The 118,961-nt window shown below is 44.6% G+C and overlaps 3 protein-coding genes across 5 annotated transcripts; all 3 read right to left on the reverse strand.

Annotated features, from left to right (window-relative positions):
* Positions 1–9,216: 9,216 nt before the first annotated feature.
* Positions 9,217–24,029, reverse strand: CACNG6 (calcium voltage-gated channel auxiliary subunit gamma 6). The gene is made up of 4 exons (XM_033961970.1): positions 23,441–24,029; positions 15,115–15,189; positions 13,265–13,402; positions 9,217–10,861 (listed from the first exon to the last, which is right to left on the reverse strand). Exons 1-4 carry the CDS (start codon positions 23,751–23,753, stop codon positions 10,635–10,637), a joined length of 753 nt encoding a protein of 250 aa, XP_033817861.1. The 5' UTR covers positions 23,754–24,029; the 3' UTR covers positions 9,217–10,634.
* Positions 24,030–38,619: 14,590 nt separating this feature from the next.
* Positions 38,620–44,476, reverse strand: CACNG8 (calcium voltage-gated channel auxiliary subunit gamma 8). 2 transcript variants are annotated; one of them, XM_033962161.1, is made up of 7 exons: positions 44,223–44,449; positions 43,456–43,461; positions 41,754–41,827; positions 40,678–40,818; positions 38,844–39,251; positions 38,719–38,786; positions 38,620–38,667 (listed from the first exon to the last, which is right to left on the reverse strand). In XM_033962161.1, exons 1-7 carry the CDS (start codon positions 44,447–44,449, stop codon positions 38,620–38,622), a joined length of 972 nt encoding a protein of 323 aa, XP_033818052.1. The 2 variants fall into 2 exon arrangements, with proteins under 2 accessions (XP_033818052.1, XP_033818053.1); XM_033962162.1 differs by lacking the exon at positions 43,456–43,461 and having other exon boundaries at positions 38,620–39,251; positions 41,754–41,837; positions 44,227–44,476.
* A 20,684-nt stretch (positions 44,477–65,160) lies between these two features.
* On the reverse strand, positions 65,161–116,071 carry CACNG7 (calcium voltage-gated channel auxiliary subunit gamma 7). Of its 2 annotated transcripts, none has more exons than XM_033961380.1 (6): positions 115,727–116,071; positions 87,721–87,969; positions 70,061–70,147; positions 69,382–69,522; positions 68,737–68,882; positions 65,161–67,730 (listed from the first exon to the last, which is right to left on the reverse strand). In XM_033961380.1, exons 2-6 carry the CDS (start codon positions 87,914–87,916, stop codon positions 67,473–67,475), a joined length of 828 nt encoding a protein of 275 aa, XP_033817271.1. In that variant the 5' UTR covers positions 87,917–87,969; positions 115,727–116,071; the 3' UTR covers positions 65,161–67,472. The 2 variants fall into 2 exon arrangements, with proteins under 2 accessions (XP_033817271.1, XP_033817269.1); XM_033961378.1 differs by lacking the exon at positions 115,727–116,071 and adding an exon at positions 114,230–114,337.
* Between the last annotated feature and the right edge of the window lie 2,890 nt (positions 116,072–118,961).

Below are 118,961 nucleotides of genomic sequence, written 5' to 3' on the forward strand. Positions count from 1 at the left end.
GCAGGGCTGGGGCGGAACAAGGCATATGGTTCTCCAACCTAGTGGCTGAGAAAATAAAGGCGAAAGAGTTGGCGTTCATGAAATATAAAAAAACCCAAGAAGATGAGAGCAGAAAGGACTACAGGGTGAAACTGAAAGAAGCCAAGAGAGAGATACGTTTGGCGAAGGCACAGGCGGAAGAACAAATGGCCAAAAATGTAAAAAAGGGAGATAAAAATTTTTTCAGATATATTAGTGAAAGGAGGAAGATAAAAAATGGAATTGCTAGGCTAAAAGATGCTGGGAACCAATATGTGAAGAGTGATGAGGAGAAAGCAAATGTGCTAAACAAATACTTCTGTTCTGTGTTCACAGAAGAAAATCCTGGAGAAGGACCGAGATTGTCTGGCAAAGTTACATGAGAAAATGGAGTAGATTCTGCGCCGTTCACGGAGGAGGGTGTTTTTGAGCAACTTGAAAAACTGAAGGTGGACAAAGCGATGGGACCACCAGACAGGATCCATCCCAGGATACTAAGGGAGCTCAGAGAGGTTCTGGCGAGTCCTATTAAAGACTTGTTCAACAAATCTCTGGAGACGGGAGTGATTCCTGGGGATTGGAGGAGAGCGGATGTGGTCCCTATTCATAAAAGTGGTCACAGGGATGAAGCAGGAAACTAAGGCCGGCGAGCCTCACTTCAGTTGTTGGAAAAATAATGGAAGTGTTGCTGAAAGAAAGGATAGTGTACTTCCTTGAATCTAATGGGTTACAAGATCCGAGGCAAAATGGCTTTACAAAAGGTAAATCGTGCCAAACGAACCTGATTGAATTTTTTGATTGGGTGACCAGAGAGCTGGATCGAGGACATATGCTAGATGTAATTTACTTGGATTTCAGCAAAGCCTTTGATACAGTTCCTCATAGGAGGCTGTTGAACATACTTGAAGGGCTGAAGTTAGGACCCAAAGTGGTGAACTGGGTCAGAAACTGGCTGTCGGACAGACGCCAGAGGGTGATGGTTAATGGAAGTCGCTCGAAGGAAGGAAAGGTGACTAGTGGAGTCCCTCAGGGTTCGGTGCTGGGACCAGTCCTGTTCAATATGTTTGTGAGTGACATTGCTGAAGGGTTAGAAGGAAAAGTGTGCCTTTGTGCAGATGATACCAAGATTTGTAACAGAGTAGACACCGAAGAGGGAGTGGAAAATATGAAAAAGGATCTGCAAAAGTTAGAGGAATGGTCTAATGCCTGGCAACTAAAATTCAATGCAAAGAAATGCAGAGTAATGCATTTGGGGATTAATAATAGGAAGGAACCGTATATGCTGGGAGGAGAGAAGCTGATATGCACGGACGGGGAGAGGGACCTTGGGGTTATAGTGTCCGAAGATCTAAAGGCGAAAAAACAGTGTGACAAGGCAGTGGCTGCTGCCAGAAGGATGCTGGGCTGTATAAAGAGAGGCGTAGTCAGTAGAAGGAAGAAGGTGTTGATGCCCCTGTACAGGTCATTGGTAAGGCCCCACTTGGAGACCGTATCGGGCGAAAGACATAAGAAGACTTGAGGTGGTCTAGAGGAGAGCGACGAAAATGATAGGAGGCTTGCGCCAGAAGACGTATGAGGAGAGACTGGAAGCCCTGAATATGTATACCCTAGAGGAAAGGACAGACAGGAGAGATATGATTCAGACGTTCAAATACTTGAAGGGTATTAACGTAGAACAAAATCTTTTCCAGAGAAAGGAAAATGGTAAAACCAGAGGACATAATTTGAGGTTGAGGGGTGGTAGATTCAGGGGCAATGTTAGGAAATTCTACTTTACGGAGAGGGTAGTGGATGCCTGGAATGCGCTCCCGAGAGAGGTGGTGGAGAGTAAAACTGTGACTGAGTTCAAAGAAGCGTGGGATGAACACAGAAGATTTAGAATCAGAAAATAATATTAAATATTGAACTATGCCAGTACTGGGTAGACTTGCACGGTCTGTGTCTGTATATGGCCATTTGGTGGAGGATGGGTTGGGGAGGACTTCAATGGCTGGAAGGGTGTAGATGGGCTGGAATAAGTCTTAACAGAGATTTCGGCAGTTGGAACCCAAGCACAGTACCGGGTAAAGCTTTGGATTCTTGCCCAGAAATAGCTAAGAAGAAAAAAAATTAAAAAAAATAAAAATTTAAATTGAATCAGGTTGGGCAGACTGGATGGACCATTCGGGTCTTTATCTGCCATCATCTACTATGTATGTTACTATGTTACTATGACTTGGGCAGAAGAGGGTGGGACTGCTTGGAGTTGAGGGGCAGGGCCACGTGTTTGGATTTTACTCATGTAAAATCTGGTAACCCTATGCAAGCTCCTCTGCAATGATCTAGGGCAGGGGTGCCGAATAGGTCGATCGCGATCAACCAGTAGATCGCCAAGACAAAGTGATTTGATTGCGGAGCCCATCCCGGGCTCCGTGATAGACTCACTTTGCCTTGGCAATCTACCGGGCCAATCAGCCTTCCTCTCCCCGACGTCAATTGGAGAGGAAGTTCGGGCCAGCCAATCGCTGCCTGGCTGGGCTGGAACTTCCTCTCCGATGGCAGAATTTACGTCGGGGAGAGGAATGCTGGTCAGCCCGACGCAGGAAAACAGGGAGAGCTTGGGGCGGCGGCGACTTTGGGGGCCTGTTACCCGATGGCGGCGGCGGCTTGGGGGACTGTTCCCCGATGGCGGCAGAAGTGGCTTGGGGGAGGGCAGGGAAAAAGAAAGAAAGGGGGCAGGCAGGGAGACAGAAGGAAAGAAGGGAAACAGAAAAAAAGAAAGGGGGCATGAAGAGAGAAAAAAAGAGAGGGAGGCAGGGAGAAAGAAAGGGCAGGGAGAGAGGAAGAAAATGTTGGGGGAAGGAATGAGGTCTGGAGGAGAGGAAGCATACAGGCTGAAAGAAGGGAAGAAATGTTGGATGCACAGTCAGAAGAAGAAAGTGCAACCAGAGACTTATGAAATCACCAGACAACAAAGGTAGGAAAAATGATTTTTATTTTCAATTTAGTGATCAAAATGTGTCTGAATTTATATCTGCTTTCTATACTTTACACTATGGCCCCCTTTTACTATACCGCAATAACAGTTTTTAGCGCAGGGAGCCTATGAGTGTCGAGAGCAGCGCTGGGCATTCAGCGCAGCTCCCTGTGCTAAAAACTGCTATTGTGGTTTAGTAAAAAGGGAGGGGGGTATATTTGTCTATTTTTGGATGGTTGTTACTGAGGTGACAGTGCATAGAGTCATCTGCCTTGACCTCTTTGAAAAAACGCCGGAATAGGAATGATAATTAACATTTTCTATGCGTACAGTTGCGCTTTGTGTTTTTTTTTAAATTTTATTGTTGGTAGATCATTTTGACTTGGTCATTTTAAAAGTAGCTCGCAAGCCCAAAAAGTGTGGGCACCCCTGATCTAGGGTTACCATATGGCTCCAGAAAAAGAAGAAAAAAAAATAAAGCAAAAACAGGGGAAAAAACAAAACCACAGACACAAATGTACCAAAGGCTGAGTGGAATTGTCCAGATCAGAATGATGTGCACTAATGAAAGTGTCCTCCAATGCATCTGATAATATAGGAATCTTTATTCATCCAAAGCCATAAAAATACATCCAACGACTCAATGACTCGACATGCACATGTTTCGGCCAACAGGCCTTCCTCAGGAGTCTATAAGTAAATATATCGAAAGCATCATATGAAATACATACATAAAAAATTATGAATAAAGTGAAAATGAAGAATAATTCATATATATGAGGTAAAAAAAATGAAAAATACATATGTGTCATCAATAAATGATTAAACATTGAACAGTACAGCTGTATTGATAATTAAATTTATCAACAAATGTAATGTAGTGAAATTTGTCATCAAATGTAATGAAATAAAATATATAATCAACAACTACTATAACCATAAAAACATACAATAAAATCAATATTAAAATTAAAAGAACCCAAATGGAAACCCGTGGAGGGGCATAATCGAAAGGGACGTCTAAGTCCGTTTACGTCCATCTCACAAGTCGTCCAAAGTAAAAAAACAGCTTAAGACACTTTTTCAAAAAATATGTCCAACTTTTTTTTTGTTTCGAAAATTGTCTAATTATACGTCCTGCTGATCTGATCGTCCAAGCCGCTAAATCGTCCATCTTTATACCACATTTTCATCCAACTTTCCATCCAAGTCCAAAATGCCTAGAACAAGCCCTGTTGGACGTGAGAGGGGTCTGCAAAGTGATGGACTGCACACCCAGACATGCCACCTCAATAGTGGGGTACCTTACAGGGCACTGCTGTGAACTTCACAAAAAGAGTGCCATGTCTTCTCCTCCCTACAGCGCCCTTATAGGTTACGGTGAGCCCCCCAAAACACCTCCAGAATCCCCTAGACCCACTTATCTACCACCCCAATAGCCCTTATGGCTGCAGGAGCCACTTATATGCCAGTAAAAAAGGGTTTTGGGGGTGTATAGGGCAGTGCACATGTTTCAGTATCAATGCAGTGATTACAGAGGCTTATGGGCATGGGTCCTCCTCTCCATGGGTCCCTAACCCACCCCCAAGATGACTTAAGCTGCCTCTGTGCTGGACGACTAGGCTTTCCTATGCCAGGCAGCCAGGTGATGATGGTCTGGAGGCTGAATTTTAAAGATGTGATTAATATTTTTATGGGGGTGGGGAGGGTCAGTGATCACTGGGGTTGTTTGGGGGTGTCTGTATTATGTGTTTTCAGTGCTTATCCGGTGAGTTTAGATGGGTTTTTGTGACTTAGACCATGTTTTACATGGTCCAAGTTCCGTCGATCGTGGGCTGTATAACTTTCGGTTATACATGCCGTACGACTAAGTCTAAGCCGGCCCACGTCCTGCCCAACTCCCGCCTTCGACACTCCTCCCGAAATGCCCCGTTTAGCTTTGGTCGCTCAGCGGCACTATGAAGGCCTAGGGCGTTTAGAAATACGTCCAAAACCCGTTTTTAGTATCGGCACTTGGACGTATTTGAGAAATGTTCATCCAAGTGCCAACTTAGGCTGGTTTTTGGACGTTTTTCTCTTTCGATTATGAGCCCCATAGAGTTTAATTTATAAATAGCAAACATCAAAAACCCACTGAAAGGGAAATGTTAGTCAACATAAAAACTATTACTAAAAACTGCATTGGGCATTAAAGCCTCATTTGCCATAGAAAAGACTTAAAAAACTTCATCCACTAACTACAGATATAATACATAAATGATTAGCACCGAAGGACAATTGTAGGCATGCATAGAGGATATTGATATAGATTTAATCAAGATATTGAGTCGTTGGATGTATTTTTATGGCATCGGATGAATAAAGATTCCTATATTATCGGATGCATTGGAGGACATTTTCATTATGTATGCCAACCCATAACCCATTCTGAGCTGTTTGGGGAGGACAGGATAGAAAATGAATTGGAAGTAAAACCTGGATGACTCAATCCATCCTCCGTTTTCTGGAGCCACTGTTTATAAAGGGTGACATTTCCTCCTTTGTGTTTAGGGAGATGCCCCGTTCCCTCCCTCCGTCTGTGGGAATGTGGCTTGACGTTAACTGTGGGAGTCCGCCAGCACATCCTGCCTTCCCTCCCTTCCACCCTCCCCTCCGTCCCCCTCCCCAATGCTTTGCACAGCTGGTCCTCCCTCTTCCCCCATCTTTGCCTCTCCTTCCCAATCCCACCCCCTGCCTCTGACATGCTGGTCTGAATATAGCATTTGTCTGTGATAGGTCCCATGTAAACACACCTACCACTCTTTCTGGCCGGCCGGTCGTTGCACTCCCTCTATTCATATCCCCACCCCACCCCCTCCACACACACTAACATACTCATATACAAGGTGTGCTCCCAGATTATGAGTACCCTGTGCCAAGGAACTTATTTAGGAGTGCTGTACAGGCAGGAGTGAGGTGCATTAGTAGAGATGTGTGTGAGGATCTCAGTACTAGAACAGCAGAAAGTGCTGCAGGGTAGGAATGAGGTGCATTGGCTGAATTGTGTGTGAGGGATCTCAGTACTGGAATAGCAGGGGGTGCTGTAGGGTAGGAGTGAGGTGCCCCAGCAGAGCTCTGTGTGTACTAGGTGAGAGGTGGGGGCTGGGTGGGGTGGTGGTATACCTCCCCTTGGTACTGGAAATAATTCCTCTGGTAAAGGTACCTGAAATGATCTTCAGGAAAAGCTAAATTTTATTTATTTATTTAAAAAAACTTCCACTGCCTAAGACCTAAGCGGTTTACAAAGTAAACATACATAATCATGTCTGCATGATATATACAAATGAATTTCTCAGTCCTCCTCCCTTCCTCCGGCTCCTCCCAGCAAAGACCCCTTTAAGAGAGTCTTGACCTAGAGGACCCCCTTCAACTCCTCTGATGCCTCTTATCTCAAATTACATTGACTCTGAGCCTGGAAGAGTCTCAGGTGGTGTGAAAAGTCTTTCCCAAATTATCCCACCCATCCTTGCAGTGCTTCACCTTTTCCAGTATATATTTCTGAGCTCTTACAGAGCTCACTGGCCACCTTTCTCCCTGACAGTCTTCGGAGAGTGAGGAAGTAGAGGGACAGGGGTGTAACAGTGGGAAGATAGCCATGCTGAGGTGGGGTAAGCCTTTCTCATCCTTTCTGAAACATGGGAGAGACCGGGGGGGGGGGGGGGGGTGTCAGAAATAGTGAGAATACCCTTGGTGAACCCCAAGCCTATCGCCTCATCACCCAATCATCACATATCAGTATGATTCAATAAATATTTAAAAAAAATTTCTTTTGGCCATTGAAAACTGGTGGATGAAGTTAGCCTGTTGGCAGCATCTTTGAACATTTTTGAGTATTTTCGAGACAATACCACCCTAGAAAAGCTTCTGTGAACATACTAATTGGTTCCCTGACGCAAGATCAAAACGGGCCACGTCGGAATCTGTGATCTGAGATAAGTTTGTTACTTTTGAATCTGTAGCACCATAAGACTACGTTAGACTGTGCTTTGCAGCCAAAATAAATTTTTTTTTATACTTATTGAATCACACTGATATGCGATGTTTGGGTGGTGAGGCGATAGGCTTGGGGTTCACCAAGGGTATGCTCACTATTTCTGACACCCCCCCCCCCCCCCCGGTCTCTCCCATGTTTCAGAAAGGATGAGAAAGGCTTACCCCACCTCAGCATGGCTATCACTGTTACTGAGGCTTGGGGTTCGCACCTTGTTTTTTGCCTCCGTGTCTCTGAACGTATGCATTATTTCAAGTTGGTATAACTTCTTAAAAGAAGTAAAATTTAAGTACTAGAAGAGTGATTCTATTTCAGATTTGCCATATTTTCTTTAATCACTCATATAACACACAGTACCAAGTCTGTGATCCCCCTTTTTTATTTTTGAGTCAGTTACCCTTGAGCTGGGTGACCAGGAAGCTAGCTGTGGAGTAGGGTTGCTGTTAGGGGATGCAAACAGGAGAAATGGTTTGTGCCTCGTGTCTACAGGGTTCCCAAGGCTCGCTGAAGGAGATATAACCTGCTGGTGTGCTCTGGGGCTTCCAAATTGCTGTCCTAAGATCCAGTGAGTTCTACACTGGACTACTCTGGACCTTATCAGAGGTAGGTTGTTGATTGCTCCCCAACCCCCTTATAACTTGGCTGGTGTGGGGAGGAGGGGGAGGACAGCATCATGGTGAGAACTGGTACAATGTCGTGAATCAAAACTAAACCCAGTCGAGAAAGTAAGGCTAGGAAGAGAGGAATACGTTGGCATCATCGCCAATTCAGGATGGACCAGGATCTGGGCCCGGATGCAGGTATGTGCTGCATCCGGACTGAAGGGAGAAAAGAGGCCAAGGTGTCGGTGTCTCAAGACACAGTACCTCTTCTTAGACCCAAGCACCCTACTGCTCCCATCGAGTTGGCAGGGGGGGGGGAGGGGGGAGGGAGGGAGGTTGTGTTTCCCTTGCCTAGAGGAATGAAATGTGAGCGAGGATAATGAGTCCTAATCCCTGGCTCTCCTGCTGATAGTCTGTGTGAGGCACTGGGGAGAGTTACTTAAAAAAAAACCCAAAAAATTACTCTTAGAAAATCATAGTGTCTTAACCAGAAAGGCAAATCTCAACCAGTTTGCCTCATTAAATGATTGCAATGAGTTCTCAAAAGTGTAGACCCTTGAATATATAAGCACTTTTTGAAAGGAGGAAAAGCCTCTGAAAAATAACCTGTTGCAAACTGATTAAACAGGACACAATCTCATTGGCATAAAATCCTCCTTAATAATGCTTTGGATCAGATTTAAATAATACTTTACTTCAAATTTTTATTTTAAAAAAAACTCATTCAACCAAACATTTCAGTTCCAAGTTCAATAGAACTTCAAGTCAAAAATGTTATCCCATCCACAAACAAATGGGTTCCAGCAAAAATATGAAACCTTTACTTATCTTGACCAAGGAGCTCGTTCTCCTTTTCCAGCGGAGGGTGGTTAGGGATGTTACTGCTTGTAAGGACACCGGTCCTGCTTCCGGGCTTCATTTTCCTGCCCAACGCTGAGCCCACGCCAACGGTGGCCAGCCAGTGTTTTACTATGGCTGCGTTAGGGCACAATTGAGCTAGTTGAATTTGTCGCATAAACTCCATGTTCACTGGCAAATGCCAGAGTTACTTTCTCACCAGAGGGAGGGGTGCCTGCTTCTTAATTATTCTGGAAGCCTTGGTCACTAAGAGAAGTTGCAGACAACTTGGGTAGTGTCGAGAGGGTCATTTCCTCATAGACTGTGGCCTTTAGACACACATGGATCACCCTCTTAAATAAGGCACATCTACCTCATCCATCCACCTCTTAAAAATCTCTTCCTCACATCATTCACCCCCATAGAATTCAATGGCATCATCCAACATTTTATATATGAGCAAGTTCCATTGATGTCCTTCAACAATGCCTTTAGCCGATACATGACAACCTGGTCCTTTTTTGATCAAACACATCCAACTTATTTCTAGGACTGAGGTGAGGCACACTCTCCCCTTTCCTGAATATAAACACAGCTTTACCAGTGCACCTCACTCCTGACCCGAACCATCCCCCCCCCCTGTTATTTCCATACTGAAACTCTCACACATACCTCTGCCAAAGCAGCTTGTAAGGGGTTACAGGCTGTACCAGAGAAGGGAAGGGGTACCCTTGGATCTGTGACCTTGACAAGTAAAATGTGGCATCCCAAATCCATGTGCAATCAGATCTTTGTTGACATATATTTCAATTTTATTAGGCTTGAGTTAAAACTTCTATTTACAGGTTTATATTTTACAATACGTTGGAAGAAATTTTGCTTCCCTCTGTGTACAGCTGAATTAACCACAAAAATATGTAAGAAGCATTCTGTACTGGGACAGACAGAAGGTCCATCAAACCCAGTATCCTATTTCCAACAGTGGCCAATCCAGATCGCAAGTACCTGGCAGAAACCCAGAAGAGTAAAATAGATTTCATGCTGCTTATGCCAGGAATAAGCAGTGGATTTTCCCCAGGCCACCTTAATGATGCTTCATGAAGTTTTCTTCCAGGAAATTGTCCGAACCTTTTTTTAAATCCTGCTATGCTAATCACTATTACCACATTCTCTGGCAACAAATACTTGTCTGACCATGGGAAGAGAGTTCAACTTGAACCTTTCATCTGCCTTCAAGTTAATCTACAAGTTTATAGGTAATAAAGTAGCCCACTGTTGGCCTACCCCAGTCCTTTAGAATCCAAGAGAGCCTTGGTCTTTATTTCAAGAGAGCCACTGTAGAATATTCCTGAGGCGATTCAGTCATGCAGCTGCTAGACTCAAATTCAGAGTCATTGGCCTTGGCAGCCCTTCATATTTGGTAGGAGAGAGGAGACTTGGCCAGTTTTGGCATCCCCTGAGGTGGCCATGTGTGAAATGTCAAGCTCTTTAAGGTTCTTATGGCTCTTACATTCCAACTTTTGCTCTCTAAAGAAGATCTTTTCTGATTGGTTCTATGGTCACATGGTCATCGCCATCATGACAAGCAGGCCACGATCTGAGTTTCTAAACCTTCGATTACACTCTATATTGAGCTTTGTTGATTAAGAAACAGGTGAGGTCTACAATACTCAGCATGCACTGCGGCTCTATAAGTGACCTAAGGTTACAGGTAGTATAATGATCAGACCAAAATCTTACACAGAGGTTGGATACCTGTGGGCTTGTTTATTTCTCCTTCTTGCTTTGTGTAAAAAAAAAAGTCAGATAATGTTAAAGTCATATTTGAAAAAGTGTCACCGGTATGTTTTCATGTTTCCTCTCCGCCACCCTGTTTTCATGCCCTACACCTCAAAATCAAAAGCAAAAAACCGGGCCCAACCAAACACTTACAATTGAAATATTGGGTCCAACCATTTGAAAAGTTATCAATACGATTCCATCCTATCTTAGGTTCTGTTGCTTTTTTTTAGGGTTGTTTGTCTCTGTCTTCTCCTGGTGTATAAAAATATCAGTCACCCTTCCCTACGGCAAAAACTGTTTCCATTGGAAGTCCACTGAGTTGAGTGTCAAAGATGCAAGAGCCCTTCTCTTTTTATTTTGACTAAGAGAACACCTCCGCTAGAAGAAAGTTGCCATGCCCGGGTCCTGCTTAAGTACTGGTTCCTTTATTCAAGCAGTATTCCCAGGGTTTCTTGGGAAGAGCTGGGAGCGACAAGAGGATAAAGCACCCTCCTCCAAAGATGAGGATACCTCCGGCGGCGGCAGCACAGGCCACGGACCAGGAGTATTCATATTCTACCGGGACGGAGTGATCGCTGTCTATCAGCCACCTGACAGCCCCTCGGAAAACCGCCATGCAGATAAGAACCATGCTACCTGCGAAAGACAAGATCCAGTTATAAATTGCACCATTCTTCATTGATACTTATCAGGTATCCAAATTTAATCATAGAAACACATAAACAGAGAAAAATGGTGGCACATAAAGACCATACAGTTATCTGCCCATCCACACCAGCTATTAATCTTTACGATCTCTTGCTCTCTGTTATAGAGCCTACATGCTTGCTGCATGCTTTTTTGAATTCTGATTCAATCTTCGTCTCTATCACCTCCAGTGGGAGATCGTTCCTCTCATCTACCAGTAAGGAGAATTCAAGTTTCAAGTTTAATAAACTTATCAGTCTTCTGAGCAGTTTGTACATAATAAAATAGGGTAACATAGATTAAAACATACAGGACCTACTGGAACAACAGGATTAAGGTAAAGAATTACATTATATAATAGGATAGAGAGCTATATTCCTTAATGTCCCTTGCAACATCATCATTCGTCTTTCAAGATCACCTATCCTTGGTCTCATCCACATCCTAGTTATTATTTACCATCTCTCAAAATCCATAATTATCGATCGTACATTTTTTCTGCTAGCATCATTCCCTATCAACCACCATTCAATAATATATTATTGTTATCAATAGTTATCCCTAATTGCTTTCACTTGTCATCATGCATCAGTTGCCATCATGCATCAGTGGCCATCATCGACCCTCATTGGCTGTCACTGCCATCACCACTGTATGTTGTCATTGACTGTTATCACCATTTCATTGGTTGTTATTACCATTCATTGGCTGTCATACCACTTGCTGCTTTCATTGGCTGTCCTCCTCATTCACTGGTTGTCATTGACCATTCACTTCTGTCATTGACTTTCATCACAGCTCATTGCTGTCATTGGTTGCCATCCCTTCTCATCTCTGTCATTAGCTTTCATCACCACTCATTGCTTGCTGTCATCGGTTGTCATCCCCATTTATTGGTAGTCATCACGACTCACTTCTGTCATTGGCTGTCATCACTACTCATTGCTGTCATTGGTTGTCATCCCCCACTCACTGCTGTCATTGGCTGACATCACAGCTCATTGCAGTCATTTGTTGTCATCCCCACTCATTGGTTGTCATCCCCACTCACTGCTGTCATTGGCTATCATCACAGCTCATTGCTGTTATTGGTTGTCATTCCTTATTATCTCTATCATTGGCTTTCATCACCACTCATTGCTTGTCATCCCACTCATTGCTTGTCATACTACTCATGGTTGTCATCCCCATTCATTGGTTGTCATCATGACTCACTTCTGTCATTGGCTGTCTTCACAGCTCATTGCTGTCATTGGTTGTCATCCCCACTCACTGCTGTCATCGGCTGTCATCACAGCTCATTGCTGTTATTGGTTGTCATTCCTTATCATCTCTGTCATTGGCTTTCATCACCACTCATTGCTTGCTATAATTGGTTGTCATCCCCATTCATTGGTTGTCATCATGACTCACTTCTGTCATTGGCTGTCATCACACCTCATTACTGTCATTGGTTGTCATCCCTTCTCATCTCTGTCATTGGCTTTCATCACCATTCATTGCTTGCTGACATCGGTTGTCATCCCCATTTATTGGTTGTCATCACGACTCACTTCTGTCATTGGTTGTCATCCTCACTCACTGCTGTCATTGGCTGTTATCACAGCTCATTGCTGTTATTGGTTGTCATTCCTTATCATCTCTGTCATTGGCTTTCATCACCACTCATTGCTTTCTATAATTGGTTGTCATCCCCATTCATTGGTTGTCATCATGACTCACTTCTGTCATTGGCTGTCATCACAGCTCATTGCTGTCATTGGTTGTCATCCCTTCTCATCTCTGTCATTGGCTTTCATCACCATTCATTGCTTGCTGTCATCGGTTGTCATCCCCATTTATTGGTTGTCATCACGACTCACTTCTGTCATTGGCTGTCATCACTACTCATTGCTGTCATTGGTTGTCATCCTCACTTACTGCTGTCATTGGCTGTTATCACAGCTCATTGCTGTTATTGGTTGTCATTCCTTATCATCTCTGTTATTGGCTTTCATCACCACTCATTGCTTGCTATAATTGGTTGTCATCCCCATTCATTGGTTGTCATCACGACTCACTTCTGTCATTGGCTGTCATCACAGCTCATTGCTGTCATTGGTTGTCATCCCTTCTCATCTCTGTCATTGGCTTTCATCACCAGTCATTACTTGCTGTCATTGGTTGTTGTCATCACCACTCTCTTCTATCATCACCACTCATCGCTGTCATAGGTTGTTATTGCCATTCATTCTTTTTCATCACCACTCATTGCTATCATTAAATCAAAACTGTACCCCACTGGGAAATAACATTATTAGAAATTTAATTTTTGTTCTTTTTTTTGCATTTTAGAAAACTCATTTTCCTTACCAGCAAGGATAAAAAACAGAGAGGCGGGCTTGAGAAGGAACGCCACCCCTTTGCCGAGAGCCATGGTGATACATATAGAACCCAACACCATTAACACAAGGCTGATAAGGGAGAGAACAGCGGCTGCGATGCTCAGATCTGGAGAGAGGGAAAAAGAGAGAAAAAAAAAGGCTTATGATCCAGGGAATCCTAGAAAACCAACTGGTCGAAAGTTACCAGGAGTGTTAGGGTTGGTGAGTATGGACAAATGATGCCATTTGAACATGACTGACAGTAGTAATATTTCCTGTTTGGTTTTATCTCATCCATCTGCAACAACACATTATTTAATTTTGTTTCGTAAGGTTGTTTTTGTAGCTTATGAAACAATAGATATGAAGAAATAATGAAAGCGTCATAAATCCAAAAAGCTATAACAGCACAGAGAACAGTAGAGCACTACCAGTGGACATCTCTTAAGTAAGTCAGAGAAGGCTCCTTTCGGCCCTGGGACCTGGGCACTCTGTTCCTAAATCAAGGCTTGCTACCTGTTCTCCTACCCAGGATGCACAAGGTTGGGTGCTGGGAAAATGGGTGCCATCTTGTTCATAACTCAGAGGGGAAATTACATAAGAACATAAGACCTGCCATACTGGAACAGACCGAAAGTCCATCAAGCCCAGTATCCTGTTTCCAACAGTGGCCAACCCAGGTCCCAAGTACCAGGCAGAAACCCAATGAGTAGCAACATTCCAGAGCTGAGATTGTGATGTCATAATGCCTCATTCTACCAATGCCTAAGAGCCAACCTCACTAGTGATGTCACAATACTTGGCTCACATAAGAACATAAGAGCTGCCTTACTGGGACAGACAGTAGGTCCATCAAGCCCAGTATCCTGTTTCCAACAGTGGCCAACCCAGGTCCCAAATACCTAGATAAATCCCAAGAAATAAACAGATTTTATGCTACTTATCCTAGGAATAAGCAATGGATTTCCCCATGCCTTTTCAATAATGGCCTATGGTAGGGTTACCAGATTTTAGTTAAATAAAATCCAGATCCATAGCCCCGCCGCATTCCGCCCATGTCACGCCCTAGCCCTGCCCCCAGCCTCACCCCCCTCAACCTGTTCTCTTCAGTCGGGAGGGCATCCGTGCATGCTCAGATGCAATGCGATGATGTCAAATGCGCTGCATCGGCGCATGCACGGATGTCCTGCTGACGCGGTCCCAAAGAGGAAGCTTTTCAAAACCTGGACAAAGTGCCGGGTTTTGGAAAGCCGTCCGAACGCCCGGACATGCCCTCTAAAAAAAGGACATGTTCGAGTAGATCCGGATGTCGGATAGCCCTACCTATGGACCTCCGTTTTAGCAATTTATCCAAACCTTTTTTAAACCCCGCTAAACTAACTGATTTCTCTACATTCTCTGAAACGCATTCCAGTGTTTAATTACAAGTTGTGGGAAGAAATATTTTCTCTGGCTTATTTTAAATCCACTACTTAGTAGCTTCATCGCTTGTCCCCTAGACCTGGTATTTATGGAAAGAGTGAACAAGCGATTCACATCTACCCTTTCCACTCCACTCAGTATTTTATAGGTATATCACTCCTGAGCCGTCTCTTCTCCAAGCTGAAGAGCCCTAGCTGCTTTAGCCTCTCCTCATAGGGGTGTCGTCCCATCCCTTTTATCATTTTCAACCTCTGCGTGTCTAGAGAAATAGCTGCTGAAACTCACTTCGCCAGCCGTTTGCTACCTATCTCCTTCTCTGGGCCATTGTGCCCCGCTTGCATTTGGGGCTAGAGATGCCAGAGGGGAGGCAGTGTACCATCAATCTGTAGGGTCTGGATACTCCTGTCTGATTTCTACCTTTGTGCGTGGTCCGCTGGAAGATCTGTGCGCTCTCGCCAGTCGTAAAGAATTTAAAGTAGGAGCAGTTGGCTTCTGAAAGAAAAAGCACAAGGAATTAGTTTGGTTCCATGCAGGGGTGTGCATGGAAAGCAATTTTTTCATTTGTTTTCCTTTGCAGATGCACTGGTCAGTGTAGGTATTTGTTTTCAATGGACATTCTTCTTTGCAACACGCCCTGCAGAGTGCCGGGAATTTCTAAAACCAACATAAATGTCTCCTTTAGGTTTTGGGGCGGTTGTGGATGGGAAAAGACATAATTAAGATGGCTCATATTTACTTATTGGATTAGAATGATAGAACAGCCCTAACCAAATGCTGGATGTCAACTAAAAAGGATGCAGAGAAAAGATTGGGATCATTGTATCTCCAGGGTAAGAGGCTTGGGAAGGGTGAGGGCTAGGCTGTATCTGTAAGATAAGAGGCCTGGGAAGGGTGAGAGGGTGGGGTCTGGGTTGCCCTGTCTGTAGGGTAAGAGGCCTGGGAAGGGTGAAAGGGTGGGGTCTGGGTTGCCCTGTCTGTAGGGTAAGAGGCCTGGGAAGGGTGAGAGGGTGGGGTCTGGGTTGCTGTATCTTTAGGCCTGGGAAGGATCCTGTATATGTAGGTAAAAGTCCTGGTCGGGCCTGGGTCACTGTTTCTAGCATAATCTGGCTACCCGGCTGGGAGGAGCAGACAGTATACCCATGTCTGTTAATGGAGGGTTACGTTTTAAAGTCTGTTATAGCCACACACAGCCCTGCCAGTCCTCCAGCTCCTTCCCTGCAAGATGGCCACCCTTGTAGTACAGAGACGCAGACACACTTAGAGCTCTGGCTGCCAAACCGGTATTTGTGATTTCGGCATCAAGAATGGCACTGGAGAGATTCCCCACCCCCTTACTTTATATAATTCCAAAGTGTATTCATGTGTTTGGTGGGAGGGGGGCTCGAGAGTGGGTCATTAGCTTAGAAATATCTTTTTTTTTCCCCCTCCATTTTTAAAGTGGATCATCCCTTGTGGATAACCAGGTGTGCAGGGGTGGGTGAAGAGACAGCAGCATCCCAAATTATCTGAACACTGCCACCTTGGAATCACAACTTCGGTTTGCATCCCACATACCAAGGGTGATTTTTTAGGGGCTTTTACCCCCACTCCTTTTGGTATATTGTGGGGACGCTGAGGACGCCATTCTGAAACAGGGCGAGATCAACACACTGATTTCCTGGTCCCTGTGAAAGAAATGCTGAATCATTCACTCTCTCCCCTTTACCTGTCACAAATTAACCCTTATCTTAATTTAACTAGCCCTTATTTGGAAAGGACATCAGCCTTGGATAAGTGCAGAGACTCAGGGTTTGTCTGTCAACGTGTTAATCAGGCATTGCCTATGTGCAGAGTTGAGGGTGATACGATGTAAATGCAAGTGACTTTGTTTCCACCAATCATTAGACATGTAATCGAGGTAGTTACTATGATGTCAATAGCATAGAAGCATAATAAAAGGGGTTCAGAGCTAGCCACTGGCAACGCCTCCTTCCCGACTCGTATCCTGTGTGTGTTCGCTGTGTTCCATCCCTACAGTATATCATAAACCCTTTGGTCAGCAGCCTCAGTCCAGAATACCCCTGCCTAACTAGGGACTGGACAGGGTGGTCTTCTTATGCCTTGTGTGATGAGCGCCCCATCCCATTCACCCACACTGCCAAGTGCATCTAAAAAGCGTAGCTCGCTTGTATTTGGGATCCATCACTGGGGGAAACATGATAAGAACAAAGGAGTAAAGCCCAGGATCTACATTAATTAGGAGAGATGGGGATTTATTGGATCAGACTGGAGTTCTGTATTTGTTGCCAGTACCTATTTCTATTTGTTTGGGCCTGGTGCGTTTATATATAATGAAGAATTATCAGCACCACCTCAGATCCTGACAAATCTCATTTTAAAGCACCAGGTATTCGCTTGGGCAAATCCAGGACTGGCTCAGACTCTGCCTTCCTCAGTTGACCTAGGGTGAAAAAACTTTACATGCAGAAAATGTTTTTTTTTTAAATGACCCCGGTAAAGCGTGAGTGAAAGCTTCATGAAGATGTGACATTGATACTCGTAAAGCATGAATACAGCAGAGATAGCTGAGGAGCAGTTCTTCATCTAAACCCCATGGAGGCATCACTTCTAAATATCGAACAGGAATACAGCACAGACAGCTAAAGTACAGATCTCCATCAGAGCCCCATGCAGGCCTCGTACTGATACAAATAAAGCATGAATACAGCACATACAGCTGAAAAAGAGCACTCAGGAGGGAATTATCTTTTTTATTAAACATGTGGACAGTATACTAAAAGGTGTTTCACTTTTATTCCAAATATTTTTTGAAGGCCTAATAATCCCAGCCTCCTCCACCAGAGGTGCACCATACTGCCTCCCATGGAGTGAATCTGTTTGAATTCTCAATCTTACATTGAAAGCAGGGCATTGCCAGTGGGAATTGTGGGATCTATGAACCCCCCTCCCCAAACCATCTTGAGTCCATCTACAGGAGCAGAGAATGCCTCCCGTCACCTTGTAATCACACTTTCAGATGAAAAAGAAACGTGCGTTAAAATACATCCAGTTAAACTTGTAAAAAAAAAAACAACAACTGTATTCCATGTTGTTTATCACCCTGAAGGTATGAAATTCTATTTGGAACAATTTGTGGCAAGAATTAGGAGCTAGGGATGTTTGTCCCCTCAACCCCATCCTTTGTAATAAAAATCAGAGATCAGTTACTAAGGTCTCTCGGAGGCATTTTTCTGAAACAAAAGTCAAAGCTGGAGACATGGAAAGAAGAGGCCAGGGGCTTTACCACTCCCTGTGATCATGAGACATGTAGAGGGAAAGCACCGGGCCTAGTGGGATATCCAGATTGTCATGAAATGCCAATGTACCATCATGAGGTGAGGCAGCTTGGCCTGCAGAAATGAATGCCACCAGCCCCTATGCTCCCCCTCTGGGTAGGGCACACTGGTTTCAGGGATTATTTTCTCCCATCACCTCTCCTGGCTTTATCCTCAGGTTGCTGTGACAGTGTGAGGCAAAGCCCCTTTGTTGCTGGATTTTGGTTCTGTCTTTGGGAAATTAGGGGCTGGAGGCGATATTGGGGTCCAAGCCTAGTTAGCCCACCCCTAACCTCTCTGCGATAAATTTGTAGGCTGGGAAAGGCGGAGTGCACATAGCCCCAGGATGTGTTCAGAGCCAGAGGTTTTGTAGACCCCAACATCCCTGGTCCAGGAAAGGGAGCAGTGGGTTGCATCCAGGCCTAAAACATTGAAATTTGACAAGCTAGTAGTGGCTACAATAGGCCACATCTATATACAATAAACTCATAATATGACACATTCTAATGCCTAATTAGAACTGGGAACCACTTCAGTGGCAAACCTTAAAATGGCAAGCATTCAGCATTACGGCGTACCTGTGCCGTAGCCACGGGTGGGCCCGGTTGGGCTCAGGCCTACCTTGCACAGCGCATCCTTGCTGTGACTGGCAGGGATCCCCAAGCTCCACCGGCTGAGGACTCCTGATATCTCTCCTTCCCTTCCCCTGCTGCTGATCTGGCATCTCACCTCCCTCCACCGCCCACCCCTACCCCATGCATAGGAGCTGACTGTGGGTGCTTGAGCAAACGCCTTGATTGTGTCCTGGGAGGGGCATTTCCATTGGGTTTAACACCCGCAGTCATTTTAAAAAGTTGGTTCCTATGTCCCTTTTAAAAACTTATTTATTCAATATATGTAGCCTGTCTTCCCAAAATAGCTCAGAACAGGTTACAAATTAGGTATTCAAGCATTTTCCCTATCTGTCCCGGTGGGCTCACAAGCTGTCTAATGTACCTGGGGCAGTGGGGGATTAAGTGACTTGCCCAGGGTTGCAAGGAGCAGCACAGGGTTGGAACCCATGACTTCAAGGGGCTGAGACTGTAATTCTAACCACCTTGCCACACTTCTCCAGCAAGTAGTGTTACCAGATTTTCTCCTTAAAAAAAAAAAAAGGACTTGTGGCCCTGCCCTGTTCCGCTCCCAGCCCTGCCTGCCTCACCTCTTCTTCTGCATGAGTGTGACATCTTCGTGCCGACGCAGCCCTGCTGCGCTTAAGGCTTACCAAAACCCAGACCAACTGCCGGGTTTTGGAAATCCATCTGCACACCTGGACAGTCCTCTAAAAAGAGGACATGTCTGGGATTTCCCTGACATCTGGTAACCCTAGGCATAAATGCTTGCGATTAATTTTTGGGAGTGCTATGGACAGATGAAAATATTCCATAGCTTTATGCCTAACTTCTAGGACCATCCCCTGATCTGTCCATGCCCCTCCCATGGCCACACCCCTTTTGAGTTGTGTGCTAGAATAGTGGCTAGGGCAGACACAAGTACGCCAGTGCAAGTTGTTGCCAATTAAATCCAATTGTTAATTGATAGCTCCTTGTTAATTACTTTGTGAGCGCATCTCCCTGTGCGCTCAAACTTTGGCGCTCAAATTATGGTGACCTATGTAGAATCCGGGGGAGTGTTGGTGAGTCTCTGTTCACTGTTGGAGACCTCTCAAAGTGAAGTTTTTAAAAGGTACAAGGGGGAGGGGTTGGAAATCAGAAGAGATGTTATATTGCCAGTGAGCAAGGGGAGGGTGAGATGTCAGATCATGGGTAGAGGGTGTGAGCAGAGAGAAAACTTCATGCCCACCTACTTTGGGCCCAGGCCCGCCCAAAATTGACCCTCTGGGTATGCTACTGCATCGTATGAGACATAAGAAGTGCTGGCCTTTTGCTCTCCTCTCTGGTCCTTCACTCTCCCAGCTTCAGTTTGTGGCAGGTCATTTTCATGCATAAATGGTCTTGTACTTTGCTAGTGGTCATATTTAGGGGCCTGAAAAATGTGGGTGGAGTTCGCCAGTATGCACCTTGATGATAAAAAGAAGTGAATTTACAGGTGTACTTAAATAATCCAGGTACCTGTTGTAGGGTCATGAAATGGTTAACTGTTGTTTAAAATATTGCTCTGGCCTACATAGCTGAAAACAGTGTTTAATCTATTGACTGCATCTGCCTAAAATGTATGTCCCTACCTTACCACATTGTAAGCTGAATAGATAAGAGTTTGAGCCATGATGTACCCTGCCCTTCTGTATATTTAACTGTAAGAGTTAGATAAGTGTCCTGCTAGTGACCTGCTAGTGTGAGCTTAGAACCAATGAGTGTTAAGAAAAGTAACACGTGAAAAGCTTTTTCTAGAATTCAGTTGTATAGCCAGAAAAAATGAATAAATATCTCTGTAACTTCCTGGTTTCGGCACTTCTGAGCCAGCTTGGAACTCAGGGGTCCAGCATACATGCTGTGAATAAAACTTGTACTTTCTTCATGCCTCTGACTTTGTGTGTCCAAGTGACCTTTCACTGTGAAGTAGTTTATGAATGCCCAGCAGTGCTTCTGTGTCTTTGTAAAATATTGCTTAATGAGGTGCCTTCCTGATAAAAAAAAATGACCCTTATGAATTCTCTTCTTTCAGCAAAGAGACCTCTGGATTTTAATTTTGAATACCGCCATCAATCTTTGGCAACTGGGGCATTGCAGTCTGCGGCAAGGCGCTGATTCTGTGTCCATCCACTGGCCCGACTACTACGGTGGCAATGCTCGTTAATGTCTCGCGGGCGACTCATCTGTGTCTGCATTCCATCTAGCTGACTCGGCCCTTTGCTGGACGCAAAAGTGGGATGGAGAAAAGTATCGCCCCTCAGACAGCAACAGTCCAACCACGTCACATGTTATCCCAGCCGTGCAACATGTAGGTTAGGTGGAGAACTGGATCCTGGCTCTTTCCCTGAGTAGGTCTTCAGCCCTTGTTATGGTCCAGACCTTCCCCTCATCCCAGAAGGACACAAAAATATTCAGGTGTAGGAGGGATGATGAGGAGCACAAGCTGCTGGGCCCTGCTAAACACATCCTAAGCACTGCTGGGAACAGCTGTTTCATGCCTCCAAAAGCACCATATCAATGACAGAGGGTGGAGAGGCCATGTTGATGTCATCAGCTTCCACATGGCTGGGAGTGGCCATTTTGAACTTCCAACACAGTCTGCCTGGGGGCAGCCTAGTGAGGTGGGGGGACTGGATAGAGATGTGGAGGTTCACTGTGTCTCCAGCGTGGTGCTGGGAGAGGCTTAAGAGAAGTGAAAGGAGAAAGTTCATCGTCGAATGCAGTTGTTCCCTGGGATGGAGGTAGGGGGCGGGGGAAACTCACTGGAACAGGAAATTGCAGGATTCAGATAGTATATCTGGAGGTCATATTGGGCTCAGTCAACAGTAAGATCGTGTCACTCCAGGACTGATATGATGGTTTAGTAGGGACAGACACTTTTCATATGTTTCCCTCTGGCCCCTGTCAGAGTTGGGGCTAGTAGACCACAGGACCGACATGTCTACTAGGTGAATTAGGTTGTTATGTGGAGTATTGAGATTCAGGGGGCAGCAAACAGCAGTGGGCAACCTAGGCGTTCCTCCTTCCAATTAACAGCAGGCAGAACAACTGAGGGCCTTCCATTTCCCTGCATGCTCTGATACAGGTTTCCTGTTATGGAGTGACTAGGGATGAGCAGCCTTCTGTATGCAGAGGTACTGAGGTCATGTGTTTCTTCGCTGTTGGCTGCCAACCTGCCTACCTGAGCTCTGGCTGTTCTGCACAGCTGCGGGGACAAGGGGAAGGAGAAAGGAGAGATGCTGGACCACCAGGTAAAAGGGATATGAAATGCTGGATGGCTGAAAGGGAATGGAGAAAAGAAAGGAGGAGATTGCTGGTCTATGGGGGTGGGGGATAGAAAGCTGCAGGAAAGTGGAGGGTGGAAAAGAGAAGGAGCAGTGAGATGCTGGGGAAGGGCGAGGGGAGGAAGAGGCTCTGCCTAACAGCTTTGCACCAGTCCTCACCTTAATATTGTGTGGGGGGAGGGGGTAAAGTCATCCTTGAGGCCATGTTATCTCTCCTTCTCTATTCCCATGCTAAGGCTTCCTGTGTTTGTTTGAGACTGGGTAAGAGGTGAAGGGCAGAGATTCCAGAGCATCAGAGGCATGAAATCCCTTGTAGACTAGCAAATCCCAGACTAGATTTGACCTGGGGAAACCAACTCTATCCATTCCATAGATTGGTAATTTCTTGGGGACCATCTGGCCTGTTGCTTTGTCAGAATATAAATAAGACAGACTTGTATATGATGGAAACTAAGTACATACACCCTTATCGTGAAAACCCAACTGGCAGCTTAGTTCCAACCCCAAGTACAAGGCTGACCTGGATGGTGGAAACCATTGCTATTGATGACCCATATCCCTCTCATGGCCCTTTAGAATAATGAAAACTTACACTGATTTAATGATTGATCTCCTGTGTAGAGAGGTAGACTGTTACAACCATAACATGCATTGGAGGCTTCACACTTTGTTCAGTTTTCCCCTACCCCCTACTTGCGCATCCCAAGATGCAGATTTTAGACTTGGTGTTGAAAGTTGAAGTCCCATCAGTGGGTGGCTGGCCGGCCTTACTTCATCTACCACACAAATGCCCAGGGCAGAGGGAAGAGTTGGTAATGGGCTGCCAGTGAATAGAATTGTTGACGGAAAGCGCTAAGTCAGTCACTGATAGTGTTCTGTTGTACACAGGGAGTTGAACTTGTGTTGAACTACAAGACCTAGCATGCAGTGGGGATGGCGAGTCATAGCCAGGATTGAATCACTGCTCAGTTAAACTGGTGTGAAGCAGCAATACTACCAGTGGGAGGGAAAGATAGTGGGAGGGTAATCCCATCACCCTCCCCAAGAGTGCCCTCCAAGAATATGGAAGGCACCCAAGAGTGGACCATTGCAAGACAACCTCTGGCTCTGGAGGACCCACATCACCATGAAGATTTTATACATGCGTTTCTCTACGTTGTCCTCTACTTCTGCTTGCTCCACCTGAGATACGAGCTCCGAAGAAAGGGGGACCCAATGTGGTCTTGTGATATGTTACATCATTGCTTGCACTCATCCTTACTGGGAAAGGGTCTAGGGAAGATGGAGAAGCTCTAGTCGGTGAAGAGCCACAGTTGGAACTGGGGGTCAGTAATTGGGGGCTTAAGACTTAGTTCATGTGTCTGGCATTTAGTGGCACGTGGCGGGGGATGATGAAATTGACTGGTCTTGTTTTGAAGGGCACCAACAGAAAGGGGAGCTCTTCTGAGGGAGAGGCAAGGGTGGGGGAGGGGGTTACAGGAGTGAGATGGGATAAAATGGAAACCTTTCCTACCTCCAGGGAGTTCGGCAGGGCCACAGGTCTCTCGATCTTCGTCCACGTTCTCCGTCCACACTTTCTTGTGGCAGTACTTCCAGAGGCCAAAGTGGGCTGCCTCGCAGGTCAAGCTGTGATTCTGTTTGTAGGCGTTCAACTCGACCCAGAACTCGGTGCCCACAGCCAGCACGGTCAGAGTCACCCCCACAATGGCCACGAAGAAAGCCAGCTTGATTTTTCCCTCCTGGGCATCAGTGAGACCTTTGTCCCGCTGCCCTCTCCCTGCCCTCATACGAGCCTCCTCCTCTTGCAGGAAAAAATTGGGCCACATCGTTTGTTTTGGAGGATTTGGTGTCGAGAAGCTGAAACCTTCAAGCTAGGGGACAGACTTCTTAAACTATGTCCCCTCCCCGAAAGAACGAGACAGCAAAGCTGAAAATCCCTCTGCGTCCTCCCGTGGCACCCCTTCCCCCTCCACTGCTTCTTTTGATCTGTCTATGCCTACGGTACATGGGCCCAATGGACCCCCTTGCCTGTAAGTTTTGATGAGAGAGACGCTCGCTCGCTTGCTCACACACGACAGCAATATGAAGGAATGCTTTGCCATAAGTGTCTGCCTCTCATGGATGTACAAACACACACACACACACACGCACGGCCTGGAATTAAACCCATGCACCTGTTCCCAGTACTCACACATCTCCATGGTGATAGGGTTATTTTAAAAGTCTGCCTTAAAGGCGCTCTGCTACCCTGCAAAGGGGATGGTAGAAGTACTGGAAGGAAGCAAGAGGGAAATGGGGGGGGGGGGCAGGGAAGAATAAATTTCTGTCTCCTCCCGTGCCCTCCCCCCCCCCCCCCCCCCCGGTGCTACTTTGGTGTGGTGGCTCTGCCAGACCCAGGCTGGGCCTGTCACCTTGATGTTGCACCCACATTGGGATGGCTGCTTCACCTCAGGTCAACCCCCAAAGAGGATTACCAGGCCTAGTGTTGCCCCAGTGCATGCAGGGAACTGTAGTTCTTGCTTTTCTTGAGGGACACAGAACAGCCTTTTCCTGCATTCAATATCAGGCCCAAATCAGCCTCTATGAGCTGATCTGGATAAGACAGCGGCACCTTTTGCTCACCTTGTACATATGTGCCTGGCATATGCTTTATTTTGCTATTTATAGGGTAAAAATTATCACTGTCACTTCACAATCTGCAAAACCCCAAGGGGGAGGGGGGCATCCTCTCAGTCAAGGAAAAAATGCTTTTCATTATCTCCCATACCCCTGGAAGTGTCCAGTGCCACCCCCTGTATTGTGGAGATGGGGTGTTATTTTTGTTTTCACTGCCCCCACCCCTTCGTCTCCCTGAGGATATCACAGTAGCAATTGGAAAGAGGCCGGAATTGGTGTAATTTCCTGATCTCTGTTAACTCAAGCAGGTCTGGAGTTGTCGTCATCCCCATTTATTTTTGTTTCACTGAAGCTGAATGGATTGTTGGTGACGCCTCCTCCTGCTATCCCCTCCAGAGCTTGTAGTGATATCATGCTGAAGTTTTGGCACCACAGATATAGCCAGTGGAGATGAGGGAACATGTGGCCTGGCACCCATGATCAGATCTTGTTTCTCTGTTGGATGCAAAGAATAGGGAAACAAATTATTTCCCAAACAGGAGGAAAGAGACCCTCATTCAGGGAGTCCCCCTAGGCCTCCAAATATGTGATTGGGCTGATCAATCCTGTAGATATATCCACAGAAAGAAACCACGTTGGAAAGGAAAATAACCATAGACCAGTCCATGGAATAAGGTATATGTACAGGGGGAGGAGTTTAATGTAGTTGCGTCCATAGTCGTGGATAGACAGAGAGATACGGGGGGAGGGGGGAGAAGAGACAAATATCTTATGGTACACCTAATCCATGGGTTATGAGTATATGGGAGGGGAGCGGGCTGTCTTATTTTATACCTAGCCATATGTTCAAGGATACACAGGAGAGGGTGAATCTTGAAATCTCCGTATGGAAAGTTACCTAGAGTTTAGATGTCTATCAATATGTGGAAGGAGAAAGTGATATTGAAAGAGAACGTAGCAAGATCTGTGGATATGATGGCATTCTGATTGGTTTCTTGTTCTGCTCTAGGCCCCAATACATGTTAAACTTTCACCTCTTCACAACTGTGAACTGATTGACTGAGGTGTGGAACATTGAGTGCTTCAATTGAGAACATCATAGAGACGGCCAGTGAGAAGAGTGAGACAGTCCAACAGCTGAAGACACAGATTCAATGGACACAAAGAGAGAGGGGACATGATTGAGACGTTTAAGTATGTCACTGGTCGCATCAAGGTAGAAGATAATGTTTTCCTTCTTAGGGGACCCTCAGCCACAAGAGGACACCCACTGAAAATAAAGGGCGGGAAGTTTCATGGCGACACCAGGAAGTACTTCTTCACTGAAAGAGTGGTGAACAGCTGGAATAGGCTCCCAGTACAGGTGGTTGAGGCCAGCAGCGTGAAAGTTTTTAAGATCATTTGGGATGCTCATATCGGATCTCTTCGAGGAAAAAGGTCATCAGAGAGCAATTAACTAGGGGGGTGGGTCAATGGAGTGGGCAGACTCGATGGGCCTTGGCCCTTTTCTGCCGTCACTTTCTATGTTTCTATGTAAAGAAGATTCCGGAAAGATTCACATCCACCACAAACTAAGCCAGTTGGGTAGTATTGTCCACATTGAAAAAGTTGCTGCCATTAGCAGAACAAACAAACAATAGGAACAAAGAGAGAAAGCAATATTCATGAGGAACAACACAGATGATAGCTTTCCTAAAGTCAGAATGTCTTGGCAAGATTTCTGGATATTTTAATGGTTGTCTGCCAGTTGCCCACCTCCCTACACCTTTTCCCAACTCAACCACCTTCTCAAGGCGCTATAACACTTATCAGCAGGATTTTCTGACATGACATTTCATGTACTACAGGAAGGACGGACTGCACCTCAACGAAGAAGGAGCAAGAGTATTGGCAGGCAACTTCAAGAAGGCCATCGAGAAGGCTTTAAACTAAAGGTCAGGGGAAAGCCGACAGTCGACCACCAGTCGATGGTCCGGGCGACAAGATGTCCCAAAGAAGGAACTATGGACAACTACTCAGACACAGGAGGGGATGACCACAAAGCATTTAAGAGAGACAATACAGGAGCAAGGAAGGATACCGTGAAGGAACCAGGGGAGACTGCTAAGTTTAAGGAGTCTAAGAAGGCAACACAAAGGGAACTCAAATGTATGTATACGAACGCTAGAAGTTTGAGAAACAAAATGGGAGAATTAGAAGCAATAGCAAAGAACGAAGAACTAGAAATCATTGGCATAACAGAAACCTGGTGGAATGACGAAAACAAATGGGATACAGTACTTCAGGGATACAAACTGTACAGAAGAGATAGAGTGGGGCAGAAAGGTGGAGGTGTTGCACTATATGTTCGTGAAGAAATAGAATCTGTGAGAGAGACTATGACAGAAGAGAAAGAGAAGCTGGAATCCCTCTGGATAAAGATTCCCAGACACAACGGAGCTGACACAAAGATTGGCCTTTACTATCGACTGCCAGGACAAATGGAAGAAACAGATGTGGAAATGATAGAGGAAATTAAACCCAAATGTAAGACAGGTAATGTCATAATCTTGGGGGATTTCAATTTTCCTGGAATAGACTGGAACCTGGGAATTTAAAATTGTGGCAAGGAGGCAATGTTCCTGGAAGTGCTAGGGGACTGCTTTCTGGAACAATTGGTGGGAGAGCCGACAAGAGGAAACGTCACCTTGGACTTGGTCCTAAACGGCATTACGGGGCCAGCAAAGGAAGTAGAAGTCACGGTCCCGCTGGGGACGAGCGATCACAACATGATCAACTTCAGACTCGATGTCGGGAAGGGGAAAAGTACCAAAACCTCAACCACAACTTTAAACTTCAAAAGGGGAAGATATGATAGCATGAGAGCCATGGTGAAACAACGGATCAAGAAAAAAATGGGCAAAGTCAAAACGGTAGAACAGGCATGGTCCCTTCTGAAAAATACTATCACGGAAGCACAAAGCCTCTACATTCCGAGGATATCCAAAGCAAAGAAAACCAAAGGCAATAGAGAGCCGGCGTGGCTTACTAAAGAGGTGAAGGAAGCCATAAAAGAAAAGAAGGACTCCTTCAAAGCATGGAAACGCACGAAAACAATTGAAACTTGGAACAAACACAAGGGTGATCAGAAGAAGTGTCACAGGGCAGTGAGGGATGCCAAAAAGGACTATGAGGAGAAAATAGCGCAGGAGGCCAAAAACTTCAAGCCCTTCTTCAAGTACGTGAAAGGGAGAAAACCCACAAATGAGGCGGTGGGACCACTGGACGACCAGGGAAGGAAAGGGTACATCAAGGAAGACAAACAAATCGCAGACAGACTAAATTCATTCTTTGCGTCTGTCTTTACAAAGGAAGACACTGCAACAATTCCAGAAGCAGTGAAAGTGTTCAAAGGAGTAACAGAGGACAGCCTTACCACAGTAGACGTGGACTTGGACCAGATATACCGCCAGATCGACAAACTCAAAAGCGACAAATCCCCTGGACCGGATGGAATTCATCCGAGAGTCTTGAAAGAGCTAAAAGTGGAAATCGGAGAACTATTCCAAAAACTTGCCAATCTGTCAATCAAAACAGGGCAGATACCAGACGACTGGAAGATAGCGAACGTCACGCCAATATTCAAAAAAGGATCAAGAAGAGTACCGGGCAACTATAGACCTGTGAGTCTCACGTCGGTCCCTGGGAAGATGGTTGAGGCGCTGATCAAGGATAGCATAACCCGGCACCTAGACACACACGACCTGATGAAAGCCAGCCAACATGGATTCAGGAAAGGGAAGTCATGCTTGACGAACCTACTTCAATTTTTTGAGACAGTGAACAGACAAATTGATAATGGAGAACCGGTGGATATTATATACTTGGATTTTCAGAAAGCGTTCGACAAAGTTCCACATTTAAGACTCCTCAGGAAACTGCAGGGCCATGGAATAGAAGGAGATATACTAAGATGGATAGGCAAATGGCTGGAGAACAGAAGGCAGAGAGTGGGCATAAATGGGAAGTTCTCGGACTGGGAAAATGTGACTAGCGGTGTGTCCCAGGGCTCGGTACTTGGGCCCATCTTATTTAATATCTTCATCAATGACCTAGAGGATGGAACATCCAGTGAGATCATCAAGTTTGCAGATGACACAAAGCTATGCCGGGCCATCAAATCGCAGAAGGACAGTGAAGAACTCCAGAGTGACTTGAGCCGATTGGAGAATTGGGCAGATAAATGGCAGATGAAGTTTAATGTGGAAAAATGCAAAGTGATGCACTTAGGCAGAAAAAATAAGGAACACAAGTATAGTATGTCAGGTGCAACTTTGGGAAAATCTGAACAGGAAAAGGACCTGGGAGTATTAATCGATAGGACACTGAAGCCGTCGGTGCAATGTGCGGCGGCAGCGAAGAACGCAAATAGAATGCTAGGCATGATAAAGAAGGAAATCACGAGTAGATCGGAGAAAGTCATAATGCCGCTTTATAGAGCGATGGTCAGACCACACTTGGAATACTGCGTCCAGCATTGGTCTCCATACCTAAAGAAGGATATCATACTGCTAGAGAGGGTGCAGAGACGAGCAACAAAGCTGGTGAAAGGTATGGAGAACCTGGATTACGAGGAAAGACTTAAGAGACTGGGGTTGTTCTCCCTTGAGAAAAGGAGACTACGAGGGGATATGATCGAGACATTAAAAATACTGAAAGGAATCGACAAAATAGAGCAGGAAAAAACATTATTTACAATGTCCAATGTGGCACGGACAAGAGGACATGGGCTGAAGCTAAGGGGGGACAAGTTCAAGACAAATATCAGGAAGTTCTGCTTCACGCAACGAGTGGTGGACACCTGGAATGCTCTCCCAGAAGAGGTAATTGCGGAATCCACCATTCTAGGATTTAAGGGTAAGTTAGATGTACATCTCCTTATGAGTGGCATGAAGTGACATGGGTCACTTATGTTCAAACAGATGAGGAACCAGCTGGAAGATAAGGCAACAGATCAAAGAGAAGAAGCCTCAAGAGGTCACCTAGCATCATAGAAAGATGGGGCCGGGAGGAACCTCATGATATCATCTAGAATCACAAGACAATGGGGCTGGGAAGGACTTCAGGGCATCATCTAAAATTAGAGAATGATGGAGTAGAGAGGGACTTCAGGGGATCCTTTAGGTCTGGGAGGGAACTCAAGGAATCTTCTAGAATCAGAGAAAGATAGAGCTGGGAAGGACCTTAGGAGATCATTTAGAATCAGTGAAAGAGATGAAACTGAGGTGGGAGAAGCTTGGGAGACTGGGAATTGTTGAACAACATTGAGGGGATACCGTTGGGCATGTTGCATAGAGCCTATTTCACACAGGTACATCTCTATAAGGCAGGCTCAGATTCCTCTCTCATTTTATCACTCTCTTTGGGAATACCCTGTAATTCAAGGATCACTTGAACAGATCTGAGTCCTTCCATTGTCTTGACAAAGGGGGGGGGAACCTTGTTGATCAGGAAAATGAGTTTTTGGCAAGTAAATACATCTTGCAATCTTGGACACTTGCCAGACTCACGTGTATAGCCCTCGATGGAGACTAAAATGTTTAACTTGCTTTTTTTACTAAACTTTTCAAACCATCCTTGTAATGTTTTGCAATACTTATGTCATGTTAAGGCTAGACTGTCTCTGGGAATAGAGGTGGGAGTGACTGAATTCATTTAGCTTTTGGAGGTTATCAGAACCAAGACTTCTGAGGCATTACTCTTGAATCTATTTGGGTCTTTGTAATGGTGGTTTACCTATAAATAGTTATTTTAAATTGCCGTGTAAATATATTATACATTTGTTTCAATAAATATGTTTAAAAGTAGAATTGGTGAAAGATGAAGCTGAAAGGAACCTTAGGAGATCTATAATCAGGGGAGATGAGACTGGAAGGAACTTCAGAGGATCATCTGGAATCAAGGAAAGATGGGACTGGGAGGAACGCATATGACCATCTAGACTCAGAGAAAGATAAGGCTGGGAGGGAGTGCAGGAGCTCAGCTAGAATCAGAGAAGGTGGGGCTCTGAGAACACCTTGGGTGTTCATCTTGAATCAGGGAAAGATGGAGCTGGGAAGTAACCTAAAATGCTTGCTTTTTAAAGACGCTTTGAACTGATTTTACTTACGTACGTACCTATTTTCTCATGAATTAAATCATTTCCCTTCCCTATTGTACTTTCCTTATTTGTATTCTTTTTTTAAAAAAAAATTATAGTTCTCCCATTTTTTCCCAATGTTTTCATGTAATGTTTGTTCATGTTTAATATCTAAAACGTTTGTTCCCCAGCTATTTTAAATTTATTATGTACAACCTTTGGATAAGCATTTAATCAAAATTTAAATAAACTATGAAACTATGAAGAGGCCATTTACGTACAATCAGAGAAAGATGGTGCTGGGAAGGGCCTGAGTAGCTCATCTAAACTCAGAGAAAGATGAGTTTGGGAGAGAACCTTGGGAATGTTGGGTATTATTAAGAAGGGTTTTGCGACCAGAACAAAAGAAGTCTTCCTGCCGTTGTATCGGGCAATGGTGCGCCCGCACCTGGAGTACTGTGTTCAGTATTGGTCACCGTACCTTAAGAAGGATATGGCAATACTTGAGAGGGTCCAGAGGAGAGCGACACGAATGATTAAGGGCATGGAAAACCTTTCATACACTGAAAGATTGGAGAGGCTGGGGCTCTTCTCCCTGGAAAAGCGGAGACTCAGAGGAGACATGATAGAGACCTACAAGATCTTGAAGGGCATAGAGAGAGTAGAGAGGGATAGATTCTACAAACTTTCAAAACATATAAGAACAAGAGGGCATTCGGAAAAATTGGAAGGGGATAGATTCAAAACAAATGCTAGGAAGTTTTTCTTTACCCAGCGTGTGGTGGACACCTGGAATGCACTTCCAGAGGACGTAATAGGACAGAGTACGGCACTGGAGTTCAAGAAAGGATTGGACAATTTCCTGCTGAAGAAAGGGATAGAGGGGTATAGATAGGGGGCTACTACGCAGGTCCTGGACCTGTTGGGCCGCCGCGTGAGCGGACTGCAAGAATAGCCACAGTGGGTCAGACTGAAGATCTATTTAGCCCAGTATCCTGCTTCAGCGGCCAATCCAGGTCACAAGTATCTGTTCATAACCTCTGCCAAAAGTAAGGGGAGATCATGCAAGAAACAGACAGGAGAATTTAGAAAAGCAGAAGAGAGAGCAATGAATAGTAGATGACGGCAGATAAAGACCCGAATGGTCCATCCAGTCTGCCCAACCTGATTCAATTTAAATTTTTTTTTTTTTTTTTTTTTCCTTCTTAGCTATTTCTGGGCGAGAATCCAAAGCTCTACCCGGTACTGTGCCTGAGTTCCAACTGCCAAAATCTCCGTCAAGACCCACTCCAGCCCATCTACACCCTCCCAGCCATTGAAGCCCTCCCCAGCCCATCCTCCACCAAACGGCCATACACAGACACAGACCGTGCAAGTCTGCCCAGTAACTGGCCTAGTTCAATATTTAATATTATTTTCTGATTCTAAATCCTCTGTGTTCATCCCACGCTTCTTTGAACTCAGTCACAGTTTTACTCTCCACCACCTCTCTCGGGAGCGCATTCCAGGCATCCACCACCCTCTCCGTAAAGTAGAATTTCCTAACATTGCCCCTGAATCTACCACCCCTCAACCTCAAATTATGTCCTCTGGTTTTACCATTTTCCTTTCTCTGGAAAAGATTTTGTTCTACGTTAATACCCTTTAAGTATTTGAACGTAGAACAAAATCTTTTCCAGAGAAAGGAAAATGGTAAAACCAGAGGACATAATTTGAGGTTGAGGGGTGGTAGATTCAGGGGCAATGTTAGGAAATTCTACTTTACGGAGAGGGTGGTGGATGCCTGGAATGCGCTCCCGAGAGAGGTGGTGGAGAGTAAAACTGTGACTGAGTTCAAAGAAGCGTGGGATGAACACAGAAGATTTAGAATCAGAAAATAATATTAAATATTGAACTAGGCCAGTTACTGGGCAGACTTGGGCAGAAAGAGAAATGTGAAAAGCCAGCAAGTTCTCAATATAATTAACAACATGCGCTGCTGGCTATAGTTGTTGATAATCCTGGTTTGCAGGACGGCGAAGGATTTGGGCTGAGGGAACCCGTTTGTGAAACACAGAAACATCCAAGTTTATTTAAACTTTCTATTCCGCACCAAGGGTCATAGCCTTCTTAAAAGCCAAATACAGTATTAGCTTTACATAAAACAATAAAATAAAATAAATAAATAAATTTAAATAAATAAAATAAATCACATCGATCTATATTTCTAGTGTCTAATGTCTCCAGGGTTCTCTCCACATCAAACTTGATGGCAGATAAAGGCCAAATGGCTCATCCGCAGTAACCATTATCTCCTCCTCTCCCTATTGGCTAAGGCTCTTAACATTTGCATCTCATCTTCCTATAGGCTAAGGCTCCTTATACCTGGATTGTGAGGTCATAGAGCTTTATGGTTATAGAAACAGAGAAACATGAAGGCCCATCCAGTCTGTCTATCCGCAACATCCACTATCTCCTCCTCTCCCACGTGCCTGTCCCACGCTTTATTGAATTTGGGGTCTTGTTTATAATTCTCCTTGGATCCTGGGAGAGGGTGATGAAAGCAGTGAGCTGGCAAGGGTCAACAAGAAATTGTGAGTTAGAGAGTGCCAAACAGAGGGGAAGAAGAGGGCGAGTGAATCAGGAGCCCTGAGTCCCTGGTGCTGATGGAATAATTTTTAGGAGATGTCACTAGGGGGCGTATGGTATCAACACAATATCACACAAGGCAGCTGAGGCTCTGGAGGGACCAGTGGTTCTCAGTCTTCTGGTGTGACACACCTTACAGACAATATGGACATGTGTGACACAGTAACACTACAATTTTCAGTTGAACAAAGGAAAAAAAACCTATATACAGTACATATCACTGAATTGATGCTATCAATGATGTCAGAGAAATACAGATGCAATGGTGGTGACTACCAGGATGGAAGAGAGGGATGGGTGGGCTACAACATTTGCACTGAGGCTGATGACAGATATAGGGGCCTGTTATGGAGATCGCAAGTGCTTTCTGATTCTCAACTCTCTCTAACCCACGGCACTTGTGGCCTGCTTGCCTTTCCAATTTCCAGTGACACACCTGTATGTCCCAACACAGTGGTTGAGAGCCACTGCTCTGGACCCCTAGGAAAGGGGCGTATTTCCCTAAATGTTGACATCACTGTTTGGTACTAAGGAGGCAGAGGGCATGTAAAAAAAATCCACACGCAGCTTCAAAAGTCCATTTTGGATTTTATTTAAAGAAGTCCAGTAAAAATTCATGCATTATCAAGGTTGGTCAATCTGAGTCTAGTTTGGAGAACTTCCCCGACAATAGCACAACAGGTGTGTAAAGAGTGTGTGTGTGTGTGTATACAAGACACCAACCTTGCACAAGGAACCGGTCAGGGTGGGAGTAATGGTGTCACATCTCTCTTCCATTTCCCATCCCTTTAGAAAGAAAAATATTTCACCCCCCTCCCCCCCCCCAAAAAAAAGGAGTGGCAACCTCTGAATTTGCTAAAATAAAAATAACCTGATTAACCAAAAACAAAAATGTTCAGGGAACAGAGTAAATGGCCATCTGGAACGGTTTTCCTGTGGAGAACCCTACAGAGCTACCCGTTTCTTCCCTATCCCTAGCAAATAAATTCATTTTTGAAAGGTGAGGAAGAGAGAGCGCCAAGGAAATGCAACGGATTTGTGCTTAAAGTACGAGAGTCACGACTCCTCCTCCCTGCCCGCTCTCCTTCCTATCTCCAGTCTAGCTATTAGGCCTTCCCCTTGGCTGTTCTGTTGTGGCCTTGGTGAATTCCTTTTCGGAGCAACCTTTGGCTGTTGGCTTTGGAAGCAGTCACTGGTCTCACTCTTTGAGAAGGATGGGGAGAGAGATGTGACAGCTGGACAGGCCTAGCATTTGCTTCCATTGGGCCCTGTAGGAGAATCCAAGGGGCCCCTTTGAGGTTGGCGGCCATCTTGAGATTGAGCAAGGTGCCGTTGTCTGAGTACCCTAGTCCCAGGGACTGAAAGACGCAGGCTGGCTTTTGTGATGTCACACCCAAGTGGTAATGCCCTGGGGTAAGATTATGGGTGTGATACCACATGCCAGTAACGTGAAGAGAAAGTTACTTAACAGTACTGGGATGCCTCAGGTAATGCTCTTCCTGAACCCTACAGCTATTATATCACTGACTTTCTGTGTGTGATCCTGGGATGAGTCGCTTTATCTCCCTATGTCTCCAGCCACCCACCCTATATCCCGAGACATCGATGCCCTTTGCCACTCCATAAGTTGTCTTTTATGGCACGCCTGACCACAATGCACACCACTGCTAAGGGTAGGAGGGGAGGGGGCGAGGGACAAACTGTTAACAATCTGCCATGATTCACCAGCCCCCTATCGACACTTCTCCTATATTCTTTTGTGGTCTCTGCGGCCAAGACCTACAGTTTGTCAGAACGGCTTGGGGCTCCTTTTACTAAGGTGCGCTAGCGTTTTTCACGCATGCAGGAAATTACCGCGCGCTAAGCTTCTAGAACTAACGCCAGCTCAATGCCAGCTCAAGGTCTAGCGCGTGCAGCAATGTAGCCCGCTCGTTAAAGCCCTAACGCGGCTTAGTAAAAGGAGCCCTTGGTGTCTCCTTTCCCACCCGCTCCCAGCTCTCTCACTTCCCCAGGCCCAGAGGTTGTCGCTTTGTACCCCTTTTATTTTTTTATTTTTTTTGTAAGCCAAACTTTTCTGACCTCCAAAACAGGGCAGAGTTTGAGCTCATGGTGAGGTTTTCACGTTATTATTTTTTCTTTTCTCTTTCCTATATTTGTTTTTGTTATTATGACTTTCTTTTTCCTTCTTTTAATTCAAACTTTTGTCTGTTTTTTTTTTTGTTTGTTTTTGTTTGTTCTAATTTCTCTTTATTACTCTCCGGGCACCTTAGCACAGATTGTGATCCCTAACTGGGACAGATAGGGAGTTTTTGAGTGCCGCACTTCCTCATGCTTTAGCCCATTTTAATGTTATCAGTTCTCCTTGTTGTATTCTTTTGTGTACCGCCATGAACCGAAAGGCATAAGTGCGTAATGTAAATAATCATGTTATGCTTTCTGTGAGGTGTACAAAAGTTGGAAAGCCTAAGAAAGATCTGTATTACCTGTTCTTGTTTTATTCCTTTTTTTTTTTTTTTTTTTTTAAATTGGAGGCAAGTGTAACCAAATAGCAAGCCAAGAAGATCATCAAGACGGGGAAGTGGGTGCTTCATTGTGCTCCAGTTAAAATCTGCTCTGCCATGGGTTTGTTAAAATAATCTTTGAGCTTCACACACTTATGTTTTCTCTTAATTGAGAGGTTTCTAGCTCTATGCGTGTATCTTCCTCTCCTCCCCCTCCCCTGTATCTTTTTGGTGTCTCTGTATCTTTCCCATTCCTCACACTTGTTCTCTCTCCCATTTCCTCCTTTCTATATCTCCTTCTACTGGTCTTTTCCAAACCCTTTCTTTTCTATAGTAAGAAAGAATTTGTCCGATTTTGAGAATCACTCCTTCAGCTGTCTGTGTTGTATACACAGTTTGGGTGTTTGTGACCTATAGAGGTTTCCTTTGCATGGTCCACTTTGGGTGTCTTGGAGTTCGGATGTCTCTTTCTCCCAAGGTCTTTCTGCAGCTGTCTTTGTAATATTCCCATGATGGGTGTCTCTGGGTGCTGCTCCTTTCTCACTTGAGAGTTCTCCATAGCTGTCCATGATGTGTCATGACTTGGGTGCCTACACAAACACGCTTTCCATGCCCTGATTACAAACAGCACAGTGGCACCCATGCAAGTAACTTTTTCGGATTGGTAGTAGTTTAACAAAGGTTCAAACTGTTTAAATTATATCTCACAAATAAAAAACAAAACAAAACATGGATCAGAAGAATATGTGGGTTGTGCACTCATATTAATTTCTTGTAGATCTGATATACTATACCATGGTATTCCTGCGGGAACACTGGATCTGATACACTGCAGCATGGTATTCCTGCGGGAACATTAAATCTGATACTCAACAGTGTAATGTTCCTGTGGGAACACTCTGGGTGTGATTCACTGAAGTGTGGTATTCCTGTGGGAACACTCTGGATTTGATATACTATTGTGTGATATTTTTTGTGGGAGCACTCAGGAAAATGCTTGAGTACTTGATCTGTAACCCGTTCTGAAGTCCTTTGGGAGGGCGGCTTAAAAAAAAAAAAAAATCAACCAAATGAATGAATAAATAAATGATATACTTTAGTGTGGTATTCCTGTGGGAACACTGGATCTGATATAGTGTGGCATTCTTTTCAGAATACTCTGGGTGTGGCAAACGACAGCATGGTATTCCTTTTGGAACACTGGATTTGATGCACTGTAGTGTGGTTCATAGTCAAATGCGCGCAAGACAACAGCGTGCGGACAAACGGGTGCAAGACAAGTGAGCGCAAGCGTGCGCGTGAACCGAAAATATAAACATACCTGCAAATGAAGAAATTTGGAAGTAGTGTTGCTCTCACCAGAGGCGAGTAAAATCCGCGCAAGACAAATATTCGTTAGAGATCAAGTTCTAGCAAAACCAGAGCTTTACCTATAACGGACACGGTCAGGCAGCGAAAGGAGGGCAGGCTGTTCGGAGCACATATATAAAGAGGAAACGTAACCATAGTAACGAAAATGCATTCCCGTGACTAATATTCAAAACGCAAAGAGGCAAGGGAACCATACTGATAACGTGGTGACGTGATCACGTGTTAACGTGCTGAACGCGTGCGTGCCCTTCGTTCATCACGCGCCATTTTGAGGCGCGCTGAATGGTTGTTGCGCTGAGTTATCCTTGCGCTCAATTGTCTTGCGCCGAGTTATCCTTGCGCTCAAATGTCTTGCGCGCTATTGTCTTTGCGCGGTATTATCTTTGCACTGATTTGAATTCGCATTTTTGTCCGCGCGCTGTTGTCTTGCGCGCATTTGACCTGTCACCCTGTAGTGTGGTACTCCTGTGGGAACACCCTGTCTCTAATACTCTGGGTCTGATACACTATAATGCAAGATTTCTACCAAAGCTCAGTTGGGAGGTGGTTTATTGTATTTTGGGAGCTACCCCTATGCTCCGTGGCGTAGCGCTGTGAGCTGTTCCCTGCTGTCCCTTCTACAAAAGCTCTGAATTGTTTCTTAGTCCTCCCTCACCCCCCTCTGTGGTTATTATTTCCCAGCACAACTTGTCTTCTGATCTTCTCCTCTCACCCTCCCATGTCTGCCTCTCTTTCTCTTGAGCATTAATTTTCAGTGGCCTGGATATCTTGTGACTTCTTGCAGGACTGTTGCAGAAAGGAGAGTGGGGACATGTAAGCAGTAGCACACGGTGTCCCCGAGGTACAGGGCTGCCTAGATGCACTGGTCTTGCATGTCCCCGTAAAGGTGTTTTATGAAGTGAGGTGGGTGAGGTGGCACTGTGCTGACGTGCTTGCTGAAAAAGTGATCATCTTTAACCCAAGGAGAAATCGGCGGTAGCTCAACCATCCTTCGACAGAACAGGAATCACAGGGTGTGGATGGAAGGAGCTTCTGTCCTGAAGCACTCTCCCACCGCGCTAAGTAGATATCTTTCATTCACCTCCCGGTGCCTTCCCTGAGGCACTCTGCCTCTCTTTGGGGGTTTCAAACTACTTACAGTTTCACCCATCACTCAGGCGGATGACTATCTCTCCTCCCACCCTGGAGAAATTATTGAGATGTGCACTAGTGAACCAGCATTGTGATAGAACCTGAGACACATCTGCATTTCCTGGGCCGCATCCCAGCACCCTGTAGCTCCTCAGACGCTGAGACCCTCCTGCGCGTATGGCGTTATTGTAAGAGAAACCAGATGACTGCATTGGGGACGGGCAGGGCTCATCCCATCCCTGGCCATCCCCCTGAGTCATCTGGTTGCCTAATGTGCATTGATACAAGAGATTGTAGCTCCCCCCCCCACACTCACTCCCACCTGCATTACACCGGCGTAGTTTTCCTGTTCAACGTGTTGGTGTTGGAGCTATCCTTCCCTAGGGTCCCTGTGTTGGAACTAGGCCCTGTGACAGTCACTGTGACCCCAGGCTCCTTTGGGAAGCAGTTATGGGGCTGTAGAAAGGTGTGGTCTCCCCCGGCAGCCCCGCTGGCTCCGACCACTGCTGCCCCGCTGCTGCTCCTCCGAGGCTCTGTGTTATAGAGGGCACCAACGTTGGCTTTGGATGGATCCCGAGATAGGGTGTACATGGAGATGTCGGTGGAAGGCGCTCCCTTGATGCCAAGTGGGGAAGCGTCCCGGGACTGAGAGGGCTCAGTGGAGCGTGAGCTGGAGCGAGACCGCCGACGGTAGCGGAAGCGGTAGCTGGGCAGACGCAGTATGGCGGAGGGGTTCTTGATGAGATCTGTGCGTGATTTGCAGTGGGCCTCCCTGTTCTTCTCAATGTAAATGTTGACAGCCAACACGCCGATCATCTCCGCCAGGATGAATGAAAGACCTCCGAAATAGAAGGACCAGCCGTAGGAGTAGTAGCTCTTCTTCTCGTCGTCCCGACGGGCACCTGGATCTCCCGTGTTTGAGGAAATGTACACAATCACACCAATAATGTTGCTCAGACCTGTAAAAGATAAAGACAGATAAGAGGCTATGAAGCTTTACTTTGTTTTGGACTCATTGGAGATCCTTTAGAGCCTGTGATTTCTTCTCTGTGCAGGGAACCACAAAAGGGGCCCTGTGTGGGCCCTGAGGCCTCAGGATCAGCAGAGGGTTACTGAACAATCACACATGTGCCTTTCCACCCACAAGGTGAAGTAACTTTGAGGATGAGGGATGTTCAAATCTTTATTACACAGAAACAGAGAAAAAGACACAGATAAAGACCAACGGCCTCTCTGATCGGTCCATCCACACCAACTACTAATCTCTACAATCCCTTCCTTTACCTTCTGTCCATAGAATCAGAGAAAATGACCCAGATAAAGACCAAACAGCCTCTCCAATCTGTCCATCCACACCAACTACTAATCTCTACGATCCCTTCCTCTCCCTCAAAGATCCTCTGTCCATAGAAACAGAGAAAATGACCCAGATAAAGACTAAACGGTCTCTCCAGTCTGTCCATCCGCACCAACTACTAATCTCTACGATCCCTTCCTCTCCCTCAAAGATCCTCTGTCCATAGAAACAGAGAAAATGACCCAGATAAAGACCAAACAGCCTCTCCAGTCTGTCCATCCGCACTAACTATTAATCTCTACGATCCCTTCCTCGCCCTCAAAGATCCTCTGTCCATAGAAACAGAGAAAATGACCCAGATAAAGACCAAATGGCCTCTCCAGTCTGTCCATCCACACCAAGTTCTAATCTCTATGATCCCTTCCTGTCCCTCAGAGATGCTCTGTATATAGAAACAGAGAAAATGACATAAAGAAAGACCATATGGCCTATCCAGTCTATGCACACCAACTACTAAGATCCTCTGTGCTTGTCCCATGCTTTCTTGAGGTCAGATACAGCCTTGATTTCCACTACTTCCTTAGAGAGGCTATTCTACCACCCTTTCCCACTGGGGGAAACCATCTGCATGGGTCAGGCATCAAAGCACGTGGCTAGACCTTCTTCCACCCCCTCAAAGCAGCCACACATAAGCCTTGTAAAACATGTTTTTTTTTTAAACATTTGGGGGGATGGGAGAGAAAAGCTCAATCCTGTCCCTTTCTGGTTTTATTTTGGAACTTAGTCAACCTCCCTTTTCCCCATTCCTCCAAGAAGAGCTCAAGAACTAAATATCCCAGTTTGCTGTTGGGATAATGGGCAAATTGTGGGCTTCAGGTAAGATCATGCTCCTTCAGACTGTGGAGCCAGCTGGGGGAGGGGAGGTGGGAGCTGAGAAGAACCTGGCTCCTGGTCAGGCACAATGCTGATGTAGGATCCCTAAATTCACATCTCCTTCCCATAGTGTCATCCTCAAGGAAGAGGGAGGAATGCCCCTGCATCGCCTGCCCCCCCCCCCCCCCACTATGCCAGCATCTATTCCCACTCACCTGCTGCGACAAAGAGGATCCCAGCCCCTAGGATGACATTCCGCCTAGATTTGTAGACACGACTGGCAGCCACACAGAGACCACCCAGGAGAAGGAGAATTGCGCTGAGGATGGGAAAGATGCTGGAGGCACGTACCACGCCTAAAGGAGAGAGAGCGAGAGATTTAGGGTCCTGGGAATAGGCAGAATATCAAATTTTTAATAAAACTTGAAACTTGTAAGGATCCATGCTTGGTTATCTATGGTCTATAAACTCAATCCTGGGTTTTTGGTTAGATTTGGAGGGGGGGTGCATCTAACAAGTTCTATATATAGAACTCTTGAATGATCTGATTGTTATGGTCTGATTGATTGCTGATTTGTATTTTATAAAGAATGGGGGGGACCCCCTCCATTTCCCAGGGGGGTTAAGATTTACCTACATTTCCTAGGATTCCCCCCTCTTACTGGGACCTGCCCCCATTATGTGAGCTTGCCACAGTGACCCAGGGACCCTCTTTCTCTCCGGGCTGAGCCCCACCCCTGTTATTTGGGGGTATCCCAGGAATCCTACAGTGTCGGACCCAGAGGTGTAGCCAAGTGGGGTGAAAGGGGAGCAGCCACTCCCTCAAACAGATTTGGAATAAAATGGGCAGATCAGCCCTTCAGCTTCACATTAACACCTGTTTTATAAAAGGTCTGCTCCTCTGACATCTGGCTATACTTCTGGTGAGACCCACCCATGTTATCCAGGGAAACCCCCCCCCCCCCGCCCCAAATCTGGGGCTGAGACACACCCTGTTACATGGGCTGTATTACAGTGATCTGGGGTTCCCCTCCCCCCCCCCCCAGCCCTGAGATCTGCCTGCATTATCTGGACATATCACAAAGACTGTCCTTCCCCTTGAAGCTGAGACCTAGCCAGGATCTCTAGGGACCAGCAGGGTTGATTTATGCCCGCCCCCACCATCACACCCCCAGATGGGATGGCACCACTGACTTTCACAGCAGGGCAGCTGCCCCTAGCCACTAGCTCGGCCAAATAGTAAATCCATCCATCAAATACTGCTAAAAATACCAGTTAATCAAGTACGTACGTAAGAGATATTCGGCACTGTCGTGATCATAATCTGTGTCTTCGGGAAAGTGGTTTATTTTTACACATACACCCCTCTTCAGACCTGAGAGAACACACACAAGCGCGCACTTAAAAGCAGCAATTATATGCTTGAAAAAATGCTTCAACTTATCTAGAAATTTAAGATATTTAAATAATGTTCAGTGTGAGCTTCCTCCCGGCAGTGCCCCCAAGATTTCTGGCAATGTGGCCACCTGACTGCATCTCATAAAAATCAGAATAAACCAGTGGTTCCCCCAGCCAGTCTTTAAAAAGCAGCTTCAATTAAATATAAATATCAACTCCCTGAGGAGCTATTCAGTACTATATTATCTACTATTTGTCATAAATATTTTATTGCACTTTATCAATCACCATGAATATTACATCACATTACATTCATCACACTTCATCATTTTAAATACACGTGGACCCTCCCCCCGAACTGAACCGTTTGCTGACATTCTGAATAAGAAAGTGAATCTCCGTGGAACAAAGAATTTTTCTGAAATCAGGCTTTGGCATATTAAATATGGATTGTTGTTAGCTGGGAAGACACTAAATACAGAAGAAAAAAAACACAGATTTTTTCTTGCTAGTCCTAATGATAAAATAACAGACACGATACTCCATCTACAAACCCGAAGCAATCTTCAGGCAATTCCTACCCCTTTCCTATCACTTTCCCTCCCCCTTTCAACCCCTCTTACATTTCCCTCCCCTACAACCCTTTTCTTCTGTAACATTCCCCCTCATGCATTTGTAATTCGCTGAATGTCCAGCCTTCTTTCGATGTGAACCGCCTAGAAGTCAACTGACTATGGCGGTATAGAAAAATAAAATTATTATTATTATTATCTTAATGGACAGGAATACCCGATAGCCACTTCCATCAAAATTCTGGGACTTATGTTAGATCGTCACTTAACTCTGATTGAGCATACAGATGTATTAGTCAAGAAATGTTTCTTCGAATTGAGGAAGTTGCGGACCGTCAAAAAAATATTTTGACCCTACTTCTTTCAGACTATTAGGACAAGCGTTAATTTTGTCTATTCTTGATTATTGTAATATCATCTATTTGGGATCCTATAAGAAAATCTTGAGAAGATTGAGACTAATTCAAAATACAGCTGTCCGATTTAATTTTTGGCTTGAACAAACAAGACCATGTTAGCCCTTACCATCGGCAATTACATTGGTTACCCATTGAAGCAAGAGTATTATTCAAATTTGCATGCATCTGCTTCAAATTGATTTTTGGATTGTCTCCAATTTACGGTACTTTTCCTCTCATTTTGAGCTGCACAGATCTGCAAATCCCACTCGAAGTTTTCGCTTATTTGCCTATCCTAATCTAAAACGTTGTCGATATAAGACGTTCCTGGATAGGACACTTGCCTTTCAGGCAGGCAAATCGCAATCTTGGTTAGGCGAAATTATCTCTCAAGCCTTATCCTACTGTTCATTCAGGAAATTAGTTAAGACCTATCTGTTAGATAAATTTATTACCTGATGTGATGGTTATATTGCTGTATCTGCTCCTTGTGACCCTGGGCAAGTCACTCAGTCCTCCATAGCTAAATAAATTACGTTAAATAAATAATTAATAAAGTACGTTAAATAAATTGTAAAAACCGTTTAGATAACCTTGATAGGCGGTATATAAAATCCTAATAAACTTGAAACTTGATCTGTGTATTTTTTATACAATTGTATTTCTTCTCTGATTGTCCAGTTCTCTTTTATGTAAACTGCCTAGAACTGCTGGTGTTGGCGGTATAAAAGAATAAAGTTATTATTATATTATTACAACGCAGCAATTAGTACTAAGAATAATTTTTGAAAAAAAGCGGGACTTTGTGACATGTGCACTGAGGGGGAGGGTCCATGTATATTTCAAATGATGAAGTGTGATGTAATATTCATGGTGAATGATAAAGTGCTGCAATAAATAATGTATGATAAATAGTATTGAATATAGTATTGAATAGCTTCTCAGGGAGTAGATAATGAATATGCATGAGAGAGATTTTCATATAATGGAAGTGACTGGTATGCAAATCTCTCTCATGCATATTCATTAGGGATATCTTGAAAACCCGAGTGGCTGGGTGTGCCCCAGGACAGGGTTGGGAACCATTGGACTAAACCATCCCTAGCGTTACCTCCTTCTATGCAGGAAGTTGGAGCTGTTTTATTGTTATGTACTTTATATGGGAAAACCCATGGAAACTACAACTTCCTGCATGCACTGAGAGAAAAAAACAGACCAGATCAGACCAGTTGACCTGGAAGTGAGGTCACAATGAAATACAGATCCCTCCCTTTTCACTTCAAATACCACCATGTGTCCGTGGCCACCCTTCTCTCCCTTCCACCCGCAGCTCCCACCTCTTTCCTTTCAGCTCCCATTGTCCTCCCACCAGTCAATAAAGGACTTGGCCACTGACCCTCGAGACAGCAGATTCTCCAGAGGCCGGAATGGGTGAGGCCGCCGGGGTCTTTCTTGTCTTTCTGCAGAGCCTCTTCGCTGGAGATATTGGTGGTGTTGCAGATGAAGGCCCGAGCGTACAGCCAGTAATCCGTGCCTATGGCGATGGTCATGAGGCCAAAGGCCGCAAAAGCCCCCACCGTGGTAAGAAGGATTTGGACACCCTTCTCACACCACACCATCCTCCCCTCAGTCCACTTCTTCCAGGACTCCAGGGTGGCAGACCTCGAACGAGGGCAGGACGTGACTAGGAGAAATGAAATATACAAGGGTCTTCTTTGCTCTCTCGCCCCCTGTCGCTACTTCTCTTTCCCCAAATGAGGCTGTGGGGATGTGGAGGTTAGGGATGGTGATTTGTCCGTTCAAGGGGTGACGCTCTACCAATCTATCAATGGCTGGTAAGCCAGTTTCTGGACATGTGAGACAACCTGCAGGGAGAAAAGAATTTTCACTTAAAAAGTAATAATTACCAGAATCGAATGACATAGTGGGGAAAATGTTATAGGGGACAAGGTTATAGGAATATGCATTTGAAATGACGGAAAATAACAACAGCATACCCTGTGTCATTTCATATACCGGTAATTAGCAAAAGAAAATATAAGAACATAACAATATCCTTACTGGATCAGACCAATGGTCCATCTAGCCCAGTATCCTGCCTTCATAGTGGTCAATCCAGGTCACTATTACGTGGTAAAAATCCAAATAGTAGCATACGCAGGAGTTTCGTCAGCCGTAAGCCTGAAGGCATTATGCCATTGTATAGATCCATGGTGAGGCCCCACCTGGAATACTGTGTGCAATTCTGGAGCCGCATTACCGTAAGGATGTGCTGAGACTGGAGTCGGTCCAGAGAATGGCCACCCGGATGGTCTCGGGACTCAAGGATCTCCCGTACGAGGAACGGCTGGATAAGTTGCAGCTGTACTCACTCGAGGAACACAGAGAGAGGGGTGGCATGATCGAGACATTCAAGTATCTCACGGGCCGCTTCGAGGTGGAAGAAGATATCTTTTTTTTCAAGGGTCCCACGGCAACAAGGGGGCATCCGTGGAAAATCAGGGGCGGGAAACTGCACGGGGACACCAGGAAATTCTTTTTCACTGAAAGGGTGGTTGATCGCTGGAATAGTCTTCCACTTCAGGTGATTGAGGCCAGCAGTGTGCCTGATTTTAAGGCCAAATGGGATAGACACGTGGGATCTATTCACAGAGAAAGGTAGGGGAGGGTCATTGGGGTGGGCAGACTAGATGGGCCGTGGCCCTTATCTGCCGTCTATTTTTATGTTTCTATGTTTCATTCCAGAATCTCAAAGAGGAAGCAAGATTCTGGAACCCCAAATAGTAACATTCTATGCAGAATCCCCAAAGAGTAGCAACATTCCATAAGATCTGGAATGCGTTGCCAAAGGTTTATGTTTATTACAATCTTTCTATACTGCCCATATAGCCAGAGTGGTTTACAATACAAATTATAATGAAAATGTTCTTTTTAACATTTTTAAGCGATATTGCTGAAGGGCTGTCAGGTAAGATTTGCCTCATTATGGATGATAGCAAAAATATGCAATAGAGTAGACACCCCTGATGGTGTGAATAACATGAGGAAGGACCCAGCAAAGCTTGAAGAATGGACTAAAATTTGGTAATGTAAGGTCATGCATTTGGCTGAAAAACTCCAAGGGAAACAGTACAGTTTAGGGGTGAAGAACTTTTACGCATGAAAGAAACCTTCAGGACATGATAGAAACCTTCAAAATCCTGAGGGGCATAGAGAAAGTGGACAGGGACAGATTTTTCAGACTGTGGGGAACCACTAACACAAGGGGTCACTCGGAAAAATTGAGAGGGGACAGGTTTAGAACAAATGCTAGGAGGTTCTTTTTTACCCAGAGGGTGGTGGACACATGGAACGCGCTTCCGGAGGTTGTGATAGCCCAGAGCACATTGCAGGGTTTCAAGGAAGGTTTAGACAAGTTCCTAAAAGAAAAGGGGATTGAGGGTTACAGATAAAAAAGAAGAGGTAGGTTACAGAAACGGACAGGAACCACATTACAGGTCATGGACCTGACGGGCCGCCGCAAGAGCGGACCGCTGGGCGCGATGGACCAATGGTCTGACCCAGTGGTGGCAACTTCTTATGTTCTTATGTTCTAGGAGTGGGAGTGATAGTGTGTGATGATCTTAAGGTGGCCAAATAGGTCGAAAAGTTGATTGCAAAAGCTAAAAGGATGCTAGGGTGTATAGGGAGAGGTATGACCAGTAGGAAAAAGGAAGTATTGACGCCCCTGTATAAGACTCTGGTGAGATGGAGAGGGTGGTGGATGCCTGGAATGTGCTCCTGAGAGAGGTGGTGGAGAGGAAAACGGTGATGGAGTTCATCACATGCTTTTTTGAACATAGAGGACCTAGAATCAGAAAATAATAGTAAATATTAAAGAACTAAGGCCAGTACTGGGCAGACTTGCACGATCTGTGTCTGTATATGGGCATTTGGATGAAGATGGGTTGGGGAGGGTGTCAATGGCTAGGATGGTGTAGATCAGGGGTCTCAAAGTCCCTCCTTGAGGGCCACAATCCAGTCAGGTTTTCAGGATTTCCCCAATGAATATGCATGAGATCTATGTGCATGCACTGCTTTCAATGCATATTCATTGGGGAAATCCTGAAAACCCGACTGGATTGCAGCCCTCAAGGAAGGACTTTGAGATCCCTGATGTAGATGGACTGGAGTGAGCTTTGACGGAGACTTCAGTAGTTGGAACCCAAGCACAGTACCGGGTAGAGCAGGGGTCCCCGAAGTCCCTCCTTGAGGGCCGAATCCAGTCAGGTTTTCAGGATTTCCCCAATGAATATGCATTGAAAGCAGTGCATGCACATAGTCTGTTATTAAGACATGGGGGAAGCCTCTGCTTGCCCTGGATCAGTAGCATGGAATATTGCTACTTCTTGGGTTTTGGTCAGGTACTTCCAGTGTAGAATTACTTTTGATCTCCTCGATTGATACCCTGCGATTAGAGATGGATTAACACAAGACATCATATACCTTGATTTCCAAAAAGCCTTTGACAAGGTGCCTCATGAACGATTACTCCGGAAACTGAAGAACCATGGGGTGGACGGAGACGTACATAGATGGATCAGAAACTGGTTGGCAGGTAGGAAACAAAGGGTAGGGTTGAAGGGCCACTACTCTGACTGGAGGAGGGTCACGAGTGGTGTTCTGCAGGGCTCGGTGCTCGGGCCGCTGTTATTTAATATATTCATAAATGATCTAGAAACAGGGACGAAGTGTGAGATAATAAAATTTGCAGATGACACCAAACTATTTAGGGGAGCTCGGACTAAAGAGGACTGTGAGGAATTGCAAAGAGACTTAAACAAACTAGGGGAATGGGCGACAAAATGGCAAATGAAGTTCAACGTTGAGAAATGTAAAGTATTGCATGTGGGAAGCAGAAACCCGAGGTACAACTATACGATGGGAGGGATGTTATTGAATGAGAGTACCCAAGAGAGGGACTTGGGGATAATGGTGGACAGGTCAATGAAGCCGACGACACAGTGCGCAGCAGCTGCTAAGAGAGCAAATAGAATGCTAGGTATAATCAAGAAGGGTATTACAACCAGGACAAAATAAGTTATCCTGCCGCTGTATCGGGCGATGGTGCGCCCACACCTGGAATACTGTGTCCAGTTTTGGTCGCCATACCTTAAGAAGGATATGGCGTTACTCGAGAGAGTTCAGAGAAGAGCGACACGTCTGATAAAAGGGATGGAAAACCTTTCATACGCTGAGAGATTGGAGAAACTGGGTCTCTTTTCCCTGGAGAAGAGGAGACTTAGAGGGGATATGATAGAGACTTATAAGATCATGAGGGGCATAGAGAGAGTAGAGAGGGACAGATTCTTCAAACTTTCAAAAAATAAAAGAACAAGAGGGCATTCGGAAAAGTTGAAAGGGGACAGATTCAATACGAATGCCAGGAAGTTCTTCTTTACCCAACGTGTGGTGGACACTTGGAATGCGCTTCCGGAGGACGTTATAGGGCAGAATACAGTACTGGGATTTAAGAGAGGATTGGACATTTTCCTGCTGGAAAAGGGAATAGAAGGGTATAAATAGAGGATTACTACTCAGGTCCTGGACCTGTTGGGCCACCGCGTGAGCGGACTGCTGGGCAAGATGGACCTCAGGTCTGACCCAGCAGAGGCATTGCTTATGTTCTTATGTTCTTATGTTGTGTCTTTAGATATATCTGGAACATTCGATTCAGTTGATCTCCGCAAACTGTTGGGTAGATTGTATAATCTTGGAATGAATGATGATGTTTTCAATTGGTTTAAAACTCACTTGTTAGGACGTTCCTTTCAAATAAGGAATGGATCTAAGATTTCAGGAGTATATTCGGCTAGGACAGGAGTGCCACAGGGTTCAGTGCTCTCTGCACTATTATTTAACATCTATATGGCTGCTATAGGTAATCTATTTGAGTCTCTGGGATTTGAATATCGAATATATGCAGACGATATTATTTTTTTCTTCCCAATAGGTGATAGGGATAATAATGTTGAACAATTATTGTCTGTATACATGTATAAAATTGAGGAGTGGATGGGAGAACAAGGTCTGAAATTAAATGTTGATAAAACTGAACTAATGTTTGTAGGAAAGTCAGACTATCAGTGGCCTACAGAGGTGAAAGTTATCGATGATGTTCTTTTGGTGCACGAGTCTTTGACTATTTTAGGTGTAAGACTCGATTCTGGCCTGACAATGAAGCTGCAAGACCATTCAGGCATGTTTTGCATAAATACATTTGTTATACCGATTGAAACCAATGCTTGACCTTATGGTTTTTGAACTGTTGCCCAGGCCATGGTCTTGGCAAGGCTAGATTACTGCAATGCCCTGTACCTTGGAATAACAAAGGCAAGATGCAGAGCATTGCAGATCACACAAAATGCAGCAGCACGTCTGATAAATACGATCATATTTCACCATATCTTTAAAAATTGCATTGACTTCCAGTTGCCTTCAGAGTCCAGCATAAAGCAGTGATGATTTGCCATCAACTTATGTATGGGAACATCCCACAATTACTTAAAAGTAATATACTCAGTTGTATACCAAAAAGATCTTTGTGTTCTGAGAATTTAGCTTTACTGAAGACGTCTGTGAACCCAAGACTTGTTGAGACGGGCAAAATGACTTTCTGTTGCGCAAGAGTTAAGTTCTGGAACTCCTTGGTGGGTCAGATATGAAATTGCTGTGAAAATTCTTAAAGACGCAGCTATTTGTAGATGCCTTTTTTTAAGTTACTTTTGATAACATTGATGAACTATCCATGATCTTTTTTATCTACATTATGGTATTTCCTTGAAGATTGTTTTTATGTTTATTTTACTATATGTTTATTTGACTATGTATTTGCTTTTATTATGTGTTCATTTTAAATTCTGTGTATGTAAATTATCTAAACCGTTTAGTTTTAAACAGTATATACATTTTTTAAATAAATAATAAATACTAGTGACTTGGGTTGGCTCCATGAGAACCGGCTACTGGGCTTGATGGACCATTGGTCTGACCCAGTAAGGCTATTCTTATATTCGTAATCCCCAAAGAGTGGCAAGGTTCCGGAACCCCAAATAATAACATTCCATGCGGAATCCCCAAAGAGTAGCAACATTCCATGCGGAATCCCCAAAGAGTAGCAACATTCCATGCGGAATCCTCAAAGAGTAGAAACATTCCATGCGGAATCCTCAGAGTAGCAACATTCCATGCGGAATCCTCAAAGAGTAGCAAGATTCCATGCAGAAACCCCAAAGAGTAGCAACATTCCATGCGGAATCCTCAAAGAGTAGCAACATTCCATGCGGGGTCCCCAAAGGGTAGCAAGATTCCATGCAGAATCCCCAAAGAGTAGCAACATTCCATGTGGGGTCCCCAAAGGGTAGCAAGATTCCATGCGGAATCCCCAAAGGGCAGCCACATTCCTTGTGGAATCCCCAAAGAGTAGAAAGATTCTGTGCAGAAACCGCAAAGAGTAGCAACATTCCGTGCGGAATCCTCCAAGAGTAGCAAGATTCCATGCGGAATCCCCAAAGAGTAGCAAGATTCCATGTGGAATCCCCAAAAGGTAGCAACGTTCCATGTGGAATCCCCAAAGGGCAGCAACATTCCATGCGGAATCCCCAAAGAGTAGAAAGATTCCGTGCAGAAACCCCAAAGAGTAGCAACATTCCGTGCGGAATCCTCCAAGAGTAGCAAGATTCCATGCGGAATCCCCAAAGGGTAGCAACATTTCATGCGGAATCCCCAAAGAGTAGCAAGATTCCATGCAGAATCCCCAAAGAGTAGTAACATTCCATGAGGAATCCCCAAAGAGTAGCAACATTCCATGCGGAATCCCCAAAGGGTAGCAAGATTCCAAGTGGAATCCCCAAAGAGTAGCAACATTCCATGCGGAATCCCCAAAGAGTAGCAACATTCCATGCGGAATTCTCAAAGAGTAGCAACATTCCATGCGGAATCCCCAAAGAGTAGTAACATTCCATGAGGAATCCCCAAAGAGTAGCAACATTCCATGCGGAATCCCCAAAGAGTTGCCAGATTCCATGCTACCAATCCAGACCAAGCAGAGGCTTCCCCCATGTCTTCTCAAAATGAGTAGGAAAAAAAAAAGCACAAAATTTTGTGGGGGTTTTGTTTCCTATCAATAACACATGCTGTTCTGAAAGTAAGGCACATACTATCGAGAAAAAGTGCCCGCTCTTTCAGGAGAGCTCAAACTATTAATGACTTTGCTCCCGTGACAACATAAGGGAATGAAACAAACAAATACACATTCCTAGAAATAATATGAAACAAACATTTTTTGGGGTTGCATTGTCTGCCGTCCAGCCCCAAAGTTGCCAGGCTTGGTGAAGAACATAAGAACAGTCATCTCCGGATCAGACCTTCGGTCCATCAAGTCCGGCGATCCACACATGCGGAGGCCCAGCCAGATGTACACTTGGTGTAATTTTAGTCACCCATATCCCTCTATACATCTCGTAAGGAGATGCGCATCTAGTTTGCTTTTAAATCCTAGAACGGTGAGAGCATTCCAGGTGTCCACCACTCGTTGTGTGAAGCAGAACTTCCTGATATTTGTCGTGGACTTGTCCCCCCTTAGCTTCAGTCCATGTCCTCTTGTCCGTGTCACAATGGACATTGTAAATAATTGTTTTTCCCTTACAAAAATCAATGAAAGACGCAAATAAGGATCAAATACGATGACTTCCAACCGGTCGTAATCCGAAAAAACTTTATTCTCTTCCAAGCTTGAGTCAATAAGAGCTCCTTTTCCTAAGGTGTGCTAGCATTTTTAGTGCACGCTAACCCCACTCTACATGAAAAATACTAAGCAAGCTCTATGGAGGCGTTAGCGTGTAGCCCGCGGTAAAACCACTAGCGCCCCTTAGTAAAAGGAGCACCAAGTCCCAGTGTTACTATACAAAGGAAGTCAGCATTAATTATTATTTCGCTTGAGCTTCATCTGTATACCAGCATTATATAAGATATATTGACTCCCGATGCAGGTGGGTTGCCGCCGAAACATCGCACCATGTCGAGTCTGTATATTAATACTGGGACTTATTGACTCAAGCTTGCATGTGAATGACGTTTTCAGATTACGACTGGCTGGAAGACATTTGTTTTCTTCAGAACCCAGAACCAGGGGGGTCAGGGGAACTCCTGGGATTTGTTCCGTTCTAATCCCAAACTTTGCAATGGCCTATCTCAGATCTTTTTGCAGGTCGCTTTATCTCCTTGTCTCTCAGCTCTAATCACAGCTGTCTGTGTGACCCTGAGGCATCATTCTGTTCCTCAGCACTTTGGATCCAATCTCAGGAAATCCCACAGATGCGATAAAATAGATTCAGGAAAATTCTTAAAGCGCACCGCACTAGGTCAAACCAATGATCCATAGAGCCCAGCATCCTGTCTCAAACAGTGGCTAATATGGTTCACTTGGCAGAAGCCAGCCACTACTAATAAGGGGAGATTTGCGGCCTGTTCGTCACGCCAAGTTGTCCAGATCCTGTTTAATCTCTTCTGGCAATAAATTTCACATAAATTTTAGGTAAGTGGGTCTTTTTTCAGCTTCTGCCTTGTTCAGGGATAATTCTAAAATCATTGGTCATGCTTCCCTAAGACTGTGGGGGGAATTGAGTCTAACCTGCAACCCATTTCCCATGCTCCCTGACACCCACACCTTTAAATAAAGGGCCTTGCAGGCTGAGTCCCCTGAAGCTGGTTGGAAACAATTCCACAGGGAACATGGCTGATGGAGAAACAAAGGCGACCCCCTTCCTCCCTCCTGATCCCCTGTGTAGAGCCATCTAAGCTCCCTATGTTGTGCCTAAGAGCAGCTTTGAAAGCAGGCTGATTTGCAACTATCAGGGAGCCCCCTCCCCTCAGCTTTTAAGCTCTTAATGTTGACGTGCAATGTGACTGTAAAGAAGCCAAAACCTCAATGTACTTTCTCTTGGGGCACAGCTGTCAATCTGTGGTCGTACTCCTGTTTCAAGTAGCCAACAGATCTTTAGTTGGGGAGGGGGTTGGCTTATTTTAAATACATTATCCAATCATAATGCACAAGTTCAATAAGAGCTTCTCATTTTATTTCTTCCTGCGTCACTCTAATGCATGTAAAACATGGATACAGCACGGACAGCTGAAGATCAGATCTTCATCAGAGCCCAATGCAGGCATTGCACTAAAATACCCTAAAACATGAATACAGCACAAACAGATGACGATCAGATCTGCATCAGTTCCCCATGCAGGCATCAAACGGATATATTTAAAGCATGAATGCGGCACAGACAGATGAAGGCCAGATCTGCATCCCTGGATCTACTTCCTTCTATTCAGGAAGTTGGAACTGTGTTTTTATTTTAATGCACTTTATATAAACAAGTAAAGTGTGAATACAGCACAGACAAGTGAAGAGCAGACCTTCATCAGAGCCTCATACAGGCTTCAAGCTCATATACCTAAACCATGAATACAGCACAGACGGATGAATAACAGATTTTTATCTGAGCCTCATGCAGGCATTAAACTGATGCACCTAAAGCACGAATACAGCAAAGACAGACGAGGAGAGGATTTTCATCAGAATTCCCCGCATGTGTCACACTGAGACATGCAGGAACAAGAAGAAATGGGGGATCTGAAGCAGAGCCAGGAGAGGGACAGTGTTTTGACATCAGTAAAAGCTATACTCTATGTTATTGTATATACTTTGGAGCATTACAGAGAAAAGAAAATTGGGAAGACCTGGGAATGAAGCCCGAGTGGCGTGGGCGTTGGCAGGAAACGATTTCTGATCTGCACGCAGCGTTCCAGTGCTTCGATGAATGAAGGAGATGCGAGGAGCGAGGGGGCACGCAACCTTTTGGAGGTCTACGTTACCTGAACGAAACTCAACTTGAGTTACCAGTAACATGGTATGAGCCGAATCCAGATTGGCAAGATCAATGTGTGGAGAGACAGGGGATCTGAATGCGGGGTCAGCGCCTGTGTGGTTCTTCCGGATCTACTACTCAAATAAACCACTGGGGCTTCGTCCCCTCGCTTGCTCACCCTGTTCGCCTTTTTGTGGATCCATTAGAACTTCTTTGGCAATTAGGTTCAGGACACCTCCCCCCCCCCTCTCTAATCCCTACCCCACACCCAGCCTGTACAGGCTTTCATATGGGGCATCCCATATTGGGGCCCTACAGAGGGTCAGTGCATCCCTGGCTCTGTGCCCACTGGAGTCTTAGAGTGGGGATACAGAGAGAACCTAGGTGCTTCAGGCCCCAGATGTGAGGGACCCCACCTAGTATAACCACCATTCTCCTAGGACAAGCAGGATGAGTCAGCCACTTATGGGTGTTGTCCCAACAGCTCCCAATTTGCGGAAACTAAAGACTATTGAATATCCTGCTGTCCACGGAGAACCTTCCTTGTCGCTCTCTGGTGCATTTAAGCCCTGCGCTCTCTGCATTTGCCAGCATGTCCTCCTGATATTTTCAGCCTCTGTGCTTTCTGCATTTTGCTGGTCTCCTCTGGTATTTTCAGCCTCAGCCCTCTCTGCATTTTGCTTGAGTTTCCCTCTGGTATTTTCAACCCTTACATTCTACATTTTGCTGGAGTCTCCTCTGGTATTTTCAGCCTCAGCCCTCTCTTTATTTTGCTTGAGTTTCCTCTGGTATTTTCAGCCCTTACACTGCTCCTTTACCAAATGAAGAAACCTTTGTTTGAAAAAGACAGATGCAAGTGAAATCTTCCTTGTGCATTTAAGCCCTGCTCTCTGCATTTGCCAGAGTGTCCTCCTGGTATTTTCAGCCTCTGCAGTGCTCTGCATTTTGCTGGAGTCTCCTCTGTTCGATAGCATGGAATGATGCCACTCTTTGGGGATCCCACATGGAATGTTGCCACTCTTTGGGGATCCCACATGGAACGTTGCCACTCTTCGGGTTTCTGCCAAGTACTTGTGGAAACAGGAGACTGGTCTCAATGGACCATTGCTATGACCCGGGATGGCTAGTCTTATTTTCTTATGTTATTTTCAGTCCCTGCACTCTCTGCATATTCCTGGTGTCTCACTTGCGTTTTGAGTGCCTGCACTTTGTGACTTTACAGGATTCTTCCTCCATTATTTTCAGTTTGTCCGCCCTGTAGTCTTCTCTAGTATTTTCAGCCCTTTCACTCTGCTTTTTGCTAAAGTCTCCTTTGGTATTTTCAGCTCATACACTCGCTGTATTTTGCTGGAGTCTCCTCCTGGTATTTTCTGGCCTCTGTGCTCTCTGCATTTTGCTGGTCTCCTCTGGTATTTTCAGTCTCAGCCCTCTCTGCATTTTGCTTGAGTTTCCTCTGGTATTTTCAACCCTTACATTCTACATTTTTCTGGAGTCTCCTCTGGTATTTTCAGTTATTATACTCTATACATTTTCAGTGGTATCCTCTGGTATTTTCAGCTCCTTTGTAATGCATATACACCTATTGCATATAGATATGATCAAGTTTATGACTGTAAATGAATTAAATCTGCTTCAGATGACTTATAATAATATAGAATATGTCACTGTATATACTACCACCTTTTGTCTAAATTCTGTGTTTGTCAGAGTGGACTCAGGGGATCATCAGAGGGGTAGGGAATGGAACTAACCCCCACCATCTCACCCTATCCTTCCCTTTCCATTCCTCTCCCTCGCCAAGCGTGAATGCCCCGTATTATTTATTCTCATCCCAAGCAGATTGTTTCAGCCAGGGCTCAGAATGAAAGAATGGTTACACATAACAAGATACATTTTCTGGTCCATCAGTCATATGAAATGAGATATTTTCCTGATGAAGATATATTTTTCAGTTGTATTCATGCTCTAAATATACTAGTGTGACACCTGTATGCGGCTCTGATGAAGATCCGCTCTTCACCTGTCTGTGCTGTATTCATGCTTTAGGTGTATCTGAGTGACATCTGCTCTTCATCCGTCTGTGCTGTATTCATGCTTTACACACATCACAGGTATGCTTAAAACTGCTTGACGGTTCTTGCTCTATGCATTTTTCTTAAGGCAGCATGTACCTGGGTGTTTCTACACGGGTGTCGTAAAGGGGTTTGGGATTTTTGTCACGTGAGCTCTAGTGATGGCAAAGCTCTCTTAAAATGCATGAATGGGGGCGTGCAGGGAAGGAGGGGGGAAGGGGCTTTGGAAAGAGCGTCCGTACTTTCCTCCCTCTTCTCAGCCTACTTTCCAGCACATCTACGTCCCATCGCGAGACAGCGGCCTGCAACAGCTGGAAGCGAGCAGACGTGGCAGAGCGCGCGTCTGAGTGGCAGGGCGATGGGGGTTCAGCCGTAAAGGTCCAGAGAAAGTGCAGCCGAAATGCATCGCTGCAGCGCCTTCCCTTCCCCCCCCCCCCCGGCCGCAGGCACCATCACATTTCGAAAACACGTTTATATATACATACACAAATAAAGAGGGAGGAATCCAGATGTGGCGTGGCCATGGATTATTCCGATGGATTACATCTGCCTGGCTGGTTTGCAAAAATGGCACGTTAAAATATTGAAGGGATGGAGGAGAGATGGGGGGATGGGGGGAAGCCGAGATGGAGCGTTCTTTCATCTTCTCTTCCCCTCCCCAACACCCACGTTTCTTTTCCACTTAAAGAACCCAAGATACACATACAAAATCAGCTGGACAGAATTTGAGGACACTGAGTGTGTGGGTAGGGAGCAGGAAGTCACCCACAGAGGATCCTGCTGGGTGGGTAAGGGGCGGGGGGGGGGGAACTATTTAAAGGTGAGACACCCGCAATGGAGAATCAAAAATTATGTTTTTAAAATAGCGTCCGGCTGTCTCTCCTTTCTCTAGACTCTTTTTCTCCCCTATACCTCCCGCCCCTCACTCGATGCACATTTTCATCTTGTCAGATGAAGATTCAGGAAATCTGTTGCATTTTTCTCCTTGCTTGCCTTGGTTTAAGTGCAAGAAGGTGTTCAGTGCCTTAGCATTTAGAAGCATGGTTAGGATATATACTGTATATATCTATAGAGAGAGAGTCTCCCCGTGAGATTGTCATTTTACTGATTTTGCATTTCACTTAGAAATTCTGATTGTCATCTTTTGGTTATACTGTCCTGACCTGAGGGAGGAGGTTCTGGCCTCTAAAAGCTGGTTAAAAACATATCAAAAACATTCAATGAAAAGGTATCACCTTATAATTTGTTTGGTTTTCCTTCTATTTATTAACCTTAATGAAGGACAAATACTGTATTTTGCTCTCCCTTCCCTATCCCAGCCAACTATTCATTCTCCTGATACCACCAGGCAACAATTTAAAAACATTCGTATCTCTTACCTGTGCTGTTCAATCGGAGGGCTCCGGCTGGAAAGCACGCTCCCCTGTCCCGCTGACCGGTTCTGTCAGGGGAGAAAACAATTACAAGTCCCCTAAATTTGATGGAGAATTTTAGCCGCTTTTGATTAACCTCCCCCAATATCCACCCTCCCCCCCTCCTCCCCTTCGCGTCCTGCTAGGATGGGGGAGAGCGAAACGGCACTTGATTCCAAGACCCCGGAGAAGGGGCTGGAGGGGGGGGCGGATAGGGGAGAGAGGAGGAAGACGGTTTGATTTAGAGTGTTGTGTCACTGGGAGAAACCACCGCTCGAATAATATACCCTACCAGAGATGGAAAGGGAGGGAGAGAGAAGGAGAGGCAGGGTGGATGCATGGAGAGGGGGGGGGGAGGGAAGGAGGGAGGGAGCAAAAGAAGGCAGGAGGGAGAGAGTGAGTGGGAGATCGGAGGACAAAATTCTTCTAGCAAAGGCAAAGAGAAGGCATGGGGGAGGGAGCTAGCGAAAGGTGAAAGGAAGGTGAGGAGATGATGGAGTGGTAGATGGAGAAAGGGGAAAAAGAGAGAAGATAGTGAAAGGGGGAGAGAGGAATAGGGGATTGGATCGCATTGAAATGTAAAAAATACTGATGGCAGGGATGAGTGGGGTTCTTGGGGGGATTGGGTCCAAGGGGGGGGATTGGAATCACACCAGGGAAAAAAATCACTACCACACCCTCAAATGAACTGGGATAAAGAAAAGGCCCCCAAATCTGCTTCTGGCCTTGCCCTTACCCCTTAGGGTGTCTACAGGTGAGAGCTTCACAAAGGAAGGGGATCCTGACCCTTACGTCTGCACTTGAGTGCAGTGGGTTGGGTACCACTTCTGCTTGCTCCAGCACAATCCAGTCCAGGTTTTATCCCACCTTTAAGGCCTTGTGCTTTTCTTAAGGGAAGGGGGAAGACAGGCCAGGACTACAAGTCCTTGCATGCAATGGAAGAGTGAGGGCAGTTAAAATATCAGGAATGAATCTGCCTGGCCAGCTGACATGGAGTTGGTTGATGCCACCTCCTCCCCCGCCCCTGCTGCTGTCGGCCCGGCTTTCCCCTTAGTGAAATGGCTCCAGCTTAACTTGCAAATTGGTGTCTCTCCTTCACTTCCGCTGTCTCTCCCCCTCTCCATCTGTCTGTCTCTCTGTTCCTCACATTAATCCATTAATCTGTTCCTCACATTAATCTCCCCTTCTCCATCCTTCCCTCTCCATCCAGCAGTCTCCCCCATTCCCTCTCTCTGTCTGTCTGTCTCTATATATCTCCGTGTCTGTCTCTCTTCCCACCACCCCCCATTCTCTTATTCTCTGGATAATATATGCTCTTCCCATCACAGGCTGAGCTCCTTGCTGCGTTTCCATGGCAACCTGGAATGCGCTCAGTACCCAGCGCCTGTGCAACAATGCAGCCTCTTCCCAAGGATAACGCCATTCCGTTCTAGAAGGGATTTTTGTAATTCTTAAATTTTTTTTTAAAAAAGCATTCCTGTACGTAATATGGTGTCTCCCCAGCTTTTAAGCTACTGGAAATGTCTGAATGGACACCCTTACTGCCCAGAAAATAGACAGATTTCTATGTATACATGGGGATTCTAGAGGTCACCAGGAATCAGAGAAAGATGGGGCTGGGAGGGACCTCAGGGGATCATCTAGAGTCAGGAAATGATGGGAACTGGGAAGGATTTCAGGGGATCATCTAGAGTTAGAGAAAGATGGCGTTGGAAGGGACCTCAGGGGATCATCTAGATTTAGAGGAAGATGGAGCTGGAATGAACCTCAGGGGGTCATCTAGAGTCAGAGAAAGATGGAATTGGGAAGGACCTCAGGCAATAATCTAGAATCAGAGAAGGAACTGGGAGGAACCTCAGGGTGTCATCTAGAGTAAAAGAAAGATGGAGCTAGGAGGGACCCCAAAAGGTCATCTAGGCCAGTGTGCCACAAACATTACGAGCCGTGGCACACTAAACTGGTGGCCACGGCTCGAGGGTACCTGGAAGTGGGTGGACGTCGACATCTGCACATGAGCAGAGGTCCTCCAGACAGGGCCCTGAGCTGCCAGTTGGGAGGTGCAGAAAAAGAAGAGGCATAGAGAGGAGGAGAGATGCCAAGGAGGAGAAGAGATGCTGGCAATGACTGACTGCCTACTACAGGATGTGCCTCAGATCATCCAGAATCAGAAAATGATGGAGCTGGGAAGGACCTCAGGGGATCATCCAGAAAGATGGAGCTGGGAGGAACCTCAGGGGATCATCTAGAATCAGAGAATGATGGAGCTGGGAGGGACCGCAGGAGATCATCTAGAAAGATGGAGCTGGGAGGGACCTCAGGGGATCATATAGAAAGATGGCGCTGGGAGGAACCTCAGGGGATCATCTAGAATCAGAGAATGATGGAGCTGGGAGGGACCTCAGGGGATCATCTAGAACAGTGGTTCCCAACCCTGTCCTGGAGGAACACCAGGCCAATTGGGTTTTCAGGCTAGCCCTAATGAATATGCATGAAGCAAATTTGCATGCCTATCACTTCCATCATATGCAAATCTCTCTCATGCATATTCATTAGGGCTAGCCTGAAAACCCGATTGGCCTGGTGTTCCTCCAGGACAGGGTTGGGAATCACTGATCTAGAAAGATGGAGCTGGGAGGAACCTCAGGGGATCATCTAGAATCAGAGAATGATGGAGCTGGGAGGGATCTCAGGGGATCATCTAGAAAGATGGAGCTGGGAGAAACCTCAGGGGATAATCTAGAATCAGACAATGATGGAGCTGAGAGGGACCTCAGGAGATCATCTAGAAAGATGGAGCTGGGAGGGACCTCAGGGGGTCATCTAGACCAGGGGTCTCAAAGTCCCTCCTTGAGGGCCGCAATCCAGTCGGGTTTTCAGGATTTCCCTAATAAATATGCATGAGATCTATGTGCATGCACTGCTTTCAATGCATATTCATTGGGGAAATCCTGAAAACCCGACTGGATTGCGGCCCTCAAGGAGGGACTTTGAGATCCCTGATTCTAGACCTAGACAGATATATGTTTGACCAGTGCCTTAATTTAACCCTTTAATGATGGAGATCTCACATCTTCATTTCAGCATTTGACTCACCTCACAGTTAGCTGATCTTCCTCAGATTCTCCTGGGCCTCCCCTGCTACTGTTTAAGACCTTGATTTCTTAACCCTCATACCTACTGGAAAGGGACCGAATATGGACTATAATCCTAACTCTCCATCTGTGTGTACGAGATTGCCCTACCAGGCTTTTAGCAATGCCTTTCTCTATGAAGATGTTGGAGCACAGAGTAGTGGTGTAACGGTTAATAAAAAGGGAGAGAGGGGGCTACGGCAATTGATAAATCTTGAATGAGCGTGACTGAAGCACACAGCAGGATGTGATGTGATGGCAGCGTGATCTGCCAGGGGTATATTGAAATCATTTTGCAGCACAAGTTATTCAGGGATACTTGAAATGAAACCCAGGGCTGTGGGATCTAGTAATAAGAGGGGTTTTGTGAAGGGGGGGGGGGGGATAGAACTTAGAAGACTCTCCTCTCACATCTCCTTCCCTTTATTCATATACTCACACTCTGCTATCAAGCTGATGTACAATATTCAAACCAGGTTATCCATTCCAGAAGGGGACATTTTGGCCAGTCCTGGTTTTATATTTGTAGTCTGTTGACATCAGCGCTTGCAGGTCCTCAATGCACCAGGATGAGGTTGACAGAAATGCAGGACTGGCCAAAAAGTCTTCCTTCTGGAATGGGTATCCTGGTTACCTAAACCAGGGGTAGGAAACTCTGGTCCTCGAGAGCCGTATTCCAGTCAGGTTTCCGGATTTCCCCAATGAATATGCATGAGATCTATTTGCATGCACTGCTTTCAATGTATATTCATTGGGGAAATCCTGAAAACCCGACTGGAATACGGCTCTCGAGGACCGGAGTTCCCTACCCCTGCCCTAAACATACGTGATTAGATCTCTGTGGAAGTCCTGCTTTTCCACCCTCCTCTTCTGTGGCCATTGCATGCTGGGAGTTGTAGTTGCTTCCACAGAAAAGTGCAGGGGCCACATTGCTTAACATGCACTGGGGGAGGAGGCAAAAGGAGTGAAAGAGTAGGACCAGCAATGACTGGCATCAACCTTGGGCGTAGAGATACTGTAAAAGACCAACAAGTGACATAGCTTGGAAGCTTAGATTCTTACAGCATACAGATTGTGACATAATAAAATTTATAGTATAATTCCCCACACTAGGGGTACCCAAAGTCCCTCCTTGAGGGCCGAATCCAGTCGGGTTTTCAGGATTTCCCCAATGAATATGCATTGAAAGCAGTGCATGCACATAGATCTCATGCATATTCATTGGGGAAATCCTGAAAACCCGACTGGATTCAGCCCTCAAGGAGGGACTTTGGGGACCCCTGCCCCACACTATGTGATTTTATAGAGATGCCATGTTACCCAGTTCTGGGGCGGTCACACCCCTCTCCTGGTGCATTATGGGATTTGCAGTACTGATTTCAAGGAACTACAAATCCCACATGGCATTGGGATGTAATTTCAAAACAAGGACTGAAAAGAATCTCCGGCCTGGAAGTGGGTAACATGGGCATCCCTGACCTTGTGTTGTAAAGATGAGATCTACGCTGTTAATTGAAGATTACAAGGGTTTTGTAAATGGAAGCCCCCCCCATTCCCTCCCTCAGTCAGCCTATCCCATTGTAAAAGTATTAGGGGGGGGGGGCCTTCATCTGTGATGATTCAAGGGTGATAAAGGCCCATATTACATGAATTGAGAAAACTCTACACCAGGGGTCCCCAAAGTCCCTCCTTCAGGACCGAATCCAGTCAGGTTTTCCCCAATGAATATGCATGAGATCTATGTGCATGCACTGCTTTCAATGCATATTCATTGGGGAAATCCTGAAAACCCGACTGGATTCGGCCCTCAAGGAGGGACTTTGGGGACCCCTGCTCTACAGAGGGATTTAGTGGCTCCTGTAGGCCGAGGTGTAGGTTTACCATGTGGCTCCAGAAAAAGGAAGATGGATTGAGACATCCGGGTTTTACTTCCTCTGGATAAGGTGTTGAAAAGTGTTTTGCTCCCCTATACAGATGCTCTTAATTATGCTCACTAATTATGGATCTAGCGTTTTGCTAGGATAAGATACTGCTCTGTGTTCTCCTTCCCCGACCCTGATGAAATCGTGAAACGCGTCGGTGGGGATTGAGCCAGACCCAGAGTCAGATAAAAGCTAAGTGGTTACTATCATCACTACTTTTGCTATAAATGCTAATATACTAGGCACAAGCACTTTATAATTTATAAATCATAAGTTATTGAATAAGATGAAAAAGTAAAAAAAGAAAATAAAAAAGAAAGAAAAGCATAAAAATAAAAATAATGAAAACTACACACGTTATAAAGTTCCCATGAGGACAGCTACCATACGTTATTACAGTGTGGCAAACTGAGGAACAAGTGGATAGTTTTCTATATATTTTTATCGGCTGGTGGCTAATTTAAACTTCACTTAATTATTTTAAGCTTTAACGCCCTAATTCTATAACCTTGGAATGGGAGAGTAGCCTAGTAGTTGGAGGTGCTGTCTCAGCATCCTGAGGTTATGAGTTTGATCCCAATGCTCCCTGTGACTCTGGGCAAGTCACTTAACCCTCCATCGCCCCAGTTTTAGTTTAGTTTAGTAATGCAGTTAAATTGTGAGCCTGCTGGGACAGAAGAAAAATGCTTACGAGTACCTGATTTTAAAACTTGCAGTACACTGCATTGGATGAATCTCTTTATAAAGGTGGCTATGGTATCCCAATACAGTTGTGTAGTAAGGGGGGGCATTGTGTTGGTATGGGCACCACCACCTCTTCACCCTGCCACACCATGGCACGCTCAAGCCATCCCTCCCCCCCCCCCACCACCACCACCACCACCACGTACCTCTGTAGATCTTTGCTAGCGCAGGCAACTTCTCCTGCCTGTTGCTTGCGCCAGCCTGGTTCCCCTCTGAATCACTTCCGGGTCATGGGACCAGGAAGTGATGTCAGAGGGAAAATCCCACGTTGGTGCGAGCAGCATGCTAGAGAAAAGCCACTCTCGCTGGTGAAGATTTAGAGGTATGGGGTGGGGAAGAGAGAGTGCGAGTGTGGAGTGGGGGGCGTGTAGGAGTGGGGGGCTGGAGAGGAGGGCGCGGGAGGGCGCCACCTCCCAGGGCACCCCCTACCCTTCTAAGCCACTGTCCCAATAAATAAATAAATATCACTGTTCTTTATTAAATCACATAGAGTTTCTTACCGCGGGCTGGAGAGGTAAATACAATATAATAAGTCAGTTTCTAAACCGCATAACCAAATAGTTCTATGCAGTTCACAAAAGAGTAATAAGGATGCAGGACAATCTAGATGTAGAAAGTCTAATTGCCTATGAATTTATTGAAGAGATATGTCTTCAATTGCCTTCTAAACTGGAGATAGAGTGGGATATAGTGCACAAATGCCTAAAATCACCATCGTGCAGGGCAGCTTGAAAGGAGAGTTGTCGCTCATGAAATTTTTTTTTAATTTACAGCCATTGGTTGGTGGAAACCAAATAAGGGATGGGTTTTTCTGGGATGAAAAAAACAAATAAATCCGTCAGGTACTGAGTGGCCTGACCAGTGACAACTTTATAGTACAAGCAACTCAATTTAAAAATAATTTGCTCCTCCAAAGGGAGCCAATGAATCTTGCGGTACAATGGAGTAATATTCGTAAGAACTGAATGAGCGTCCGAACATTTACCTCACTGGCCCATGGAAAGAAGCTGATAAAATACCAGCACTTACATTTACTTATGTGAGTGCTAAGTACACCCCCCTACCTCTTTGGGCATCCTCCCCTACCTCTTTAAGTGCCCGCCCCTACCTCTTTGGGTGCCCACCCCTACCTCTTTGGGCATCCTCCCCTACCTCTTTGGGCGCTCACCCTTACATCTTTGGGCGTCCTCCCCTACCTCTTTGGGCGTCTGCCCCTACCTCTTTGGGTGCCCTTCCCTATCTCTTTGGGCGCCCACTCCTACCTCTTTGGGCGCCCACCCCTACCTCTTTGGGCATCCTCTCCTACCTCTTTGGGCATCCGCCCCTACTTCTTTGGGCGTCCTCCCCTACCTCTTTGGGCGCCCGCCCCTACCTCTTTGGGCGTCCTCCCCTACCTCTTTGGGCATCCGCCCCTATCTCCCGTCCTCCCCTACCTCTTTGGGTGTCCACCCCTACCTCTTTGGGTGCCCACCCGTACTTCTTGAAATCTTCGCAGCGCCCCCATTTGATCCTTCCCTGCCCTCTCCTGCCCCCCCCCGTGCATACCCTTTCCCTTCCCCCGTACCTCTTTAACGTTCCTGGCGTGAGCAGCAACTCCCCAACCTACTGCTCACGCCAGCGTCAGCTCTTCCTCTGATGTCACTTCCTAGGCACGAGTCCAGGAAGTGAAGTCAGAGGAATTGCTGATGCTGGTACGTGGGAAGGGAAGGGGTACACGATACGAATTGCTGATGCTGGTACGTGGGGCGGGGAAGGTGCAGAGGGGGTGGAGAGGAGGACGGAAGCTGGCACCCCCTTACTCTGCCACTAGTTGGCAGCAGCGAGCAGCATCTCCATCCATCTGCTCATGCTGGCCTTGATGTCACTTCCTGGTCACTTATATAAATCCAAGAGAATCATGAATAACCCAGTGCCTTTTGCTCACCCCTTTGTGCCTGCCTGCTACGATCATAGGCATACCCCTTTTTGAAAAGCCCGAGTAGCAAGGACTAGACAGGAAAAATTTTTCAAACAATACAATGTAATCTCATTTTTCTTTTATTGTTAATAACAATATTATCATTCTTCATATCATAGCTATTATAAGTAACATTTTTTTTGTATAAATAAAATAATTTTTTCAGGTAGGTTACCTGAAGGTCGTCTAGTGGCCCCCACTTGGGGTTGGGGAGGGGAACCCCAGTCCTTCTATTAATGCTACAGATGTTGACTTACAGAATTTCTTCTGCACCTCTTTTTTAAGAAAGGAGGGGGTAGATCGTTGTGCTTTAAGTTCTTAGGTTCCGTCCAGCCGGAAGGGATGGGACGATATTTCTGACTTTTCCTTCCATCTTCCACCTTCCCCACTCTCAAGAGGATGTTCCTGGGAGAATGGTATGGAGAGAGGGGGAGGGGGAAGCCTTACAGATTCTCATCTTTTGGAAAGGGGGAGATGAGAGGTGTGGCTTTGCGGATCCTTGTGTCCGGTGGGCCAGCAGGGTCAACAGAAGGTCTGTAGCTGCTAGTTTTGGGGGTGAGGAGATGAGGTGAGAGGTGTCACCTTGAGATTGGTTCCAAAGATGGCAACATAATGAAAGCAAAGTGGAAGCTCCCTCAGATGCTGCGACCTCCGTAGGACTTTGCCGAGCGCCGTTTTGAAGACTGGCTATCCTAGGAATGTTCAACCAGCTTTTGATTGAAATCAATCAATAAATCATGAAGTAGCCATCGTGTGACCAAAGAAGGCGAACAGTCGTAGGTTCCAATGAGCTAAGGATAAGTCATTTGCATATAATATTGTGGCATTCATTCTTTCTTAATCTTTAATGTCATGTTATTCTTCGTGCAAGGAAATAGACTGAGTGGCCAAATGTTTTTCTGGCATCCGAGGACTATCCTTAGAGGCGTGTGTTTTTCCACTGGGAAAAAGGGATGACTGTCTAGAAAGTAAGTCCTTAAGAGGCAGGTATTTCACATTGGTTGTCTGGACCCATATCCTCTCTGGCATGGAGGCTGTCTACTATTTGCATCCTTCGTATTACTGCATGAAACGGGCTGCAGAAACCAGCTCCAGTGGCTTGGTTGCCTCTTCCCTGGGGACTGGTTTTATTTTGGTGAGAGAGGGAAGAGGCAAGTGTTGGTTGTTGACAGGACCACCAAGTGCCTTGAAGGATCCCAATGAATGTTGGATCCCAATGAATGTTGATTGCTATTACATGCCATCAAAACCGCTCTCTCTTGGAAGACAGGAAATGTTAACTTTGGCTTTCTTAGTTCTCTCAGTTGCAAAGAATATATTCCTTTCTCCCTATGACTCTCTCTCTCTCTCTCGTGCAAACCTTATTGTCCATCCTAGCTCCTTCTCCAAGGGCTTTCATGGTTCTGTTAAAGCTCTTTCTGGAAATGTTTGTACCATTTCTCCCAGTGATGTTCCTGGAAACTCATCAGGCTTTATTAAAATATGGACTCCTGGGAACTGAACGCAGCTGACAAACAAAGGTGCCGAATATGCCCATTTGAGCTGCTCTTGGTTGGTCACATCCCATTGCTGAGCCTCAGTATGGCCCACTCTTTCAACCAACGCAGAAAGCTTAGAGAAATGGGGACAATCCGTTTGAACTGATTTCCTGCTGAGCCTCTCGCATTCTTCACTTCAAAGCCACCTCACTCTAGACATCTGGGTCATTGGGGCTTTTCAAGGAGGGGTGCTGAAAAAAATCAGGGCTAGGTCACCTTTGATAACCCCAAGTAGATCCAAGAGGCTTCCTGGACTGGATGGTATTTTTGTTGTATGGGTTTACAGTAGATAGGTCGTTACCAAAAGCTCCATGTCATTGGGGGATGGGCTTAACCGGTCCTATCTCATCCAATCTTTCTCAAAAACATTGGTCTCATTGATTCAGTGGAACCATTTGTCTTTTTCAAGATATAGACAACCTAACTAAAGAGAGAGGCAGCTCTTCAATGAAAAGTGGAGGGGATCATTCCACCTCTCTACCCCACTCTCCTCCCAAGCAATGACCATTTTAAAACCTTCTTTCACCTCCAGGGATGTCGAGGCTCTGATATGATATGAAGTTATTCTGATTAGTCCTTGTTTAAAGAGCAAGCAGGCAATAAAATCTCCAGTTAATATAGAAGAAACCGTTCTGGTGCCAGAAATCAAGAAAGTAATGCTCACTTTCCAAGATGGCGGCTCCCTTACCTTGGCCAGTTGACAATGGCTTTTTGTTCTGTAATGTCATCCAATGGGCCCCTCCCCCTTTTAAAATATAGGTCCAGAAGAGGTAAAATGGGAGGGACAAAGGGAATGAGAGCCCACAGAGTTCGCTGTCTTGTAGGATCTGTTTAAACCAAACATATAGTTAATGCTGTGGGGCTCTGGAAGTACTGTTTTGTGGGGAAGGGACAGGAATCAGACTCAGTGTCCCTGTTTCCTCTTATGTTAGTTGAATAATGTTGGCTTCTCTTTTCTTTCTTTAGCAGGGTGAAGTTGATATGTGGATGTGATCTGGGCACTTGATAGCCAGAGGATAGCTTTGGGTCATCTGGATGGAGACATCACTGGAGATGTCGGAGGGGCTGCGCCCACGGTGCCACACCTCCGGGTGAAGGAACTGGCCAGAATAGTCTGAGCAGTCACTGAGTCGAGGACGGTAAAAAGCTGGGTGGGGACGATATGCCTCTTCTTCAGTATAGCGCTTGGTAAAGAGGTACACGGACATCACACCCGCACCCTGAGAGGAAAAGAAAAGGGAAGTGAGTGAAGGAGAACCATTTTACCCTCAGGAGGAGGTTGTGGTCCTTAACCCTGTGTGTCCTCCAAGGAGAAACATCATAAGTATAAATAGCAAAAAAAAAATCCTTCACCTTAAGTATACTGTACATGTGGGAGAGTCAAGATTTTAAGAGTACATATGACAGGATGTTGTGTATACAAAATGGATGTACAGTATCTGGTGTTCAGGGCTTCACTTTATTAAGCATGGAAAGATCTAGCTATTAGGGAAGATTGTCCTATCAAGCAGGCCGAATTTCCATGTGCAAGCAGGCCACCTGGTGGCTGAAATTGGGTAGTTCCATTAATACACCTATATGCAGCTTCTCACCCACCCTCTTCCCATTCTGTCATCATCTGGACCTAGGTTTTAGATTGGATAATTCTGAATCGAATTTCCCACCAGTATGTCATTCACAATTACCGGCTGTGGTTTGGCCGCCATTTTTACCTTCAGCGACAGAAGAGATAAAAAGGAGAGACAGAAGAAAGAGGAACCGGAAAGGGAAAACAGGAAAGGGAAAAAAAACGAAGTGCTATTAACAGGAAAGAAAGAGATTAGAAATAGGAAAGAGAGGGCGAGAGGAAGAGGCTTTGAACAATGCATTTGGAAAGAAAAAAAGTTTGAGAGAAGATGGAATGCAGGATGCAGGGACACACGCCAGACTTCAAGTAATTGAAATACAGCCAAAGCAATTTCTCTACAGCTGCCTTAATCCCTGCTGGCTGTAACAGCATTGTGGGGGTCACTAATCCCCCGGTCCCTGTAATACTGCATCATGGGATTCATTTTACTCTAGTTAGTTACTGCAAAATTGCATTATGGGAATCAACTGCCTGTATTGAGTCTGGGCAGTGTGAACATTAATAACGATTGGACAGTAGCTGCTTTACTATGTAGTATGATATTTTTTGGAAATCAGAATTTTTTGAACTGTGGGCAACAGACAGGAAAGGTGTCGAACCTCTTTGAGGAGGAAGGAAGAAGCTGCAAAGGCAAAGGACCAGCCATAGCGGTAATGGAAGTACAACTCGGAGCTGCTGGGTCTGTTCATGAATTCATCATTGATGCTAGAGATATAAAGCACCAACCCCACCACTAGGGAGAGACCTGTAAAAGAAAAAAACAAACAAAACATGTTCTTAATTTACTCTAGCCTATAGATTCAAGATAGAGTCAACAAAACAAGGACATATTCAAAAGAATCAACATCTGATCGATGGGACATGTATGTAGTCAATGAAAAAAAAAAGATCTAGTCAACAGAACAGGGAACAATCTACATGATTGGGATATACAGTAATGACTGGAAACCTTCTATAGGCAGCATTGTTGGGACATAGATGATGGAGTTGAGAGGTCATTTAGTTAATAAAAACTGGATATTTCAATAGCAAAACCCGGTTACTATCAATAAGGATATGTTCAACAGAATGGGATTATGCTCAACCAAATTGGGATATCATCAAGAGAACAACAGCATAGTCAATGGAGCTCAACAACATTGTTTCCCCAAAATGGTTTGAAAATAACAAATGTGTCCAAAAAACAAACTTTGTTGCTCTCTGTCCCCCCACCCTCACCCTTTCCAGTCTTTTGCCAAGCTCACCAGAGAGAATGAAGAAGATGCCCGAGACAAAGGCAAGGATGGTCCTCTGGGGTCGGATGTGGCCAATATTACTGATGACGAAGGCCGTGAACACCAGGAAGAGACTAACCATGGGAAAGGGTGTGGCGCTACGGATGGTCTCTACACAAAACAAGACAGCAACATATAACTGTAGCATAAAGACAGGCTTGTGGATTGAATCTCATGAGCGAGTAGCTAGGAAGTGGAAGGAAGGAATCCTTCCTCTTCTCCTTTTCTTCTTCCCTCAGAACTGATAATGTGTCCCTGGACATACAGTATCTGTATAGTTTACAGCAGGAGTAGCACATTAAGAAAGGTTGACATGTTGACAAATCACATAACATACTACATGAGGAATGAAAAAGACCAGCTGACCCATCCAGTCTGCCAGAAACCCAGCTAACGCATAATGACATTTAGTACCAAAAGAGCATCATATCCAGCAACCAATGCTTTGTGAGGGAGTCAACCAGCTTGGTCATCTAGTTTGTGAGGGAGTCAACCAACCTGGTCATCTAATTGATTGGAGACCCTCCTGGTGAGTCAGAGGGGAAGGAGAACTGTTATGTAGGAATAAGTGGTCTTCCTTCGAACAAGATCAAGCTGTTGAAGAACCAGCGTGTGCTTGGTTAAGAGACATGGAATGTCTATGACTTACTCAATATATTTGCTGTGTTTTCTGTCACAATGTCTGTATCTGGTCCATGGAAGAATTCTGATGCCACGCATCTGCCTTTCTCTTTACCTGCGAAAAAACAAAAATATTTCCTATATGAATCCTGAGAGCTTATAGATGACTACTTCACATGATGACAACTTTTAAGACAGCTATGCTAAACAATGGCATTGGTCAATAACAACCTTGATGATAACACTATTGAATGACGAATTCACTCAATGACAACCTTGACAATAGCAACGCAAAATGATGCCATTGTTCAATGATGACCTCAGTGGTGACCAGTCTTATTGACTGCCTCGCTCAAAGGCAATAAGAGCATCGCATAATGTTGATACTCAATGGCATCATTCAGTGATAATTTCAATCACAGCACCGCTAAATGGTGGCATCACACAATGATGAACTGAGTGATGACATCACTCAGTGCTGGCTAGGCACAAGAAGGACATCAGTGATCGGCCTCACCAAATGACATCACTCAATGAAGACAATTTCCAATGACAGCAACACTAAATGACATCATTCAGTGATGACCTCATTGCATTGTTCACTAATGATCTCAGCTCAGGCCTTCACTCAATGATGACATCGCTTGATGATAGCAGCACTCGAAAGATGATTTCTTTGTATTCATTTTCTTTTTTCCTCACAGATTCAAATGGTGTCCTAGCTAGAAAAATTAATGTTTACACAGTTACTGTGGAAGTGAAGGAGCATATAAATCTGTGTTCTTTTGTAAGCTGACTCCTCTTCCAGTGGAACATTTGTTTGTGTTTTGGTGTATTGATGTCAACTTCTTGTCTATGTAAAGACCTCAACAAGAAAAACACTTCCTGAACTTTGAAATCTGTTGTCTATCTGTGATTATTGCACATTGGGAGGGGGAAAGGCAGTTTTCTATTAACGTACACGGAGGTTAGTGTCACCCATAATTCAGAAAAGAGCTGCACCATCCATCCCCAGGCATTACTTACAAAGATCAGTTTTATGCTGTGAGGGGCCACTCAACTTACATTCCCTCATCTGGATCCACTGGATGCCCTATTGTAATTACATTGCGTAAGTGTTGAGTAATTTATTTCATAACGGGGACACAAACATATTCGTGTAATGAACTTCTAAGGCTTCAGAAAAAAAAGCAAGGTGATGAGATAACACAGGGCTGGTGCAACGGTATTGGTCACCCTAATCTCATTACATTAAAATACATTTCTAGACCGCAATACTTTCCAGATCGATACGGTTTACATCATCGAGAGAGCGTACATTCCCGTGAAATACAAAAGAAACATCATCTTCCTTACTTTCCTAAGATTTTTACAAAAAGAGAGGTCTTTAATAGTTTTCGGAAATGCATCTATGAAATCGAAGAAGCAAACAAAATACGCAGTTCCAAATCCCAACTAACAGCCTGATATGCAATTGTTGGAAGCAAAAATTTCTTATAAAGACATCCTCGCACTGGGGGGAACACAAACAATGGATGAGCCACCTTAAAAAGTGTACATTGCTGTAGTAAACAACCAGGTGCCTGACCATGTACGGCTTTGTAACAAAGGGTCCCAAATTTAAACCAAGCCCTGGCCTCAAAAAGCAACCAATGGAGTTGTCTGTAATATGGAGTAATTTTGGAATAATATGGAGTAACATCCTCCCACCATTTAACTTTCAAGTCTGCCCCTAAACATCATGCTTATAGAATCACATACACACAAATAACGTGGGCACTTTCTAAAAGTCAGATGGCCTATTTGACAATTACCCACCCTTCTTGCAGGTAAATATACTATGCATTGATTGGGTTCGCTGACTTTCAGGATCTACTGTTTTGCTTTGACTGCACCTGCTCCCCTCCCCCCCCCCCCCCCACACACAACTTCTGCCCTGGCGGTCACCTAGTTATGCCTAATGATTGCACCAGCCCTGAGATGATGAAAGGTAAAGTCCTCCCCAAAAAAACGAAAGTAGTCTAAATGTGTGGGATGAGTGGGATTAGAAAGCTGGGTTGACTTTGAAAGCTACAGTGCCTTGGAAAAGACTTCATGCTGGAAAATGCAGATCAAAAGTTTGTTTCATCGGTCTACACAACGTACTCTATGCTTTCAAAAGATACGCAAAAAGTAATCAAGAATAAGAAGCCAACACGTCTTCATTGCGTAAGTCTTCGCACCCTTTGTCGTGGCAAAAATCCAAATGAGCTCATTTCCAATAATGGCCCTAACAAGGCTCACGATGTGTTGAATAGAGGCCACCTGTGTCCAATCATAGTAGTTGAGCTGATTGGAACACTCCTGAATGAAAAATCAAGCTGTTTCTCTTGAATGAAGTGGATTTTAAGCAAAGGCCTAAACATGCGGAACACAGAACTGCTGAAAGAATTTTGGGATAAAGTTATTCAAAGATACAAATTGGGGAAAAGGTAGAAGAAAAATTTCATTGGAAACAGTTTGGCACGACCAAGACACTCTGCCGGCCTTCCCTTTCCTGCAAAGATTACAGAAGATGCTGAGGAAGAAATCAGAAGACTACAGATTATACAAAATACATCTATTAAATTAATTATGGGGGCCAAAAAGTTTGATCATGTCACCCCTCTACTGCAAAAAGCTCATTGGCTCCCAGTTGCGCACCGAATATTGTATAAATTAGCTTTACTCACCTTTAAATCATTGTTATATAAAACTCCATCATTTATTTATAAAGACTTAATTCCTTACTCTTCTCAAAAAACTTTACGATCTAATGAACAACTGTTATTGGTTATTCCTTCTCTAAAATTCATAAATACTCGAAGACAATATATCTTCACCGTTACAGCACCACAAACATGGAATTCTTTCCCACTATATTTAAGGGTAGAGAAAAATCTTGAAAAATTCAAAAGCCAACTTAAGAGCTTTCTTTTTAAAGACGCTTTCAATACTTAATTGAAATGCTAATTGCTCTTTATTACTTCCATTCATTCCAGTCACTTGAAGATTTCTTTTGCAAATTTATTTCGTTTTTCCCCATCCTTTTGTAATTTACCCTCAATGTTCTCTCCTTTCCTATTATAAATTGTATTTCTTTCCCCTCTATCCTAGTGTTTCCTGTAGTAATTTGTCTAGTATTTTAATGATTTTTATATTTTTATTTATATTATTGTTATGGTTTTATCCTGTATTTTTCTGTATATGTAAATCGCTTAGTAATTATGATAGGCGATCAATCAAATATTGAATAAACTTGAAACTTGAATGGTGGGGCCCTAAGATTACACTTGCCAACAAAAAAACAATTTTTTTCTTGGTGCCTTGGTTTTTTGACCTGTTCCTGGGGTTACTTGGGGCGCTGATTCAGAAAATTGCATTGGATAGACCGCTTCAGCTCCAGTTTCTTAGATATGTTGAATTTATTAAATTTTTTACCGCTATTTAAAAGACCTCTTCTGCAAAATCAGGATAAGAACATAAGAATAGCCTTTCTGGGTCAGATTAATTGTCCATCAAGCCCGTTCTCATGGTGGCCAATCCAGATCACTAGTACCTGGCCAAAACCCAAAGAATAGCAACCCTATCCCTAAGGCTTTGAATAAAGACGGTTTGTGCATTGAATATATAGCACATATGTTACCTGGACTTACCATGGAATAACTGAAGGCGGGAATTTTCGATGGTCCACAGATCAGACAACTTATAAATGACCCACATTTCATAGCATCAATGAATGAAATCAAATCATGTGCCTAGTCTTCCATTGGGTAGTCTTTTCAATTCCATTTGGGGAATTCAGTGCTGGATCTATATTAAAAATGTGGGTTGAAAAATCTGAAATAATCTTTAATACTATGGCCCCCATTAAAAATAAATTGATTTCTCATAAGAAGGATGCACCATGGTACACTTCTTCTCACTGTCAACTCAAACAATTATGCAGAAAGTTGGGAAAAAAGTGGAAAAAAGTAATCTAGATGAGGATAGGTCCAATTGGAGAAAGAAAATAAAAGAATACAATCACGAAATTAATAAAGCTAGGAAAATTTATTATGGTAATGAAATTACCACAGTAAAAGATCAAAATAAAGTTCTCTTTTCACTTTGGAAACAGGGCTGGATTAACCAATAGGCCCAGTAGACACATGCCTAGGGCCCGAAATGGTCGGGGGGTCTGATGAAGGAGGCCCCCCCGATCGGCAATGTGGCCCCCCCGATCGGAAACATGGGCCTCCCCGATCGGCAACGCAGCCCCCCGATCAGCAACGCGCCCCCCCCGATCAGCAACGCGGGCTCCCCCCATCGACGGAAAGTAATACAAACAAGCAACGCGGGTAAGAAAGGCAAGAGGAACTGTAATTTTGCAAGCGGTGCTGCTTTCCCAAAGCTTCCCTTTGACACAGCTTCCTGTTTCCGCCTGGGAACATCAGAGGGAAGCTTTGGGCAAGCAGCACCGCTTGCAAAATTACAGTTCCCCTTGCCTTTCTTACCCGCGTTGCTCATTTGTATTACTTTCCGTCGATGGGGGGGTCCACGTTGCTGATCGGGGGGAGTGTTGCCGATCGGGGGGGCCGCTTTGCCTATCGATGCTTGGGGGAGCGTCGCTATTCTAAAATAAAAAAAATAGGAGTGAAAGGTGAGTGGTGAGATGGGCCTGGGGTGGAGAGAGAGAGAGAGGGGGGCAAGGCAGAACAGGGCAGATGATGGATGTGGAGAGAAGGGAGACTGAAGGGAGCAGGGCAGATGATGGATGTGGGAAGAAAGGGGCAGGGCAGGACAGATGATGGAAGTGGGGAGAAGGGAGACTGAAGGGAGCAGGGCAGATGATGGATGTGGGAAGAAAGGGGCAGGGCAGGACATATGATGGAAGTGGGGAGAAGGGAGACAGAAGGGAGCAGGGCAGATGATGGAAGTGGGGAGAACTTGTGCCCAGCCCTCACCTCCTCACCACTGCTACTGCTTTCCCACATGCTGGATGGGGGGAAGAAGATAGAGTTAGTGAGATAGTGGAGGGGGTGAAGGAAAGGGGTGGCAAGATGTGAGTAGACACAGTGAAAAGAGGGAAACTGAGGGCTGAATAGTAAGAATGAATTTAATTTAGACAGAGACAGAAAATAGAGAAGAAAGACCAGAGGAGAAAAGGAAAGGGAAGAGAGAGGAGAGAGATGCCAAAGAACGGGGAGGACATAGAGATATCACATCCGAGTGAAGGAAATGAGAAGAGAGATGCTAAAAACCACAGAGGGGGGGGAGGGAAGGAGAGATGGAAGAAGAGAGATGCCAGACTATGAGGGGAACAGAGGGAAGGTGATGGATGCCAGACCAAGGGGGGGGGGGGGGGGGCAGGAGCAGAGATGGCAGAGGGAGACAAACATTTTTTGGAAGGGGCAGACAGTGGATGGAAGGAAGAGAATTATGAGAAGATGAGGAAAGCAGAAACCAGACAACAAAGGTAGAAAAAAATTTCTATTTGTTTTATTTATTTATTTTTGCTATAGGATAAGGTATTATTGTAGCTGTGTTGATAATCGTTTATTAACAGAAAATGGAAATAAGATGATACTGTTTATTGAACTAATTTTAATACATTTTTTACAAATTCAGAGACCATAACTCCTTTCCTCAGGTCAGGACAGGGATACTGTAACAGCAGTATAGTTTACTGATCTGAAGAAAGAGGTTTTAACCTCTGAAAGCTAAGTAAGAAATGCATTAGTCCAATAAAATGATGGGCACTAAATTTTCTTCCCGCTATGCCCCATGCCTCCTACCCAAATGCAAAATATAAATTGGTGGGCTTCCCAAAGCCCTGCCAGCTGAAGATCTCTTCCTCTAGGAAGGAAGGGGGGATTTGTTCAGAGATGTTTGGAGGTTGCATAGAAGAAAAACTGTACACTGGCACTGGTATGGTCATCTTTGTTTATTTTTAATTTTAAAATAAAAAAAATAAAGAAATAAATACTTGGGGCGGAGCATGGTGGAGGCGGGGCATTGTGGTTGGGGCGGGGCATGGTGGATGGGGCGGGGCAGGGGGCCCAGTGTACTTGTGTGCATAGGAGCCCTCGACGAATTACCGGTAATCCTGCCATGTTTGGAAATCTGTGACTACTGAAAAAGAACGATATATTAATACTCAAATGCCTTCTGTTGATAAAATGGCAACCTTTTTTAAGGACAAAATCTTAACAATTATATCCTCATTTACTAGTGGCCCAGACTCATTTGTATCTCTATTTTCCAAACCATCGGAGATATTATTCCCGTAAATAGATACTGGTATGCTTTTGACTTGATATCAGAAAATCAATTAAAGAATCTCTGTGCAAAATCTGAGCAAAATAAATATTTACTTGATCCTTTCCCAGCCTATGGGCTCCTTTTACGAAGCCGCGTTAGCGGTTTTAGCGCAAGCAGCTTCTTAGCGCGTGCTACACCCGCGCTACGCGGCTAGAACTAACGCCAGCTCAATGCTGGCATTAGCGTCTAGCGCGGCCGGCAGTGTAGCGCGCGCTATTCCTCGCGTTAAACCGCTTCGTAAAAGGAGCCCTATATCTTTTGTAATATCCCCTCCCATGCTTTTTCATGGTTTACAGTTCTTGGTTATGATAATTTCAATGAAAATAGGAGTTTAAATAGTTAAATGCCTCTATAAAATTAAGGGTATAGTTATCCCTTATTGATTACCAAATTTTATGTTGTTATGCAATGCAATTCTTTCTTGGGCTTGATGGGATTTCTGATTTTCTATGACTGATATAAGTTGTATTAAGAAATAATATTTCTATATTTTTTTGTGTAAATTCCTTGTGCCCGGCGGTTTTCGGAGTTGCAGGCCTTGTTCGGCAGGGATTCCTATTTCTGATTTACAAAATCTGGGGTGTCAGTTCGGACGGTACCACAATTTCTTTCTAAGGAGGTGTCATCCTTTCTTTTATGACACTCTCACTTGTCCTTTCTTCTTCCTGGGAGGAGAAATGGGGAGACGTGCTTTTATTCACTGCATTTTTTTGAAAATGCGTAGAGGGGTTATGATAGAGACTTACAAGATCATGAAGGGCATAGAGAGAGTAGAGAGGGACAGATTCTTCAAACTTTTGAAAAATAAAAGAACAAGAGGGAATTCGGAAAAGTTGAAAGAGGACAGATTCAAAACGAATACTAGGAAGTTCTTCTTTACCCAGCGAGTGGTGGACACCTGGAATGCGCTTCCAGAGGGCGTAATAGGGCAAAGTACGGTACTGGGGTTCAAGAAAGGATTGGACAATTTCCTGCTGGAAAAGGGGATAGAGGGGTATAGATAGAGGATTACTGCACAGGTCCTGGACCTGTTGGGCCGCCGCGTGAGCGGACTGCCGGGCACGATGGACCTCGGGTCTGACCCAGCGGAGGCATTGCTTATGTTCTTATGTTCCCATATCCTGTATACTTGTTTAGAAACGTTAAAAAATTTCAATTAAAAAAAAAAGTTTACAGTTCTAATAAATCGTTTACTTTTCAATGTTCATTTTTCAGTCGATATGGGACATATTGCACTTTCTCCATTGTCGAAAAATACAGACTTGGATCCGACTGTCCCTGCAAGTTATCGTCCCATAGCAAACATACCGATAGTGACTAAATTAATTGAATCTATTGTCTCTACACAGCTTTCAGAATATTTGGATAAATTCTCAATTCTGCTCCCTTTTCAGCATGGGTTTCTTTGGTAGCGAAATTTCAGGGTCTTCTATCTCAGGGTCGATATGCAATGTTGCTACAATTTGACGTTAACCATAATATTTTAATTCAATTGTTAGCTAATACTGGTCTTAACGGAACGTTAATAGACTGGTTTAAAGGATTGTTGATATTAAGATAGTATTGAGTCCATAATGAGGGCAAGTTTTCACCTATTTGGACCTCTGTTTGTGGGGTATCTCAGGACTCTCCATTGTCCCCTATTTTGTTTAACATTTATATGACTACTTTGCAATCTTTGAAACGATTTCCAATCGAAACAATTTATAATTATGCAGATGATATTTTTATTTTGTTGGAAGTCGATCCTTCTCTGAATAGTTTGAAATCAGACATTAATTCCTGCATCTTAAGAATCCAAGGTTGGGCATTTTCAGTGTGCATGAAATTAACTACTACCAAGACAAAATTATTTTGGTTTGGGCCACAAATTGAGCAGTTGCCTAGTTCAATTTTGTTAGCCTCTGGTGACTCACTGAAAATTGATTATTCTTTTTATTTTTTTCAAATTCTTTATTCATTTTTCATCTTACAACAAGTACACAATATTACATCATTTAAAACTTTAACACATCACTTCAATTTGTTTCTATTGTCATCGTAAATACATAAATTTATTCCCTCCTCACCCACCCTTCCTACAAAAATTTCAATCAAAAATATCATATAAATATTGTATTCTTATCTATTGATTAAACCTTTAATAGAACGCCGAGAGAGGGGAGACATGATCGAGACGTTCAAATATGTCACGGGACGTATCGAGGTGGAAGAGGATCTCTTTTTCCTTAAAGGACCCACGGCAACAAGAGGGCATCCGTTGAAAATCAGGGGTGGGAAATTTCATGGCGACACCAGAAAATATTTCTTCACCGAAAGGGTGGTTGATCGCTGGAATAATCTTCCAGAACAGGTAATTGAGGCAAGCAGCGTGCCAGATTTTAAGAAAAAATGGGATTGGCATGTGGGATCTCTTCATGGAAGTAGTTAGGGGGTGGGCCATTAGTGTGGGCAGACTAGATGGGCCGTGGCCCTTTTCTGCCGTCATGTTCTATGTTTAGAATTTTATACCATCCCCCCTCCCCCTATGTATAAATATACTGTCAGTGGAAAATGATGTCTAATCATTACAATAATTTGTCAATGGCCCCCAAATCTTTTTAAAATTATTATAATTCCCTTTCTGTATAGCAATTGTTCTTTCCATTTTGTAAATGTGGCACAACAAATTCCACCAGAATGTATAGCTAAGATTATTGTAATTTTTCCAGTTACTGGTGATATGTTGCATGGCGACTCCTGTCATAATCAATAGAAGCTTATTATTGCTTGATGAAATTTGACTTTTTGTTCTCATTGACATACCAAACAGAATTGTATCATATGATAATGCTACATGGTTTTCTAATAAAGAATTTATTTGAGACCAAATTGATTTCCAAAAGGCCATGATACAGGGACAATAAAATATTAAATGATCTAGGGTCCCTGCTTCGAGATTACAATGCCAGCATCTATTAGACTTAGAGCTATCTAACTTTTGTAATTGAATTCTGGGTTTTATTCTGGATTCTTCACTCTCATTATCTAATCAAATTAATCGGTTCATAGTCATTCGCGCGTGAGACATCAGCACGCCGACATTGCAGCACCGACAATTTGGCGCAAGACTTTTAAAGAGCTCCGACGTGGGGTGTGAGTGGGGAACCCCCCCCCAGTTTATTTCATAGTCTTCGCGCTGCCGTTGGGGGGGAGGTTTGGGGGGTTGGAACCCTCCATTATAGAGTAAACTTAACTTTTTCCCGATTTTTTCGGAAAAAGTTAAGTTTTCTCTATAATGTAGGGGGTTGCACCCCCCACAACCCCCCCCAATGGCAGCGCAAAGAGTATGAAGTAAAGTGGGGGGGGGGTTCCCCCCCCACACCCCCGTTGGAGCTCTTTAAAAGTAAGTTTTTCACCGGCACGCTGATGTCTTGCACCAAATTGTCGGCACGCTGATATCTCGCGCGCTTTTGTCCCATCACTAATTAATCGTGTTATTAAAAATTGCTTTTTCAGTTTAAAGATGCTTAGAAGAGTATGTCATCTTTTTTTCCAGCAACATTTTGCAGTTTTGGTTCAGACCATTATTTTATCTCAGTTGGACTATGGCAGGGGTGTCCAATGTCGGTCCTCGAGGGCCGCAATCCAGTCGGGTTTTCAGGATTTCCCCAATGAATATGCATGAGATCTATTAGCATACAATGAAAGCAGTGCATGCAAATAGACCTCATGTATATTCATTGGGGAAATCCTGAAAATCCGACTGGACTGCGGCCCTCGAGGACCGACATTGGACACCCCTGGACTATGGCAACTCACTTTATGCTTTTTTTATGTTAACAGGCTACAACTTATCCAGAATACGGCAGCTAAACCGATATACGGTAAACATAAATATGATCATGTCATACCTTTATTGAGATCCCTTCACTGGTTTCCCGTTTACTGGAAGACCCAATTTAAATGTGCAACTGTAATTTTCAAAATCCTATATGGTATTTTTTCTTCTTTGGTTCCTGTCTCATTTAATTCACAAGAAATCTCTAATTCTAGGAGCTCTCAGAAATATAAACTTGGCTTTCCCCCTGTTAAAGGAATAAAAACTATGACCAATTTTTGTCGATCATTTTCTTTTTTATTCGTAAAAGTTTGGAATGACCTTCCTTCTATAATTAGTTCGCTCTCATCTACCCACTTTTCATAAAGTACTGAAGATATATTTATTTCAGAAATTTACTAATGATCCTTCTTTTTCAAATCAATCGTTAAAGATCAAATTCTGGCCTAAAAGATATACGGCCTCTTTTACAAAGGCCGCGCTAGCTAGATTTAAAGGGCTTCAGGGCTGTTGCCTCACAGCTTTATAAAAGAGGCTGATAGTTTCTGTTCTAATCTCTTGTATAATTTTAGTAATATTTTGTTAACTGAGTCGAGCCCTCCTGTTGGGATGAATCGGTATAAAAAATTAAAGATTAGATTAGATTGTTTTTGTGAAAAACTTTCTTGGCAACAAGAAGGCAGACGACTACACACAATTAGTAGAGGATATGCTCTTTCACTTCAACAAGCTTGGCTGTAACATGAGTGTTAGCCACTTAGATCGCTTTTCAGAGAACCTTGGTGACTTAAGCGAAGATCAAAGTGAAAGATTTTACCAAGACATAAAAACAATGGAAGCCAGATACCAAGGAAGTTGGGATGCACCCATGATGGCAGACTATTGTTGGAATCTTATGCGGGATTGTCCTGGCAGATCCCACTCTCGGAAGTCTTACATAAGGAGCTTCTTGTGGGTCATATGACTGGAAAGTGTGTATCATAAACTCATGCTTTTGGTATGACATAAGTACATTTTCATGTTGTACACTTTTCTTTTAATTTTTAACATGTTTCCTTCGTGCTTAAAAGACATTAATTTAAACACTACATTAAAATATTGTGATTTTTTAATAGAAACATAGGAACATGATGGCAGATAAAGGCCAAATGGTCCATCCACAACATTATCTCCTCTTCTCCCTATTGGCTAAGGCTCTTAACATTTGCATCTCCTCTTCTTATAGGCCAAGGCTCTTTACACCTGCATTGTGAGGTCATAGAGCTTTATGGTTATAGACACACGATAGCAGATAAAAGCCAAATGGCCCATCCAGTCTGCCCTTCCGCAGTAACCATTATCTCTTCCTCTCTCTAACAGATCACACGTGCCTATCCCACGCCTTCTTGAATTTATAGAACATGATGGCAGATAAAGGCCATTCAACATTTTCTTGAAACCCAACTTAACTGCACATAAGCACAGAACTCCTGGCAAGGCATTCCAGAGCTTTACCTCCCCCCCACCCCCCAACAACATAGCGTCACCATAGCAAATTACACATAAAATATAAAGTTATAATGCCGCTTTATAGAGCAATGGTCAGACCACAATTGGAATACTGTGTCTAACATTGGTCTCTCAACCTAAAGAAGGATATAAAACTGCTGGAGAGGGTGCAGAGATGAGCAACGAAGCTAATATAAGGTATGAAGAACTTGGAATACGAGGAACGACTTAAGAGACTGGGATTGTTCTCCCATGAGAAAAGGAGACTGCGAGGGGATATGATCGAGACTTTCAAAATACTGAAAGTAATCGACAAAATAGAGCAGGAAAAAAAAAATTATTTACAATGTCCAATGTGACACGGACAAGAGGACATGGACTGAAGCTGAGGTGGGACAAGTCCAGGACAAATATCAGGAAGTTCTGCTTCACGCAACGAATGGTGGACACCTGGAATGCTCTCCCAGAGGAGGTTGTTGCGGAATCCACCGTTCTAGGATTCAAAAGCAAACTAGATGCACATCTCCTTACGAGAGGCATAGAGGAATGTGGGTGACTAAAATTACGCCAGGTGTACACCTGGCTGGGCCTCCGGTTGTGTGGATCGCCAGACTTGATGGACCGAAGGTCTGATCTGGAGATGGCAGTTCTTATGTTCTTATGTAAAGAAAAGTCCTACGCTCTTCATTCATATCTAAGATACAGTCAAAATCCATTCTCTCTCAAAAAAAAAAATCCATGGGTCAGTTGCCTGTGACTCTCTTGAATTAATGAATATGTTCATTTGGGATAGAATCAGTACTAAAAGCCTTTTGAATATACTGTATATGTTTTCAGTAATTTCTTAAATGTTTTATGAATCAATTTAGTACAAATAGAGGGATCCTTTTAGTAAGGTGTGCTAACTGATTTAGCACGCGCTAAATGCTAAAATGCCCATAGGAATATAGTGGATGTCATAGCATTTAGCGCGTGCTAAATCAGTTAGCACACCTTACTAAAAGAATCCCTCTATTTGTACTAAATTGATTCATAAAACATTTAAGAAATTACTGAAAACATATACAGTATATTCAAAAGGCTTTTAGTACTGATTCTATCCCGAATGAACATATTCATTAATTCGAGAGTCACAGGCAACTGACCCATAGATTTTTTTTTTGAGAGAGAGAATGTTTCTCCTAGGACAAGCAGGATGAGTCAGCCACATATGGGTGTTGTCCCAACAGCTCCCAATTTGCGGATAAGCTCTCCAAAAGCTCAGAGAGATTTTTTTTTTTTTTTTCTCTGAGCACGTGCAGTGCCCGGGCCCCATTGGGCATGCCCGAGCCCTACCCATTTCCCCCTGCTTCCCCCTAATCCTCAGTCTTTAGTTTCCGCCCGTTCCCATCGGTCGGATTTTCTACAGCTCTCCATTACAACTTTTCTATTCATCACCTTGAAGATGCCTGAATCATCTAAAGAAATGACTGGGATGCAGGAGAAGGATGAATGCACTGGATCCTCATGAATTGTGCGCCCACTGATTGGATCCGGCGCACAAGGTTTCCGTGTTGCTGCCGCTTAGCCATCCTCATCGGAATGCAGCAGCGGGGGATCCTCAAGCTACAGCGGCAAGTAGCCTCCAGGATGCCCTGGCTCAGCTAATCCCCCCACCTGCACTTGGCCCGGCAGATAAATCTCTCCCGGAGTCCCTGCATGCTGCCGCGTACAGCCAGCCTCTGCAGGCAGCCGATAGGGGTCTCGCCAGACTGAGAGATCTCTCCTGGAGTCTCTGCATGCTGCTGCATAAAGCCAGCCTCTGCAGACAGCAGATCGGGGTTTTCGCCCTCCAGACTGAGAGATCTCCCCTGGAGTCCCTGCATGCTGCCACGTACACTGTATCTTAGATATGAATGAAGAGCGTAGGACTTTTCTTTACATAAGAACATAAGAACTGCTTGCTTGCGGAAGCCGATTCCATTGACGGTGCTAAAAAGAAGAATGTCTTATTGCGGGTTAGCTCCCATTTCGCTCTATACACCGATGGAAGGACCAGCCTATTGTCCTGTAAAGATCTTAATGTTCGAGTTGGGGCATATGGAGTAGTCAAAGACTGCAGATAGCATCACATCTTCCTAGGCCCTGTTCTACAAAGATGCATGTGTACACTTTTAAATGGGCTCGTGGAATGCAGGCATGGCCAATGGGCAAAGCACGGATAAGTCAGGGTCGTTCACGCAGTATTGGAGAAATATGAGCGATCCATGCGTAATGTAGGTGCGAGGATTTACACTAGGGTTTGGGTTGGTGTAAGCCAGAGGTGTCAAAGTCCCTCTTTGAGAGCCGCAATCTAGTTGGGTTTTCAGGATTTCCCCAATGAATATGCATGAGATCTATTAGCATACAATGAAAGCAGTGCATGCAAATAGATCTCATGCATATTCATTGGGGAAATTCTGAAAACCCGACTGGATTGCGGCCCTTGAGGAGGGACATTGACACCTCTGGTGTAAGCCCTTGTGCCTCTACATGGGCACTCTGCAAATGGCACCCAACCCAGAGCGCTCAATGTATCAAATGAACCCCTACATTTGGACGTCATTTGCTGAATTTAGTCTACAGGGTGTAGCTTTATAAATTTGCACGCCAATTTTGGCATCTCATTGGCACACGCTGAGTGCTGATTCTGCCCTGGGGAGCACAATTGTCCAATGAGAATGTTTGTTTCACTGTGACGTCAGGGGGGTGGAATCCTGTGCTTAAATTTGGTAAGAAAAGAACGCGGCAGCCATGTTCAGCAGCACTGTGCTTTAACATTTTTTAGTTGGCATGAAGTTTAATTGCTAGGTAAGCAAGTTAGAATACTTTATTCAACTTTTAGAGGGATGGAAAGGAAGCGATGGTAATTTTATTTTTCATTGCAGCTCTTTACGCCATCACACCTCATTCCCTGATGAAAGAAATGAAACGGGGCTTGCGTTGGATGAGGTGGTGCTGCAAGATAAGTTCATTGTCGCCCATATTATTATGAACAATTTATAAAGCATAAAAATGTAATAAATTTGATATAAAGTATTAATAAGGAAATAAGAACAACAAAACTATCACTAAAATTGAACTGAAAATTATGAGTAGAGAATAGACAGGATTTATGAGGATCGCAGCCAGTCAGAGTTATGCTACCCGATTGGCAGTCTGATGCCAGAGTGATGCATTTGGGGGGTAGAAATCTGAGGGAACTGTATGTGCTGGGAGGTGAGAGGTTGATAAGCACTGACGGAGAGAAGGACCTTGGGGTGATTTTGTCTGAGGATCTAAAGGGGTCTAAACAGTGTGATAAGGCGGTAGCTGTAGCCAGAAGGATGCTAGGCCGTATAGAAAGAGGAATAACCAGCACAAGATGGGATGTGTTGATGCTCCTGTATAGGTTGTTGGTGAGGCCGCACTTGGAGTATTATGTTCAGTTTTGGAGGCCGTATCTGGTGAAGGATATAAAAAGACTTGAAGCGGTCCAGAGGAAGGCGACGAAAATGATAAGAGGTTTGAACCAAAAGAAATGAGAAGAGACTGGAAGACCTAAATATGTATACCCTGGAGGAGAGGAGGGACAGGGGAGATATGATACAGACGTTTAAATACTTGAAAGGTATTAATATAGAAACAAATCTTTTCCACAGACGAGAAAATGGTAAAACTAGAGTGCATAATTTGAGGTTGCAAGGAGGAAGACTCGGGAGCAATGTTGGAAATTCTTTTTCACGGAGAGGGTGGTAGGTGCCTGGAATGCCCTCCCGAGGGAAGTGGTGGGGAGGAAAATGGTGATGGAATTCAAAAAAGCGTGGGATAAACATAGAGGATCTCTAATTAGAAAACAAAGGATGTAAATTAAAGAACTAAGGGCTAGATTCACAAAGCAAACTGATCATGTACCGCTCGGTTTGCGCTCACTTTCCTACTATGGCTCGATTCACTAACCTTCCTCCAGACCCCATCCGCACCCGATCCGATCTGCGCATGCAAATGAGTAAAAAGGCATATAAATTTCTTAAGGCATTGATTCATGAAACCATTTCGTCCAAACCGACTGGCCTTTCCGTTCCAAAAAGTTTCGATTGCTGAGGACCATCCTCGCCGACTATTCCTGCCTAGCAACTGCCACGTGCATGTTAAGAACCCCCATTAAAAATATATATCTACCCCACAAAAAATCCAAAATATATCAAAACTTTAAATATATGTAAACTTTCATGTACATAAGCGTTAGAAATATGTTTTTGATTTTTTGGGAATGCGCACAGCGAGCGCGGGAGTGAATCTCGGATTTGAAATGTGCATGGCAAGAAAATTGTGGATTAACCCCTTGCTCTCCTTGCGCATTGTACATTTCATATATCAATGCCAAATTTTTAAAAAAATCAAAAATAACTTTTAAGGGCCAGCTATCCCTCCCCTCCCTTCCTTCCAGCTAGATTGTTCCGACGTCCTGGGGTCGCCTTTGGTTGCTTCGTGCTTCACAGCAGAAAGAGCCGCACAGTCTCCTGGGATTCGTAGGCTGTATATAACAGCACGTGATCCCAGCGCATTCAACTGCTGTTAACTGTTGTGCCTTCTAGCAACTTAACAGTTCTTTTCCTGAGAGAAATGGATGGCGCTCGTCGGCTACGCTATCTGCTTCTTTTGGAACATGAGTATGCCGAGGAGAGGTTGGTAAAAACTACAGTTCTTATATTGCATTTTTTACGACAACAATGCTTTGCAGTAGGCGCATTCGGAGCCCGCCAATGATGTCCGTGATTAAACCATGCCCCATTTCTACGCAGTGAAGTCTTAAAGAGCTAGCGCATGCGTTATGTGCTTCGAAACCAACACAGATACAGTGCGCACGTGTGTCGATCGATGTTACAGCGAGACGTGTGCGCGAATGGGAGCGTGTTTACGATTTGATCATTTGCATGGACAAGCTTTACTGAATTGATCGGCCAGAATGACTCGTAAATGGATAGGACACAAATCGAAGCGATTTGTGGACTTTAGTGAATCTAGCCCTAAGGCCAGTACTGGACACACTTGCACGGTCTGTGTCCCATATGTGATGATTTGGTGTAGGTTTGGGCTTGGGAAGGTATCAATGGGAACTCCACTAACTTGGAACATGAGGATGTTACTAGCCAGAATTTATGGCAGATATCCTGCAAACAGGATGGTTGGATAGGCAGGAGTGAGCTTACCAGGCACCCCCGCCCCCCATGTTATATCCCTTCCCTCTATCTCATTTCTCCTAAGACTATGTAACTTTTTCCTAACCCTCCCACTTACCCTCACTGTCAGGTCTGTCTATACGTATTATATGTTTCTATTTTTCTCACTACTCTCTCTAAACACAATTAAATATATCTTGCTTTCCTATTTAAATTTTATTGTTAACCGGTCAGATATTTGTTTTTATGATCGGGGTATAAAAAACCAATAAACTTGAAACTTGAAACTTGGACGATAACTTCAGCCTTTGGAACCTAGGACAATACCAGACTTTACAGTCTATGGCCCAGAAATATCGAAGAGACAAGTTAATTTAATCATGTATTTTTAATGGGTAGACTGAATGGACCGTTCAGGTCTTTACCTACTGTCATTTACTATGTTACTATATACTATGATGATCCCTATTCTCACGAACATCTGGCAAGGACCTGAAGGGAAACTAACAGGATACAGTTGACAGATCCGAGATTCAGAGAGCAGATCCACGACACAGTCCACAGAATTGGACGCTAGTCAACAGATAAATTATATTGTGAATGGAATTAGCACCAGGACATAACCAACTGAATCAAGATCTTGTTGATTGTCAAATTTGGGTCTAGTCAACAGATCTATGATATTGTCAATGGATCTAGCACAGGACATTATCCAATGAACCATGATCTTGTTGACTGTCAAAGTTGGGTCTAGTCAATGGATCTTTGATATTGTCAAAGGATCTAGCATCAGGACATAATCCACTGAATTTGGATCTAGTCAACAGATCAAGGATATGGTCTAGAATGCTATGAAGGACAAAGAGGCTAATTTCTCACCAGCGACAAAGCATACCCTCCAGAGCCCAGCATGGAGCGCCATCTTGATCTCTGTTGTCTGGTTCTGTTGCAGAACAATGCCCTCTTCCATGTAGAGCCAGTAGTCCGTACTCACGGCAATACCCACAAGGAGAAGTCCACATGCGCCAAACACACTGCTGAGCAAGGTCAGCGCACGGCTGCTGCAGTTACTCATCCTAAAGGGTAGGGGGGAGGTGAGGAGCCCAAGGGAAGATGAGGCACGATTACCTGAGAAGAAAGGAGAGAAGGAGGTGGGCAGAGAGAGAGGTCAACTGAGTAACCAAATGGGATGTTCTTCCAATGTGATCTGATGACTACTGCAATGTGAAAGCATGTGAGCAAATGGACAAGTCTACACATGAGCTTCTGTTTTGTACACCTGGGTCACTGGGTGACAGAGATTTTCGTTCTGACCTAGAGTAACAGTTTGCATGACATTACTTACAGTCTGGTCAGAGGCAGGGAAACCTTTTCCCTGTCCATATTCTCGTTAATTCTAGGCATTTACATGGACACTTTTACGCCTAGCATGCAAAGTTACGCCTGCAAGTAGAATAGTGTCAGTTGTGCGCATAATATACTGTTTTAATTAGCTGCTAATTGACATTAACTACTGATGCTTGGCTTTAATTGTCACTAATTAGAACTTATGAGCTTAATTCAGGGGTCCTCAAAGTCCCACCTTGAGGGCTGAATCCAATCAGGTTTTCAGGATTTCCCCAATGAATATGCATGAGATCTATGTGCATGCACTGCTTTCAATGCATATTCATTGGGGAAATCCTGAAAACCCGACTGGATTTGGCCCTCAAGGAGGAACTTTGGGGACCCCTGGCTTAATTGCTGTTCATTGGGATTATACATATTACACGTGCAAAACCAAGTTTCCAAGTTTATTTGTCATTTGATTTAGCATTTATCAAATATTATCTGAATGGTTTACAATGGAGAGATAAATTAAAAGAAATAAAACACACCAAATAATGGTATAGTAAATAAAATTTATAAAGGTGGATAAGTAACAAAAGGACTGAATCAGAGGAAAGGAGGGGGCGTGAAAGATGAATAAATACATCGAGATCGAAATAAAACAAAAGGGAAGGGAAAATAAAAGGAAGGGAGAAAAGCAATAGGAATGGGTTCGCTTCTAGAGAAGCGTTTTATCAATAAAACCCATTGTATGCAACTGCTATGGGTGGGTTGGGGTCAGGGCCCAGTACTTACGCACATGGGTTATAGAATTCCAGCAGTTACGCGCCAAACATCCTATCACCTAATTATAGGCAACCTACGAAGAACTACCCTCATTGCTGGTAACTTTGTAAAATGGACACCACCGTTTAGACACCAGGTGTGCCTGAAAATGACGAGAATTTTGGCACACATGTAGCTGTGATTGCACATAACGGCCCGGAAATGTCAATTCTCCGTAATGCTCTGTTCTACAAAATGTCGCCTAAATCGTACATAGTGTGAAAGTGGACATGCGGATGGGCAGGGCACTCAGTTATATGCCTAAATTATAGAATACTTAGCCATATGGAGGTGAGTGTGTACACCAGCTGTGTGCCTGGCACAAATGCTTGCGCCTAAACTACATATACGCGCATATCTGACCCTATATGCTAGTTTTCTATAAAGGTAGGTAGGCACCTAGGCCCTTATTCTAACTCCTAGGCACAATTGTCAATCAACCGCTAGGCACCATCAATAGAATCACGCCTAGAAGCATCTATGCGTTCTTAGACACCGGTAAGTGTTAAATCCTTAGGCGTGCTGCCATTTAGGCCAGGGTTTTCTTGGCCTGAGTGCGCCTAAGTCAATCCACGCCCAAACTGTGCCTCAGATCTGTCCCTAAACATGCCTACTTGCTGATAGATACCTCAATGTAGATACCTACGTCAAAGTGGTAGGCGCATACTAGCAAATTAATTTTTTTTAATCATTAAAAAAAAAATTGAACGACACTTTCAATTAGCAGCGTTGATTAAGCCAATTTAAATAATTAAGTTAGGTCGCCTAGATCGGCAAGGTATGAAGATGTAGGTGCCAAACCGTAGGCGTCTTTTATTCAGTCAAGGTCCTTGAAAGAATAGGCTTCACATCTTGACACATTCTCCCAAATTCTGCGTAAGTCACCCAAAGTTAGGGGCGTAGTTTTGGAAACAGATCATAGACACATGTGGAAAGTAATTGGCGCAACTTCAAGGGGGAGGGCGTGGCCAAGGAAGAGGTTCCCAGGATTTAGGCGTAGAGTTATGAAATATTTCTATTTCTGTGCCTAACTGACAGTAATTAGGCGCAAGCGTTTACACCAGCTTTTGGCGGGTGAAAAATGTTTGCGCCTAAAGTTAAGCATGAAAATAACTTAAGCTAGTCATTTGTAAAGACGGTGCTGCACAGAAGTACCCTTATTAAATTCGCTCTTAGCAAGCATCATTCTGGTAGCTAACGCTGGATCCTTAAACAGAGTTCCCCCCACTGTTACAGAAGTCCTTGGTTCATCCAAGGTGATGGGGTCCCTTAGGCAGGGACTGGCCTGGCTTTGTTCCTATATCTCTAATGGCAAAACCGTATCTGTCCCTCGAGGGGGGTGGGAGAATTAGTGACTGTTATTGTTCCCCTCTTGAGGGGGGGGAATATGTCTATATTCTTGCCTCTTTCTTCATATATATCTCAATGTGGGCATCTAGGAGGATCCATCTTAGAGAGAGACCTCCTCGCCAGGAAGAAAATGGCCCAGGAATATGTCTGGATATCTATAATTCCCTATTCACCACGGGGAGATGGGATTTTTTTGTTTGTTTGTTTCACGTATGCAACAGACAGGCCTGGTTCAATCTCTGCTTTATGAGACTCTTGTAAAAAGAGACCTTACAGTGGACAAAAGTGTTTAAGAGTCGGAGAGCCTGCGGCTAAGTGTAGCACCTGCTCCCCTTCTCTGGCCGTGTGCGCTGTGTGCCTTAGCAAAAAAAAAAAAAGAAAGAAAGAAAATGAACAAGGTAGGCTGTTGTACTTGGCCTTATAACCCTTTAGAGTCAGGCAGCTGTGTAGGAACCATGCAAAGATTTATCTGCATTGTCCTCTCCCCCCTTCCCACACACACACACACACACACACATGTACACATGCATAGGAGAGGGCAGAGATGCATGGGAAGTCCCCCAGATGCTGAGGGTCCAAAAAACCAACCCCTATGCAGCCATTGTCACACATACAACCTCCCCCCCAGCCCCCATAACATGTTTAAACATACTCTCTACCCCTCTCCCTCCCTCTCACAAGCCCCAAGCCCATCACACAGCAGAAAAAAATAAGAGAGAGAGAGGCATGCCTGACAGAAAGGGGGCTGGACACACACACAGACACGCATTCACACGTGTTCCCCTGTCATCACACACAGGGTTCCCCCACCTCCAGCAGATCATATAATCTCTGCCTCTCACCAAGCCACTATACCCCCCCTAAAATAACAAAAATCAGGGAGCTGATTTACAAGTCACGCTGTCAAAATGTCAGAAAAATTAGACCGATGCCTGGGGCCCTTGTTCACCCTTGCACCAAAGTGAAATACACAGTTCTGTACATGCATGCCCACCCTAGAAATAAAAACTACACCCCACCACCCCCAGCCTCGATGAAAGTGATACAGCCCACCTCAGGGGACATCTCTTGGGGAGGGAGTTTAAATACAATCTCAGAAGTAATTATTGCTCGTCATACTTCAAGACAATCAAGAGTTCATGGAAGTGGGGGGGGGAGGATAAACTAGCCTGAATCTGGCTGTCTCTTAGGACAAGTAAACCAGAAGCAGCCCAGTGACTCCCTCCCTGTCAGCACCTTTGTGTACAGTGCACCCCCTCCCACCAGCATCTCCCCAATTGTCGCCCCTTCGCATAATTGGCACAGAAGTCCACCTGAACTGGATCGTAAGCTGTGGACCGGGAATTGTCCATGTGTATTTCTTACAGCTCCGCGTGTAATAATCCCCCACCCCCCTCCTTTCCTCTTCTCGTGCTCTGTATGCGCTCCGCCATGGCAAGCGCTCTTGCACAGAGGTCCCACAAAAAAAAGCGTCCGCGCGATCACGTCGCTGCCGCTGCCACCCCTTCTCCCTCCCTACCTCTGCCGCCGCGGTGCCTCGCCGCCACACGCAGCCGTACCTGCTTACCACGTCCGCCGGTGCCCACACCATTTCAGCTCCTTCTCCGGGATGCCGTGCTGCGGCAGGATCTCCGCCTCACCTCCCCCCTCCACTCCTCCCCTCTCTCCCTCCTGGTGAAATGAAAAACCTGCACTCACTCCCCACCCTCCCTCCTCACCCCCCACCCCTCCCTCGAACGCTAACCAGGATGACCAGAGGGAAAAGGATGGAGATGTACTCAAAAAAGAAAATGACAGAGGGATGGGGCTTCAGAAGGGGAAGCCCCTGCTTCCCTCTTCATTCAGGAGGGTGAAGGGGGGGGGGAGAATGCAGGTTTAGCAAAAGGAAAGGACCCCGACGTCTTCTTGCTTATCTCTCCCTTTCTCAGAAATTTCTATCCCTCTCTCATTCTCTCTCCCTCCTTGGTGAATACTGGCAAATCCCAGCCTCTAGCAGGCCAGGACAAAGGGGGAGGTGGTGTTGGGGAGGGGGGGGTGAAGACTGAGACACAATCAGAGGAGAGAAGGGATAAGGGAAAATATGCATGACTGCACAGAAAGACAAGGGGAAGAGGAAAGCACCGCAGAATCCGTCCCTCTCCATCACACTCCCCCCCCCCCAACCAATGGGACCTGAATGGCAATGAGCAAGCGGCATTGATTGAGCGAATGCAATAAGCCACAAGCGCTGCCCGTCTCCAGATATGGGAGCGGGGATTAATATTAAGGACTCGTGTGTATGGAGGGGGGGTTGGCGGTATGGAGATTATAGACAATTATGCATATCACATATCTGGCGGGGATTCCAGAGTTGCAGCTTTTGTGTCCAATAGCTCAGAAAATAGGGAGTCCTGGTGATGGTGGGGGAGAGACATCCTGCCTCATTAGAGGCTTACAAGTATAAATATATTTTAGAAATATAGATGATTGTTTTGTCTCCCTGTTCTTTTACCTGGGGGGGGGGGGGGTAGGGATAGAATTGGAGATCACAAGAGGTGTACAATGCATGTGGGGGGGGGGGGGTGGACCATAGACCATAATTTTGCATCTCTCTGAATAATACCTAGCTGCTGTTTTGCATGGGGGGGGGGGGTGTTGAATCTCATGACAGTGTAGTTTCTTTGCTTGGGAGGGGGGGGAGGTTAGGTCGTATTAATGGTGGAAGGAGGGGAATAAAATTTAGAGTCACCACTTGGAGCATTTCACACTCCCCCCCCTAAAGTGTGCTTATGTGTAAAGGGATAGATGGAGAATCTTTGGGGGGGGGTGGTATTGTGCACATAAGTAGGATTTCTGAAGTCTGGGTTTGGCATCTGTTTCTTGATTTTATGCCGCTAACACTGGGAGGAGGGGTTGGAGTTAACACTGGAGGGGGGGGGGATTAGAAGGGGGCCTGATGTGGACCTGGGAAGGATGTATTGTGTGTTTATACATTATCAGTAGGTTTATGAAGTTTGGAACTTGACATATGTGTGTGTCTCTCTCTCTGGATATTATGCTACTGTTAACACAGGGGGAGGGAGATTGGAGTGGGGGGTGATGGGAACCCGTGGGAGGGGGGCATATATTGTGTGTTTATATATTGTTAGTAGGTTTCTGAAGTCTGGGAATTGATATGTGTCTCTCTCTGCTACTCCTACTTATCATTTCTATGGCGCTGCTGGACGTAATCAGCGCTGTACATTGAAACCTTCAAGGGACAGTCCCTGCTCAGTAGAGCTTACAATCGAATCACACAGGCAAACAGATAAGTAGGAGGTCAAAGAGTTTCTCAGGCCTGGGTGCTTTACAAGCGAGTGGGGGTTTAGGAGTTAAAGGCAACCTTGAAAAAGTGGGCCATTAGCCTGGATTTGAATACTGCCAGGATATTATACTACTGTTAACCCTGGAAGGGTGGCAGGGATTGGAATGGGGGTAATGGAAAGACACAGGGGATGCTTTTTGTATATATTGTTGCTATGTTTCTGGGATTTTATGTCTCTACACCTCTCTGGGGGGTGGGGCAAGATTTCTAAGGACTTTCCCCTCCTCTTTCTCCTCCCCACTATCCTTCAACTCCCTCCTCACTTCCTTCTTTCCATGGGGCTGAGAAAAGACAAGATAGCAGCTCTCAATATATTCCTCCTCCCTTGCGTACCCTCCCTCATATAATGTACACCTGTCCTCTTCTCCCTCCTTCCCCCACCAATCTTGTCATATTCTTTCTCTCTTTCACACTCCTGTCCTCTTCCTTCTCTTTCTCTTTCCTCTCACCCTCCCCATACTCCTGTCTCCCTCCTTCTCCTCCCTTCCTTCCTCTATCCCACACTCATGTCCTCTAACTCCTCTCTCTCCCACATTCCAGTCCTCCTCCCTCCTCCACAATCATTGCTTCTTCTCCCTCCTATCCTTTCCTCCCCAAACTCCTGTCCTTCCTCCTTCCTTCCCTCTCCTGGACTCCTGCCCTCTTTCTCCTCTCTCCCTCTCTCACACACCCATCATCTTCTCCCTCCCCTCCCCCTCTCCTGTCCTCTTCTCTATCCCTCCCCACACATTCATGTACTCTTCCTCCTCCTGTCTTAATCTTCCCAACCCATCCTTGTAAAGGGGGCGATATTTGAACTGTATCAGCCCATCTATGGCAATTCCTCCCACCCTTCACATTTCTGAGGCATCCGATTTTCCCTGGCACTGCCTTATTCCCAGATATCTCACAGATCTGTCATTACCAAATCCCCATTGTTGTGCCAAAAGCATTCTTGGTGTCTTGAGAGAGAGGAGGAGGAAGTTCAAGGGGTTTGCTTAAGGACAATTTGGGAATTGGCCTTGTTCCTGCATAATCAGGACAGCAACTCAGCAGGGTCGTCACCTCACTGCCCACTATGCCTGGAATAGGCCACCTGAGTCCATGCTTCATGTCCCTTCCCTTGATCAAAATTAAACTGAAAGCCCATCTTTTCGGGATTGCCTTCAACGCATAACCCTCTCACTCTGCTCATCACCCTAGCTTGCAGTTTAACCATTCCCCTCCCTGGCATCCTGCTTGTCTGTCTTGTCTGTTTAGAACGGGGTGTCCAACCTTTTGGCTTCCCTGGGCCGCATTGGCCGAAAAAAAAAAATTTTCTGGGGCCACACAAACAGTAACACTAGCTGATGAGCAAAAAAAAAAAGGTTGAGCAGGTCCCAAATTTCCAATCACTAATATAGAAGATATACATATTTAATAATAAACCTTCATTAAAGGGACACTGTGGAGAGGAATCCCAAAAAGCAGTAATACTTACCCTGACTGAGTGATCCTCCACGTACGCCGCTGACAGTGGGAGCAGCCACAGGCTTCCGCCTCCCCACTCTGATGAGCAGGGTTGCGCACTCCTGGTTCTCCCATTCACTTCTATTACAGCTACGGTGAGCCTCTTCAGAGGTGAGCCTCATCAGAGCGGGGATGCTGAATCAGCTGTCAGCAGCACACGTGGAGGATCGTTTAATCAGGGTAAATTTTACTGCTTTTTTGGGCCTCCTCCCTGCTCCCCCCACCCTTGGCTTTCATGTATGCATGAAAGCAGGGGCAGCTTGAGGATATTGCCTTTGGCTGCAAAGCTTGGAGCGGGAAGGGGTAAAACGCAGACCTCACGGACCTGACGGACCTCGCGGATCTAAACCCGTACGGCCTTAAAAATCTGAGGTCCGTGTCGGTCCGTGTACCTGACGCTTGTAGTTTCTGTCGCTGACAGACCTTGATTGAGATTTGAGCACTGACGGATCCGTCTCAGCATAGGGAGGGAAAAGTGTTAGGATCCGTCAGCGCTAAAAATCTCTTCGAGGTCCGTCAGAGCCAGAGACTCGTGCTGGAGCAGCAGAGCAGAAGCCAAGAGAGTGGGGACATAGGTTTTGGACGTGCGTTATGGAAAAAAAGTCTCCAAAGTCCAGCACGAGTCTCTGCCTCTGACAGATCTCAAAGAGATTTTTAGCGCTGACGGATCCTAACACTTTTCCCTCCCTATGCTGAGACGGATCCGTCAGCGCTCAAATCTCAATCAAGGTCTGTCAGCGACAGAAACTACAAGCGTCAGGTACACGGACCGACACGGACCTCAGATTTTTAAGGCCGTACGGGTTTAGATCCGCCAGGTCCGTGAGGTCCGCGTTTTACCCCTTCCCGCTTGGAGCTTTTGAGTTGCCAGACTGGAGGAAGATGTCTTCAGTTGGCAGGGCTTGGGAATCCCCACTAGCTCAAGTATTTATAAATTGCACTCAGGCAGGGAGAAACTTTGGTGCCCATCCACTAATTTTGGGCTCCAGTCCCTCCCCCAAATCAGCTGTATATGACCACGCCACTGAATACAAAAATAATTGTGATGCACATATCCCAAAGCTAACATAGTCCAGTTAATAAATTCAAAATAAAACCATTTTTTCTACCTTGTTGTCTGGATGTTTTCTTCTTCCATCATCTTGGTCCCAGTTTCTCTTTCTGCTTTTTCTCTATCTTCAACTAATTCTCTTTCCAGTGTCTGCTGTCCATTTTTTTTCTCCTCTTCTCTCGTTCCATTTCCTTCTTATGCCTGTCTCCAACGTATTGATTTTTCCCTTTCAGCTTTCTTAAACTTTTTCTTTCCTGCCTCTGTCTACTCAAATCTTGTCTTCTTTCTCACCTTCTTCTTTTTAAATGTTCAGCTATCTCTCAATTCTCCATCTTCTCTCAGTCTCTAGCTCTCCCATTGCCCATCTCACTCCTTTCCCAGCCTCCTTTTTTTTTTTTTAATTCTTTATTTAAATTTTTCAAAACAACAATTCACAAGCGTAATCTTGTTCCATGAAATACAGAGAAAGAAAGAAAACAGGTTCCACCAAAGTAATATATCAAATTTGAACAAAACAATTCAAATTGAAAATTCAAAAATACATTTTTATCCCTTCCTTAGACCACTAAAAGGGGTGTGATAATCATACACTAGTTGGAGACATAAATTTAAAGAATTTAACTTAAAGGAAAAGGCTTAATGAGGCACGGCCACCCTCCAATTTATTTTATTCCTTTCTACATCATACCTTGGTAATCCTTTAACTCTTAGTAATCTTTTTAACTTTTAGAAACTCCTTTAAATGTTCTGATGAAAAGAAAACATATTTCACTCCCAAATACCTTACCAAACATTTACAGGGGTAGGCTAGAAGAAATGTAGCACCCAATTTTAGAGTTTCTTGTCGTAGGGAAAGAAATTCTTTCCTTCGCTCCTGAGTCACTTTGGAAACATCTGGATAAATCCAAATACGTTGTGCCCCAAATAATTTTTGAGAATTTTTAAAGTATAATCTTAAGATCATATTTAAATCTTGCTCAAAAACAAAGGATATTAGAAGTGTAGATCTTGCAGTATCTGGATTCAAGGTTTGTTCCAAAAGAGCAGTAACATTGGCAAAGTCAATCTGTTCCTCTTGTCCATTATTTTTCTCTTGTTCAACATTTTTTTCCTGAGGAAATTTTTTGTTTGGCAAATAATAAATCTTATTTAAAGGAGGAATATTTTCAGGAGAAATTCCCAATTTTTCAATCAAATATCTTTTGAAGAAATCAATAGGCGGAATACCAGGTGAAATTGGGAAATTCAATATACGAAGATTCAATCTCCTATTATAATTTTCAAATTGTTCTAATTTCCTATGTATAGAGGAATTATCTTTAATTATTGCTGTTTTAAACATTTGAAGCTGTTGTATATCCTCCTGTATCTGTTTGTTTTGGTTTGAGAAATCCAGTTTAACTGAGTCAATAGATTTAGTTAAAGTATCAATTTTAAAGTTAATATTTGTTACCTCCTCAGTATTTTTAGCCATAGAAGCCTCCATACGTTGTAAAAGCACCCAGATATCTCCCAAGGAAGCCTCCGATGGTGTTGGTGTAGATATGCTGATTGTTGGTTCTTTCAGCTTCCCTGCACTTGCTCGTTCCGGTCCAGCGCCCTCACCGGGCAGCTCCATGGTTTCCCTTCCGGGGTCATGTTTCTCCCGCTGCTGAGTCCCGGCTGTAGCAGGACACCCGGGGACGAAAGGATCCGGAGGGGACAGAGATATTTCACTCCCCGAAATGGAGAAAAGCTCTCCACCGCCTTCTCCCAAAACCGGGTCACCACCTCCGATATCTCGGGTTGCCGTCGATTGAGTCGTAAAGAAGCGTTCCAGCGATTGCTGGATAGTTTGCTGCATGGGTGTCGAAGAGAGGGCTGGCGAGGAAACAGCCCTCAACACCCCTTTCCTTTTCGGCGGCATTGCACTCAAAAGAGAGGTAAGAGGAAAATACTCCTGCAAACGTCCAGCAAAACGTCCCGATCTTCTTACACGCTTCACTGCGACTCACTCACCGCTGCCATCTTATCACCCTCCAGTCTCCCAGCCTCCTATTCCCTTCTATCTACTCCCCATTACCACATTTCTACCACTGTACTCACTGCTCTCTCACTCATCTTGTCATCTCCATTTTGACCTCATCCACATGACTCATCACTTTCAGAATTCCCCTCCCTCTCTCCACTGGTCAGGCTATAAAGGCCTAAACGGTCCGTCCAGTCTGCCCAGCAAGATAAACTCATAAAGTATGATGTGATACTTCAAATTAATACTTGATTTGTCCTGCCATTTTCAGGACACACCCTTTTCAGTGTTATCAGTGCAGTGTGTGTGGTGCTTTGGAAAATCAGCCCCAGGGTAAGGGTACTGTCATTAAGTCAGTGTAGCCCATCTTCTAGGAAACCCCTAAAAGGTTCACTGGGGTTCAAGTTCCTGATCCCCTTGAGCTTTTAAGAAAGCAGGTGTGGATTCTCTGATGAAGGCCGGAAAGGGTTGATGTACCTTGAGACCCAAGGTGTATTAATTCCCCATAAAAGAGGCGGGTCTGGGATGATTCATCGCGGGCGGTTTAGCACTGAATCGGCCGTGATGCATGGTCCCTGTCTTCTGTGCCTCTCTCTTCCCCCTGAGGTCGCCTAATCCTGCGGCTCAGCCTCTATCCCACAAATTGCGGTTAATGTAGCTGGTTTTACCTTGGATGGTTTACCATATTTATTTATTTATTAAAAGTAGACCTGGAGAAAGCCATTACTTATCCTTGGGATTGGTAGCAGAGAAGGTTGTTATGAGCTTTCTGGGCCTCTGTGACCTGGTCTGGCTACTGTTGGAAACAGGATATAGGACTAGATGAATCATTTCAATGATATGAAATGAAACGAAAAATGCCAAGAAAAGTCTGGAATAACTTGTAAGTTTCATGGCTCCACATCATTCTCTTCTTGGTTGAGAACTTTTCTGCGGTCCCTCATATTGTGATGTCATAATGCCTCATTCCACTAATGCCTAAGATCAGGGGTGTCCAACCTGCGGCCCAAGGGCCACATTCGGCCCCGTGAAGTATTTTGTGCGGCCCCGGTCGAGGGCAATGCAGTGTTTTCCTCTGCTGCCCCCTGGGTGTTTATCATCTTGCCGGCTCCCTCCTCTGTCTTGCTGCAGCGTTTGCGCGGCCCCAGAAACATTTTTTTCGGACAATGCGGCCCAGGGAAGCCCCTGCCTAAGATCCAACCTCATCAATGATGTCACAATGGCTTGATTGTCCTATACTGGTGCCCATATGCTAGATGCTTTTGCCTCATTGAAACAAAGTGTGGAATAACTTGTAAGTTTCATGGCTCCACATCATTCTCTTCTTGGTTGGGCTGAGAACTCTTAATATCTCTTAAAGGTTTTTTTACTGTCCGATTTAAAGATAGAAAAGACGATGCTCCTCCATGCCTGGAAAAAGGCCTTTCCCATCACATGGGTTTTCTGCTGCAGAAGAATTTTAAGGTGTCTCGATAAGAGAAGGGGATGGAGGTGACACTGGCTATGTGGAACCATTCTGATCGATACCTGCTCCTATTTCAGAAGCCAGAAAGGCTCTGAAAGGGTGAAATTCTAGATGGCCAGGCTGCTGGGTTAGAAGCTGATGTTGGAGACGAATCTCTGCAGACATGGTTAGTGCTATTTTAGAGAGTGAGAGAGAGGAGGAGGGCGTGGAGGAGCCAGAGGAGAAAGGGAAGGGACTGGCTTAATGTTTGGGCATTAAGGTGTGTTTTAGTGAAAGTGGTCCTCAAGTGTGCACCTAAAGAGTGAGAGGAAAGTGGGCATACCTGACACCTAGGGATGGAAAGAAGAGAGAATAACCAAAAAGGAGTTCCTTAATTAGAAATGGAGTAAAGAACATAAGAATTGCCGCTGCTGGGTCAGACCCGTGATCCATCATGCCCAGCAGTCCATTCACGCGGGGGCTCTTTGGTCAAACACCAGCTCCCTAACTGAGACTAGCCCTACCTGCGTACATTCTGATTCAGCAGGAACTAGTCTAACTTTGTCTTGAATCCCTGGAGGGTGTTTTCCCCTATGACAGACTCCGGAAGAGCGTTCCAGTTTTCTACCACTCTCTGGGTGAAGAAGAACTTCCTTGTTTGTACGGAATAGAGGGCATGAATTGATGTTGCAGGGTGGTAGACTTTGGAGTAACATCAGGAGATATTTTTCCATGAAGAGGGTGATGGATGCCCGGAATACTGTCCTGTGGAGGTGGTGGGGACACAAAAAAGGACAGAATTCAAAAATGCATTGCATGAACAGAGAGGATCCCTAAATAGAGAGAACAAAGATAAAACTGAATGACCTTCACACTTTAAACAGGACATAGAGGGGTGTAACCTGCTCAGAGTGGCAACTACAACTCTGGCCATCTTGTTGGCCAGACTGAATGGATGAGGATGAGGAGAATCTACGGGATGAGGAGAATCTACGGGATCCCCGACAACATGGATTTACTAAGGGGAGATCCTGCCAATCCAACCTGATCAGCTTCTTTGACTGGGTAACGGGAAAGCTGGATATAGGGGAGTCCCTGGACATCGTGTACCTGGACTTTAGCAAAGCATTCGATAGCGTACCACACCGCAGGTTACTGAGCAAGATGAGTTCTATAGGATTAGATAACACATTGACGAAATGGGTTGGGAGCTGGCTTGGAGGTAGGCTCCAAAGGGTGGTGGTGAACGGCACCCCCTCCGAAATGACGGAGGTGATTAGTGGAGTACCACAGGGCTCAGTCTTGGGCCCAATCCTATTCAACATCTTTATAAGAGACTTGGCAGAAGGGCTTCGAGGTAAAATAACATTATTCGCCGATGACGCCAAACTGAGTAATGTAGTGGGCAAATGCACAACAGACGAAGATTCAGTGCCCGACAACATGATGCACGACCTACTCCTACTGGAGCGATGGTCTAGGACATGGCAACTCAACTTCAATGCCAAAAAATGCAAAGTTATGCACCTGGGCAGCCAGAATCCATGCAAGTCTTATACCCTTAATGGCGAGATCCTAGCAAAAACGGTAGCAGAACGAGACTTGGGGGTAATCATCAGTGAGGACATGAAGTCTGCCAATCAAATGGAGCAGGCTTCGTCCAAGGCAAGACAAATCATGGGCTGCATACGAAGGGGTTTCGTCAGTCGTAAGGCGGAAGTCATTATGCCATTGTATAGATCCATGGTGAGGCCCCACCTGGAATACTGTGTGCAATTCTGGAGGCCGCATTATCGCAAGGATGTGCTGAGACTGGAGTCGGTGCAAAGAATGGCCACCCGGATGGTCTCGGGACTCAAGGATCTACCATACGAAAAACGGCTTGACAAATTACAGCTATACTCGCTCAAGGAGCGCAGAGAGAGGGGGGACATGATCGAGACGTTCAAGTATCTTACGGGCCGCATCGAGGCGGAGGAAGATATCTTCTTTTTCAAGGGTCACACGACAACAAGAGGGCATCCGTTGAAAATCAGGGGCGGGAAACTACGAGGTGACACCAGGAAATTCTTTTTCACTGAAAGAGTGGTTGATCGCTGGAATAGTCTTCCACTACAGGTGATTGAGGCCACAGCGTGCCTGATTTTAAGGCAAAATGGGATCGGCACATGGGATCTATTCACAGGGCAAAGGTAGGGGAGGGACATTAAGGTGGGCAGACTAGATGGGCCGTGGGCCCTTATCTGCCGTCTATTTCTATGTTTCTATGTTTCTATGACTTTGTAGGTCGTCTTTCTGCTTTCATTTACTGTGTTACTTTGCTAATCTGTTATCTATCCCATTGCATTCTCTCCACAGAAACTTGGACCACTGAAGCAGTACCGTTGCACACTGACTCTCTGGAATTTCCTTACATTATCAGGAATCCTCTGGATTCATCCCAGATTTTAGTCTATGATACTTCTTGCATCTAATGAAGTGGATTGGTCCTCAAAAGCTCGGACCTCAATAAATTGGGAAGGCTCTAACCTACCACCTAAAAACTTTGACTTGAGTTGACTTGACCAATGTGGAATAAGCATCAGGTTGAACTTGGAAAGGAAAGAGAAGATGCCAGGGTCTTGGTATGGGGAAGAGACAACCCAACCTCACCTGCTTAGAAACATAGCTGCTATCTGAGTATATCTGGAATGTTCTTTGCTGGACTTTCAGGAATGGTGAAGAGGCAACCCAACATCACCCACATGGAGACATGGCCATTTTCTGAGAAGATCCATTTTTAGCTGGACATTTCGGAATTATGGAGAAGGGGCAACCTAACCTCACCCACTTGGAAACATGGCCACTCTCTGAAAGGATTTAGAACGTTCTTAGCTGGACGTTCAGTTGTGGTACAGACAGGAAGTCATGTCTCTCTAAAAGAGGCTGGATTTGTTCATGTCCAGCCTTGACGTGTCCAGCCTTGATCCTGGAAGGAGAGAGTGCCCTGGTAGAGCCTCCACCCCCTATCCTACCTCACATATGTGCAGAGAACCTCAGTCCTGTTCTGGGACTTGCAGAAACATCTGAGTCAGAAGCCTGAATACTGACACCTACGTCATCGTCACAGGTCTAAAAATCGCATATGCCAAGGATAATGTTCCTCGTGATTTCTCTATGTGTGAGGAAGTGCAGGAGAAGAGAGAGGAAAAATTATCCATGCATTTTCTCTATCGTACATTGAGGAATTTTGGACCCCCCCCCCCCCCCCCCAGTGTACAAAAACTGAGAAGACACAGGTCATGTTGAAGAAACTGCATCAGAGTAATGCTATTCCTTCTGGATTTATTCGCCACTGAGCAAACATAACACCTGAGAAAACCATGCAAGGCATCTAACTGCAGAGGACAGAAGAACCTGTGAAAACAAAGAAAGAAAGAGAGAAATAAGGCAGAAGAGGGCGAGAAGGAATGTGTGAAATAGAGGAGAAGAGAGAGAAGAAAAGGGTGTGAAGAAGAAGGAGATAGAGAGGACATAGATAACATAGGAAGATTCCTGCCAACCATAAAATAAGGGACCACAAATTAGAAATAAAGACCTGCCCCTTCCTCAGGGCTGGGCTCAGTGTATAAAGGAGACCTGCCTGTTCCTTAGCTCTGGGATCTTGGCGTGCTCTTAGGCAGCAAGGTTCTCAATTTATGGAAGAAATATTTTTTAAATGTTTTTGGGAAAATCACCTTGAGCCCCCCCCCCCCCATCCACTTCTCTGTCCTAGCCCCTTTCCCTTTGCTTTCTGAGCCTTCCTGTAAAAGCAGGTGAAAACAGAGAGGGGGGGATTCAGCTGCAAGCTCACACCACTTCCCCCCCCCCACCCCACACACACACACAGAAGTTAGGACTTGAATCAGCTGGGTGAAAATAACCCCAGTGAGGGTATCATTTTTTTGGTGTGGGCGGGGGGAGGGGTAAAACTCAGCTTTTGATTGCAAAGCGGTGCAGTCATTGTCTTCATTTTCTTAGTTCCTGCGGCTGGCAGCATAATTGGAGAAACATCTCTCCCCCAACACACACACACACACACACACACACACCTCTTTGTCAGCAGAACGCAGGGTTATTATGTGTGGGGGAGGTTTTTCCAGGCTTAGCACTGCAAGGAACACAAAGGAAACTTGATGGAAATTGGACTGCTACCGCTTTCCTCTTCCTGCCTCCCCCCCCCTCTCTTCCTCTCCCCAAATCACCGGCGCAGCTGTGTGTCCGCCACCATGAACAGATGTGCCGTGCCAGGTCAGGACGATGGTCCATGGAGCCCAGCAGCGTCCTCCCTCTCACTGTGGTACCACGAGCAGGTCTCCTTTATATAGTGATACCAGCCCTGGGGCACGACTCCGCACACCGTTCACGGTCCTAAGGAAGAGGCAGGTCTCCTTTATAAACTGCACAAACTGACTGCAGCTCTGAGGAAGGGGCAGGTATCCTTTATGCAAAGATCACAGCCCTGAGAAAGGGGCAGACATGGGGGGAAACCGCTGCTTGACCTGGGAATGGTAGCATGGAATGTTGCTACTCTTTGGGTTTCTTCCAGGTACTTGTGACCTGGAAAGGTTTGGACAAGTTCCTGGAAGAAAAATCCATAGTCTGCTATTGACACAGACATGGTTGCCCTGGATTGGTAGCATGGAATGTTGCTACTATTTGGGGTTCCAGAATCTTGCTACTCTTTGGGGACTCCCAACGGAATGCTGCTACTCGTTGGGGTTCTGGAATGTTGCGACTCTTTGGGGTCTCCTAACAGAATGTTGCTACTATTAGGGGTTCCAGAATCTTGCTTACTCTTTGAGATTCTGGAATGTTGCTACTCTTTGGGTTTCTGTCAGACACTTGTGACCTGGATTGGCCACAGTCGAAACAGGTTACTGGGATAGATGGACCATTGGTCTGACCCAGTATGGCTATTCTTATGTTCTAAAAAGGTTTGGACAAGTTCCTGGAAGAAAAATCCATAGTCTGCTATTGACACAGACATGGTTGCCCTGGATTGGTAGCATGGAATGTTGCTACTATTTGGGGTTCCAGAATCTTGCTACTCTTTGGGGACTCCCAACGGAATGTTGCTATTCTTTGGGGTCTCCTAACAGAATGTTGCTACTATTAGGGGTTCCAGAATCTTGCTTACTCTTTGAGATTCTGGAATGTTGCTACTCTTTGGGTTTCTGTCAGACACTTGTGACCTGGATTGGCCACAGTCGAAACAGGTTACTGGGCTAGATGGACCATTGGTCTGACCCAGTATGGCTATTCTTATGTACTGGTAGCAAGACCGCAGACCTTTTTCCGATGACTGGTCTCTCCAGTGCCATTCCTGGTGTCAGGCATTAGACTCCAGGCTGTCCATGGGCTTCCCATCATGTGGGTCATCCACTGGGAATCAGGCTGGGACTAGAAAAGTTAGTTTTTGGATGCCATTTATAGGATTTCCCCCCCTAAGTGATCAAGTTTCCCCCTCCCCTCCTTTTACAAAACCGTGGAAGTGTTTTTTAGCGCAGGCCTGCTGCTCGTGAGGAACTCTTTGAGTGTCGGGATCAGCACAGTGTGCAAGCCTGCATTAAAAATCGCTTCTGCGGTTTTGTAAAAGGGGGGGGGGCTAAGTGCACTCTTTACAGAGTAGTGCCTAATGCTTACATCGCATTGCATAAGGATCAATCATCAACACAAATGACACGTGTAAGAACTGGGTGCTTCCTTTGTTCACCCCTCCGTGCTGTCTATTTTGAAATGCATTTTTTAATAGCTGTATTCATTCGTTTCCATTTTTTCCAGGAAACAATCATTTAAAGATTAAGAAGATTGTTCCTCGATGGCCTCAGCCATGTCGGGGTTTCAGGATGTTTCATGAGACCTGTTTGCAAGCACCGCCCCCATTGACTTCATGCACTTTCATTGGGGAAATTCTGAAAACCCACACAGGCTGCGGCCCTTGAGGAACTAGGTTGCCTATCCAAGGTCCCACGAAGCCCAGTATCCTATTTCCAACAGAGGTTAGGCCAGTTTGCAAGTTCCCGGCAGAGTCAACAGTGAAATGCTCTTCGAGACTAGATGTTGTTCGCTTTTCTTTGAAGATGTTTTAATGTATGTTATACTGACGTTCAGTCATTTTAATCCTATAATGGTTTATTTTCTCATAGAAACATAGAAACATAGAATATGACGGCAGAAAAGGGCTGTAGCCCATCAAGTCTGCCCACGCTAATGACCCACCCCCAGACTTCACCCCGCTAGAGATCCCACAAACATATCCCATTTCTTTTTAAAATCGAGCACGCTGCTGGCGTTAATCACCTGCAATGGAAGTTCATTCCAATGATCGACCACCCTTTCGGTGAAGAAATACTTCCTGGCTGATCAGAGAGGAGGGGCTTAAGGAAGATGGCCGCGGGTGGCTGGAGCTAGACGCCACGGATGTTCCCGGACTGCTGTTACCTTAGTAATGGTGAAACGAAAGTCCAAACTTCGGGTTTTTCCCGACGAATCTTTACCAACAGCAACGGGCCCGATGGATGCCTTTCTTCAGCGAGGGACGCCAACGCAGCCGGAGGTTTTCTCAGCTGGGAGAGACACGCTGGCTGAAGCGTTACAGCTCTCCCTCGAGGCAACATCCATAACCCCGGAAGAGCGGAGTCCTCCGAGTCGCCCGGGGGCGTTTGACCGGTCGATGGAAGAGCTAAGTCCTCCGAGTTGTTCGGGGGCGTTTGGCCAGTCGAAGGTGGAGGAAGTGCCCCGGGGTGTTTGCTCTCCAGACCTGCTGAGATCGGGAATCGGCCCAGCAGGAGGAGGGGTGAAGCCAAATCAACCATCTGTGCATTCGGAGGAGTTGGAACAGAAACTGCCTCAGGATTTCCTGACATTGACTTCATCGCCTGCTGTAGATCCAGGTACTTTTTCATCAGAGGATCTGGGTGCTGAACTGATACCATTGCAGAGGCCCAAGGTTTTCAATATGGAGACAATTTGGGAAGCAATATCTAGTTTGCAAATCTCTTTGGGAACCCAAATGCAGCAACTTACCACACGTTATACCTCTGTTGTGTCTGAAAATTTGGAAATGAAACATAGGATATCCAGCGTTGAAAATAAAGTGGATGGACATGAAACTAGAATAAAAACAGTGGAGTCCCAGGCTTCGGTCTGGATAAGAGATAGTGGAAACCTTAATTTCAAGGTGGAAATGTTGGAAAATATGACTAGAAGAAGTAATCTTCGGATTATTAACTTCCCAAAATTACCACTTATCTCAGCGCAGGATACATTTAAAAAGTATTTGAAAGAAGTCTTGAAAGTTCCCGAAACCTCTTATCCGCCTCTCACTAAAATATATTACTTACCAACTAGAACATCTGTTCAAAAACCAAACCAGCAGAATTTGTCTGCTGATAGTTTGGATTTGACAAATTTCCTGGAGAGGTCAGGTGAAGAGATACCGGCAACTGCTACGCTACTTGTACAATTTGCTATAGATGCTGACAGGGAATGGATGCTTAAAATGTTTTTTAAGTTTAAAGATGTACCATTTATGACTAAAATAGTGAGAATGTATCCAGACGTGTCACGAATAACCCAAAAGAGAAGAAAACAATTTCTAATTTTGAGACCAAGGGTTCTGCAGTTAGGTGCGACGTTTGTACTCAGATTCCCCTGTAAATGTGTAATGACCTATCAAGGGAATAGATTTATTTTCTTTGAACCTCAGCAGTTGACAAAATTCATTTCTGCTAAAGAGCAAACTTAAAATTCCTGAGAGAAGTTCAGTCTCAACCTGCTCAAGTATAAGTTTTTTGGTTTTTGTTCTCTCCTGCTACCATCTTTAATTTCTTGGTATTATTTGATAAAGATTTCAGCCATTGTAAAGTTTTCTCCCCCCTTAATTGAGGTCTAAAGATACAAACCAGTAAAAATTTATATTTGGGTTTAATGATTTTGCTGTATGAGAAAGAAAAAATTTTGTTCTGTTTTTGTATTTCAATTGTATATTTTTATTATTACCTATTGTCTCATTTTAATGTATGAACTGAGTTGTATTATTTTCTTGTTTTGACTAATATTATGTCAATACTATAAAATGAAAATAAAGAATTATTAAAAAAAAAAAAGAAATACTTCCTGGCGTCGCCATGAAATTGCCCATCTTTGATTTTCAGCGGATGACCTCTTGTGGTTGAAGGTCCTTTAAGAAAGAAGATATTGTCTTCCACCTCGATGCGGCCCGTGATATATTTAAAAGTCTCAATCATGTCCCCCCTCTCTCTACGTTCCTCGAGCGAGTATAGCTGCAGTTTATTCAGTCTTTCCTCATATGGGAGGTTCTTGAGTCCCGAGACCATCCTGGTGATCATTCGCTGAACCGACTCGATTCTCCGCACATCTTTTTGATAATGTGGTCTCCAGAATTGAACACAATATTCAAGATGAGGTCTCACCATGGATCTGTACAGGGGCATTATAACTTCGGGCCTCCGGCTGACGAAACCTCTACGGATGCATCCCACCATTTGTCTAGCCTTGGATGCAGCTTTCTCCACCTGCTTGGCAGTTTTCATGTCTTCACTAATGATTACTCCCAAGTCACGTTCTGCCCTAGTCCTAGCTAAGGTCTCACCATTTAGAGTGTAAGTTCTGCATGGGTTTCTGCTGCCAAGGTGCATGACCTTACATTTTTTAGCATTGAAGCCTAGCTGCCAAGTCGAGGATCAATGTTCCAATAAGAGCAGGTCCTGTTCCATACTGTCGGGCAAGGTGCTGTTATCTACTATGTTGCATAGTTTGGCGTCGTCAGCGAATAGTGTTATTTTACCTTGAAGCCCTTGAGTCAGGTCTCTTATGTATATGTTGAAAATGATCGGTCCCAAGACCGATCCCTGTGGCACTCCATTGGTCACCTCCGATGCATTGGAGGGGGTACTGTTAACCACTACCCTCTGGAGTCTAACGCTTAACCAGTCATTGACCCATGTCGTCAATGTCGCTCCCAATCCCATCGAAGTCATCTCATTACATTGTGTCACATATCTCTTCATGTTTTTCAAAATCAGACACGCAGCATGGTTTCTTCATTCTATTAACTTTTCATTCTTATGGCTTCTCTTAGGCACCTGTGCTTAAGTTTATACTCTAACACACACCTATGTGCACTTTTTCCTCTCATGTCTCTTGTCGATGTTTCAAGCCTCTGTATATAGCATGTCACAGTTGGCTCACTTGTTTTATCTTGCAGTCGAGTATAGACACTAATATGCATGCTCCAGATTGGCATCACAGTCACTTCTTATCTTTCTATCTTTTCATTTTTTATCTTTCTCTTTATCATTATTCATTATTACCTCTTCCTTTTAGGACCCTTGAGGAAGGCGTGTTTGCCGAAACACGCACCGTGTAGGGTCCGGTTGGATTTTTATCACAGTATTTTTTATCATTGTACTTTTTAAATTGAATTTTCATGGTTTAATATGTCAGTGTTTAATAAATTATCTCCAGAACATCTATATCCACAGTTTTTGTTTTCATCGGTGGATTGTTTTCACTGTGGATCATTGGGTCTCCCCATTTTTCTTTGTTATTTTCTATGGTTTCTTTTTTTAAACAGGCTTGAGTTAATTTCTTTGAAAAGGTGGTAAATAAAGAAAAAACTTATTTTTGGGTTCTTTATGGGGTAATTCGATAGTGGGTTGTCCTAGCAGAATAATTTTTGGTAAAGCATCAGCTTGTGGGGTTTTTGGCCAACTAAAATGTCTTTTATTTCATAAAGCCTGTATGATTGGGCATAAATGCATTATGCAATTTTGGTTGCAGAAAGAATCTCCAAGTTTTTGGCATTGGAGGAATCAATTACATCGCTTATTTTTATTTGAGAGTTGGGAGGTTCAAGGTTCGCCTAAAAAAACTCGTCTTTTTATGGAGGTTTGAGATCCTTATATTAGAATCTTTCACCAAAAATACGAAGTATGGTTATCAATGATTTATTATGAAAATTAGGTTTACTAATTACATTCCAGTTATTTATTTTAATTCTTTATTTTTCTCAACTTTCATCCAGGGTGAGGGATTTCATTTAGGGGATGATAGTGGGTAGGGGATGGAATTAAGGGGGATGTAGATAAGATTGAACTAATTCATATGGAAATTAAATTTGAAAGAATGATTTAAATTTGTATGAAATGTTATTGTGATTCTTATTGTATTGAATGTATTTTTGTATTATCCTATTGTACTGATTATTTGATTCTTTCAATAAAAATTGTTATACATAAGAAAGATGAAAATGTTATAATGCCCTTGTATCACTCTATGATATGGCTGCACCTCGAATACAATGTGAAATTCTAGTCGCCATATCTCCAGAAAAATATAGTGGAATTAGAAAAAGTACAGAGAAGGGTGACAAAAATGATAAAAGGGATGGGAAGACTTCCTTACGAAGAAAGGCTAAAGAGGCTGGAGCTCTTCAGCTTGGAAAGGAGATGGCTTGGGGAGATATGATAGAGGTCTATAAAAAGAATAAGTGGAGTGGAAAGGGTAGATGTAACTTGCAATAGAGTAGACACCCTGGATGGGGTGAATAACATGAAGAAAGACCCAGTGAAGCTTGAAGAATGGTCTGAAATTCGGCAGCTAAAATTTAATGCTAAGAAATGCAAGGTCATGCATTTGGGCTGCAAAACCCCGAAGGAACGGTACAGATTAGGGGGTGAAGAGCTTATGTGCACGACAGGTGAGCGGGACTAGGATGTGATTGTATGTCATGATCTTTAGGTGGCCAAACAGGTTGAAAAGGTGACGGCGAAAGCTAGAAGGATGCTAGGTTGCATCGGGAGAGGTATGGCCGGTAGGAAAAAAGGAGGTATTGATGCCTCTGTATAAGATTCTGGTGAGACCTTATTTAGAATATTATATACAATTCTGCACCTTCAAAAAGATATAAAAAGGATGGAGTCGGTCCAGAGGAAGGCTACTAAAATGGTGTGTGGTCTTCGTGATAAGGCGTATGGGGACCCACAATCTGTATACTTTGGAAGAAAGGTGGGAGAGGGGAGATATGATAGAGACGTTTAAATACCTACGAGATATAAATGCGCATGAGTCGAGTCTCTTCCATTTGAAAGGAAGCTCTGGAATGAGAAGGCATAGGATGAAGTTAAGCGGTGATAGGCTCAGGAGTAATCTAAGGAAATACTTTTTTACAGAAAGGGTGGTAGATGAATGGAACAGTCTCCCGCAAGAGGTGATGGAGACAAAGACTGTGTCTGAATTCAAGAAAGCCTGGGATAGGCACGTGGGATCTCTTAAAGAGAGGAAGAGATAATGGTTACTGTGGATGGGCCATTTGGCCTTTATCTGCCATCATGTTTCCATACTTGTTTACTCTTTCCAAAAATACTAGGAAAAGGATGTATGCAATGAAGCTACTACGAAGTAGATTTAAGATAAAATGGAGAAAATATTTCTTCACACAAAGTGTCATTAATCTCTGGAATTCATTGCTGGACAATATGATGAAATCTGTTAGCTTAGCAGGGTTTAAAAAAGGTTTGGATTATTTTCTAAGCCATTATTGAGATGGCTTAGGGAAAACCACTGCTTATTCCTAGGATAAGCAGCATAAAAATCTGTTTTACTACTTGAGATCTAGCTAGGTATTTGGGACCTGGTCTGGCCACTGTTGGAAACAGGATTCTGGGTTTGAGGACCTTCAGTCTGTCCCACTATGGCAGCTCTTATGTTCTTATGTTAAACAACACTACAAACAAAACCAAATACCATGCCATAACCACGCCATAACCTGCAACTCTCCAAACTAAAAATAATCATAAATGTAATCAGCACCCTGAGGTTGTGGGTTCAAACCCACGCTGCTCCTTGTGACCCTGGGCAAGTCACTTAATCCCCTCATTGCCCCAGGTACATTAGATAGATTGTGATCCTGCCAGGACAGAGAGGGAAAACTGCTTGAGTACCTGAATAAAAAATGCATGTAAACCGTTCTTAGCTCCCCTGGGAGAACGGTATAAAAAATTAAATAAATAAAATACATCAGAGTAAAAGTTTACAACCAAGAGCTGAAGCTAGGGTGGTGGCTGGATTTGAACTTGTGATGGGACAGCTGTTGGAATCCTGCTATCAGTCTTGGGGAAAGATTCCGGAAGACTGGAAGGTGGCGAATGTTACACCAATCTTCAAGAAAGATTCGAGGGGAGATCTGGGGAACTACAGACCGGTGAGTCTGACCTCGGTACCGGGAAAGATGGTAGAGTCACTGATAAAGGACAGCATCATTGATCACCTTGATGGACCAGACAGCATGGTTTTAGCAAAGGCAGATCGTGTTTGAGGAACTTGCTGCACTTCTTTGAGGGAGTAATCAGACAGATAGACAAGGGCGATCCGGTCAACATTGTATATCTGGATTTTCAGAAGGCGTTCGACAAGGTTCCGCATGAACGACTACTTCGGAAAATTGCAAATCATGGAATTGAGGGTGAAATATTCACGTGGATTAAAAACTGGCTGGAGCATAGGAAACAGAGAGTGGGGGTAAATGGACAATACTCGGACTGGAAGAACGTCACCAGTGGGGTGCCGCAGGGCTCAGTACTTGGACCTGTGCTCTTTAACATCTTTATAAATGATCTGGACATAGGTACGACAAGTGAGGTGATTAAATTTGCGGATGATACAAAGTTATTCAGTAGTAAAGACGCAGGGGGATTGCGAAGATCTGCAACGTGACATAATCAAGCTCGAGGAATGGGCATCGACATGGCAGATGAGGTTCAGCGTGGATAAGTGTAAAGTGATGCATGTCGGTAACAAAAATCTCATGCACGAAACAGGATGTCCGGAGCGGTACTTGGAGAGACCTCCCAGGAAAGGGACTTGGGAGTTCTGATCGACAAGTCGATGAAGCCGTCCACACAATGTGCGGCGGCAGCAAAAAGGGCAAACAGAATGCTAGGAATGATAAAGAAGGGGATCACGAACAGATCAGAGAAGGTTATCATGCCGCTGTACCGGGCTATGGTACGTCCTCACCTGGAGTACTGCGTCCAGCACTGGTCGCCGTACATTAAGAAGGACACGGTACTACTCGAAAGGGTCCGGAGAAGAGTGACTAAGATGGTTAAGGGGCTGGAGGAGCTGCCGTACAGTGAAAGATTAGAGAAACTGGGCCTCTTCTCCCTCGAACAGAGGAGATTGAGAGGGGACATGATCGAAACATTCAAGGTACTGAAGGGGATACACTTAGTAGATAAGGACAGGTTGTTCACCCTCTCCAAGGTAGGGAGAACAAGAGGGCACTCTGTAAAGTTGAAAGGGGATAGATTCCGTACAAACGTAAGGAAGTTCTTCTTCACCCAGAGAGTGGTAGAAAGCTGGAACGCTCTTCCAGAGGCTGTTATAGGGGAAAACACCCTCCAAGGATTCAAGACAAAGTTAGACAAGTTTCTGCTGAACAAGAACGTGCGCTGGTAGGGCTAGTCTCAGTTAGGGTGCTGGTCTTAGACCAGAGGGCCGCCGCGTGAGCAGACTGCTGGGCATGATGGACCACTGGTCTAACTCAGCAGTGGTAATTCTTATGTTGTGCCACTTGCATCCCTTGAGGGTGATTGAGTTTCTCAACCACCTTTCTTGCAACAGGTTCCGAAAGGTGCAGAAGTTCCGAAAAGCTCATGAAAGCCTGGCTGTCTCACGGGTTGAGTGCTGAGTTAGTAACAGGAGGCTGAGGGTTCAACTCTCAGCTAAGGAGTAGGGCTTTCATCCCTTAAGACTGATACTTTTCTGTAGCTACCTTTCTTGCTCCAAAAGGAATTTGCACCTAAACACAGTGAACTAGACGTTCTGAAAAATTCTTGCTATGAAAGCCTGGCTCCCTTGAGGGTTCAAGCTGATTGTTTTTACTCAAATTTAGTCCATTTTCATAGTAAAAAGTAGCATAATCCCCAGCTGCTGGTGGCTGTGTGAAGAGAGTAGTAACAGGAGGTTGAGAGTTCAAGTCTCAGCTAAGGAGTAGGGGTTAATACTGCTTAAAGTGAAGAGAAGAGGGTAGTTTTACTCAAATTTAGTCCATTTTTCATGACCCTCACCTCTGTCCCCTACCCACCCACTTACCTGCTCTGGTCCTACCTAGACTTGAACCCATGACCTCCTATCTTGGAGCCAAGCTCTTTAGCCACTGAGCCACTGTTTTCAGTTTCTTCCCTTTATACCTTTCAGGCTTTGATTTTGAATTTAAAATTCAAACATTCAGTCACAGGAATTGAACCCAGGCCTCTTTGGTACAAGGTAACAAGCCTTGGACTGATGAAGGTTGGTTTACTTTTTCTCCCCCTTATACTTCTCCTTCCTTGATTTGGATTTAACATTCAAACATCCAGTCACAAGAGTTGAACCTAGGCCTTTTTGGTGCAAGTTAACAAGCCTTTCCTCTAGTCCACCACTGAACTAATGAAGTTTAGTTCACATTTTCTCCTCCTTATACTTCTCCTTCCTTAATTTGGATTTAAAATTCAAACAACTCACCAAGCAGAGGGGTTTGAGCTCATGACATTTGGGTACTGAGCAAGTACACAACTACCAGGCCAGAAGCTTCTGACTATAAAGGTGCTCATTTTTCTCCTTATGCTACTCATTCCCTGATTTGGATTTAAAATTCAATCAACAGCTCAAGAAGGGGACTTAAACTCATGACATTTTGAATTCATGAGATTTGAGATCCAAGGCAGGAGCACAACCACCAGGCCACAATTACTCTGAATTAGTGCTGTTCATTTTTGTCTCTCTTATACCTCTCATTCGGATTTAAAATTCAATTGATTGATCAAGCAGGGGATTTGATTACTAAAGCAGATATATATCCAGCAGCAGGCCACAAGTAATTTAATACTCAAGCTTCTTCTTTTTCTTTTCTTTTCTTTATTTATATAATTTTACATTTTCATCAAGCATAACTATCTTGACAAAAGATCAGAATATGCGCAAATAGGAAATAAAATTAGCATATGCACATGCATAAATGTATAAGAAATACAAAACAATTATTTAGTCCACAAAAAATGGATTCAAGACATGGAAATAACAATACATTCCACTATAATAAGAAAATTATCCTAAATAGAGTAACAGCCCTGGTTTTCCACGCTACAGCCGATGGTCAGGTGGACTAAACCGACCCTTCCTTTGGTCCTAAAAAAATCTATTAATTGTTTAGGCTCAAAAAAAGGAAAATTTTTATTTTGATAGGAAATAAAACATTTAGCCGGAAACTTTAACAAAAAAGTAGCTCCGAGGGCCAGGGTTTTAGGCCGCAAGGCCAAAAACTCCTTCCTACGCCTCTGAGTTTTTTGTGATAGATCTGGAAAAATCCTAACATTTGAGCCCAAAAATTTATCATTTAAATGGCGGAAATACAAACGTAAAACATATTCCCTATCACTTTCCAGAGCTAGAATCAGCAAAAGAGTAGTTCTATCTGTAACCACCTCAAGAGAACTCTCCAAAAATAAAGACAAATCTACATTGTCCTTAGATGTTTCCTTAGGGGTTGACTCCCCTTGAGGTCTTTTCATATCCAAGTAATAAGCCCTAACAATTGGAGGCAAATTTTCCACAGGAATGGCTAGGACTTCCCGAAAATATTTTCTCGCTATCTCCACTGGGGATATGACTGGACATTTGGGGAAATTCAAAAGTCTCAAATTATTTTTTCTAAGTGAATTTCAAAATTTTCCAATTTGCGTGAAATAAATGATTTTCCTTCACCAATTCCAACTGGACAGTCTTTACTTCATTCATATTTCCTTCCTGTTTCTCCAATTTTTCAGTTAATTTAGATAGATGTAGACCTTGCTGTTCCACTTTGGAATAGATAGTTCCATAGTCATGCTTAATTGTTGAAAGACTCAATTTTAGGTTGGCGTCCATTATAGATATGGCCTGCCACAGTGCCTCCATATCAATCTTTGCAGGTCTTTTCAATTCCCCAAAGCCTATGTTATTCTCAATAAAAGTTCCTCTCACCTCTACTTCACTGGTAGTGGGGGTTAATTGAACTTCCATGCTCGCACCTTCCTCCTGAGTTTCTAGTGTTAGCTTCCCTCCTCTGCTGGAATCCAGACTCCTCTCACCGGGCTGCTGGGCTCCTGCAGCTCCCTGCACCACCAAACTTCCGGGCTGGGGAGGAGTTGACCTTTGCTCCGGACTCAGAATCATCCGGAGTACTCCAGCGCCAAGGTCTCCCGACAGCTCTGGGCTCGCCTCCGAAGTAGCGTGTGTCTCCACACCTGAGCGGGCAAAGGCAGCCAAAATAGTTGCAGCCAAAATAGTTGCGGGGCAACAGAAGCCGGAGGGTTAGGGCAAACTGTCCCCTTCCTTTTCCCCATTACGGGTCAGTCTACACTGCAGTAATTAAACAAAAAAAATCAGCTTTTCTCTGCCTCCCGATCAAGCGTCCGTCCTCGACGCCATCTTGAATCAAGATTCTTCTTTTTCTCCCTCTTACACTTCTTGATTCCATGATTTGGTTTTAAACTTCAATCAGTAGCTCTAGCATGGGATTTGAATTCATAACATTTGGAACCCAAGGCAGGAGCACATCCACTAGGTTACAAGCTACTCTATAGTAAAGCTGCTCATTTTTCTCCCTCTTATACCTCTTGTTCCGTGATTTGGCTTTAAAATAACTGGAAAGCCCTGAGCTATGAGAGGATTTGAACCTACAATTTCTTATTACACAAACAAAACCATCTTGCACAAGGCCACCACTGATGCAGCAAGGCCGAGTCTTCTGTTTTCTCCCCCTTATATCATTCACTCTTGATTTTAAAATACAAAGAATATAGCAAGCAGCATATTTGATGTTAAGACAGAACACATCCCACTGAGCCACCACTGTCCCAACAAAGGCTGGTTAAGGGGCTGGAGGAGTTGCCGTACAGCAAAAGATTAGAGAAACTGGGTTTCTTCTTCCTCGAACAGAGGAGATTGAGAGGGGACATGATCGAAACATTCAAGGTACTGAAGGGGATAGACTTAGTAGATAAGGACAGGTTGTTCACCCTCTCCAAGGTAGGGAGAACGAGAGGGAACTCTCTAAAGTTGAAAGGGGATAGATTCTGTAGAAACGTAAGGAAGTTCTTCTTCACCCAGAGAGTGGTAGAAAGCTGGAACGCTCTTCCAGAGGCTGTTATAGGGGAAAACACCCTCCAAGGATTCAAGACAAAGTTAGACAAGTTTCTGCTGAACAAGAACGTGCGCTGGTAGGGCTAGTCTCAGTTAGGGTGCTGGTCTTAGACCAGAGGGCCGCCGCGTGAGCAGACTGCTGGGCATGATGGACCACCAGTCTGACCCAGCAGCGGCAATTCTTCTGTACTTATGCCTTTATTTTTATGGTAAATAGAAGGATTTGAACCCACAACCTGTTGTTATAATGCAGCATCACCTCCTGTTTATCTTTTCCTGTTGATTTTTCTCCCTCATACTCTCATTCCCTGATTTGGGTTTAAGATTCAGTCAACTGATGGAGCAAGGGATTTGAACCCCTGACTGCGTATTGAAGTAGGTATGCATCCACCAGGCCACAAGTACCTCCCCAATGCCTTTATTTTCCTCCTCTTCTACCTCATTCCCTGATTTGGTGCTGGAACTAAATGAAATTTATTCACAACCACCTTCCACAAAATAGTGTCATTTCCCAGCAAGTCGCCAATAACTCCTACCCTGCCTTTTCGCTCTCTTAAATCTATCCTTCCTTTCCCCCCACCTTTGGTTTATTATTTTGCTAAGAGGATGCTCACTGACACTGGAGAGAAGGACGACAGGAAACCTCTTCTTTCCCCCTCTGTTTATCAGGTTTCCTAGAGTTTCTGTGATCTGTCTATCTCAGGGCACTGGAATGCCCCACACCTCTGTACTTCTTCCCATTATATTAGGCCAGTAGATCTATGGGATAAACACAAGGGCAGTAGCTACTGGAGAGGGGGAGATACAGAACAGAGAGAGAGAGACAGAATCCCTTCCCTGTAGAGCTTACAGTCTGTGCTGGGAGGGAGCCTTCTCCACCCTTATACTTCAATCCAAACCAGGGAACAAGAGGTATAAGAGGGAGAAAAATGAGTTGCCTTAACATAGAGTAACTTGTGGACTAGTGGGTGTTCTCCTGCCTTGGATCCCAAATGTCATGAATTCCAATCCCATGCTGGAACTACTGATTGAATTTTAAAACCAAATCAAGGAAAGAGAAGACCCTCCACAGATCCCGAAGCATACTACTGTACATCAATTAACCATGTATTCTCCCTGGGAACGCCCAGGCCAACTTTTGTTGTAGACCGCCTAGAACTGAAAAGTATTGGCAGGATAGAAGACACCAATGTAATGTAAGTATAAGGGGGAGAAAAAGTGAACTAACCTTCATTAGTCCAGTGGTGGACTAGAGGAAAGGTTTGTTACCTTGCACCAAAGAGTCCTGGGACAACACCCTTGTCTGGATGTTTGAATTTTAAATCCAACTCAAGGCATAAAGGCTAAATGAGGGGAGAAAATTTGAACCAAAATGTCATCAGTCCAGTGGTGGACTAAAGGAAAGGTTTGTTATCTTGTACCAAAGAATCCTGGGTTCAACTCCTTTGACTGGATGTTTGAATTTTAAATCCAAATCAAAGCCTGAAAGGTATAAAGGGAAGAAACCAAAAACACCTAGAGCCTGGCTGACTGGTGGCTCAGTGACTCAAGGACTTGGATCCAATATAGGAGGTCATGGATTCAAGTCTAGGTTAGACCAGAGAAGGTTGGAGAGGGAGGAAGGGATCAGAGCAGGTGGGGAGTAGGGGTTAGATAGACCTGTGTTCCAAGTAAATTGCATGAAACCTCATAACTTTTTATACTACTTTTTACTATGAAAATTGGACTAAATTTGAGTAAAACTACCCTCTTCTCTTCACTTCATTTCACTTGGAGCAGTATCAGCCCCTACTCCTTAGCTGAGACTTGAACCCTCAACCTCCTATTACTACCCTCTTCGCAGAGCCACCAGCAGCTGGGGGATTATGCTACTTTTTACTATGAAAAAATGGACTAAATTTGAGTAAAACAAATCAGCCCCACTTCCTTAGCTGAGCCTTAAACCCTCAGCCTCTTCTCTTGGAGCTGTATCAGCCCTACTCCTTAGCTGAGGCTTGAACTCTCAGCCTCCTATTACTAACCCAGCGCTCAACCCTTGAGCCAGCCAGGCTTTCACATCAAAAGCTTTTGGGAA

Source organism: Geotrypetes seraphini, chromosome 10 (genome assembly GCF_902459505.1).
Source record: "Geotrypetes seraphini chromosome 10, aGeoSer1.1, whole genome shotgun sequence".
NCBI lineage: Eukaryota > Metazoa > Chordata > Amphibia > Gymnophiona > Dermophiidae > Geotrypetes > Geotrypetes seraphini.

Excerpts from the sequence above, each read along its gene's own strand:
- CACNG6 (XM_033961970.1), bottom strand. The coding sequence starts at position 23,753 with ATGTGGCCCAATTTTTTCCTGCAAGAGGAGGAGGCTCGTATGAGGGCA. Across the intron at positions 15,190-23,440 it reads CCCTGCCGAACTCCCTGGAG|AAGCCAACTGCTCCTACTTT; the intron begins GTAGGAAAGGTT and ends TTTTTCTTTCAG. Across the intron at positions 10,862-13,264 it reads TCTGTTTTTTATCCTTGCTG|GTAGCATGGTTCTTATCTGC; the intron begins GTAAGGAAAATG and ends TGTCTTTCGCAG.
- CACNG8 (XM_033962162.1), bottom strand. The coding sequence starts at position 44,449 with ATGGTGTGGTGTGAGAAGGGTGTCCAAATCCTTCTTACCACGGTGGGG. Across the intron at positions 41,838-44,226 it reads GAGAATCTGCTGTCTCGAGG|GTCTGAAGAGGGGTGTATGT; the intron begins GTCAGTGGCCAA and ends GTGTTCTCTCAG. Across the intron at positions 40,819-41,753 it reads CAGTGCCGAATATCTCTTAC|GCGTGGTACGTGCCTCCAGC; the intron begins GTACGTACTTGA and ends TCTCTCCTTTAG.
- CACNG7 (XM_033961380.1), bottom strand. The coding sequence starts at position 87,916 with ATGAGTAACTGCAGCAGCCGTGCGCTGACCTTGCTCAGCAGTGTGTTT. Across the intron at positions 69,523-70,060 it reads AAACACAGCAAATATATTGA|AGACCATCCGTAGCGCCACA; the intron begins GTAAGTCATAGA and ends TGTTTTGTGTAG. Across the intron at positions 67,731-68,736 it reads CTTCCTTCCTCCTCAAAGAG|GGTGCGGGTGTGATGTCCGT; the intron begins GTTCGACACCTT and ends TTTTCCTCTCAG.